Source organism: Carcharhinus amblyrhynchos, chromosome 11 (assembly GCF_965287045.1).
Source record: "Carcharhinus amblyrhynchos chromosome 11, sCarAmb.v2.hapA, whole genome shotgun sequence".
NCBI classification, from domain to species: Eukaryota; Metazoa; Chordata; class Chondrichthyes; order Carcharhiniformes; family Carcharhinidae; genus Carcharhinus; species Carcharhinus amblyrhynchos.
In genome coordinates, this window is record NC_137334.1 from 18,661,399 (window position 1) to 18,805,577 (window position 144,179).

General features: G+C 48.2%; 3 protein-coding genes across 5 annotated transcripts in view; 1 reads left to right on the plus strand and 2 right to left on the minus strand.

Annotated features, from left to right (window-relative positions):
- Window positions 1–6,247: 6,247 nt before the first annotated feature.
- Window positions 6,248–20,112, minus strand: LOC145349948 (UDP-glucuronosyltransferase 1A1-like). The gene is made up of 5 exons (XM_080198652.1): window positions 19,143–20,112; window positions 18,860–18,991; window positions 11,599–11,686; window positions 8,283–8,502; window positions 6,248–6,656 (listed from the first exon to the last, which is right to left on the minus strand). The coding sequence occupies exons 1-5, from the start codon at window positions 19,977–19,979 to the stop codon at window positions 6,368–6,370; spliced, it is 1,566 nt and encodes a 521-aa protein (XP_080054778.1). The 5' UTR covers window positions 19,980–20,112; the 3' UTR covers window positions 6,248–6,367.
- A 27,930-nt stretch (window positions 20,113–48,042) lies between these two features.
- Window positions 48,043–119,051, plus strand: slc19a1 (solute carrier family 19 member 1). 2 transcript variants are annotated; one of them, XM_080198195.1, is made up of 6 exons: window positions 48,043–48,582; window positions 94,800–95,400; window positions 98,531–98,701; window positions 105,673–105,865; window positions 109,602–109,743; window positions 118,842–119,051. In XM_080198195.1, the coding sequence occupies exons 1-6, from the start codon at window positions 48,355–48,357 to the stop codon at window positions 119,034–119,036; spliced, it is 1,530 nt and encodes a 509-aa protein (XP_080054321.1). In that variant the 5' UTR covers window positions 48,043–48,354; the 3' UTR covers window positions 119,037–119,051. The 2 variants fall into 2 exon arrangements, with proteins under 2 accessions (XP_080054321.1, XP_080054320.1); XM_080198194.1 differs by lacking the exon at window positions 48,043–48,582 and adding an exon at window positions 81,983–82,490.
- A 22,834-nt stretch (window positions 119,052–141,885) lies between these two features.
- Window positions 141,886–144,179, minus strand: part of LOC145349949 (uncharacterized) — a 225,861-nt gene continuing 223,567 nt past the window's right edge. For both annotated transcript variants that reach the window (XM_080198654.1, XM_080198653.1), the window contains one exon: window positions 141,886–143,858. In XM_080198654.1, the coding sequence (XP_080054780.1) occupies window positions 143,645–143,858 (214 nt within the window). In that variant the 3' untranslated portion in view covers window positions 141,886–143,644. The remainder of the gene's footprint in view (window positions 143,859–144,179) is intronic.

Genomic DNA, 144,179 nt, shown 5'->3' on the forward strand with positions numbered 1-144,179 from the left:
GAGTCAGTTGGTACATAAACTCAGATTTTTTCCCGACAGAAGAAGGTGGAAGAGAGAATGTCCGGAGTGCGTGGGGTCCTTAATTATGCTGGCTGCTTTTCCGAGACAGCAGGAAGTGTAGACAGAGTCAATGGATGGGAGGCTGGTTTGAGTGACGGATTGGGCTACATTCACAACCTTTTGTAGTTCCTTGCGGTCTTGGACAGAGCAGGAGCCATACCGAGCTGTGATACAACCAGAAAGGATGCTTTCTATGGTGCATCTGTAGGAGCTGGTGAGAGTTGTAGCTGACATGAAGGCTGAGCTGTAGTCAATAATTACGAGTCTGACATAAGTGTCCTTGTTATCTAGGTGTTCCAGGGTGGAGTGCAGGGAAATGGCATTTGCTGTGGACCTGTTGTGGCGGTAGAGAACTGTAATGGATCCAGGTAGTCTGCGAGGCTGGAATTGATTTCAGGATACCACACCCGTCAGAAAATCCAGCCATGCACAACACCAAATAAATCAACTCGCTGGCAGGGACAGCGATCCCTCTCTGCTGGCTCCCATCCAACTCTCAACCAGCTCAAACCACCTGCTTGACAACCCAGCTACACTGCACTGCAGGGACCATCCTCAGCTTCCATCTGTACAACTCCACCACCAGCTTTTAACCCCTTGCCCTGCCCAGTTCCAGGCAAAGAAACTCCTGTAAGCCTGTGCCAAGTGGCATGGTGGCACAGTGGTTAGCACTGCTGCCTCACAGCACCAGGGATGCGGGTTCGATTCCTGGTTTCAACTGCTGTCTATGTAGACTTTGCACATTCTCCCCGTGTCTATGTGGGTTTCCTCCGGTTTTCTCCCAAAGAAGTGCGGGTTAGGTGGATTGGCCATGCTAAATTGCCCCTTAGTGTCAAGGAGACTAGCTAAGGTAAATGCATGGGGTTATGGGAATAGGGGCTGTGTGGGATTGTTGTCAGTACACACGCGATGGGCCAAATGTACTGTAGGGATTCTGTGAGACAACATCACGCATCTCACACTAACAATGACCTGCATTTACATATCGCTGTTCATGCATTGAATCATCCCTGGAGATGGTTTGTCACTGAACTGGATTGGGGAATATCTTCGTCAGAGCTTTGCAGGAGTGCCTTAAAGTAGATTTGCATTCCAATAGTGGCACAGTAGTTATCTCTGCTGCCTCACAGTGCCTGGGACCCAGATTTGATTCCCAGCTTGGGTCACTGTCTGTGCGGAGTTTGCACATTCTCCCTGCGTCAGCATGGGTTTTCTCCGGGTGCTCCAGTTTCCTCCCACACTCCAAAGGTGTGCATGGTAGGTGGATTTGGTTGGCCATGCTAAATTGCCCCTTAGTGTCCCATGACGTCAGAGGGATCAGTGGAATAAATGTGTGGTGTTAGGGCATGTCTGTCGGTGCAGACCTGATGGGCCGAATGGCCTCCTTCTGCACTGTAGGGATTCTATGATTTTCTATGACCTCATGGATCCTGAATGCTGATTGGAAAATGCCAGGCAGTCTCCTTCAAAGGGCCATAAGTGACCATTTAACTGTCTCGCTGCCCCTTGCGAGCGGGCAGCCCTGCTAGACAGCCCCTCCCCCCCATATCCCATCTCTGGGAAAATAGCCCCAGACTGGGATGGACATGAGGAACAAGCCAGTGCGCTGCCCACAATATATTTAAGCCCCGCCTCTGTTCTTGGCCCCCTCCCCCACAAGCCCTTAAAATCTGGCTCTCTATTTTTGAGCATTGCCAACAAAAAAGAGACATGCTGTCAAAGCTTTTCATCTTGCACCCATCAGGACAAAAAAAACACCAGAGTATCAAATCTCAAATGGAACAATTTATACTGCATGAGAATAGATTGGTTGGTGAGTAGACTCTGATTGGTGGAGACATGGCAATGGGGAGTAGACAAGGGAGCAGTTAGCCGCCAAACCTACTCTTGTGAACCTATCCTGATGAGTACAAGATGAAAAACTTCGACAGCGTGTTGTTTTTTGAAAATAATATTTGAGTTCTGGAGCACCAAGCAAATAGGGCGGCACGATGACAGAATGATTAGCATTGTTGCCTCACAGTGCCAGGAACCCAGATTCGATTCCCATCTTGGGTCACTGTCTGTGTGGAATCTGCACATTCTCCCTGTGTCGGTGTGGGTTTCTTCTAGGTGCTCCTATTTCCTCCCACAGTCCAAAGATGTGCTGGTTAGGTGGATTGGCCATACTAAATTCTCCCTCAGTGTACCCGAACAGGCGCCAGACTATGGCGACTGGGGGATTTTCACAGTAACTTCATTGCAGTGTTAATGTAAGCCTACTTGTTGCTAATGAATAAAAATCAGTCATGGTCTTTTTAATTTGCCTCTTTGGCTGGGAGTTCAAAATTCAACCTCAGGTCTGTTCATCTTTAACCTGGGTTCATTCACCCAGTTCTGTTCAAACATTGACCAATGCACGCGTTAGACCAGTAAATTGAGATATTGTTATCTCTCGCCTGGGCTGCATTGACAAAAGATATCCATCCTGAAACAGTCCTCATGAAAGCGAAACTTTTCCAGAATTTGAGAATGGGAATGTGCTGAACCGACTAGATTCTTGAAGATTGGTTAAACAGGGACGAGCATGGTGGCACAGTGGTTAGCACAGCTGCCTCACAGCGCCAGGAAACCGGGTTCAATTCCGATCTTGGGTTACTCACTGTCTGTGTGGAGTTTGCACATTCTCCTCGTGTCTGTGTGGGTTTCCTCCAGGTACTCCAGTTTCCTCCTACACTCCAAAGATGTGCGGGCTAGCCGGAGTGGCCATGCAAATTGCCTCTTAGTGTCAGGGGGATTAGCAGGGTGAATGGGTGGGATTGTGGTTGGTATGAACGTGATGGGCCAAATGGCCTCCTTCAGTACTGTAGTGATTCTATGAATTCTATTCTGTAAATAAGTTGCCCCTTAATGTCCCAAGATGTGTAGGTTAGGGAGAATTAGTCGGGTAAATATGTGGGGTTACAGTGATAGGGCGTGGGTGGGTTTGTTATTGGTACAGGCTCAATGGGCTGAATGGTCTCCTTCTATGATTCTAACAAACCATAAATGGGAGAAAAATGGCCAGCACATTGGGGATGATTCTCCTGGCCCCCTACACTGATTGAGTACTAAAATTTGAGGCCAAAAGCAGGAATATTCCCAGGCCATTGTTTCTGACATAATCAGCCTGGCTACAGGGAAGGGGAGAGAGGGGGAGGTGGTGGGGGGGTAGGCGCCAATGATCAGGAGGCCGGTGATCGAGGAGGAGGCATGTCAGCCGATCTCCGAGTACATTGGCAGATCGACGCATGCGCAATGGCGCCCTGAGCACTCCACTGCTGGCTTCTCCAGCGGGATTAGGTTCCCCCACTATCAGCGTGAATCACCCGATGACCTGTGTTGCACCTCCTGTTTGCCCACTGGTTGGGCGCCCACGATGATTCAATTAGGCACTTTTAATCCCTTCCACACTCCAAAGCGAGTTCAACCAATCCAGGCGGTGATCTCTGCCCTGTTTCTGGTTCTTGGCAGGATACAGTTTCTGCATTTGGGTGGCTGTTTATTGTTCTGCCATTCACACCTCTTCGAGGCTTACCTTCTTGCTCCATTCAACATTAGATAAAAGCAAATTACTGGAACCAGAATGCAATAGACCAAACTGAGCCACATTCGCTGCTCCCGATGTTGTCTCCTCTATATTGGAGAGGGAAACTGTAGACTGGGTGATCGCTTTGCTGAGCACCTTAGGTCTGTACGCAATCAGGACCCTGATCTTCCCGTTGTTGCCATTTTATCGCATGATCCCATGCCCACATGCCTGTCCTTGGCTTGCTGCAATGTTCCAGTGAAGCCCAACGCAAACTGGAGGAACAGCATCTCATCTTCCGGCTAGGCACTTTACAGCCTTTCAGTCTCAACATCGAATTCAACAACTTCAACCCCTTTGGTTTCATTTCATTTCATTTTTAACTGTTTTCCACCTTTGATTTCTTTATTGTCTTTCTTCATTTCTCCCTTTCATTCTTTCTCCCTACTTCATCCTCCTTCCCTTACCTTTTTTACTCCCCCCACTTCCCCTTTTCTACATTCTAACTCTATCCCCTTTCATCCGCCTCCCCCCGCATCTCCATCTGTAACAGTTTACCCTCTGATTTCAGCTTCTCTGCCGTTTGGCCATTCACACCTTCTATTCTCTCTGTGGGCTGCCATTAGCAGCCTCTCTCCTTGTTTTTGTGGCTACAGCTTCTCTTTCATTCCCTCACCAATTTCTCCCACTTTCTCTGCTTTTTAGCTTTAACAAAGGGTGATCTGGACTTGAAATGTCAGCTCTTTTCTCTCCTTACAGATGCTGCCAGACCTGCTGAGATTTTCCAGCATTTTCTCTTCTGGCTCCATTCAACGTTACCCTGCAGCAGCAACTCTTTGGCCGTTTGTTCTTCCCTGCCCTCCAGACCTTTTTCCATTTCTGTACGTTTTCCAGTCTTCTGTCTCCCCGGAACCTGCGGCGTCTCGAACTTTGCCCCCCTCCTTTTGCCAGAGAGGCCAGAGGAGGATCAAACATTTCAACTCCTGTTTTTCTCTCTCTCCATCAGATGTCTCCACAACCTGCTGAACATTTCCAGAATTTCCCTTTGAAAATTCTAGAATCGGGGGCATAGACTCAGGATAAGAGGGGACAAGAGGAAGAACTTTTTTTTAATGCAGCGGGGGTCTGGAATTCGCTGCCCAATTTGGTGGTGGAGACAGAGATCCTAAACTCTTTTTAAAAAGTACCTTAATTGTTTTCTACCTCTTGTCTCTTTATTGTTTTTCTTTATTTTCCTTCCCCCCCCCACCCCCGGCACTCTTCCCCCGATTTGATCCCCTCTTCCTTTCCAACTTTTCTCTCTAAGTGCTGTAAGTGGGTGGCACAGTGGCACACTGGTTAACGCTGCTCTCTCTCAGTACCAGGGACAATTCCCAGCTTCATAGAATCACATAATCCCTACAACGCAGAAGGGAGCCATTGGGCCCATCGAGTCTGCACTGACCACAATCCCACCCGGCCCTATTCTCACGACCCCATGCATTAACCCTAGTCAATCCCCCTGAAACTAAGGGGCAATTTAGCGTGGCCAATCCACTAATCAGCATGCCTTTCAGACAGTGGGAGGAGACTGGAGCACCCGGAGGAAACCCACGCAGACATGGGGAGAATGTGCAAACTCCACACAGTGACCCAAGCCGGGAATCGAACCCAGGTCCCTCACATTGTGAGGCAGCAATGCTAATCACTGTGCCACCGTGCCGCCTTTAGATCACTGTCTGTGCGGAGTCTGCACATTCTCCCTGTCTCCGCGTGGGTGCCCCGGTTTCCCCCCACAGTCTGAAAGACGTGCTGGTTAGGATGCATTGGTTGTGCTAAATTCTCCCTCAGTGCACCCGAACAGGTGCCCGAGTGTGGCAACTAGGGGATTTTCACAGTAACTTCATTGGGGTCTTAATGTAAGCCAACTTGTGACACTAATAAATAAACTTAAACTTAAAAATGTAAACCTACAGAGCTATCGGTTGGGAGAGGGAAGAATTTTCTTTTAAAGTTTATTAATCACGAGTAAGGCTTACATTAACACTGCAATGAAGTTGCTGTGAAAGTCCCCTAGTCGCCACAGTCTGGCACCTGTTTGGGTCAATGCACCCTAATCAGTACGTCTTTCAGACTGTGGGAGGGAACCGGAGCACTGACAACAATCCCACCCAAGCCCTATCCCCATAACCCCATGCATTAACCCTAGCCAGTCCCCCTGACAACAAGGGGCAATTTCGCATGGCCAATCCACCTAACCTGTGTATCTTTGGATTGGAGGAGGAAACTGGATCACCCGAAGGAAACTCAGGCAGACATGGGGAGACTGTGCAAACTCCATGGTGGGATTAGAAGGGACATTGTGGGGGGAAGGGGGGTTTCCTAAGGCTGGCATGGACAAGATGGGCTAAATGGCCTCCTTCTGTGCTGTAACCTTTCTGTGGGTGAAAATTTAACTCCATAGTGTTTGAAACTGCAGTGTTTTCCCACGTCATGGTTAGCACTTGCGCAACTGAACAAAATTGACGGAGTCAATTATTAGCAAACATAAAAATGGTTTAATCTGTCACCCATTCCTTTCACACCATTTAGGTTGAAATCTGAATTCAGAAGCTGGTTTGCAGACGCCAACTTGCTGGCCTGACGCTGAAAGCCGGGCGAATTAAAGTGTACAGACTCGTGCTATTAATTATCCTCACACCTCCCCCCCAGTAAATAGGAGAGGAGCAGGCAGTCTGTGTTTGCGCTGGAGTATTTACGGGTGTCATTTTCCTCCGCGGTTTACTCTGGCTTTCTCTTGATCCAGCTCCTCTCTCTGCGCACGCAGCACTTGCAGCAAAAGCAGCAGCACTTAACCATTAACCACAGGGTGGCCAGCACGCACACCAGAAGTGTGCCGGCCACGTCCAGGCAGTGGTACTGGAACCAGTTAAGGTCGTGAGCGGCAGTGCGTAAGTGCTCGGCCCCCCCGTGTCTCATCACAAATTCCACCCAATGGACAGCCAGTTCCAGCGGGCCGACAGCGCGGTCCCTGTGTAGTGCGGACAGCTTCATCATGTTCTCTTTGTATCTGAGGCAGGGAAAGAAAGTCAAAAATTCATTTCCACGCAGGAGCAGAATTAGGCCACTCGGCCCATCGAGTCCGCTCCGCCATTCAATCACGGCTGATATTTTCCTCATCCCCCTTCTCCTGCCCTCTCCCCATAACCCCTGATCCCCTTTATTAATCAAGAATAAAACAGTCAAGACAGGAGGTCATCTGGACTCAAAATGTCAGCTCAGATCTAGAGGGCACAACATCAAAATAAGTGGGGGGGGGGGTGAGCAGTTTAGATCAGAGTTGAGGAGGACCTTCTTCACTCAAAGGGTGGTGGATCTCTGGAATTCTCTGCCAGTTGAAGTGGTGGAGGCTACCTCGCTAAATACATTTAAGTCATGGGCAGATAGGTTTCTGACAGACAAGGGAATTAAGGGTTATGGGGAGAAAGCAGGAAAGTGGAACTGATCCACTTCAGATCAGCCAAGGTCTTATTGAATGGCGGGGCAGGCTCGAAGGGCTAGTTGGCCTACTCCTGCTCCTATTTCTTATGTTCTTTTCCCTCCTTACAGGTGCTGCCAGACCTGCTGAAATTTTCCAGCATTTTCTCTTTTGGTTTCGGATTCCAGCATCCGCAATGATTTGCTTCTATCAAGAACCTATCTATCTCTGTCTTAAAGACACTCAATGACCTGTCCTCCACAGCCTTTTGTGGCATAGAGTTCCACAGATTCACCACACTCTGGCTGAAGAAATTCCTCCTCTTCTCCGTTTTAAAGGATTGTCCCTTTAGCCTGAGATTGTTGCCCTCTGGCTCCAGCCCTTCCCACTAGTGAAACATCTCAGGAGCGTGGTGAGGCACTGATTTTAAACGCTTCACCCTTGCTGCCTGTGCCCCAGGCTCTGGAATTCCTCCCCCGCCCCCCCCGAAACCCTCTCCGCCCCCTCTACCTCACTTTCCTCCTATAAGGCACCCCTCAATACTCTACCCCTACTGTGGTCCTCATACCAAAACTTTCCTGAGTGCCTGGAACTCGTTGCTGGGGGAGGTAGTGGAAGCGGATACGGAAGTGACTTTTAAGGGGCATCCGGAGAAATACATGAATAGGATGGGAATAGAGGGATATGGTCCCCGGAAGGGTAGGGGGTTTTAGTTCAGTCAGACAGCATGGGCGGTGCAGGCTTGGAGGGCTGAAGGGCCTGTTCCTGTGCTGAAATTTGCTTTGTTCTTTGTTCTTATGTATCTGGGGGCCAAATTGATCCCTGTCAAACACCTTAAAGGAGCCTCACACCATCCTGATTTGGAAATATAGAACCCCTAGAGTGCAGAAGGAGGCCATTCTGCCCATCAAGTCTGCACCTAGCACAATCCCACCCAGGCCCTATTCCCATAACCCCACATATTTACCCTGTTATTTCCCCCTAACACTGGGAGGCCAATTTGTCAAGGCCAATGCACCCTAACCGCACATCTTTGGACTGTGGGAGGAAACCAGAGCACCCGGAGGAAACCCATGCAGACACGGGGAGAATGTACAGACTCCACACAGACAGTGACCCGAGGCTGGAATTGAACCCAGATCCCTGGCGCTGTGAGGCAGCAGCGCTAACCACTGTGCTAATTGAATGAAGAAACCTGGAATTATTAATCTTACTGACCTGGTGTCATTGATAACTGTGTTCAGTGCATTAATCAGGTCTTGGGCACTCATGTGTTCTATCGCCAGCTTGATACCAGCACCACGAACCAGCATCTGTTCGACATTATAATATTGATCACCAAACAGCGGCAACATGACAGACGGTACACCGCTGCAAACGGCCTCATAGATTCCATTGGTCCCTCCATGGGTGATGAAGGCTCGAGTTTTGGGATGTCCTGGTTCACAGGAAAGTGGGACAAAAATGACCGAGATTGGTTGAGAGCTTGACTATATATTTATTTCCAGTAACTCATAAAACCTCTCTGCAGGAACTGAGGGAGATGGTGGCGTGGATTTGATTTGATTTCATGGAATCCATACAAGCCTTACAATGCAGAAAGAGGCCATTCGGCCCATCAAGTCTATACTGACTCTCTGACAGAGTTACAGCTTGACAACCTGTAAATGACCCATTTATCCCTCCTCTCTACTTCCTGCTAACTAAGCAATCCTTTGTCCGTGCTAATAAATTGCCCCCTATACCTATGTATACTGATGGAAGAATCATAGAATCCCTACAGTGCAGGATGCCAATCGGCCCATTGAGTCTGCACCAACAACAATCCCACCCCAGGCCCTATCCCCGTAACCCCACATATTTGCCCCACTCATCCCTCTAACCTAAGCATCCAGGGACATCAAGGAGCTATTTAGCATGGCCAATTCTCTTAACCTGTACATCTTTGGACTGTGGGAGGAAACCGAAGCACCCGGAGGAAACCCACGCAGACACGGGGAGAACGTACAGAATCCACACAGACAGTGACCCATGCCGGGAATTGAACCCTGGTCTCTGGAGCTGTGAGGTGGCAGTGCTAATCACTGTGCCACCGTGCCACCGAGTGATAGAAGAAGGTGGAAGAGAGTATGTCCACAGTGCGTGAGGCCTCGATTATGTCGGCTGCTTTTCTGAGGCAGTGGGAAGTGTAGAAAGAGTCAATGGATGGGAGGCTGGTTTGAGTGATGGACTGGGCTTCGTTTACAACTCTAAGAGGTAATGTCACTGGGCTAGTAATCCAGAGAATTAGGCTAATGTTCTGGGGACAGAGATTCCAATCATTGATTGTTGTAAAAGCCCATCTGGTTCACCAATGTCCCCTTTAGGGAAGGAAATCTGCTGTCCTTACTCAGTCTGGTCTACATGTGACTCCAGAACCACAGCAATATGGTTGACTCTCAACTGCCCTTTGAAGGGTCCCAGTGAGACACTCAGTTCAAGGGGCAATTAATAGGAGGTAATAAATGTTGGCCCAGCCAGCAATGCCTACATATTATGAAAAAAAACTATAAAAGAAAGGAACTGAGCAGGGCAAAATATTGTTTCTTGTTCTATTATAAAAGGGATATTATTAAACTAGAAAGAGTGCAGAGAAGATTTACTAGATGCTACTGGGGCTCGATGGTTTGAGTTATAAGGAGAGGCTGGATAGAAAAGATACAAAAGTCTGAGGTCATGTACCTACCGACTCAAGAACAGCTTCTTCCCTGCTGCCATCAGACTTTGGAATGGACCTACCTTGGATTAAGTTGATCTTTCTCTACACCCTAGCCATGACTGTAACACTACATTCTGCACTCTCTCTTTTCCTTCTCTATAAATGGCATGCTTTGTCTATATAGCATGCAAGAAACAATACTTTTCACTGTATGCTAATACATGTGACAATAATAAATCAGGTCAAAATCAAAGATTTTTAATATGTATTTTTGAAAGAATTCTGTACACCTTGGCCAAATGCAGAATGCTGCAAGGCAATAACGGGACGGAAGCTAAAGTGAGGTGAACCACATTCTTTTAGAACAATATGGCCACAGAGCATAATTTTGATCAGTATAGTTCCCAGATACTAAATGAATGGAACAGTTTATTTACTACTGATAAGGGATGCTTAGCAGACAGTGAGAAAAGCAACTCTTGAATTCTATGGTGAGACAGTGAGAAAGTTACCTTTGAGCTCATGGCAAGACATGTTACAGCTTTATAGAATGTTAATTAGGCCCCACTTGCAATATAGTGTTTAATTCTGGTTGTCATACGACCAGAAGGAAGTGGAAGTGGAGGCTTTGGAGACGGTACTGAAAAGATTTATCAGGATGTTGACTGGCAAATGGAGGGCATTAGCTATGAGGAGAGGTTGGAGAAACTTGGTTTGTTCTCACTGGAATAACGGAGGTTGAGGGGTGACCTGATAGAAGTCTACAAGATTATGAGGGGCATGGACAGAGTAGATAGTCAGAAGCTTTCTCCTAGGGTGGAAGATTCAATTGTTAGGGGGCACAGGTTTAAGTTGTGAGGGGCAAGGTTTAAAGGAGATGTACGAGGCAAGTTTTTGTACATAGAAGGTGGTGGGTGCCAGGAACTCAATGCTGGGGGAGACAGTGGAAGCGGATACGATAGTGAATAGGATATATGAATAGGGTGGGAATAGAGGGATGTGATCCCTGGAAGGGTGGGATGTAATTGGCCAAGTTATATGGCCCATACTAACATTATAGGTCCATCCTATTGAGATAGACAGAGTAGGTGAGTTTCTGAACAAGTATAATTACAGGATGTCTTGATAATTTAATTAGAGTAATTTGAACTCTCTTAAATTACATTCCCTTCATAACCAGGCATAGGTCAATAAAATACATCTTCAACCAGAAGCTACTGTCTCCCTGAGTTCTTTGTATTTGCTGAGCTATATTAATAAGAAGAAATCTGTCACTAACTCTATGGGTCAGTTCTTCCTGCAAAATAAGACCAATTTCTTCTTGTTGACCAAGTTAAACTTTTAGCTCTCTGAAATAATCCTACAATGTACGGCACAGTGGCACAGTGGTTAGCACTGCTGCCTCTCAGTGCCAGGGATCTGGGTTTGATTCCTGGCTCGGGTCACTGTCTATGTCGTTTTCTCCCCGTGACTGCATGGGTTTCCTCAGGGCGCTCCAGTTTCTTCCCACAGTCCGAAAGACATGCTGGTTAGGTGCTAAATTCTCCCTCAGCGTACCCAAACAGGCACTGGAATGTGGCGAACGGGGGATTCTCACAGCAACTTCATTGCAGTGTCAATGTCAGCCTACTTGTGGCACTAATAAATAAACTTAAGCTGCAACAAGCGAGCTCCAACATCGGCTCAATGTGTCAATGCCCCAATCAATGGGTGAGGAGGAAGATCCCAGTCCCAATTCCTGAGGGAGGCCAAGCCTCCCATTCACCGGTGGGGAAAATGGGCAATTGAACCAAGCTTACTTTGCTAAACCCATATAATGATAGATTGGCACCTTACCCAGTAGATCGTTCTGTGGCAGCCACTTGAGTAGCTTTGTGTTTGGCGCCAGTGTTGTTGGTGGTGTTCCAGTGTATCTCCACAAGACCTTTCAGAAGTGAGGACAACAACATTGATTTACCAGTCAGGGACAGGAAATGGAGAGGCGGCGAGGGGGGAAACAGCCAATTGGGAAAAGGAACATAACAGAGTCATTGTGGCAGAGAAAGGGGCCATTTAGCCCAGTGAGTTTGTGCTAGCCCCTCCTGTCAAGCAATCCAGTCAATTCTTTGCCCCAGTCCTCACAGCGTTGTAAATTTATTACCCGTTTTGGAGAACATTCATCATCTCTGCTTCCACCACCCTCATGGGCAGTGGGTTCAAAGTCATAAGGGGAGGCGATGGTATTATCGCTGGACTATTCATCCAGAAACTCAGCTGATGCTCTGGGGACCCGGGTTTGAATCCCGCCACGGCAGCTGGTGGAATTTGAATTCAATAAAAAATATCTGGGATTAAGAATCTACTGATGACCATGAAACCATTGTTGGAAAAATTCATCTGGTTCACTAACGTCCTTTAGGGAAGGAAATCTGCCTTCCTTGCCTGATCTGGCCTACATGTGACTCCAGAGCCACAGCAATGTGGTTGACTCTCAACTGCCCTCCGAGGGCAACTAGGGAGGGGCAATAAATTCTGGCCAGCTAGCGATGCCCATGTCCCACGAATGAATAATAAAAAAAAACAACTATAGAATCACTACAGTGCAGAAGATGGCCATTTGGCCCATCGAGTCTGCACCAACCACAATCCCACCCAGGCCCTATACCCATAACCCCACATATTTACCCTGCTAATCCCCCTGACACTAGGGTCATTTTAGCATGGCCAGTCAACCTAACCCGCACACCTTTGGAGGAAACCCACGCAGACACATGGAGAATGTGCAGACTCCACACAGATAGTGACCCCAGGCCAGAGCTGAAGCCGGGTCCTTGGTGCTGTGAGGCAACAGTGCGAACCACTGTGTCACCATGCCTCTCTGAACGTGCTATCCATGGAGAGCTTGGCCTTTGAGCAATGAGGAGAGGCTGAATAAACTAGGCTTGTACTCGTTAGAGTTTAGAAGAATGAGGGGAGATCTCATTGAGACGTATAAGATGATGAATGGGATGGATAGGATAGAGGTGGAGAGGCTCTTCCCGCTCAAAAAAGACAGTAGGACTAGGGGGCACAGCCTCAAGATAAAGGGGGGGCGGTTTAGAACGGAGTTGAGGAGGAACTTTTTCACTCAAAGGGTGGTGAATCTCTGGAATTCTCTGCCCGTTGAGGTGGTGGAGGCTGCCTCGCTAAATATTTTTAAGACGCGGGTTGATGGGTTTTTGATAAGTGAGAGGATTAAGGGTTATGGGGAGAGGGCGGGAATGTGGAACTGAGACAGGACAGATCAGCCATGATCTTATTGAATGGCGGGGCAGGCTCGAAGGGCTGGATGGCCTACTCCTGCTCCTATTTCTTATGTTCTTATGTTCTTGTGGATGCGTCAGTGACTCCAGTTGCCATTCCAGCTCTGAAGCCCAGATCTTAGCATCCTGCAGCCAGTGACCCTGTCCTACTCTTGCGCCTGTCTAGGCCAGTTGAATGTCCAGGACTTCCCACGTGCCACAGAATGAGCATTCCATGCAGCCAGGCTGCTCTGTCACAGCTACAATTTACTGTAAACTGGAGCCTGGAAAGTAGAGCAGGCTTATCACTAATCAACTCCTTCCCCTGTGTCGAAAAGTTAATGACTTACAGATTATGTAGAAAGTTTTTCAGTAATCCAGCTAGTTATGCAAGTATGTGTCAACTAACTAGCTGTTCAACTCGTTAATTTTAATGGATAAACTCTATTCCCAATGAGCTTCGCTGTTGCCATGACAAAGATCTTATTACTCATACCTTCCAGTTACCAATAATCTAAAGGTAAATACACAAAATACTCACCAACCAATCACTGATCTGGTTCCATGCAACATCATGATTGGTTTGTTCTGAATCTGATTGGTCCGCAAGAGGCACAGGAGCAGAATTAGGCCACTCGGCCCATTGAGTCTACTCTGCCACTCAATCATGGCTGATACGTTTCTCAACCCCATTCTGCCTCCTTTTCCCTGTAACCTTTGACCCCATTACCAATCAAGATCCTATCTATCTCTGTCTTAAAGGCAGTCATTGACCTTGCCTCCTCTGTGGTAATGAATTCCACAGGTTCGCCACTCTCTGGGTGAAGAAATTCCTCCTTACCTTGGTTCTAAAGGGTCGTTCCTTTACTCTGAGGCTGTGCCCTCGGATCTGAGTCTCTCCCACTAATGGAAACATTGACCCCATGTCCACTCTATCCAGGCCTTTCAGTAATCTGTAAGTTTCAATGAGATCCCCCTGCCTCATCCTTCTAAACTCCATCGAGTACAGACCCAGAGTCCTCAGACACTCCTCACGCGTCCGCAGACTGAGGCCCAGCGTCCAAAGATGCGTGGGTTAGATGAATTGGCCATGCTAAATTACACTTCAGTGTCCAAAGGTGTGCAGGTTACGTGGATTGGCCATGATGAATTGTCCCTTAGTGTCCAAAGATGTGCAGGTTAGGGGGATTAGCCATGCTAAATTGTCGCTTAGTGTCCAAGAATGTGCAGGTTAGATGGAGTGGCCATGCTAAATTGCCCCTTAATGTTCAACGATGTGTGGATTATGTGGATTGGCCATACTGTATTGTCCCTTCGTGACATACGAAGTGTAGGTTAGGTGGATTACCCATGCTATACTTGCATGGTGTCCAAAGACTTGCAGGTTAGGTGGATTTGCCCATCTAAACTTCCCCTAGTGTCCAAAGATGTGTAGGTTAAGTGGATTGACCATGCTAAATTGTCCCTTAGTATCCAATGACGTGTAGGTTAGGCGGATTGGCCATGCTAAATTGCCCCTTAGTGTAAAATTGTGCAGGTTAGGTGGATTTGCCATGCAAAATTGTTCCTTGGTGTGCAAAGAAGTGCACATTGGGTGGATTGGCCATGCTAAATTGACCTTTAGTGTCCAAAGATGTGCAGGTTAGGTGGATTGGTGATACTAAATTGCCACTTAGTATCCAAAAATGAGCAGGTTATGGGGATTGGCCATGCTAAATTGCCCCTAGTGCCCAATGATGTGTAGGTTCAGTGGATTGGCCATGCTAAATTGCCCATTGATGTCTAAAGTTGTGAAGATTAGAACATAAGAACATAAGAAATAGGAGCAGGAGTAGGCCATCTAGCCCTTTGAGCCTGCCCCGCCATTCAATAAGATCATGGCTGATCTGTCGTGGCTCAGTTCCACATTCCCGCCCTCTCCCCATAACCCTTAATCCCCTCGCTTATCAAAAACCCATCAACCCGCGTCTTAAAAATATTTAGCGAGGCAGCCTCCACCACCTCAACGGGCAGAGAATTCCAGAGATTCACCACCCTTTGAGTGAAGAAGTTCCTCCTCAACTCCATTCTAAACCGCCCCCCCTTTATCTTGAGGCTGTGCCCCCTAGTCCTACTGTCCTTTCTGAGCGGGAAGAGTCTCTCCACCTCTATCCTACCCATCCATCATCTTATACGTCTCAATGAGATCTCCCCTCATTCTTCTAAACTCTAACGAGTACAAGCCTAGTTTATTCAGCCTCTCCTCATAGCTCAACCCCCTCAACTCCGGTATCAGCCTAGTAAACCTCCTCTGCACTCCCTCCAAGGCCAAAATATCCTTGCGTAAGTACGGCGACCAAAACTGCACACAGTATTCCAGCTGCAGCCTCACCAATGCCCTATACAGCCGCAGCAAGACCTCCCTACTTTTATATTCAATCTCCCTCGCTATGAAGGCCAGCATCCCATTCGCCTTCCTGACCACCTGCTGCACCTGCAAGCTGGGTTTTTGCGACTCATGCACAAGGACCCCGAGGTCCGTCTGCACCGTCGCCTGCTGCAGTTTTTCGCCACATAAGTAATAGTCCTTCCTACCATTATTCCTACCAAAGTGGACCACCTCGCACTTGCCAACATTAAATTCCATTTGCCATTTCCTGGCCCATTCGCCCAGCCTATCTAGACCCTTCTGCAGACTCTCCACACCCTCCGCGCAATTTGCTGTTCCACCAATCTTGGTGTCATCAGCAAATTTCGACACCATACATTCGGTTCCCTCCTCCAGATCATCTATATAAATGGTAAATAGCTGAGGCCCCAGCACCGACCCCTGGGGCACTCCACTAGTCACCAACCGCCAATCCAAATAGCACCCATTAACCCCCACTCTCTGCCTCCTATTTGACAACCAATCCTCTATCCACGCTAACACCCTACCCCCAACTCCATGTCCCCTGACCTTCTGCAATAACCTCTTGTGAGGTACCTTGTCAAACGCCTTCTGAAAATCCAGAAAGACCACATCCACCGGCTCTCCTCTATCCACCGCCCTAGACACATCCTCATAGAACTCTAATAAATTTGTCAGACACGACTTCCCCTTAACGAAACCATGCTGCGTCTACTCTATCAAGCAATTCCCCTCAAGATGCCTCACTATTTCCTCCTTGATGACGGATTCTAACATTTTACCTACAACAGACGTTAAACTAACCGGCCTATAATTCCCTGCCTTTTGCCTGGCACCCTTCTTAAACAACGGCGTAACATTAGCCGCTTTCCAATCTTCCGGCACTTCCCCGGAATCCAGCGACGTTTGGAAAATAACCACCAAGGCATCCACTATCACCTCTGCCATTTCTTTCAGAACCCTCGGATGCATTCCATCCAGTCCTGGGGACTTGTCCACAATCAGTCCCTCCAGTCTGTCGAGCACCGCCTCTCTAGTAACAATAATGTCATTGAGACCCTCCAGTCCTACCACCTCTCCATTGCCAACACCCGGCAAATTATTCACGTCTTCCTCCGTGAAGACCGAAACAAAAAAGTTATTCAAGACCTCAGCTATTTCCCCATCCCCTACCACTAAGTCCCCCCTCTCATCCTCTAAGGGTCCAACGTTCACCCTAGCCAGCCTCTTCCTTTTCATATATTTATAAAAACTCTTGCTATCCTTTTTTATATTAAGCGCTAGCCCAGCTTCATAGTTTCTCCTACCCTTCTTTATCAACTTCTTTGTCAATCTTTGTTGACATTTAAACCTCTCCCAATCCTCTTCTCGCCCAGTACTCTTAGCTACTCTAAACGCCTCCACTTTCAATTTAACACTTCCCTTCACCTCCTTCGTTAGGGGGATTGGCCATGCTAAATTGCCCCTTAGTGACCAAAGATGTGCAGGTTAGGGTGGATTGGCCATGCTAAATTGCCCCTTAATGTCCAAAGATGTGCCGGTTAGGTGGATTGGCCATGCTAAATTGCCCCTTAATGTCCAAAGATGTGCAGGTTAGGTGGATTGGCCATGATAAATTGCCCCTTAATGTCCAAAGATGTGCAGGTTAGGTGGATTGGCCATGATAAATTGCCCCTTAATGTCCAAAGGCGTATAGGTTAGGTGGATTGGCCATGCTAATTTGCCCCTTAATGTCCAAAGATGTGTAGGTTAGGTGGATTGGCCATGCTAAATTGCCCCTTAATGTCCAAAGATGTGCCAGTTAAGTGGATTGGCCATGCTAAATTGCCCCTTAATGTCCAAAGATGTGTAGGTTAGGTGGATTGGCCATGCTAAATTGTCCCTTAGTATCAAAGATGTGCAGATTCGTTTGTATACTACTTGACATTATTCTGGGGAACTGGGTTTAGAATGAATGCTGATGAGGTGCAAAGGGGGCAAATATGATTCCCCACATGGAGCACTGGGAAATATGACTCACGATGAATCTCGGGGGGAGAGGAGGGTTGGTGAGGATGGTGCCGGCGGTGGGGTTTTACCATGTGGGATATTGTGTGGGATTTTCCAGCCCCTCCTGCAGCCAGGATCTTTCAGTCATACTGTTGATAGCAGAACGTGCGAATAACGGGAAGTCCCATTGACATGCGGTGGGACTGGAAAATTCCTTCAGGAGCCAATGGCAGGCTGCCTTCACACGAGGGGTGAAAGGGGAGAGGGAGAGGTGGAAATTCCACCTTATTAACCTTATTAACACCTTATCTAACTTATTATCCTTTCAGCGGAAAACAGACTCTTCCTGACATGAGGCAGACCACTGGCGGGAATGAAAATTCCCAAATGTCAGGGAGAAATTTCCCAAAATCCTGTTTCCCCTGAACTGGCCAAGAATTGGTTCATTAGATGTGAGCATTGCTGGCTGGGCGTAGCATTTATTGCCCATCCCTAATTGACCCTTGAGAAGGTGGTGGTGAGCCGCCATCTCGAACTGCTGCAGGCCACCATGTGGTGTAGGTACACCCATAGTGCTGTTACGGTAGGGAGTTCCAGGACCCAGTGACAGTGAAGGAACGGCCGATATACTTCCAAATCAGGATGTTGAGTGATTTGGAGGGAATCTTGCAGATGGCAGTGTCTCTGCTGCCCTTGTCCTTCTAGATGACAGAGGTTATGGGTTTGGAAGGTGCTGTGTAAGGAACCTTGGCGCGTCGCAGTACATCCTCCAGATGGTACACACTGCTGCTACTGTGCATCAGTGTTGGAAGGAATGGATGCTTAAGGTGGGGATTGGAGTGCCAAGATGTTGGGGAGGACTTCCTGGATCTTCAATGTAACATAGGATCCCTGCAGTGCTGAAGGAGACCATTTGGCCCATCGAGTCTACACTGATCATAATCCCACCCAGGCCCTATTCCTGTAACCCCCACATATTTACCCTACTAATCCCCTGTCACTGGAGTCAATTTAGCATGGCCAATCCACCTAACCTGCACATCTTTGGAGCGTGGAAGGAAACCGGAGCACCCGGAGGAAACCCACGCAGACATGGGGAGAACGTGCAGATTCCACACAGACGGTGGGCCAAGGCTGGAATCGAACCCAGTGCCAACCACTGTGCCACCACACACTCGGCTTTCCCACATCCAATGGTGTTTTCTTTCTGCCCTTTAAAGGTTTATAAAATTTGTCCTGAAAATATGTTCCTTAATTTCCCTTCCCTCCACCTCTTGTGATGGTGGAGGTTGCCCACTATTGGTTAGCGGTGAGATTTTCCATTCCCACTGCTGCCAATGGGCGTTTTCATTGTCCGCTGGGAGTAACTGGGAGGAGGGGGGGGTTGGAAATGGGCGGAAAATGTCACATTGAAATCGTTCTTAATCTGCGCACCGTTTGGTGGTGGCCGCTTACTGACCTTCTGGGGAATCTGTGCCAACGCATCCGCGATGCGGTTCGATATCTCAAGCGGCATTTCCGAAACCATTGAGCCAAGCGAGAGGATCACCGTGCCGTGCTCGCCGGAGCTGCTCACAAAATCTTCCAGGTCCTGAGGGGAAGCAAAGAGAGAGAGAGAGAATTATTGAGAGGTCACAAACAAGCCAAAAGCTTTCTTTAACGACCATTCCCACGATTGATCCAAACGCGGTTACGAAACCGGTAAACATCGGGTGGTACATTCGCCCGGTGCTGTCGCTTACCTGCGGCAATGGTTTGCTTTCTTGGCAGTTGATGCCACCAACCAGCACCATGTTTGGCATCAGTGGTCTTGGGTGCTCGAATACAAAGTCGTACCGGAATAACCAGATGTTGGTGCGGCTCAGTAACTCGGCCAACGTCACTTCCCTCTGGAGGTACTTGCTGGCCAATTTCTCGAAGGGAGAGTATACGAACCAGCACATCAACGGTTCCAATAAATCGACCAACACGTTCTTAAGCCTTTGCGGAAAGGTCATCCGGTCGGTGTTCCCCGAGAAAAACCTGGGCACAAAGGAGGGCGGCCGGGGGCACTGGGCGGCCGAATAGTCCAGGCTGCAAGGAATCCCCCTCAGCAAGTTGACCGTGGGCAGCGAGAGGTAGGCCCCAACAATCGCGCCGCATGGGACAAAGGGGTCGGTCAACAGAGCGTCAAACTTTCTTCTGGCCAGCTCCCGCATCAGCTCCGTGTTGTACAGGAGGCTCTCGCAGGTGGTCACGTAGAACTGCTGCAGGTGCCTGACCTTCTGGAAAGTGGTGCTCACTCTCTCCAGCAGCGACACGTTGCTGAAGACAATGGGCTTGGCGTCGTCCACTTCCTTCTGGCCGTACGGCACCGGGAAGACCTTGGTGGTGTAGTGGGGGGACGGCCCCATTTTCATGCTCACCTCCGGCACGACCACCACCACCCGGTGCCCGCGCCTGCCCAGCTCCTCCATCACCACCTTCAGGTTCAGCCAGTGGCTCCCGTCCACGGGCACCACCAACAGGTCGCCGCTTTGGCCACCCCCCCACAGGGAGATAAAGAGGAGCGGCAGCAGGTTGCCAGGGGCCAGAACCATTTTAACAAACAGGGAGGAACAAAAACTCCTCAAAGCAAGCTTGGGAACTGCAGGGAGCTGACTGGCCAGCTTCCAGCTCAGACTGACTGGATCCAAGAGCTGCTTGCTGATTGTTGCTGAGGTCAGGTTTCGACAAGCCTGTGATTTTAATCGTTTGCACACGGTTCAGTGTACCTCACAGAGCTGCCAGGCAAAAAAAAATTACAAGCCGGTTTGTAGGATTTATGGAGGCTTTTTTTTCACAACTTCGATTACACATTTGTAAACAATTGGCAAGACTGAAAGTGACCTTGCCACCAGCGCTGGGTTTGAAGAGTTAATGATTAACACACTTCTGAAACACACACGCTACAAGCGTCACCAGAGTAACTTCAGACGCCCTTATCTAAGTCACTATTTTTCAGCAGGGATTCAATAGTTTATTTTGCAAGGATATACTTCATTCATATTACATCCAACTCAAGAACAGCTTCTTCCCTCGCTTCTCTACACCCTAGCTGTGACTGTAACACTACGTTCTGCGCTCTCTCCTTTTCTTCTCACTGAACGATATGCAGTGTCTGTATAGCGTGCAAGAAACTATACGTTTTACTGCATGCTAATACATGTGACAATAATAAATCAAAATCAGATCTGATAAGCGCACTGCTAAGAACATTTGTACGATAAAGTGCAATGAAAAATGTTTATTTATTAGTGTCATAAGTAGTCCATGGAATTCCTACAGTACAGAAGGAGGCCATTTGGCCCGTCGAGTCTGTACCGACCACAATCCCAGATCGGTTCTTATTGAATTCAAATTTTATCATCAGCCATGCTGGGATTCGAACCTGGGTCCCCCGAGCATTACCCTGGGTCTTTTGATTACTTATAGAGTCATACAGTCCCTACAGTGCAGAAAGAGGCCATTCAGCCCATCGAGTCTGTTTCGACAACAATCCCACCCAGGCCCTATCTGCATAACCCGCATATTTACCCTCCTAATCCTCCTGACACTATAATTTAGCATGGCCAATCCACCTAACCCACACAACTTTCGCACTGTGGGAGGAAACCGGAGCGCCCAGAGGAAACCCACGCAGACACGGGGAGAATGTGCAAACTCCACACAGACAGTGACCCAAGCCAGGAATCGAATCTGGGTCCCTGGCGCTGTGAAGCAGCAGAGCTAACCACTGTGCCACTGCACCGTCCTATATTTTTCTCATAGTTTACTTTTTCTCCTGAGTTTAAGGGGCAGAATTTTTCCATCCTGCCTGCCACAGGAATCATAGGGGTGGCAGGCAGGATGGTTAACGTCTTTGTCAGACTGAGTAGACTGGGACTATACTCGTTGGAACTCAGAAGAATGACGTAAGATCTTATAGAAACATATAAGATTATGAAGGGAATAGATAAGATAGAAGCAGGGAAGTTGTTTCCACTGGTGGGTGAAACTAGAACTAGGGGTCATGGCCTCAGAGTAAGGGGAAGCTGATTTAGGACTGAGTTGAGGAGGAACTTCTTCACCCAGTTCTTCTACTCGCGCTCAGTCCGCACCATCTCCAGGGCCTGTGGAATTCCCTGCCCAGTGAAGCAGTTGAGGCTACCTCATTGCATGTTTGTAAGATGTGGAGATGCCGGTGTAACTCACCTGATGAAGGAGCAGCACTCCGAAAGCTCGTGATCCCAACTAAACCTGTTGGACATTAATCTGGTGTTGTGGGATGTTTTTAACGCAAGGGTAGATAAATTTTTGAACAGGAGGGGAATTAAGGGTGATGGTGAGCGGGCGGGTAAGTGGAGCTGAGTCCACGAAAAGATCAGCCATGATCTTATTGAATGGCGGAGCAGGCTCGAGAGGCCAGGTGGCCTACTCCTGCTCCTAGTTCTTATGTTCTTATTAGGTTAGGTACCTAACACAGTCAAACTGCTTGGAGCATTCCATGGCAGACTCAGCCTATGCAACACTGGGGAGAGGTACAACACTTGCTGTTTGTGTATTGAGTATCTATGAACACACAAGGGTGGACATCAGGTTGATGCCAATGGACATGTCTCCACTCACCCTTTATAGAACCCAGAACAAGAGCAGGCCCTTCGGCCCACAATGTTGTGCCGAACATGACATCAAATTAAACTCATCCCTTCTGCCTGCCCCTGATCTATATCCCTCTACTCCTTGTGTTGTCTAAAAGCCCCTATAGTATCTGTCTGCACCCCTGGCTGCACGTTCCAGACAACTGTGTAAAAACACTTGCCCTTCATATCTCCTTTGAACTTTCCCCCTCTCACCTTAAGAGCACTTAGTATTTGACATTTCAACTCTGGGAGAAAGATTCTGACTGTCAACCCTATCTGTGCCTCTCATAATTTTATAAACTTCTATCAGGTCTCGTCTCAGTCTCCGCTGCTCCAGAGAAAACAATGCCAGTTTATCCAGCCTCTCCTCATAGCTGGATAGAGGATTGGTTGTCTAACAAGAAGCAGAGAGTTGGAATCAATGGGTGCTATTCTGTTGGCAGTTGGTGACTAGTGGACTGCCGCAGGGATCGGTGCTGGGGCCTCAACTGTTTACCATTTATATAGATGATCTGGAGGAGGGGGCTGGGTGTAGGGTGTCAAAATTTGCTGATGACACAAAGATGAGTGGAAAAGCGAATTGCGTGGAAGGCACGGAAAGTCTGCAGAGGGATCTAGATAGGCTGAGCGAGTGGGTGAGGACCTGGCAGATGGAGCATAATGCTAGCAAGTGTGAGGTTATCCACTTTGGTAGAAATAATAGTAGGAGGGATTATTGTTTAAAGGGTGAAAAGCTGCAGCATGCTACTGTGCAGAGGGACCTGGGGGTCCGTGAGCACGAATTGCAAAAACCCAGTCTGCAGGTGCAGCAGGTGATCAAAAAGGCGAATGGGATGTTGGCCTTTATAGCGAGGGGGATAGAATATAAAAGCAGGGAGGTCTTGCTGCAACTGTACAGGGTACTGGTGAGTCCGCAACTGCAGTACTGTGTGCAGTTTTGGTCGCCGCATTTGCGAAAGGATATATTGGCCTTGGAGGGAGTGCAGAGAAGGTTCACCAGGCTGATACCGGAGATGAGGGGGTTAGCTTATGAAGAGAGATTGAATAGACTGGGCCTGTACTCATTAGAGTTTAGAAGGATGAGGGGGGATCTTATGGAGACATATAAGATAATGAAGGGGCTGGATAGGGTAGAGGTAGAGAGATTCTTCCTGCTTAGAAAGGATAGCAGAACTAGAGGGCACAGCCTCAAAATAAGAAGGGGGGGCAGTTTAGAATGGCATTGAGGAGGAATTTCTTCACTCAAAGGGTGGTGAATCTCTGGAATTCTCTGCCCTTTGAAGTGGTGCAGGCTACCTCGCTGAATATATCTGAGTCATGGATAGATAGATTTCTGATAGACAGGGGAATTAAGAGTTATGGGGAGAAAGCGGGAAAGTGGAACTTATTCACTTCAGATCAGCCATGATCTTATTGAATGGCAGGTTAGATGGCCTACTCCTGCTCCTAGTTCTTATGTTCTTATCTGGACATGTGTACATGGTGACCCTCCAGACATGATCTATCTTAGATCTCCAGATGAATTTGTAGATGGCCCAGGTGACTGCAGAGGCACAGGATGGTGGTATAGGCTAGCCCTGAGCGGCCTACACCAACCCCAAGAATACCTCACACTCAATAAGCCTGCAATAGCGAGGGAGCATTGCTCCCACATGCCTAGTTCTTTTCTTATTCAAATCATGTATAACCCATCCCTAGTTGCTTTTGGAGGGCAGTTGAGAGTCAACCACATTGCTGCGCTTCTGGAGTCATATGTAGGCCAGACTGAGTAAGGATGGCAGATTTCCTTCCCTAAAGGACATTAGTGAACCAGATGGGTTTTTCTGACAATGGTTTCATGGTCATCTGTAGATTCTTAATTCCAGATTTGTTTTTATTGAATTCGAATTTCAATATTAATCCTGGATTAATCGTAGAATCATAGAATCCCTGCTGTGCAGAAGAAGGCTATTTGACCCATCAAGCCTGTACTGACCACAATCCCACTCAGGCCTTATCCCCGTAACCCCACATATTTACCCTCCTAATCTTCTTGGCACTAAGGGGCAATTTACCATGGCCAATCAAGCTAACCTGCACATCTTTGGAGTGTGGGAGGAAACCAGAGCACCCAGAGGAAACCCACGCAGACATGGGGAGAACATGCAGACTCTGCATAGACAGTGACCCACGCCTGGAATTGAACCTGAGTCCCTGGCACTGAGAGGCAGCAATGCTAACTACTGTGTCACTGTGCTGCCTCTTGCTAAGCTGCAGATCCCGTGATTCAGAAGCCAGCCCAGTGGTGATACCATTATGCCACCACCTCTCCTCGATTTCTGCTTCACTTTGGCATCACGCACCTCCCAGTTTTTGGCACACCCCCCTGTTCCGAGCCTTATCCCCAGCACCTTTTGGTGATCTGACCAGATGGTAAACAGCACAGAGGATCATTCAGCCCTGTTGCCAAACAAAATCCAATCACTGACTGATAACCATTGCGTAACTTCTTTACAGCTTTCAGGTATCATATTACAACCCTCATTAATCGCTCCTTTCACTCAATCTTATTGTCTCTATTCAACATCAATCAACCATGAGAGAGTGCGCAAACAAACATCAGAGAATATTTATTTAGTCCAAATATGTGCAGGTTAGGTGGATTGGCCATGCTAAATTTCCTCTTAGTGTCCAAAGATGTGCAGGTTAGGTGGATTGGCCATGCTAAATTGTCCCTTAGTGTCCAAAGGTGTGCAGGTTAGGTGGATTGACCATGCTAAATTGCCCCTTAGTGTCCAAAGATGTATAAGTTATGTGGGTTGGTCATGCTAAATTGCCCCTTAGTGTCCAAAGATGTACAGGTTATGTGGATTGGCCATGCTAAATTGCCCCTTAGTGTCCAAAGATGTACAGATTATGTGGATTGGCCATGCTAAATTGCCCCTTAGTGTCCAAAGATGTACAGGTTAGGTGGACTGGCCATGCTGAATTGTCCTTTAGTGTTCAAAGATGTGAAGGTTAGATGGATTGAGTGTACTAAATTACCCCTTAGTGTTGAACATGTGCAGGTTAGGTGGATTGGCCATGCTAAATTGTCCCTTAGTGTCCAAAGATGTGCAGGTTAGGTGGATTGACCATGCTAAATTGCCCCTTAGTGTCCAAAGATGTATAAGTTATGTGGGTTGGCCATGCTAAATTGCCCCTTAGTGTCCAAAGATGTACAGATTATGTGGATTGGCCATGCTAAATTGCCCCTTAGTGTCCAAAGATGTACAGATTACGTGGATTGGCCATGCTAAATTGCCCCTTAGTGTCCAAAGATGTACAGGTTAGGTGGACTGGCCATGCTGAATTGTCCTTTAGTGTTCAAAGATGTGAAGGTTAGATGGATTGAGTGTACTAAATTACCCCTGTGTTGAACATGTGCTGGTTAGATGGATTGGCCATGCTAGATTGCCCCTTAGTGTCCAAAGATGTGCAAGTTTGGATTGGCTATGCTAAATTGCACCTTAGTTCCAAAGATGTGTAGGTTAGATGAGATTGGCCATGCTAAATTGCTGCTGAGTGTCAGGGGGACTAGCTAGGGTAAATGTATTAGGTTATGGCAATAGGGGCTGTTTGGGATTGTATTCAGTGCAGACGCGATGGGCCGAATGGCCTCCTTCTGCACTGTAGGACTCTATGATTCGATGACCTGCAGACTAGCAACTGATGAAAGAGGCACATAACCCGCGCCATGTCAATTTTTTAATTCATTCGTGGGACATGGGCGTCGCTGGCTGGCCAGCATTTATTGCCCATCCCTACTTGCCCTTGAGAAGGTGGTGGTGAGCTTCTTGAGTCTATGTGTTGTGGGTTGACCCCACAGGAGGGAATCCCAGGATTTTGACCCAACGACAGTGAAGGAACAGCCAATATATTTCCATGTCAGATAGTGAGTGGCTTGGAGGGGAACTTGCAGGTGGGGGTGTTCCCAGGTATCTGCTGCCCTTGTCCTTCTAGATGGAAGTGGTCATGGGATTGGAAGATGAGACTTGGTTAAGAAGGAGTTATATTTTTCCTGCTTCAATCTGCAGCTTGAGCATTGAGAAAGAATTTCCCATGGGATGAATTGCTACCGATTGCCGATTGTGATCTATGTCAAAATCTGGAACTGGCTTAGTTCCCATGTTCCCCAGGAAACAGAGAACCAGAGATTAGATTGTTGCTTTAGTTCAGAATTCTCTGTTGTGTTGGGAACAGTCAATACAGGGCCTAAGAAAACAAGCAATCCCAAGATTGGAATGCCATTTTTCATAGAATACCTACAGCGCGGAATGAGGCCATTTGACCCATCAAACCTCCCCGAAAGAACATCTTACGCTTCCATCCCCTCCCCTATTCCTGAAAACCCACAGGACAATCCACCTAACCTGCGCATTCTTGGACACCAAAGTGAAATTTAGCATGGCCTTAACCCTAACCTGCACACCTTTGGACACTAAGGGGCAATTTAGCATGGCCAATCCTCCTAACCTGCATGTCCTTGGATATTAAGGGACAATTTAGCATGGCTAATCCCCTAACCTGCATATCTTTGGATATTAAGAGGCAATTTAGGATGGCCAATCCACCTAACCTACACATCTTTGAACGCTAAGGGGCAATTTAGCATGGCCAATCCACCCAATCTGCACATATTTGGACACCAGGGGGCAATTTAGCATGGCCAATCCCCCTAACCGACACATCTTTGGACTGTGGGAGGAAACTGGAGCACCTGGAGGAAACCCAAGCAGACATGGGGAGAACATGCAGACTCCACATGGACAGGGATCTGTGGCTGGAATTGAACCTGGGACCCTGGCACTCCCTCAGTGAGGCAGGAGTGCTAATCACTGTGCTACCCTCAAAGGGGGAGAGTGGTTTATGGGTTTGTGGCGACAGTAATTCCACAGTAAACGAACTGTCCGACTGAACGTATTCTCATTCGGAAAGGCACCATTAACACCTGGGTTCAAAATATCATCAAATATATCCAAAAATAATTGCCAAACATGCTGTCTCTAATTCTACAATTAAATCCATTCAATGCTCAACTTTTCCCTTAGAATCATCAATCTATCTGAAAGTTACACTTGGAAGCAGATATTCTGGTGCAGATGGAGGAGGAGAAAGTGGGTTCCCGGACACGCGTCCTTTGTTTGAACAGAGGGGAGTACGGTAGGATGAGAGAAGAATTGGCGAATGTGGACTGGGGGAGCGCGTGGGAAGGCAGGTCTGCTGAGGAGCAGTGGAGGATCTTTAAGGAGATCTTTCTTGGTGCTCAGCAGAAATTTATTCCGATGGTCAAAAAGGACTGTAGGAGGAGAGGTAATAAGCCGTGGATAACGAAGGAGGTGAAGGAAAGTGTTAAATTAAAAGCGGAGGCGTTTAGAGTAGCTAAGAGTAGTGGGCGAGAAGAGGATTGGGAGAGATTTAAATGTCAACAAAGATTGACAAAGAAGTTGATAAAGAAGGGTAGGAGAAACTATGAAGCTGGGCTAGCGCTTAATATAAAAAAGGATAGCAAGAGTTTTTATAAATATATAAAAAGGAAGAGGCTGGCTGGGGTGAACATTGGTCCCTTAGAGGATGAGAAGGGGGACTTAGTGGTAGGGGATGGGGATATGGCGGAGGTCTTGAATAACTTTTTTGTTTCGGTCTTCACGGAGGAGGACGTGAATAATTTGCCGGATGTTAGAGATGGAACGGTGGTAGGACTGGAGGGTCTCGATGACATTACTGTTACTAGAGAGGTGGTGCTCGACAGACTGGAGGGGCTGATTGTGGACAAGTCCCCAGGACCGGATGGAATGCATCCGAGGGTCCTGAAAGAAATGGCGGAGGTGATAGTGGATGCCTTGGGGGTTATTTTCCAGACGTCACTGGATTCCGGGGAAGTGCCGGAAGATTGGAAAACGGCTAATGTTACGCCGTTGTTTAAGAAGGGTGCCAGGCAAAAGGCGGGGAATTATAGGCCTGTTAGATTAACATCTGTTGTAGGTAAAATGTTAGAATCCGTCATCAAGGAGGAAATAGCGAGGCATCTTGAGGGGAACTGCTTGATAGAGCAGACGCAGCACGGTTTCCTGAAAGGGAAGTCGTGACTGACAAATTTGCTGGAGTTCTATGAGGATGTGTCTAGGGCGGTGGATAGAGGAGAGCCGGTGGATGTGGTCTTTCTGGATTTTCAGAAGGCGTTTTACAAGGTACCTCACAAGAGGTTATTGCAGAAGGTCAGGGGGCATGGAGTTGGGGGTAGGGTGTTAGCATGGATAGAGGACTGGTTGTCAAATAGGAGGCAGAGAGTGGGGATCAATGGGTGCTATTCGGATTGGCGGATGGTGACTAGTGGAGTGCCCCAGGGGTCGGTGCTGGGGCCTCAGCTATTTACCATTTATATAGATGATCTGGAGGAGGGAACAGAGTGTAGGGTGTCGAAATTTGCTGATGACACCAAAATTGGTGGAAAGGCAAATTGTGTGGAGGGTGGGGAGAGTCTACAGAAGGATCTAGATAGGCTGGGCGAATGGGCCAGGAAATGGCAAAAGGAATTTAATGTTGGCAAGTGCGAGGTGGTCCACTTTGGTAGGAATAATGGTAGGAAGGATTATTACTTACGTGGAGAAAAACTGCAGCAGGCGACGGTGCAGAGGGACCTCGGGGTCCTTGTGCATGAGTCGCAAAAACCCAGCTTGCAGGTGCAGCAGGTGGTCAGGAAGGCGACTGGGATGCTGGCCTTCATAGCGAGGGGGATTGAATATTAAAGTAGGGAGGTCTTGCTGCGGCTGTATAGGGCATTGGTGAGGCCGCAGCTGGAGTACTGTGTGCAGTTTTGGGCACCGTACTGACGCAAGGATATTTCAGCCTTGGAGGGAGTGCAGAGGAGGTTTACTAGGCTGATGCCGGAGTTGAGGGGGTTGAGCTATGAGGAGAGGCTGAATAGATTAGGCTTGTACTCATTAGAGTTTAGAAGAATGAGGGGAGATCTCATTGAGACGTATAAGATGATGAATGGGATGGATAGGATAGAGGTGGAGAGACTCTTCCCGCTCAGAAAGGACAGTAGGACTAGGGGGCATAGCCTCAAGATAAAGGGGGGGGCGGTTTAGAACAGAGTTGAGGAGGAACTTCTTCACTCAAAGGGTGGTTAATCTCTGGAATTCTCTGCCCGTTGAAGTGGTGGAGGCTGCCTTGCTAAATATTTTTAAGACGCGGGTTGATGGGTTTTTGATGAGAGAGGGGATTAAGGGTTATGGGGAGAGGGCGGGAATGTGGAACTGAGCCACGACAGATCAGCCATGATCTTATTGAATGGCGGGGCAGGCTCGAAGGGCTAGTTGGCCAACTCCTGCTCCTATTTCTTATGTTCTAAGCAGGAACATAAATTATTTTGATGTTTTTCTAGTTTGGTCAGACTGCAGTATCAGCACAGTACACCAGAGGGCGCAAACACCCACAAATCCAACATTTACTGTCTCTACTAAACAGAAAATAATTTTTAATCAGGAAAGACACCGTGTCGAGAAAGTAAACAGTTTGAAAGGTGAATGAGATGTGCTCAGTACTGAGGGAGTGCCACACTGTCAGAGGGTCAGTACTGAGGGAGTGCCGCACTGTCAGAGGGTCAGTGCTGAGGGAGTGCCGCACTGTCAGAGGGTCAGTACTGAGGGAGTGCCACACTGTCAGAGGGTCAGTACTGAGGGAGTGCCGCACTGTCAGAGGGTCAGTGCTGAGGAAGCGCCACACTGTCAGAGGGACAGTACTGAGGGAGTGCTTCACTGTCAGAGGGTTAGTACTGAGGGAGTGCCACACTGTCAGATGGTCAGAACTGAGGGAGTGCTGCACTGTCAGAGGGTCAGTGCTGAGGGTGTGCCGCACTTTCAGAGGGTCAGTGCTGAGGGAGTGCTACACTGTCAGAGGGTCAGTGCTGAGGGAGTGCTGCACTGTCAGAGGGTCAGTACTGAGGGTGTGCTGCACTGTCAGAGGGTCAGTACTGAGGGAGTGCCGCACTGTCAGAGGGTCAGTGTTGAGGGAGTGCCGCACTGTCAGAGGGTCAGTGCTGAGGGAGTGCTGCACTGTCAGAGGGTCAGTACTGAGGGAGTGCCGCACTGTCAGAGGGTCAGTACTGAGGGAGTGCCACACTGAACCAGGACTCTAGCGGGAATGGGCTTTAAAATGCTGTTGACGATGAAATCAGACCAACCCAAATCTTACCATAAGAGGGTACAGCAGGATATAGATCAGCTGGAGACATGGGCGGAGAGATGGCAGATGGAGTTTAATCTAGACGGTAATACATTTTGGAAGGTCTAATACAGATGGGAAATATACAATAAATGGCAGAACCCTTCAAAGTATTGATAGGCAAAGAGATCTGGGTGTACAGGTACCCAGGTCACTGAAAGTGGCAATGCAGGTGGAGAAGGTAGACAAGAAGGCATATGGCATGCTTGCCTTCATCAGCCGGGGTATTGAGTTTAAAAATTGGCAAGTCATGTTGCAGCTTTATAGAACCTTAGTGAGGCTGCACTTGGAATATAGTGTTCAATTCTGGTCGTCACACTACCAGACGGATGTGGAGGCTTTGGAGAGGGTACAGAAAAGATTTACCAGGATGTTGTCTGGTATGGAGGACATTAGCAATCAGGAGAGGTTGGAGAAACTTGGTTTGTTCTCACTGGAGTGACGGAGGTTGTGGGATGACCCGATAGAAGTCTACAAGATTGAGAGGCATGGACAGAGTGGATAATCAGAAGCTTTTCCCAGGGTGGAAGAGTCAATTTTTAGGGGGCACAGGTTTAAGGTGCGAGGGGCAAGTGTGAAAGGAGATTTACGTGGCAGATTTTTAACACAGAGAGTGGTGGAACTCACTGCTGGGGGAAGTAGTGGAAGCAGATACGATAGTGACTTTTAAGGGGCGTTTTGACAAATACATGAATAGGATGGGAATAGAGGGATATGGTCCATGGAAAGGTAGGAGGTTTTAGTTCACTTTGACAGCATGGCTGGTGCAGGCTTGGAGGTCCGAAGAGACCATTCCTGCGCTATAATTCTCTTTGTTACTGAATGGCAGAGCAGCCCCAATGGGCCAAATGGCCTCCTCCTGCTCCGAATCCTTATGTTTCCTTTCATTGAGGGATCTTTAAAATTGTGAGGAATTCCAGAGTCAATATTGGGAATTTCGTCCATGCAGAAAGCTTCGTAACAAATGGACAGAGAGTTCAGAGAATTGACAACCCGATGAATCTGAACCACAATAAACACTCCCGTGACCACTCTCTGCACCCTCTCTCTCTCTCCACCTCCACCCCATCTCTGTCGCTTTCTCCCTCCACTCTCTATCTGTCTCCACTCTTTGTCTCTCTCCAATCTCTCTGTGTCTTCATCCATCTTTCTCTGTCTCTCTCTCTCTCTTTCCTTCAGCCCCTCTCTCGCTCTCTCCACTCTCTCTTTGGACATTAAGGGAGAATTACCATGGCCAATGCACCCTACCCTGCACATCTTTCGGAGTGTGGAAAAAAAACAGAGTACCCAGAGGAAACCCATGCAGACACAGGGAGAACGTGCAGACCCCACACACACACAGTGATCTGTGGCTGGAATTGAACCTGGAACCCTGGCAATGTGAGGCAGGAGTGCTAACCACTATGCTACCCTCAAAGGGGGAGAGTGGTTTATGGGTTTGTGGCGACAGTAATTCCACAGTAAACAAACTGTCCGACTGAACGTAATCTCATTCGGAAAGGCACCATGAACACCTGGGTTCAAAATATCATCAAATATATCCAAAAATAATTGCCAAACATGCTGTCTCTAATTCTACAATTAAATCCATTCAATGCTCAACTTTTCCCTTAGAATCGTCAATCTATCTGAAAGTTATACTTGGAAGCAGGAAGATAAATTATTTTGCTTTCCTAGTTTGGACAGACTGCAGTATCAGCACAGTGCACCAGAGGGCGCAAACACCCACAAATCCAACACTTACTGTCTCTACTAAACAGAAAATAATTTTTAATCAGAAAAGACATCGCGTCGAGAAAATAAACAGTTTGAAAGGTGAATGAGATGTGCTCAGTACTGAGGGAGTGCCACACTGTCAGAGGGTCAGTACTGAGGGAGTGTCACACTGTCAGAGGGTCAGTACTGAGGGAGTGCTGCACTGTCAGAGGGTCAGTACTGAGGGAGTGCCACACTGTCAGAGGGTCAGTACTGAGGGAGTGCCACACTCTCAGCGGGTCAGTACTGAGGGTGTGCCGCACTGTCAGAGGGTCAGTGCTGAGGGAGTGCCGCACTGTCAGAGGGTCAGTGCTGAGGGAGTGCCGCACTGTCAGAGGGTCAGTACTGAGGGTGTGCCGCACTGTCAGAGGGTCAGTACTGAGGGAGTGCCGCACTGTCAGAGGGTCAGTGCTGAGGGTGTGCCACACTGTCAGAGGGTCAGTGCTGAGGGAGTGCCGCACTGTCAGAGGGTCAGTGCTGAGGGAGTGCCACAGTGTCAGAGGGTCAGTGCTGAGGGAGTGCCGCACTGTCAGAGGGTCAGTGCTGAGGGAGTGCCGCACTGTCAGAGGGTCAGTGCTGAGGGAGTGCCGCACTGTCAGGGGGTCAGTACTGAGGGAGTGCTGCACTGTCAGAGGGTCAGTACTGAGGGAGTGCCGCACTGTCAGAGGGTCAGTACTGAGGGAGTGCCGCACTGTCAGACTAACGCTGGATGTCAGAGGGAATAGTTGGTAAAATGCTGTTGGCAATGAGATTTGATGAACCATAATCTTACTGAAAGGCAGGGCAACCGCGAGGGGCCGAATGGCTTCCTCCTGCTCTGAATTCTTATCTTTCATTTCACTGAGGGGTTTTTAAAATTGTGAGGAATTCCCGAGTTAACATTGGGAATTTCGTCCACACAGAAAGCTTCAGATCAAATGGACAGAGAGAATTGACAACCCGAGGAAACTCCCGTGCACACTCCCTGTACTCTCTCTCTCCATTCCCACTCTGTACACACTCTCTCCAGTCCCTCTCTCTCTCTGTCTCTCCCTCCATTCCTGCCCTATCTCTGTCTCTATCTCTCTCCACTCCCTCTCTGTTTCTCTCTCTCTGTCTTTCCATTCTCTCTCTCCACCCTTGTGGTCTCTCCTTCCTACCCTTCCCGATATTCCGTCTCTCTCTCTCTCCCTCCACTTCACACTCTCTCCGTTCTCTCTCTTTCCACTCTCATCGTCTATCTCTTTACACTCTCTCTCTCTCTCCCTTTCTCTCCACTCTCTCAGTTTCTCCTCCACCCATATTGTCTCTCCATCCTCACCCTCCTTGATACTCCCTCTCTGTCTGTCTCTCTTTCTGTTCTCTCTGTCTGTCCCTTTCTCTCCACTCTCTAAGTCTGTCTCTCCACCCTTGTTGCCTCTCTCCGTCCTTACCTTCCACGATACTCCCTCCCTCTTTCTGTCACTCTCCTCTCTCTCTCTCCTTCTCTCTCTCTCCCTCTCTCTCCACTCTCTCAGTCTCTCTCCACCTTTGTTGCCTCTTTCTATCCTCACCCTCCCTGATGCTCTCTCTCTCTGTCTCTCTGTCTCTCTCTCTCCACTCTCTCAGTCTCTCTCCACCCTTCCCTGTCCTTCCAAAAAGAACCTCTTTCTCAATTTATAGAACCACTACAGTGCAGAAGGAGGCCATTCGGTCCATTCAGTCTGCACTGACCACAATCCCAGCCAGGCCCTATCCCCGTAACCTCATGCATTTACCCAAGCTAATCGCCCCTGACACTAAGGGGCAATTTAGCATGGCCAAATCACCTAACCTGCACATCTTTGGACTGTGGGAGGAAACCGGAGCACCCGGAAGAAACCCACGCAGACACGGGGAGAACGTGCAGACTCCACATAGGCAGTGACCCGAGGCTGGAATTGAACCCAGGCCCCTGACACTGTGAGGCAGCAGTGCCAACCACTGTGTCACTGTACCACCCCAATTTCCAATTCTTCCCATCTCCGGCATTCTCCCCTTCACCCTCCACCTGCCCGCTATTCTCCTTATGGCAAACCCGCTTTCCTTTGACCGTTCTTTCACTCCCTCCCACATTCTCCCCGCTGACGTGCCCGATGCCCATCCCTCGGCAATGTGGCTCTCTCCTTGACGGGAGGGTGCCACGCAGTCACAATCTGTCCACCTCCCGACTAGCCAGTGGACCCAGCCTGGCCTCCGAAGGCTCCATCGGTGACAAAGAGGGCAGCCATTTTCCCAATCCTTCCAAATGCTGATCCAATGTATTCATTAACCAATTGGTGGGCAGAGTCCTCGTGCCACTAAACCCCCAGATCCTCAGGATCTGAGTGTTTAATGGATCAAAGCTTACGCTGCAGTTATAACAAGGTTCAAACAGCATCCACACTGTGATCGTGCCCATTGCTCCAGCCTGGCCCTTCCCCCCCCATTCCACAGGCTTCAATAACCGCCCCTATTGGTAGGGATTCTCAAAATTGAGATTTCTCGATGAGGAGGGAATTGTCCAAGGGGCCGTGCCAGGCGTGTTAAAGCGTCCCATTAATATTTAAAGCCTCGAGCACTATCTTCCCGGCTCGCTGTCCCAGTTGATCGGCACGGTGGGCTGGAAAGATCACGTCCAAAGTTTATCTGTGCTTACTGCCTCGTGTCTTCTACAGTCATTCTGCTTTGTTAGAAACAGGCGGGAAATGAAACAGAGATTAAGGAGCCCTCAACTCTTGGGCCTATTGATCTTGAGCTTATCGCTCTCGGGCCTATTGCCTTCAGACCTATTGCTTTCAGGCCTATCCTATCAGGCTTATTGTTCTCAGGCCTATTGCTCTCTGGCGTATTGCTCTTGGGCCTATCGCTGTGGGCCAATCACTTTCGGACTTCTCACTCGCAGGCCTCTCGCTATGGGGCCAATCACGCTCGGACGTATCACTATCAGGCCTATCGCTTTGGGGCCAATTGCTCTCGGACCTATCACTGTCAGGCCTATCGCTATTGTGCCCATTGCTCTTGGGCCTATTGCTATCAGGAATATCGCTCTCAGGCCTATCGCTCTTAGGCCTATTGCTATCAGGCCTATTGCTCTTGGGCCCAATGCTATTGGGCCTATTGCTCCTGGGCCTATTGCTATTGGGCTTATTGCTCTCAGGCCTATCCCTCTCAGGCCTATCGCTATGGGGCCTATTGCCCTCGGGCCTATCGCTATGTGACCTATAGTTCTCTGGCCCTCTTTGGCCTATCGCTTTCGGTACCTGAGATACGCTGACCAATTTGCCCCATTGTGCTGGACAACCTTGGATGATCTAAAAATGTTATGACACGCAAACACCCAGGGCACCTCGCTTGGAAATCGTTTACTATCGGTTAATAAATGACTGGATCTGTAACATTGATTAAAAAAAACTAATCAACCAGAACCCAGAGATTAACTGTGGCAGACCAGCCCAGTTCAAACTCACTCATTCAATAAGTGTTGCAAGGTTCAAACTCACACATTCAATAAGTGTTGCTTCATATTCTAGGTTTATTCGCTTGGGCGTGGTTTTCAGTTAATATTCTTTAACTGGAGCCGTACAAATTAGCTCTGATTAACTCCCGCTGAGGTGTAACGTGTTGAGAGGCATTTTAAGCCCACCCCTGCCATTCTCCAAGCCCAGCTCACCAGAGGCCAGGCAGGAGTGGGATGTGCCTCAAGTATGTCTCAAATGCTGTGGCCGGAATCTTACTCCCTTTCATGCTGGTGGGGTTTTCCCATCGCGTCGTAGTGAACGGAGATTTGGCTGAGTGTCAAATTCTCCAACCTCGCCACAGCGGGAGCGTGGCGTGAACGATCTGCAAGGATGCATCCAACAGGATAACCTCACAGCCGAATGCTTGACACCACTGGCCTCCCCAGCCCATGGCCCCCACCTGTGAAAGCTACCCCCCCCCATACCCCCCAAAATCACTTATCTGTGGCCTGGCTCGCTCCGTGATCCTGGGATTCTTGTGCTCAAACTTCCAGCAACAACCTCACGCCTCCTCAGATTCTCAAGCTGTTTATGTCTAAATGCAGCAAGATCTGGACAATATTCAGGCTTGGGCTGACAAGTGGCAAATACCATTAGCCACACATTGCCAGACAATGACCATCTCCAAAAAAAGAGAGAATCTAATCATTGCCCCTTAATATTCAATGGTATTACCATTTCTGAATCCTCCCCACTATCAACATCCTGGGGGTTACCATTGACCAGAAACTGAATCCCCCCCCCACTATCAACATCCTGGGAGTTACCATTGACCATCACTGAATCCCTCCCCCGCTATCAACATCCTGGGGGTTACCATTGACCATCGCTGAATCCCCCCCCCACTATCAACATCCTGGGGGTTACCATTGACCATCGCTGAATCCCCACACTATCAACATCCTGGGGGTTACCATTGACCATCGCTGAATCCCCCCCCCACTATCAACATCCTGGGGGTTACCATTGACCAGAAACTGAATCCCCCCCCCCACTATCAACATCCTGAGGGTTACCATTGGCCAGAAACTGAATTCCCCCCCCACTATCAACATCCTGGGGGTTACCATTGACCATCGCTGAATCCCCCCCCCACTATCAACATCCTGGGGGTTACCATTGACCATCGCTGAATCCCCACACTATCAACATCCTGGGGGTTACCATTGACCATCGCTGAATCCCCCCCCCACTATCAACATCCTGGGGGTTACCATTGACCATCACTGAATCCCCCCCCCACTATCAACATCCTGGGGGTTACCATTGACCATCACTGAATCCCACACTATCAACATCCTGGGGGTTACCATTGACCATCACTGAATCCCACACTATCAACATCCTGGGAGTTACCATTGACCAGAAACTGAACTGGACGCGCCATATAAACACAATGATTACAAGAGCAGATCAGAGGCTATGAATACTGCAGCGAGTAACTCACCTCCTGACTCCCCAAAGTCTGTCTTCAAGACACAAGTCAGGGGTGTGATCGAATACTCCCCACTTGCCTGGATGGGGGCAGCTCCAACAACACTCAAGAAGCTCAACACCAACCAGGGCAAAGCAGCCCCGCTTGACTGGTACCCCATCCACAAACATCCACTCCCTCCACCACCGACGCTCAGTAGCAGCCGGGTGTATTGCCTCCAAGATGCACTGCAGCAATTCACCAAAGATCCTTAGGTAGCTTATTCCAACCTACGATCTCTACCATCTAGAAGGACAAAGGCACGGTGGCACAGTGGTTAGCAGCACTGCCTCAGAGCATTCAGGACTTGAGTTCGATTCCAGCCTTGGGTCACTGTGGGGAGTTTGCATGATCTCCCTGTGTCTGCATGGGTTTCCTCGGGAACCCCGGTTTCCTGCCACACTCCAAAGATGTGTAGATTAGGGGGATTGGCCACGCTAAATTGCCCCTTAGTGTCCAAAGATATGTAGGTTAAGGAGATTGGCCATGCTAAATTGTCCCTTAGTGCCCAAAGATGTGCAGGTTAGGGGGATTGGCCATGGTAAATTGTCCCTTGGTGCTCAAAGATGTGCAGGTTAGGGGGGTTGGTCATACTAAATTGCCCCTTAGTGTCCAAAGGTGTGCAGGTTATAGAACATAGAACACTACAGCACAACAGGCCCTTCAGCCCACGAGTTGCGCCGATCACATCAACTCCTATCTATAACCCCCAATCCCATAAAACCCCATATACTCATCCAGAAGTCTTTTAAAAGACCCCAGCGAGTTCGCCTCCACCACCACTGACGGCAGCCGATTCCATTCACTCACCACCCTCTGAGTGAAAAACTTACCCCTAACATCACTTCTGTACTTTCCTCCCCGCACTTTAAACCTGTGTCCTCTCGTAGCGACCATTTCAACCCGGGGAAATAGCCTCTGAGAATCCACCCTATCTATTCCTCTCAACATTTTATAAACCTCTATCAGGTCGCCTCTCAACCTACGTCTCTCCAGGGAAAAGAGACCCAGTTCCCTCAACCTAACTTCATAAGGCATGCCTCCCAGTCCAGGCAACATCCTTGTAAATCTCCTCTGTACCCTTTCAATAGCTTCTACGTCTTTCCTATAGTGAGGCGACCAGAACTGCGCACAGTACTCCAAATGAGGCCTGACAAGGGTCTTATAAAGTTGCAGCATTACCTCCCAACTCCTAAACTCAATCCCTCGATTTATGAAGGCCAGTACACCATACGCCTTCTTGACCACATCTTCCACCTGCGAGGCCGATTTAAGAGTCCTGTGGACCCGGACCCCAAGATCCTTCTGCTCCTCAACACTACCAAGACTCCTGCCCTTGATAGTGTACTCATTCATCCCGTTGGTTCTGCCAAAATGGACGACTACGCATTTATCCGCGTTGAAGTCCATCTGCCACTTCTCCGCCCAGTCCTGCATCCTATTTATGTCCTGCTGCAACTTTTGCCATCCTTCCAGACCATCCACAACACCACCGACCTTCGTGTCATCAGCGAACTTACTTACCCATCCTTCCACTTCCTCATCCAGGTCATTTATGAAAATGACAAACAGCAAGGGTCCTAGAACAGATCCCTGGGGCACTCCACTGGTGACTGACCTCCATTCAGAAAAAGACCCATCCACAACCACTCTCTGCCTTCTGCAGGCAAGCCAGTTCTTGATCCACAAGGCCAAAGGCCCTCGGATCCCATGCCCTCTCACCTTCTCAAGAAGTCTTGCATGGGGGACCTTATCAAACGCCTTGCTGAAGTCCATGTACACCATGTATGGTGGATTGGCCATGCTAAATTGCCCTTAGTGTCCAAAGTTGTGTAGCTTAGGTGGATTGGCCATGCTAAATTGCCCCTTAGTGTCCAAAGATGTGCAGATTATGGTGGATTGGCCATGCTAAATTGCGCCTTAGTGTCCAAAGTTGTGTAGCTTAGGTGGATTGGCCATGCTAAATTGCCCCTTAGTGTCCAAAGATGTGCAAGTTAAATAGATTGGCCATGCTAAATTGCTCCTTAGTGTCCAGGAGGACTAACTGGGGTAAACACATGGGGTTATGGGGATAGTTCCTGTTTGGGATTATTGTCGGTGCAGACTTGATGGGCCGAATGGCCTCCTTCTCCCCTGTAGGAATTCTATGAATGAATGAGTGCAGCTAAGAAGTTGAGATTGTGGGCAGAGTTCTCCTATTCTGAGACTAAGTATTGCGGTGGTGACGGGAATGCGGAGTTTCCCGTTGCCAAGGAAGACATGCCAAACCACCCAGCCCCCACCTCAATAATGTGGCATCCAGGCGTTTCACATTGTATTCAGTGGTGGGGAGACCTGGATGGCACACAGTCCAACACCATGTCTGTTCACCATGAAACACGCAAACTAGAAGCAGGAGTAGGCCACTCAGCCCTTCGAACCTACTCTGCCATTCATTATGATCATGACTGATCATTGAATTCAATATCCTGATCTTCTCCCTTCTCCCCCATATTGAAGAAGGCTGCTCGGATGCGGCAAGGTGGCACAGCGGTTAGCACTGCTGCCTCACAGCTCCAGGGACCCAGGTTCAATTCCCAGCTTAGGTCACAGTCTATCTGGACATGTTCTCCCAGTGTCTGCGTGGGTTTCCTCCGGGTGCTCCGGTTTCCTCCCACAGTCCGAAAGACGTGCTGGTTAGATGCATTGGCCATGCTAAATTCTCAATGTACCTGAACAGGCGCTGGAGTGTGGCACCTAGAGGATTTTCACAGTAACATCACTGCAGTGTTAATGTAATCTTACTTGTGACACTAATAAATAAATAATAGAATATAATGTATTGTTGAAATGAAATAGTAATACATTATATATTAAGGGTGATTAAATAATTCAATGTATTACATCGAATGTATTAGATTTTGTTGACACTAATTAATAATTAAATGTATCGATGTGTAATGTACTGAACTTAATTAAGTAATTAGATATATTAATGCATTGTTGAAGTTAATTAAATAATTAGATTTCCCAAGTGGAAGAGTTGGGCTGATGGATCTTGCGGCTTAGGGTTAGGCTTTAGCACACTTGCCACATTTCATTGCACTGTTAATGTAAGCCGACTTGTGATGCTAAAAAATAAGCAACATCACTGAACCACTGTTACAGGAAGAATATGGAGCTCTGTGAAAGGTGAGGGATTCCCAGAACATTCTGAAGCAGGAAGATGGACTCCTTCTAGGACACTGAATCTGGATCTCCTGAGAACAATGATGGATCTCAGGAATATTCTGAAGATGGGCCTCTCTGCAGATGGCGCCCCCACCCACTGCTGTGGTGTTTTGGGGTCCAATATCGCAGGCAGTCTCCATCCTAAACTCCAGGGGCAGCCCCAGGCATTGTTCAGGCGATTCCCAAAATCCATAAGAACTAGGAGCAGGAGTAGGCCATCTGGCCCCTCGAGCCGAGTCCAATAAAATCATGGCTGATCTTTTTGTGGAGTTAGTTCCACTTACCCGCCCGCTCACTGTAACCCTTAATTCCTTTACTGTTCTAAAATCTATCTATCCTTGCATTAAAAACGTTCAATGAGGTAGCCTCAACTGTTTCACTGGGCAGGGAGTTCCACAGATTCACAATCCTTTGGGTGAAGAAGTTCCTCCTCAACTCAGTCCTAAATCCCCCTTGTTCTGGTTTCACCTGACACACACCACATTGTTCCAAATGCATTCCATGTCAGCACTGTGGAGACTCTGGCATTGCTAGGGGATGGGGTTTGGTGGGCGGGTTGTCACTCGCATCCCATTAACGGTTGACGTTGGTCTCCAGCGGATTTTCCAACTCCAACATGGCAGCCACAAGTGGAGGATTCTGCCAGTTTCTGGCCCACTGCCATGATCCTCCTGCCATCGTGCCTGCCTTTGGACATGCCAGCAGGGGCTTGGGAGAATTCTGACCCCTTCCTTCGAGTGAAGGTAACACCTCAGAGCTGAGGTTACCTCTGACCTGAGTCAGAACCTGAGTGTTATCTCTGACCACACTGAAACCTTGCAACATTAATATACCAGATCTGGACACTCTAGCACAGTTGGGTATGTTTTGCTCTCAGGTGAGAGGCAGGATGTAGAGCCCTGGCCTATCTGTTATTGCTAAAACAGCATCATGAGGACAGATTATCAGCTGGGCTTTTATGGTGTTGCTTTTAGTGGGATCTTCCTGTGCGCACAGTGGCTGCTGTGCTGCCTATATTACAACAATGACTACAGTTCAAAACGAATTCATCAAAATGTGCTTTGAGACAACTGAGGGTCAAGAGAAGCACAGAAGGAATTTAGTGTTTTCCCTTAAATCTAGACTGTTTTGTACAGTGTTTCACTGTAATACACTGGGGAGTGTTTTGCACAGTGTTTCCCTGTAATACAGTGGAGGGTGTTTTGTACAATGTTTCATGGTGATACACTGGGGAGTGTTTTGTACAGTGTTTCACTGTAAAACAATGCGGGGTGTTTTATACAGTGTTCCCTTGTAATACACTGGGGGTGTTTCATATACTGTTTCAATGTAATATGCTGGAGTGTGTTTTATACAGTGTTTCACTGTAATACACTGGGGAGTGTTTTATACAGTGTTTCACTGTAATACATTGGGGAGTGTTTTATACAATGTTCACTGTAATACACTGGGACTGTTTTGTACAGTGTTTCACTGTAATACACTGAGGAGTGTTTTATACAGTGTTTCACTGTAATACAATGTGGGGTGTTTTGTATAGTATTTCATTATAATGCACTGGGGAGTGTTTTATACAGTGTTTCACTGTAATACACTGGAGTGTTTTATATAGTGTTTCACTGCAATACACTGGGGGTGTTTTATGTACTGTTTCATTGTAATACACTGTGGAGTGTTTTATTCAGTGTTTCACTGTAATACACTGGAACGTATTTTAAACAGTGCTTCACTGTAATACACTGGGGGTGCTTTATACAGTATTTCACTGTAATACACTGGGGAGTCTTTTATACAGTGTTTCACTATAATACACTGGGGACGGCAGTGTTTAATGCAATGTTTCACTGTAAGACACTGGGGGGTATTTTAAACTGTGTTTCACTGTAATACGCTGGGGATGTTTTAGAACCATAGAAAATTATAGCTCAGAAACAGGCCTTTTGGCCCTTCTTGTCTGTGCCAAACCATTTTTTGCCAAGTCCCACTGACCTGCACCTGGACCATATCCCTCCACACCCCTCTCATCCATGAACCTGTCCAAGCTTTTCTTAAATGTTAAAAGTGACCCCGCATTTACCACTTTATCTGGCAGCTCATTCCACACTCCCACAGCTCTCTGCCTGAAGAAGCACCGCTCCCCCCACCAACAATATTCCCCTTAAACTTTTCTCCTTTAACCCTAAACCCATGCCCTCTGGTTTTTCTCTCCTCTAGCCTCAGTGGAAAAAGCCTGCCTGCATTCACTCTATCTATACCCATCAAAAATCTTACACACTTCTGTCAAATCTCCCCTCATTCTTCTACGCTCCAGGGAATAAAGTCCTAACCTATTCAATCTCTCTCTGTAACTCAGCTTCTTAAGTTCCGGCAACATCCTCGTGAACCTTCTCTGCACTCTTTCAACCTTATTTATATTCTTCCTGTAACTAGGTGACAAAAACTGTATACAATACTGTAAATTCAGCCTCACCAATGCCTTATACAACCTTACTATAACACTCCAACCTTTATACTTGATACTCCGATTTATAAAGACCAATGTACCAAAAGTACTCTTTACGACCCTATCCACCTGTGACGCCACTTTTAGGGAATTCTATACCTGTATCCCCAGATCCCTCTGTTCAATTGCACTCTTCAGAGTCCTACCATTTACCCTGTACTTTCTACTTTGGTTTGTCCTTCCAAAGTGCAATACCTCACACTTGTCTGCGTTAAATTCCATTTACCATTTTTCAGCCCATTTTTCTAGTTGGTCCAAATCCCTCTGCAAGCTTTGAAAACCTTCCTCACTGTCCATTACACCTCCAATCTTTGTATCTTCAGCAAATTTGCTGATACAATTTACCACATTATCATCCAGGTCATTGATTAGATGACAAACAACTATGGACCCAACACTGATCCCTCCAGCATACCACTAGTCACAGGCCTCCACTCAGAGAAGCAATCCTCCACAACCACTCTCTGGCTTCTTCCATTGAGCCAGTGTCTAATCCAATTTACTACCTCTGCATGTATACCTAGCGATTGAACCTTCCTAACTAACCTCCCATGAGGGACCTTATCAAAGGCCTTGCTGAAATCCAGGTAGACAACATCCACCGCCTTCCCTTCATCCACTTTCCTGGTAACCTCCTCGAAGAATTCTGATAGATTAGTCAAACATGACCCACCACGCACAAAGCCATATTGACTCTCCCTAATAAGTCCCTGTCTATCCAAATATTTGTAGATCCTATCCCTTATCACACCTTCCAATAACTTGCCCACCACCAACATCAAACTTACTGGCCTATAATTTCCCAGATTTCTTTTGGAACCTTTCTTAAACAACATGAGCCACCCTCCAATCATCTGGCACCTCCCCCATGAATACTGATATTTTAAATATGTCTGCCAGGGCCCCTGCAAGTTCAACACTAGTCTCCCTCAAGATCCGTGGGAATACCATGTCCGGTCCTGGGGAGTTATCCACTCTGATTTGCCTCAACTCAGCCAGCACCTCCTCCCCTGTGATCTGTAAATGTTCCATGACCTCCCGACCTGTTTGCCCTATTTCCGTAGACTCCACATCAGTTTCCTCAGTAAATATGGATGCAAAAAACCCACTTAGTATCTCCTCCATCTCTTTTGGTTCCATACATAGTCTACCACTCTGGTCTTCAAGAGGACCAATTTTATCCCTCACTATCCTTTTGCTCCTTACATACCTATAGAAACTCTTTGGATTTTCCTTCACTTTGTCTGCCAAAGCAACCTCATGTCTTCTTTTAGCCCTCCTGATTTCCCTCTTAAGTAGCTTCTTGCTCTTTTTATGCTCCTCGAGTATCTGATCTGTTCCTTGCTGCCTGTACATTACACACAACTCTCTCTTCCTCTTAATCAGCGTTACAATCTCCCTCCAGAACCAAGGTTCCTTATTCCTATTTACTTTATGTTTAATTCTGACAGGAACATACAAACTCTGCACTCTCAAAATTTCTCCTTTGAAGGCCTCCCATTTACATCCTTACCAGAGAAGAGCCTGTGCCAAACCACACTTCCCAGATCCCTTCTCATTTCATCAAATTTGGCCTTTCTCCAGTTCAGAACTTCAACCTGAGGACCAGATCTATCCTTATCCATGATCAGATTGAAACTAATGGCATTATGATCACTGGATCCAAAGTGTTCCCTCACACTCACATCCATCACCTGCCCTAACTCATTTCCCAATAGGAGATCCAATATCACATCCTCTCTACTTGGCACCTCTATATACTGATGTAGAAAATTCTCCTGAACACATTTTACAAACTCTACCCCGTCTAAACCTTTAACAGTATGCAAGTCCCAATCTATATGTGGAAAATTAAAATCCCCTACAATCACAAGTTTGTGTTTCTTGCAGTTGTCAGCTATCTCTCCGCTGATTTGCTTCTCCAATTCTCGCTGACTATTGGGTGGTCTACAATACAACCCCATTAATGTGGTCATACCTTTCCTGTTTTATACAGTGTTTCACTATAATACACTGGGGAGGGGGTGTTTAATACAGTGTTTCACTGTAAGACACTGGGGGGTGTTTTATAGTGTTACACTGTAATACACTGGGGGGTGTTTAGTACAATGTTTCACTATAATACACTGGGACTGTTTAATACAGTGTTTCACTATACTACACTCGAGGGGTGTTTAATACAGTGTTTCACTATAATACACTGGGGGGGTATTTAATACAATGTTTTACTATAATACACTGGAACTGTTTAATACAGTGTTTCACTATAATACACTGGGGGGGGGTGTTTAATACAGTGTTTCACTATAACACACTGGGACTGATTAATACAGTGTTTCACTATAATACACTGAGGGGTTGTTTAATACAATGTTTCACTATAATACGCTGGGACCGATTAATACTGTGTTTCACTATAATACACTGGGGGGTGTTTATTACAATGTTTCACTATAATACACTGGGGGTGTTTAATACAGTGTTTCACTATAATACACTGGGGGGGTGTTTAATACAATGTTTCACTATAATACACTGGGACCGATTAATACTGTGTTTCACTATAATACACTGGGGGGTGTTTATTACAGTGTTTCACTATAATACACTGGGGGGGGGTGTTTAATACAATGTTTCACTATAATACACTGGGACCGATTAATACTGTGTTTCACTATAATACACTGGGGGGTGTTTATTACAGTGTTTCACTATAATACACTGTGGGTGTTTAATACAGTGTTTCACTATAATACACTGGGGGGTGTTTAATATAGTGTTTCACTATAATACACTGGGACTGATTAATATTGTGTTTCACTATAATACACTGGGGGTGTTTAATACAGTGTTTCACTATAATACACTGGGGGTGTTTAATACAGTGTTTCACTATAATACACTGGGGGTGTTTAATACAGTGTTTCACTATAATACACTGGGGGTGTTTAATACAGTGTTTCACTATAATACACTGGGGGTGTTTAATACAGTGTTTCACTATAATACACTGGGGGGGTGTTTAATTCAGTGTTTCACTATAATCCACTGGGGGGGGGGGGGGTGTTTAATATAGTGTTTCACTATAATACACTGGGACTGATTAATACTGTGTTTCACTATAATACACTGGGGGTGTTTAATACAGTGTTTCACTATAATACACTGGGGGTGTTTAATACAGTGTTTCACTATAATACACTGGGGGTGTTTAATACAGTGTTTCACTATAATACACTGGGGGTGTTTAATACAGTGTTTCACTATAATACACTGGGGGGGTGTTTAATTCAGTGTTTCACTATAATCCACTGGGGGGGGGGGTGTTTAATATAGTGTTTCACTATAATACACTGGGACTGATTAATACTGTGTTTCACTATAATACACTGGGGGTGTTTAATACAGTGTTTCACTATAATACACTGGGACTGATTAATACAGTGTTTCACTATAATACACTGGGACTGTTTAATACAATGTTTCACTATATTGCACTGGGGCTGTTTAATACAGTGTTTCACTATAATACACTGGGGGGTGTTTAATACAATGTTTCACTATAATACACTGGGACTGATTAATACAGTGTTTCACTATAATACACTGGGACTGTTTAATACAACGTTTCACTATATTACACTGGGACTGATTAATACTGTCTTTCACTATAATACACTGGGGGGTGTTTAATACAATGTTTCACTATAATACACTGGGACTGATTAATACAGTGTTTCACTATAATATACCAGGACTGTTTAATACAATGTTTCACTATATTACACTGGGATGTTTAATACAGTGTTTCACTATAATACACTGGGGGGTGTTTAATACAATGTTTCACTATAATACACTGGGATTGTTTAATACAATGTTTCACTATAATACACTGGGATTGTTTAATACAATGTTTCACTATAATACACGGGGGGGGTGTCTAATAAAATGTTTCACTATAATACGCTGGGATTGTTTAATACAGTGTTTCACTATAATATACTGGGGGGTGTTTAATACAATGTTTCACTATAATACACTGGGAGTGTTTAATACAGTGTTTCACTATAATACACTGGGATTGTTTAATACAATGTTTCACTATAATACACTGGGATTGTTTCATAGAATGTTTCACTATAATACACTGGGATTGTTTAATACAATGTTTCACTAGAATACACTGGGGGGTGTTTAATACAATGTTTCACTATAATACACTGGGGACTGTTTAATACAATGTTTCACTATAATACACTGGGGGTGTTTAATACAGTGTTTCACTATAATCTACGGGGGGGGGGGGGTGTTTTAATACAGTGTTTCACTATAATACACTGGGACTGATTAATACAATATTTCACTATAAGACACTGGGACTGATTAATACGGTGTTTCACTATAATCCACTGGGGGTTGTTTAATACAGCTTCACTATAATACACTGGCACTGATTAATACAATATTTCACTATAAGACACTGGGACTGATTAATACAATGTTTCACTATAATACTCTGGGACTGTTTAATACAATCTTTCACTAGAATACACCGGGGAGTGTTTAATACAGTGTTTCGCTATAATACACTGGGGGGTGTTTAATTCACTGTTTCACTATAATCCATTGGGTATTGTTTAATACAGTGTTTTACTATAATACACTGGGACTGATTAATACTGTTTCACTATAATACACTGGGGGGGTGTTTAATTCAGTGTTTCACTATAATCCACTGGGGGGGGGGTGTTTAATATAGTGTTTCACTATAATACACTGGGGGACTGTTTAATTCAGTGTTTCACTCTAATACACTTAGATCATTCTCTGTCTCCTTGCTTGCCTATGGCAGGAATTGAATTAGTTGGTATCAGGCATGTGTGTGTCCTTTTCCACTTCTGATTGTGAATGTATTTGTGCTGTGGAGTCACTGCCTTCATTCTGCAGGCTTACCGCTAAAGTGTGAAGACAAAAAAGCTCAAAGGAAGCTCACATCCCCCCACCCCCCACCCCCACACAACTCAGGCGTGTTCAAGTTAAATTCCCAATGTTGAATTACTCTCAAGTCCCAGACGATGGCAACCTCATGGGTGTGGGAGAGTTAACAAACTGGTTGTCTGTCATTTGAATAACCGCCTTGTTTGAAGCGCTGCTCGCTGGTACATGTAGTACAATTCAGAGCTGTTCCAGCTCTGCGGGAGTGTCTGAGCGACTCCAAATCCCAGCTTGCACTGGGCGGAGGAAAGGTTGTGGGTAAGGACTATAAAAAGTTGATCTGAAGGGAAGCCAGTGTTTTTCCGCTGCGTCCCACAGTTGGAGGCGTCTCAGCTTATAATCACCGGACAGTCCCTGGGAGCTCTGCAGATGCCTGAAACTTGTAGAGGAGCTATCGGTATCCTGTTGATGGCTCTTGTGCTCTATCAGAGTTCCCAACGGCAGCAAGGAGTTCCAAGAGCTGCACAGGCTCTTCAACACAGGGGACATTGGGCTTATTGAGTGTGAACACTGTCTCCCACCCCCACCACCAACCCCTACAGGGTCCAGGAGTGGTGGAACTTGTGCACCTTTGGTCTGGGGGACTGCCGCACAGGCGGCGAGGCTTGGTCGGGTGCTCGCTGTTGACCTATGAGGAGAGAGAGAGAAGCGACAGAACAACGGGCAGCCAGCGAGAGCGAGAGCTGGACGGCGATGGACCCCGAGGTCTTGGAGAAGCCCCACCAGCAACCTGGAGACTGCTGGAGGTTCTCTGTCTTGTACCTGTGTTTTTACGGGTTCATGGTGCAGATTAAGCCCGCGGAAAGCTTCATCACCCCGTACCTGCTGGGGCCGGACAAGAACTTCACCAGGGAGCAAGTGAGTAGAGATGGGGAGAGGTTAACTGCGGAAGGAAAGAGAAAATGAATGTGTGCCTGTCTGTCGCTCCTAGTACGCGCTGTGAAGAAATTTCACTTTCATAGAATCCCTACAATGCAGGAGGTCATTTGGCCCATGGGGTTTGTACTGCTCACAATCCCACCCAGGCCCTATCCCCATAACCCCGTGTATTTACCCTATTGGTCCCCCTGACACCTAGGGGCAATTTAGCATGGCCAATCCAACTAACCCACACACCTTTGGGCTGTGGGAGGAAACGCACGCAGGCACGGGGAGAACGTGCAAACTCCACACAGACAGTAACGCAAGCCGCAAATCGATCCTAGGTCCCTGGCGCTGTGAGGCAGCAGTGCTAACCCACTGTACCATCATGCCTTTTAGTGGCTTGTCCGAGCACCTTGTGTCTCTCAGTGAGGACTGCTAATAGCCCTGTGAATCATAGAATCTGTGCAGTGCAGAAGGAGGCCATTCAGCCCATCAAGTCTGCACCAGACACAGGCCTACCCAGGCCCTATCTCCATAACTCCGCTCATTTACCCTGCTAATCCCCCTGACACTAAGGGGCAGATTTACCACGGCTGTTCCACGTCTTTTGGAAAGAAAGAACCCAGGACTACCGTGTCCACATGGATGCAAGAGTTTGTTGTCAAATGACGTTGGTTTCTGTTGCTACTTCAGCTCAGGCTGAGGATTCGGAGGCAGAGAGCGCGAGGTTAAAATCAATCAACTAGAGAGAAGGGACTCTTCCTCTCTGATTAGTTGGTTGTCCACCAATCCCAGAGAGCAATGGGATCCGAGTGATCCTGCCCAACGGCAGAGCTTGCCCGGGAGTGGGTTTGAAATGACAGGAGGACTTGCATTTAGGTAGCGCCTGTCCCAACCTTGGGACATCCCAAAATACTCTTTCCACAGATCCCGACAGTGGACCATGTGCAGGAAGATAGGATCAGAAAGGGCACCTGAGTGTTTTTGGGATCAGCAAGATGGGCAGAATGACCCCACTTTTGCACTGCATTATTTCTGTGGTCCCACAGTGCAGGAGGAAACTATTCGGCTCATTGAGGCTGCACCGACGGGCGGCACGGTAGCACAGTGATCAGCACTGCTGCTTCACAGCTCCAGGGACCTGGGTTCGATTCCCGGCTCGGGTCACTGTCTATGTGGAGTTTGCACATTCTCCCCACGTCTGCTTGGGTTTCCTCCGGGTGCTCCAGTTTCCTCTCACAGCCTGAAAGTCGTGCTGGTTAGAGTGCACTGGCCGTGCTAAATTCTCCCTCAGTGTACCCGAACAAGTGCCGGACTGTGGCAACTCGGGGATTTTCAAAGTAACTTCAATGCAGTGTTAATGTAAGCCTGCTTGTGACACTAATAAATAAATTCATCAAAGTGTCAGGGGATTAACAGGGTAAATACAGGGGGTTACAGGAATAGGGCTTGGGTGGGATTCCTGTCGGTGCAGGCTCACTGGGCTGAATGGCCTCCCTTTGCACTGTGGGGATTCTATGATTCCATAATTTGGTATGGGATTTCATATAACTGCCCAATGCACTGGAGCACTCTGTGCAGATCTGGATGGGAGATTATGTTGCAGCTGTATAAGATACCCATTAAGCCACAGCTGGAGCACTGTGTGCAGATCTGGATGAGTCCTGAATGGGAGGTTGTGTTGCAGCTGTATAAAACACCCATTAGGCCACAGTTGGAGTATTGTGTGCAGATCTGGATGAGTTCTGGATGGGAGGTTGTTTTGCAGCTGTATAAAACACCCATTAGGCCACAGTTGGAGTACTGTGTGCAGTGCTGGTCGCCACCCTATAGGAAGGAGGCGATTGCACCAGAGAGAGTGCAGAGGAGATTCACCAGGACCTTACCTGGGTTGGAACATTTGATCTATGAAGAGAGGCTGATTAGACTGGGGTGGTTTTCCTTAGAGCAGAGGAGGCTGAGGGGGGACGTGATTGAGGTGTATAAAGTTACAGGGGACATAGATAAAGTAGATAGGAAGGAACTTTGCCCCCCTTAGTAGACAGGTCAATAACCAGAGGCATAGATTTAAGGTCAGGTGCTGGAGATTTAGAGGAGATTTAAGAAGACTTTTTGATTTGATTTATTATTGTCACATGTATTAGTATATGGTGAAAAGTACTGTTTCTTGCACGCTGTACAGAAGAAAGCATAATGTTCATTGAGGAGGAAAGGAGAGAATCATAGCTCGGGTGTAAAGAAAGATCAATTTAGTGCAAGGTAGGTCCATTCAAAAGTCTGGCAGCAGCAGGGAAGAAGCTGGTCTTGAGCTGGTGACCTCAGACTTTTGTACCCTTTTCCCGATGGAAGAACGTGGAAGAGAGAATGTCCGGGGTGCGTGGGGTCCTTAATTAAGCTGGCTGCTTTTCCGAGGCAGTGGCAAGTGTAGACAGAGTCAATGGATGGGAGGCTGGATTGCATGATGGACTGGGCTACATTCATGACCTTTTGTAGTTTCTTGTGGTCTTGGACAGAGCAGGAGCCGTACCAAGCTGTGATACAACCAGAAAGAATGCTTCTTAAATTGGTGAGAATCATCACCCAGAGGGTGATGGGAATCTGGAACTCGTTGCTCGGGAGGGTGGTGGAGGCGAGAAATCTCACAACATTTAAGAAGCATTTAGATGACAACTTGAAATGCCATCGCGTCCATGTACCAAGTGCTGGATAATGGGATTAGAATAGATAGGTGCTTGATATCTGACATAGATATGTTGGGCCGAAGGGCCTCCTTCTGTGCTGTAAGAGCTCTATGACTTGATCAGCATGGAAGCCTCTCTAGGAGTGGGACTTGAACCCATGAACTTTCTGAATCTTGAGGCCGCACGGTGGCACAGCGGTTAGCACTGCTGCCTCACAGTGCCAGGGATCCGGGTTCAATTCCCAGCTTGGGTCACTGTCTGTGCAGAGTCTCTCCGTGTTCTCTCTCCGGGAGACACATTCTCCCCATGTCTGTGTGCGTTTCCTCTGGATGCTCCGGTTTCCTCCCGCAGTCCAAAGATGTATGGGTTAAATGGATTGGCCATGGTAAAGCGCTCCTTAGTGTCAGGGGGCTGGCAGAGTAAATAAGTGGCATTATGGGGATAGACCTGGATGGGATTGCAGACTTGATGGACTGAATGGCCTCCTTCTGCACTGTCGGAATTCTGTGATTGAGGTGAGAGTTCTCCTCCGTATCGTTATCACTGCTTTGAGCTGACAATCCTAGCTGACGTGCTAAATTGCCCCTCACTGTCCAAAGATGCGGAGGTTAGGTGGGTTGGCCAAAGATGTGCAGGTTAGGTAGACTGGCCATGCTAAATTAGCGTCAAGGGATAAGCAGGGTAAATACGTGGGGCTTTGGGTCTTGAGCTTGTGTGGGATTGTGGTCAGTGCAGCCTCAGAATCCCACATTGCAGAAGAGGCCCTTCTGCCCATCGAGTCTGTGGCGATGCATGGAAAGGCCCTGACCTGCCCACCTAACTCCACTTGCCAGCACTTGGGTCATAGCCTTGAATGGGCCTTGACTGGATGGGCCAAATGGCCTCCTTCTACACTGTCGGGATTCTATGATAAGGGAGACTGAGGCTGTGCACTGCCAGCCAGTGTTTGACCTGAAGTGCCTTGGGAGGTTGTGTGTTTTTAAAGAGTGCAATGTAAATATAAGTTGATGTTGCTGGAGACATACCCGCCCAACGAGACCACATGGCCCTGTAATGAAAGTTACAGCGTAAGCAGCCTGGGGGAGAAAGTGTAAACAAGAACCCACCATCACTTCCCAGCTTTTGATCGCTTTAAGCCTCAGTGGATAGATGCCTCCATTGATGTGCTGTGCATAGTAAAGGCGTTAGATCCCTTGTTTGTACAAGATGATGAGGCCATTTGGCCCATTCGGTTCATTCTTTCCCTAAAGTGGCAACCAGTGGTGGTCAAGAAAGTGCGTGGCTTTGATTTGATTTATTATTGTCACATGTTAAAAATATTTTCTCACACGCTATACAGACAAAGCATACCGTTTGTAGAGAAGGAAAGGAGAGAGTGCAGAATGTAGTGTTACAGTCATAGCTAGGGTGGAGAGAAAGATCAACTTAACTGAGGTAGGTCCATTCAAAAGTCTGACAGCAGCAGGGAAGAAGCTTTGCTTGGTATGTGACCTCAGACTTTTGTATCTTTTTCCTGGTGGAAGAAGGTGGAAAAGAGAATGTCCGGGATGTGTGGGGTCCTTAATTGTGCTGGCTGCTTTTCTGAGGCAGCAGGAAGTGTAGACAGAATTAATGGATAGGAGGCTGGTTTGCTTGATGGATTGGGCTACATTCACAAGAGAATGCTTGCTGTCATTGCTCGGGGCATAGAGTATAAAAATTGTCAAGTCATGTTGCAGCTGTAGAGAACTTTAGTTGGGTCACAATTGGAATAGAGTGCTCAATTCTGGTCGCCACACTACCCGAAGGATGTGGAGGCTTTGAAGAGGGTACAGAAAAGGTTTACCAGGATGATGCCTGGCTTGGAGGGCATCAGCTACGAGGAGTGATTGGAAGAACTTTGTTTGGTCTCACTGGAATGTCGAGGTTGAGGGGGTTACCTGATAGAGATCTACAAAATGGTGAGGGGCACGGATAGAATGGATAGTCGGAGTTTTGTTCCCAGGGGAGAAATGTCAATGACTAAGGGACATGGGCCTAATGTAAAAAGGGGGAAAGTTTAAAGGAGATGTGAGAGGCAAGTTTTTTAACACAAAGAGTGGTAAGTGCCTGGAGTGCGCTGCCAGAGGAGGTGATAGAAGCAAATATGATAATAACATTTAAAAGGCTATCATAGAATCCTACAGTGCAGAAGGAGGCCATTCGGCCCATCTGAACTGCCAACAATCCCACCCAAGCCCTATCCTTATAACCCTGTGCATTTAACCTTGCAAGTCCCTCTGACACTCAGGGGAAATTTAACATGGCCAATCCACCTAACCCACACATCTTTTGGACTGTGGGAGGAAACCCACACAGAGACGGGGAGAATGTGCAGACTCCGCAGAGACAGTGACCCAAGCCGGGAATCGAACCCAGGTCCCTGTCGCTGTGAGGCAGTAGTGCTAACCACTGTGCCCACCGCACTGCCCATATACAAGAAGAGACAGTGAATAGAGGGATATAGACCGTGAAGAGGCAAGAAGTTTTTAGTTTAGAAAGGTGTCACGTGTCTGCGCAGGCTTGATGGGCCGAAGGGCCTGTTCCTGTGCCATACTGTATTTTGTTTGTTCTCTCAACCCCTGTCCATGAGAGATTGCTCTGTGTGTTAGGGGGTATTCCTTCTGCTTAGTTCCAATGTTGCGATCTCTGGGGAGGTGGTGAGTGGTGGGTGGAGGGGGATAAAGAATTGGCACTGTTTGGCACAGGGAGGGCAGTCCGTAATCCAGAGGTAGTGCCCTCCCCTCTGAGTCTGAGGGTTGTGGGTTCAGTGCCAGCTCCAGCGACCTCAATGCCATGTCCAGGTGGATCTCCCCATGAGGGAGAGCTGAACTGTCAGAGGAGCTGTCTCTCAGATCAGCTGCTTATACATCCCAGGGATGTAAAAGATCCCCTGGGGGCTGGGGGGGGGGAAAGGCTTGTGCCCCTTTCACCCAACGTTTGCTCAAATCCACTCTCCTTGCTGCCACCACCCACCTGCTCTGTCTATGGGATCTTCCTGTGCATGTACAACATGTCTCCCATAGCACTTGAGTGGCAAGAAAGTGCTTTGAGAGGCGGGAGGGATGCGCGGTGGCACAGTGGGTTAGCACTGCTGCCTCAGAGCACCAGGGACCCGGGTTCAGTTCCCGGCTTGGGTCACTGTTTGTGCGGAGTCTGCACATTCTTCCCCGTGTCTGTCCTCTGGGTGCTCTGGTTTCTTCCCACAGTCCAAAGATATGCAGGTTAGGTGGATTGGCCGTGCTAAATTGCCCCTCAGTGTCCAAAGATGTGTGGGTCAGCGGGATTGGCCATGCTAAATTGCCCCATGTAAATTGCCCCATAGTATGTAGATAGGCCGACTAGAGGTGAGGCTATATTGGATTTGGTGCTGGGTAATGAGCCAGACCAGGTGCTAGACTTGGAAGTTGGTGTGCATTTTGGGGATAGTGACCACAATTCGATTACGTTCACCTTAGTGATGGAAAGGGATAGGCATGAACCTCGGGTCAGTAGTTTCAGCTGGGGGAAGGGTAATTATGAGGCTATTAGGAGAGAATTAGGAAGCATTGGTTGGACTAGGAGATTACAGGGACTGGGAACGTCCGAGATGTGGAGATTTTTCAAGGAGCAGCTACTGCGGGTCTGTGATAGGTATATCCCTGTCAGGCAAGGAGGATTTGGTAGGCCCAGGGAACCGTGGTGCACTAAAAAAGTTGATTCGTTGGTTAGGAAGAAAAAGGAGGCTTATGTCCAGATGAGGCTTGAGGGCTCAGGTAGTGCATTAGAAAGTTTTAGATTGGCTAGGAGGGAGTTGAAGAGGGAGTTAAGAAGGGCTAAAAGAGGACATGAGATGACTTTGGCTGATAGGATTAAGGTGAACCCTAAGGCATTTTACAGGTATGTCAAGAACAGAAGGTTGGTTAGGGCAAGATTAGGGCCAGTTACAGACAGTAGAGGGAAGTTGTGTGTGGAACCGGAGGAGATTGGAGAGGCGTTGAACCAATATTTCTCTTCGGTGTTCACGCAAGGGGACATGAATGTAGCTGAGGAGGACACTGGGGTGCAGGGGTGTAAAATAGATAGTATTGCAGTTGATACGGGGGATGTGCTGGATATTTTAGAGGGTTTGAAAATAGATAAGTCCCCTGGTCCGGATGGGATTTACCCTAGGATTCTCTGGGAGGCAAGAGAGGTGATTGCGGAGCCTCTGGCTCTGATCTTCAGGTCGTCGTTGGTCTCTGGTATAGTACCGGAAGATTGGAGGACAGCAAATGTTGTCCCATTGTTTAAGAAGGGGAGCAGAGACTTCCCTGGGAATTATAGACCGGTGAGTCTTACTTCTGTGGTGGGTAAGGTTTTGGAAAGGATTATTAGAGACAGGATTTATAGTTATTTGGAGAGTAATGAATTGATTAGAGACAGTCAGCATGGTTTTGTAGCGGGTAGGTCATGCCTTACTAACCTTATCGAGTTCTTTGAGAAAGTGACCAAAGAGGTGGATAGGGGTAAGGCAGTTGACGTGGTGTATATGGATTTTAGTAAGGCGTTTGATAAGGTTCACCATGGTAGGCTTCTGCAGAAAATGCAGATGTATGGGATTGGGGGTGATCTAGGTAATTGGATCAGGAATTGGCTAGCAGATAGGAGACAGAGGGTGGTGGTTGATGGTAAATATTCGTCATGGAGTTCGGTTACGAGTGGTGTGCCTCAGGGATCTGTTTTGGGGCCACTGCTGTTTGTAATTTTTATTAATGATCTGGATGAGGGTATAGTTGGGTGGATTAGTAAGTTTGCTGATGACACCAAAGTCGGAGGTGTGGTAGATTGTGAGGAAGGGTGTCATAGTTTGCAGGGTGACTTAGAAAGGCTGCAGAGCTGGGCCGCGAGGTGGCGGATGGAGTTTAATGTGGAGAAGTGTGAGGTAATTCATTTCGGTAGGAATAACAAATGTGTTGAGTATAGGGCTAACGGGAGGACTTTGAATAGTGTGGAGGAGCAGAGGGATCTAGGTGTATGTGTACACAGATCCCTGAAAGTTGGGAATCAAGTAGATAAGGTTGTTAAGAAGGCATACGGTGTCTTGGCGTTTATTGGTAGGGGGATTGAATTTAGGAGTCGCAGTGTCATGATGCAACTGTACACAACTCTGGTGCGGCCGCACTTGGAGTATTGTGTGCAGTTCTGGTCCCCACATTACAGGAAGGATGTAGAGGCTTTGGAGAGGGTGCAGAGGAGGTTTACCAGGATGTTGCCTGGTATGGAGGGGAGATCCTATGAGGAGAGACTGAGAGATTTGGGGTTGTTTTCGCTGGAAAGAAGGCGGCTAAGAGGGGACCTTATTGAAACATATAAGATGATTAGAGGTTTAGACAGGGTAGATAGTGATAGCCTTTTTCCTAGGATGGAGAAAGCTAGCACGAGGGGGCACGGCTTTAAATTAAGGGGGGGTAGTTATAGGACTGATGTCAGGGGTAGGTTCTTTACCCAGAGGGTGGTGAGGGACTGGAATGCCCTGCCAGCTGCAGTTGTAAATGCGCCGAGTTTGGGGGCGTTTAAGAGATCTGTGGATAGGTTTATGGACGAAATGGGATTGGTTTAGATTAGTGGGTTAGTGTTGTTTTTTTTTGAAAAGCTGGTCGGCGCAACATCGTGGGCCGAAGGGCCTGTTCTGCGCTGTAATGTTCTATGTTCTATGGTGTCCAAAGATGTGCAGGTTGGAGGGATTGGCCATGCTAAATTGTCCCATCGTGTGCAAAGATGTGCAGGTTAGAGGGATTGGCCATGCTAAATTGTCCCATCGTGTGCAAAGATGTGCAGGTTCGAGGGATTGGCCATGCTAAATTGCCCCTTAGTGTCCAAAGATGTGCAGGTTAGGGGGATTGGCCCTGCTAAATTGTCCCTTAGTGTCCAAGGATGTGCAGGTTAGAGGGACTGGCCATGCTAAATTGCTCCATAGTGTCAGGGGAATTATCAGAGTAAATGTGTGATTACGGGAATAGGACCTGGGTGGGATTGTGGTCGGTACAGATTTGATGGGCCAAATGGCCTCATTGTGTAGGGATTCTATGAGGGGTTTTGAAAGAAGTCATGATGTGGAGATGCCAGCGTTGGACTGAGGTAAACACAGTTTACTCGCATTCTAATCAGTAATCTGTAAACAGTCTGTGCTATTATATGCTCTGCCTGAGGCCAGAACTCTCCATTCACCTGACGAAGGGGCAAACCCTGAAAGCTTGTGAGTTTACTATCAAATAAATCGGTTGGACTTAAACCTGGTGTTGCCAGACTTCTTACTGGGTTTTGAAAGACACCGCAGAATTTCTTGGACAATTAGCGCAATTCCTGATTTTTGTTTTAGCTATGTGAGTTCCAGACCAGTGCATGCCTTTGTAAGTACTTGCATACCAACTGCTAATCTCATTGGCTTGTCGAATACCATCCACCCCACCCCTGGCGCCGTTATTTTTGGTTTTAATGAGCTCTGTTCTCGGTTGTCCAGGATTAAGTTGGAACTTCATTACTGACTCCACGGGAACTTCACTGCTCTGCAATTTACAGAGAATTGTCCAGTGTGGAATGAACTACAGGCTTCATCTGTTTTACGCAGATAAGACACAGCACAGAAACACCCTCTACCTTATTATCTTCCATTGCTTACTCTCTCACATGGTTACTGGGCAGTTCCCCAAATTATATCCGGCCTATCTACGTCAGCTACGTAGAGTGAGTTCCGCGTTCTAACCACTCGTAGAGTGGATTCCTTCCCAGATTTATCATTCTTTCCTCTTCTCGCACCGAGTGGTGCCACTAAGGTTGGACTTTCACCCGTTTCCATAGCTGATAATTCCCCTGAACAGGTCGCTAGTCAGTCGTGGGGGGGGTGGGGGGGCTTGTTTGGAATGCATTTAGGTGGATTGGCCGTGCTAAATTCTCCCTCGGTGTACCCGAACAGGCGCCAGAGTGCGGCGACTAGGGGATTTTCACAGTCACTTCATTGCAGTGTTAATGTAAGCCGACTTGCGACACTAATAAATGAACTTAAGATATTCTGTAAGTTTCAATTAGACCCCCCCCCCATCGAAACTCCATCAAATGCAGTCCCAGACTCCTATTCAACTGCTCCTCATATGACAAACACTGCTGCCTCACTGCTATTCCTGCCGAGGGGCAATTTAGCATGGCCAATCAACCTAACCCACACATCCAGGGACCTGGGTTCGATTCCCGGCTCGGGTCACTGTCTGTGTGGAGTTTGTACATTCTCCTCATGTCTGCATGGGTTTCTTCCAGGTGCTCCGGTTTCCTCCCACACTCCAAAGATGTGTGAGTTAGGTTGATTGGCCATGGTAAATAGCCCCTCAGGGGGAATGGCAGGGTAAATACATGGGGCTAGGGCCTGGGTGAGATGTGATCGGTGCAGACTCGATGGGCCGAATGGCTTCTCTTTGCACTGTAGGGATTCTGACTCCATGATGGTCATGAAACCATTGTTGATTGTTGGAAAAACCCCATCTGGTTCTGCTTTAGGGAAGGAAATCTGCTATCCTTACCTGGTCTGGCCTACATATAGTCCAGAGCCATAGCAATGTGTTTGACTCTTAAATGCCTCTTCAAAGGCAACTAAGGATGAGCAATAAATGCTGGCCAGCCAGCGACGCCCATGTCCCATAAAATGAAGAGGAAAGAATAACCTTTCCGTCAAAGTCCATGTTGTTTTAACTCATCCAAGTGCGACAGTTATGCTGAACAGATGCATTCTGAGTAAGGTTATAAATTATGCCTGTTTGAAGTTGCAAGGGGCTTTGATTGAGTGTACGAGGAGAAATGTGTTTTTGGCAGAAGAAGCTGTGATCTTTGCCAAAATGAGCCAGGGGGAATGAGGTGAGAAGGGTCTTCTTTGACTCAGCGAGTTGCTCTGAGTGGGAATGCGATCCCTGAAAGGATTCTGTCGGAAACATCCTTGAGGAACTGGGTAACTACTTGAAGAGGAGGAACTGGGAGGCAAATAGGATTAAATGGGAGAGCTGGTAGGAGGCACGATGGACTGAATGGCTTCCCCTGTGCTGTGAATGAATCTAGGAAAGGCTGTCAATTGGCATTAGACAGCACAAAAACATTCCTTGGCCCTTGCCTGAGTTGGCGGATGTTTCATTGGGCCAATAAGGAAGGGTTTTACTGGGATTGGGCATGTTGTGGTAAAGAGGAGAATGATATCTGGTATTCTTTGTCTTGATCAGAGTCTCCGGGATCCCGATGGGAAGTGTGGACGTGTGGACAATGGGTGAAGATTGGCTGGGCTTGTGTGTGGTGCGCCTGACAAACACATAAGCAGGGTTTGGACGTTGATCACTGTGTGAGGAGTGGGACTGCACTGAGGCAGGGGCTAGCATTGCCGGCTGGAGACAGTTTGGAAGTGAGGCAACTGTGTGTGCGTGTGCGTGTGTATGTACATGTGTGTGGCATGCATGTGTGTAAGGACATGTGTGTGCACATGTATGTGTGTACATGCACGCACACATTTGTGTATATGTACATGTGTGCATGTCTACATGTGTGTGCATATGTATGTGTGTGCACATACATGCATATGCGCGATTGTGTGCATTTGTGTATAAGTACATGTGTGTGTCTGTGTATCTGTCTCTGGTGTGCGCATGCATGTATGTGTGCACATGTGTGTGTATGCATGCATGGCAATGAAGGATTGTGAGCCCGTGCGAGTTTGCTGGGGACACATTTCCTGTGTGATAATTGACAGGGTTGGTGTGAAGCTCATGGGGATTATTAACCAGCTGATACATTGTGAAAACCATTGGAATGAGATGCACTGAGCCTGACTCAGCTCACAGATAAGACCCATCGCAACAGGGCCGGGGTCAAAGTTCGTACTCTTGACCTGTACTCCACTTTGAATAGAATGGAACTTATTCTGCCTCGAAACAAACAGTAGCTGTTCCTATCGTTTCTGTGTAAAGTCAAACAATCACCATCCATTCTACATTCATCAGCAAACTCAGAACTCATCCAGAATGGCATCACTGAGTACTCCAGTCCTCTCTACTCTCTCTCTCTCTCGAGGCCCCCCAGCCACCAGCTCTCAATTCAGAATTCAGAGGAATTCTGTCCTCTGAATCAGCAGAAGGTAGGGTCAAAGTCCCACAGCAGAGGTTTGAACCCAGCCAGGAGGGTTACTAATACAACCGTGCACTCAAAGCCCCTCACTAAAGAGATACCCCCTGCATTACCCTTCCCCCACCTCCTAGCTGCCTTTGGCACAGTTACCCCACACTGTATCCCAGCTACATCCTCTTCTGCAGTGTCACAAGAACATAAGAAATAGGAGCAGGAGTAGGCTGTCTAGCCCTTCGAGCCTGCCCCGCCATTCAATGGCTGATCTGAAGTGGATCAGTTCCATTTTCCCACTTTCTCCCCATAACCCTTAATTCCCTTGTCTATCAGACACCTATCTACCCGTGATTTAAATATATTTAGCGAGGTAGCCTCCACCACTTCAACGGGCAGAGAATTCCAGAGATTCACCACCCTTTGAGTGAAGAAGTTCCGGAAAATTCTCTCCTGGTTCTGCTGGCTGTACGTGATGGCCTAGTGGTATTACTGCTGCACTACTAATCCAGAAACTCAGCTGATGTTCTATGGACCTGGGTTTGAATCCCGCCATGGTGGAACTTTTGAAGTTTATTTATTAGTGTCACAAGCAGGCTTACATTAACACTGCAATGAGGTTACTGTGAAAATCCCCCAGTTGCCACACTCCGGCACCTGTTTGGGGACGCTGAGGAAGAATTTAGCACGGCCAATGCACCCTAACCAGCACATCTTTTCAGACTGTGGGAGGAAATCAGAGCACACGGAAGAAACCCACACAGACATGGGGAGAACATGTGAACTCCGCACAGACAGTGACCCAAACTGGGAATCGAACACAGTTCCCTGGCGCTGTGAGGCAGCAGTGCTAACCACTGTGCCACCATTTTCCGACAATTGACAATGGTTTCATGGTCATCAGTAGATTCTTAATTCCAGATATCTTTTATTAAAAGCACAGTGGCACATTGGATTAGCACTGCGGCCTCACAGTGCCAGGGACCTGGGTTCGATTCCCGGCTTGGGTGATCGTCTGTGTGGAGTTTGCACGTTCTCCTCGTGTCTGCATGGGTTTCCTCCGGGTGCTCTGGTTTCCTCTCACAAGCCAAAGATGTGGGGGGTTGGGTGGATTGGCCATGCTAAATTGGCCCTATCGGGGGGATAGGCAGGATGGATGTGTGAGATTTCAGGGATAGGGCTTAGTGGGGGGAGGGGGGTGGTGGGAATTGTTGTTGGTGCAGGCTCAATGGGCCGAATGGTCTCCTTCTGTAGTGCAGCGATTCTATCATTCATTAATGTCCTTTAGGGAAAGAAATCTGCCGTCCTTGCCTGGTCTGGCCTACATGTGACTCCAGAGCCACAGCAATGTGGTTGACTCTCAACTGTCCTCCAAGGGCAACTAGAGATGGGTAATAAATGCTGGCCAGCCAGCAATGCCCACTTCCCATGAATGAATAAAAAAAACTCATCTCTATCCAACTGATTCCAGAAGCGGCTTCCCAAATTTTTCTTCCACCTGTACTGTAACCTCCAGAGTACCCCCTCTCCCCAGCCCTGCTGGCCCAAAGGGTCGACCTGCAGTCCACACTGACGATACCCAGTGTGACCTCTCTGACACCTTCTTTGACATTGCCAGCCTACTTCCCTGATACCCAGCTCCAGGTCTGCCTTCCTGGTGTGGGTACGTCGAGACAGGATGTGTTGGGATGAGCTGTCCCTGCCCCTCTCTCTCAGTTTTGCTCTGGAGGTGTTGGTATGGGACAGAATCAGGTGCCTCCCCAACTCCGGGATTGGGTTCTAGGGGCTGAGTGCCCCTAGAATGGTGAGTGCTGAGGCAGGATGGTTAGAAGGCCCATCTCCCTTGTCGGGGACTCTGTCCTGGCTGTGGCAAAAGTGGTTTGGCCCTCCAGGCCTCAATCTTCACTCTATCGCACCCAACCCCCACCCACTGTCCATGGCACCCCATGCCAACTCATTCTCCCTCATGCCCATTCACCCCATATAATAATAATTGTGAGTGGAAATACTGAGATCAGTAAGAACACATGCTCAGAACCTCCCTCTGAACACTAATTGCTGAACCTTCAACCCTATAAAACGAGAGTCGATCAGTATCAAAAACTGAGGCTTCAAACATTTCTTAACCTTCATTGAATCATGGAAACCCTACTGCACAGAAAGGTTTTATTAAAGTTTATTTATTAACCACAAGTAGGCATACATTAACACTGCAATGAAGCTACTGTGAAAATCCCACACTCCAGCACCTGTTTGGGTACACTGAGGGAGAATTTAGCACGGCCAATACCCCTAACCAGCATGTCTTTCTGACTATGGGAGGAAACAGGAGCACCTGGAGGAAACCCATGCAGAGGAGAATGTGCAAACTCTGCACAGATAGTGACCCGAGCTGGGAACTGAACCAGGCCCCCCGGCACTGTGAGGCAGTAGTTCCGACCTCTGTGCCACTGTTTAGCCCATAAGGAAGCCATTTGGTCCATCAAGTCTGCACTGACTCTCCAGCACAGTATCTTCCCCAGGCTCACCCTTCCCTATTCTCCAACCCCATCCTGCCAACCTACCCCTCCCCCCCACATTACTGAGGGCCAATTTAGCATGGCCAACCTAACCCGTACATCTTTGGACTATGGGAGGAAACCGGAGCACCCGGAGGAAACCCACGCTGGAACACGGAGAACATGCAAACTCCATATGGACAGAAGATGCCTATCTCCCCATGCCTGTGTGACTTTCTTTCAGGTGCTCCAGTTTCCTTCCACAGTCCAAAGATGTGTATGTTAGGTGGATTGGCCATGCTAAATTGCCCCTTAGTGTCCAAAGATGTGTAGGTTAGATGGATTGGCCATGTTAAATTGCCCCTTAGTGTCCAAAGATGTGTAGGTTGGGTGGATTGGCCATGCTAAATTGCCGCTTAGTGACCAAAGATGTGTAGGTTAGAGGGATTAGCAGGGTAAATACGTGGGGGTTATGGGAATAAGATGAGGATGAGGACTAGGTAAAATGCTTTGTTAGAGAGTCAGTGTGGACTCGATGGGCCAAATGGCCTCCTCCTGCACTGTAGGGATTCTATGACTCGCACAGACTGGTCTCTCTAAACACTGGAATGCCATCCTTAACCCCCGCTGTCACTCACTTGAACATCTGACTGAAAACCCACCTCTTTGACAAATCTTTCTGCTCATCCATCTCCTGGGGCGGCACAGTAACACACTGGTTAGCAGTGCTGCTTCACAGCTCCAGGGACCCGGGTTCGATTCCCGGCTCGTGTAGAGTTTGCACATTCTCCTCGTGTCTGCGTGGGGTTCCTCCGGGTGCTCCGGTTTCCTCCCACAGTCCTAAGATGTGCGGGTTAGGTTGATTGGCCATGCTAAGAAATTACCCCTTAGTGACCTGAGATGCGTAGATTAAAGGGATTGGTGGGTAAAATGTATAGGGATTTGGGGTAGGGCCTGGATAGGATTGTGATCAGTGCAGACTCGATGGGCCGACAGGCCTCTTTCTGTACTGTAGGGTTTCTATGATTCTGATTCATTTCAGGGCTCCACGTCCACTTTGTCCCATCTTTTGGGGCTTTGACATGCATTTTTATGCCAGTGGTTTTTTGTCAATGCACGTTTGAGCTTTTCGGGAGGCAGAGAGAGGGAGGGAGAAGCAGGAAAACTGTTTAGTCAGAGAATTCTTCAGTAATTTAGTAAAGTGTGTTCTCATATCAATGAGATACCAGGCTGGTTTAACCTTCACAGCTGCTAAAAGGCCAATTAAGAAAGTCCAAAGAGTGATACATGATTATACTCGCATAAACACATGCGGCAGTTGGTTTAAGAGCAATTCTTCAACTGTCTTAACTCGAGTCACAAAATTCTCACTCTTGTGTTTGGATCTCCCCACAGCGTTGCTTGCCCCCCTGACTTCTGTAACCATCTCTAGCCCCACAACCCAGCCAGATCTCTGCGCTCCTCCCATTCTAGCCTCCTGCACGTCTCCAGTTCCATTCCCTGTACCATGGGTAGCTTTGTTAGCTGTGGCTGAAGCTCCCTCCCTAAACTTCTCTGCTGCTCACTCCGACTTTACGATCATAAAATCACTACAGTGCAGATAGAGGCCATTCAGCCCATTAAGTCTGCACTAACTCTCCGACAGAGCATCTCATCTAGGTCCACCCCTTTCCGAACCCCATAACCCCATCTTCCACATATTTATCCCACTAACCACCTAACCTAGGTGGATTATTTGGACACTAAGGGACAATTTCCCACGGCCAATCCCCCTAACCTACACATCTTTGAACACTAAGGGGCAATTTAGCATGGCCAATCCCCCTAACATACACATCTTTGAAGACTAAGGGGCAATTTAGCATGGCCAATCCACCTAACCTACACATCTTCGGTCACTAAGGGGCAATTTAGCATGGCCAATCCCCCTAACCTGCACATCTTTGGATACTAAGGGACAATTTCCCATGGCCAATCCCTCTAACCTGCACATCTTTGAACACGAAGGGGCAATTTAGCATGGCCAATCCACCCAATCTGCACATATTTGGACACCAGGGGGCAATTTAGCATGGCCAATCCCCCTAACCTACACATCTTTGGACTGTGGGTGCAAACTGGTGCACCTGGAGGAAACCCACGCAGACATGGGGAGAACATGCAGACTCCACATGGACAGGGATCTGTGGCTGGAATTGAACCTGAGACCCTGGCACTCCCTCAGTGAGGCAGGAGTGCTAACCACTATGCTACCCTCAAAGGGGGAGAGTGGTTTATGGGTTTGTGGCGACAGTAATTCCACAGTAAACGAACTGTCCGACTGAACGTATTCTCATTCGGAAAGGCACCATGAACACCTGGGTTCAAACTATCATCAAATATATCCAAAAATAATTGCCAAACATGCTGTCTCTAATTCTACAATTAAATCCACTCAATGCTCAACTTTTCCCTTAGAATCATCAATCTATCTGAAAGTTACACTTGGAAGCAGGAAGATAAATTATTTTGATGTTTTTCTAGTTTGGACAGACTGCAGTATCAGCACAGTGCACCAGAGGGCGCAAACACCCACAAATCCAACATTAACTGTCTCGACGAAACAGAAAATAATTTTTAATCAGGAAAGACATCGCGTCAAGAAAATAAACAGTTTGAAAGGTGAATGAGATGTGCTCAGTACTGAGGGACTGCCACACTGTCAGAGGGTCAGTAGTGAGGGAGTGCTGCACTGTCAAAGGGTCAGTGCTGAGGGAGTGCCGCACTGTCAGAGGGTCAGTCCTGAGGGAGTGCCACACTGTCAGAGGGTCAGTACTGAGGGAGTGCTGCACTGTCAGAAGGTCAGTACTTGAGGGAGTGTCGCACTGTCAGAGGGTCACTGCTGAGGGACTGTTACACTGTCAGAGGGTCAGTACTGAGGGAGTGCTGCACTGTCAGAGGGTCAGTACTGAGGGAGTGCTGCACTGTCAGAGGGTCACTGCTGAGGGAGTGCTGCACTGTCAGAGGGTCACTGCTGAGGGAGTGCCGCACTGTCAGAGGGTCAGTGCTGAGGGTGTGCCACACTGAGAGAGGGTCAGTGCTGAGGGAGTGCCGCACTGTCAGAGGGTCAGTACTGAGGGAGTGCCGCACTGTCAGAGGGTCAGTAGTGAGGGAGTGTTGCACTGTCAGAGGGTCAGTACTGAGGGAGTGCTGCACTGTCAGAGGGTCAGTACTGAGGGAGTGCCACACTGTCAGAGGGTCAGTACTGAGGGTATGCCGCACTGCCAGAGGGTCAGTGCTGAGGGTGTGCTACACTGTCAGAGGGTCAGTGCTGAGGGAGTGCTGCACTGTCAGAGGGTCAGTGCTGAGGGTGTGCCGCACTGTCAGAGGGTCAGCGCTGAGGGAGTGCCGCACTGTCAGATGGTCAGCGCTGAGGGAGTGCCGCACTGTCAGAGTGTCAGTACTGAGGGAGTGCCACACTGAACCAGGACTCTAGCGGGAATGGGCTTTAAAATGCTGTTGACGATGAAATCAGATCAACCCAAATCTTACCATAAGAGGGTACAGCAGGATATAGATCAGTTGGAGACTTGGGCGGAGAGATGGCAGATGGAGTTTAATCTAGACGGTAATACATTTTGGAAGGTCTAATACAGATGGGAAATATACAATAAATGGCAGAACCCTTCAAAGTATTGATAGGCAAAGGGATCTGGGTGTACAGGTACCCAGGTCACTGAAAGTGGCAATGCAGGTGGTGAAGGTAGACAAGAAGGCATATGGCATGCTTGCCTTCATCAGCTGGGGTATTGAGTTTAAAAATTGGCAAGTCATGTTGCAGCTTCATAGAACCGTAGTGAGGCTGCACTTGGAATATAGTGTTCAATTCTAGTCGCCACATTGCCAGAAGGATGTGGAGGCTTTGGAGAAGGTACAAAAAGATTTACCAGGATGTTGTCTGGTATGGAGGACATTAGCAATGAGGAGAGGTTGGAGAAACTTGGTTTGTTCTCACTGGAGTGACGGAGGTTGTGGGATGACCGAACAGAAGTCTACAAGATTGAGAGGCATGGACAGAGTGGATGGTCAGAAGCTTTTTCCCAGGGTGGAAGAGTCAATTTTTTGGGGCACAGGTTTAAGGTGCGAGGGGCAAGTTTGAAAGGAGATTTACGTGGCAGATTTTTTACACAGAGAGTGGTGGAACTCACTGCTGGGGGAGGTCGTGGAAGCAGATACGACAGTGACTTTTAAGGGGCGTTTTGACAAATACATGAATAGGATGGGAATAGAGGGATATGGTCCATGGAAAGGTAGGAGGCTTCAGTTCACTTTGACAGCATGGCTGGTGCAGGCTTGGAGGGCCGAAGAGACCATTCCTGCGCTATAATTCTCTTTGTTACTGAATGGCAGAGCAGCCCCGATGGGCCAAATGGCCTCCTCCTGCTCCGAATCCTTATGTTTCCTTTCATTGAGCGATCTTTAAAATTGTGAGGAATTCCGGAGTCAATATTGGGGATTTCGTCCATGCAGAAAGCTTCGTAACAAATGGACAGAGAGTTCAGAGAATTGACAACCCGATGAATCTGAACCACAATAAACACTCCCGTGACCACTCTCTGCACCCTCTCTCTCTCCATCTCTACTTCTTTCTCTCTCCACTCTCTATTGTCTCCACTCTTTCTGTCTCTCTCCAATCTCTCTGTGTCTCTCCCTATCTTTCTCTGTCTCTCTATCTCTGTCTCTCTCTCTCTTTCCTTCCCCCCTTCTCTCGCTCTCTCCACTCTCTCTTTGGACATTAAGGGAGAATTACCATGGCCAATGCACCCTAACCTGCACATCTTTCAGAGTGCGGAAAAAAACCAGAGTACCCAGAGGAAACCCACGCAGACACAGGGAGAACGTACAGACCCTACACAGACAGTGATCTGTGGCTGGAATTGAACCTGGGACCCTGGTGATATGAGGCAGCAGTGCTAACCACTGTGCTACCCTCAAAGGGGGAGAGTGGTTTATGGGTTTGCGGCAACAGTAATTCCACAGTAAACAAACTGTCCGACTGAACGTAATCTCATTCGGAAAGGCACCATTAACACCTGGGTTCAAACTATCATCAAATATATCCAAAAATAATTGCCAAACATGCTGTCTCTAATTCTACAATTAAATCCATTCAATGCTTGACTTTTCCCTTAGAATCGTCAATCTATCTGAAAGTTATACTTGGAAGCAGGAAGATAAATTATTTTGTTTTCCTAGTTTGGACAGACTGCAGTATCAGCACAGTGCACCAGAGGGCGCAAACACCCACAAATCCAACACTTACTGTCTCTACTAAACAGAAAATAATTTTTAATCAGAAAAGACATCGCGTCGAGAAAATAAACACTGCACTGTCAGAGGGTCAGTGCTGAGGGAGTGCCACGCTGTCAGAGGGTTAGTACTGAGGGAGAGCCGCACTGTCAGAGGGTCAGTGCTGAGGGAGTGCTGCACTGTCAGAGGGTCAGTGCTGAGGGAGTGCTGCACTGTCAGAGGGTCAGTACTGAGGGAGTGCTGCACTGTCAGAGGGTCAGTGCTGAGGGAGTGCCACACTGTCAGAGGCTCAGTACTGAGGGAGTGCCGTACTGTCAGAGGGTCAGTGCTGAGGGAGTGCCGCACTGTCAGAGGCTCAGTACTGAGGGAGTGCCGTACTGTCAGAGGGTCAGTGCTGAGGGAGTGCCGCACTGTCAGAGGGTCAGTGCTGAGGGAGTGCCGCACTGTCAGAGGGTCAGTACTGAGGGAGTGCCGCACTGTCAGACTAACGCTGGATGTCAGAGGGAATAGTTGGTAAAATGCTGTTGGCAATGAGATTTGATGAACCATAATCTTACTGAAAGGCAGGGCAACCGCGAGGGGCCGAATGGCTTCCTCCTGCTCTGAATTCTTATCTTTCATTTCACTGAGGGGTTTTTAAAATTGTGAGGAATTCCCGAGTCAACACTGGGAATTTCGTCCACACAGAAAGCTTCATATCAAATGGACAGAGAGAATTGACAACCCGAGGAAACTCCCGTGCACGCTCCCTGTACTCTCTCTCTCCATTCCCACTCTGTACACACTCTCTCCAGTCCCTCTCTCTCTCTATCTCTCCCTCCATTCCTGCCCTATCTCTGTCTCCACTCCCTCTCTCTGTCTCTGTCTCTCTCAATCCCTCTCTCTCTGTCTCTCTCTCACTCTCTCTTCTCTCTCCACTCTCACTTTATCTATCTGTCCCTCTCCCTGTCTCTCTCTCTCTTTCCATTCTCTCCTTTCTACCTTTCCCGATACTCCGTCTCTCTCTCTCTCCCTCCACTCTCCACACTCTCTCCGTTCTCTCTCTTTCCACTCTCATAGTCGATCTCTCTATACTCTCTCTCTCTCTCTCCCTTTCTCTCCACTCTCTCAGTTTCTTCTCCACCCATGTTGTCTCTCCATCCTCACCCTCCTTGATATTCCCTGTCTGTCTGTGTGTGTCTCTCTCTCCTTTTCTCTCCACTCTCTAAGTCTCTCTCTCTGCCCTTATTGCCTCTTTCCATCCTTACCTTCCACGATACTCCCTCTCTCTGTCTCTCTCTCTCTTCTGTCTCTCTCTCCTTCTCTCTCTCCCTCTCTCTCCACTCAGTCTCTCTCCACCCTTGTTGCCTCTTTTTATCCTCACCCTCCCTGATATTCCCTCTCTCTCTCTTCTCTCTCTCTCTCCCCCTATGTCTCCAATCTCTCAGTCTCTCTCTCTCTTGTTGCCTCTCTCTATCCTTACCTTCCCTGATACTCCACTCTGAAAGGTCTCTGACCAAGGCTTTCTGTAACTCAAATGAAAATTTCCTCTGCCTTTGATCTCTGACCCCTGGGAAATGTGTACTTTTGTGAGTTGTGTGGGAGAGAAGATCTCTTTCTCATCTGAAAGACTAACTTCAAGCATTCAGTCAGCAAATGCGAGTCTGAGTGAATCATTCAGAACTCCCAGCATTGGGCCGGAGCTGGAGCCTGTCACATCTTAAACTAAATTGGAGTTATTCTCCGTCATTATTTGAACTTGGAGCCTGGAATCCTGTCTTTCCCCTGTCACTGCAAGCCTCCTCAATACCATAATGATAGATTAATGCCAAATGAGACAGAATTACTTCAAAGCATCTGATTTACGCAGGTTTAAAATCATTATTATTGGTCATTCCTCAGATGGGACTTGACGGATTGAGTTATAAGGAGAGGCTGGATGGACAGGGACTTCTTTTCTCTGGAGCGTAGGAGGCTTAGGGGTGATCTTATAGAGATCTATAAAATCATGAGGGGCATGGATCAGCTAGACAGTCACTATCTTTTCCCAAAGGCAGGGATTGTTGTTGGTGCAGAATCAATGGGCCGAATGGCCTCTTTCTGCACAGTAGGAGTTCTGTGGTTCGTTGGTTTATTAAGGATGTCTAAAACTCGAGGGCATAGGTTTAAGGTGAGATACAAAAGGGTCCAGAGGGGCAATTTTTGGTGGTGACTGTCTGGAACAAGCTGCCAGAGGTAGTAGTAGAGGTGGGTACAATTTTGTCTTTTAAAAAGCATTTAGATAGTTACATGAGTATTGAGGGATATGGGCCAAACATGGACAATTGGGACTGGCTTAGTGGTTAAAAAAGGGGCAGCAGGAACAATTTGGGCTGAAGGGCCTGTTTCCATTCTGTAATTCTCTATGACTCTGTGAACTTAACCTATTCTTGCTAACCCCTAGATGTTGATTGGATTATTTCAGGGAGTGCATGTTGGCCATCCCAGTGCTACGCTTTTATCCCAGAATCCCAGAATATCCATTACAACCTCTTCCTCTGCTTTAACTCAACCCAGAAGCAGAAGGCGGCCATTCAGCCCACCAAGTCTGCCCCACCATTCAATGAGATCATGGCTGATAATCCTCAACTCCACTTCCCCGCCTTATCCCCTCGCTTCCCTGACTAATTAAAAATCTGCCTACCTCAGCCTCAAACATACGTAGCCTCTAGAACCTTCTGAAGTAAAGAATTTCTCAGATTCGCACCCTCCCACCCCCCCAAGAAAAGAAATTCCTCCTCATCTCTGTCTTCAATGGGTGACCCCCCCCTTACTCTGAGATGACTCTCTCTGGTCCTAGATTCTCCCTTTAATCTTCCTCACCTGGTAAGCCAGCAAATGTTTACCAAGCCACTCAATTTATTGGGTGGCACAGTGGTTAGCGCTGCTACCTCACAGCGCCAGGGACCCGGGTTCGATTCCCAGCTCGGGTCACCGTCTGTGCAGAGTCTGCACGTTCTCCCAGTGTCTGCGTGGGTTTCCACCGGGTGCTCCGGTTTCCTCCCACAGTCCAAAGGTGAGCAGTTTAGGGAGATTGGCCATGCTAAATTGCCCCTTAGTACCAGGAGGACTAGCTAGGGTAAATATATGGGGTTATGGGGATAGGACCTGGGTGGGGTTGTTGTCAGATTTGATGGGCCGTATGGCCTCCTTCTGTACTGTAGAGATTCTATGATCTATTCTATGAAGGGGAGATAACCCTCCCTATCTGAGAGATCTCCAATTTGACGTTCTTGCTGGCCTTCCCTGTCCCTCCAAAAAGAACCCCTTTCTCAATTTATAGAACCACTACAGTGCAGAAGGAGGCCATTCGGCCCATTCAGTCTGCACCAACCACAATCCCAACCAGGCCCTATCCCCGTAACCTCATGCATTTACCCAAGCTAATCGCCCCTGACACTAAGGGGCAATTTAGCATGGCCAAATCACCTAACCTGCACATCTTTGGACTGTGGGAGGAAACCGGAGCACCCAGAGGAAACCCACGCAGACACAGGGAGAACGTGCAGACTCCACATAGGCAGTGACCCGAGGCTGGAATTGAACCCAGGCCCCTGACACTGTGAGGCAGCAGTGCCAACCACTGTGTCACCGTACCACCCCAATTTCCAATTCTTCCCATCTCCGGCATTCTCCCCTTCACCCTCCACCTGCCCGCTATTCTCCTTATGGCAAACCCGCTTTCCTTTGACCGTTCTTTCACTCCCTCCCACATTCTCCCCGCTGACGTGCCCGATGCCCATCCCTTGGCAATGTGGCTCTCTCCTTGACGGGAGGGTGCCACGCAGTCACAATCTGTCCACCTCCCGACTAGCCAGTGGACCCAGCCTGGCCTCCAAAGGCTCCATCGGTGACAAAGAGGGCGGCCATTTTCCCAATCCTTCCAAATGCTGATCCAATGTATTCATTAACCAATTGGTGGGCAGAGTCCTCGTGCCACTAAACCCCCAGATCCTCAGGATCTGAGTGTTTAATGGATCAAAGCTTACGCTGCAGTTATAACAAGGTTCAAACAGCATCCACACTGTGATCGTGCCCATTGCTCCAGCCTGGCCCTTCCCCCCCCATTCCACAGGCTTCAATAACCGCCCCTATTGGTAGGGATTCTCAAAATTGAGATTTCTCGATGAGGAGGGAATTGTCCAAGGGGCCGTGCCAGGCGTGTTAAAGCGTCCCATTAATATTTAAAGCCTCGAGCACTATCTTCCCGGCTCGCTGTCCCAGTTGATTGGCACGGTGGGCTGGAAAGATCACGTCCAAAGTTTATCTGTGCTTACTGCCTCGTGTCTTCTACAGTCATTCTGCTTTGTTAGAAACAGGCGGGAAATGAAACAGAGATTAAGGAGCCCTCAACTCTTGGGCCTATTGATCTTGAGCTTATCGCTCTCAGGCCTATTGCCTTCAGGCCTATCCTATCAGGCTTATTGTTCTCAGGCCTATTGCTCTTGGGCCTATCGCTCACAGGCCTATTACTCTCGGGCCTATTGCTAATGGCCTATTGCTCTTGGGTCTATCACTCTCAAGTCTATCACTATCAGGTCTATTGCTATGGGGCCAATCGCTCTTGGACCTATCACTCTTGGGCCTATCGCTATTGTGCCTATCGTTCTTAGGTCTATTGCTCTTGGGCCTATCGCTCTCAGGCCTATTGCCCTCAGGCCCAATGCTATCAGGCCTATCGCTCTTGGGCCTATTGCTATTGGGCTTATTGCTCTCAGGTCTATCCCTCTCAGGCCTATCGCTATGGGGCCTATTGCCCTCGGGCCTATCGCTATGTGACCTATAGTTCTCTGGCCCTCTTTGGCCTATCGCTTTTGGTACCTGAGATACGCTGACCAATTTGCCCCATTGTGCTGGACAACCTTGGATGATCTAAAAATGTTATGACACGCAAACACCCAGGGCACCTCGCTTGGAAATCGTTTACTATCGGTTAATAAATGACTGGATCTGTAACATTGATTAAAAAAAACTAATCAACCAGAACCCAGAGATTAACTGTGGCAGACCAGCCCAGTTCAAACTCACACATACAATAAGTGTTGCTTCATATTCTAGGTTTATTCGCTTGGGCATGGTTTTCAGTTCATATTCTTTAACTGGAGCCGTACAAATTAGCTCTGATTAACTCCCGCTGAGTGTAACGTGTTGAGAGGCATTTTAAGCCCACCCCTGCCATTCTCCAAGCCCAGCTCACCAGAGGCCAGGCAGGAGTGGGATGTGCCTCAAATATGTCTCAAATGCTGTGGCCGGAATCTTACTCCCTTTCACACTGGTGGGATTTTCCCATCGCGTCGCAGTGAACGGAGATTTGGCTGAGTGTCAAATTCTCCAACCTCGCCACAGCGGGAGCGTGGCGTGAACGATCTGCAAGGGTGCATCCAACAGGATAACCTCACAGCCGAATGCTTGACACCACTGGCCTCCCCAGCCCATGACCCCCACCTGTGAAAGCTACCCCACCCCCCCACCCCATACCCCCCAAAATCACTTATCTGCGGCCTGGCTCGCTCCGTGATCCTGGGATTCTTGTGCTCAAACTTCCAGCAACAACCTCACGCCTCCTCAGATTCTCAAGCTGTTTACGTCTAAATGCAGCAAGATCTGGACAATATTCAGGCTTGGGCTGACAAGTGGCAAATACCATTAGCCACACATTGCCAGACAATGACCATCTCCAAAAAAAGAGAGAATCTAATCATTGCCCCTTAATATTCAATGGTATTACCATTTCTGAATCCTCCCCACTATCAACATCCTGGGGGTTACCATTGACCAGAAACTGAATCCCCCCCCCACTATCAACATCCTGGGGGTTACCATTGACCATCACTGAATTCCCCCCCCCCACTATCAACATCCTGGAGGTTACCATTGACCATCACTGAATCCCCCCCCCACTATCAACATCCTGGGGGTTACCATTGACCATCACTGAATCCCCCCCCCACTATCAACATCCTGGGAGTTACCATTGACCATCACTGAATCCCACACTATCAACATCCTGGGAGTTACCATTGACCAGAAACTGAACTGGACGCGCCATATAAACACAATGATTACAAGAGCAGATCAGAGGCTATGATTACTGCAGCGAGTAACTCACCTCCTGACTCCCCAAAGTCTGTCTTCAAGACACAAGTCAGGAGTGTGCTGGAATACTCCCCACTTGCCTGGATGGGGGCAGCTCCAACAACACTCAAGAAGCTCAACACCAACCAGGGCAAAGCAGCCCCGCTTGACTGGTACCCCATCCACAAACATCCACTCCCTCCACCACCGACGCTCAGTAGCAGCCGGGTGTATTGCCTCCAAGATGCACTGCAGCAATTCACCAAAGATCCTTAGGTAGCTTATTCCAACCTACGATCTCTACCATCTAGAAGGACAAAGGCACGGTGGCACAGTGGTTAGCAGCACTGCCTCAGAGCATTCAGGACTTGAGTTCGATTCCAGCCTTGGGTCACTGTGGGGAGTTTGCATGATCTCCCTGTGTCTGCATGGGTTTCCTCGGGAACCCCGGTTTCCTGCCACACTCCAAAGATGTGTAGATTAGGGGGATTGGCCACGCTAAATTGTCCCTTAGTATCCAAAGATATGTAGGTTAAGGAGATTGGCCATGCTAAATTGTCCCTTAGTGTCCAAAGATGTACAGATTAGGGGGACTAAATTGTCCCTTAGTGTCCAAAGATGTGCAGGTTAGGGGGATTGGCCATGTTAAATTGCCTCTTACTGTCCAAAGATGTGGTTAGGTGGATTGGCTACGCTAAATTGCCCCTTAGTGTCCAAAGATGTATCGATTAGGCAGATTGGTCACACTAAAATGTCCCTTAGTGTCAGGGGTTACAGCAATAGGGCCTGGTTGGGATTGTTGTTGGTGCAGACTCGATGGACTTAAAGGGTTCCTTCTGCACTTTTGGGATTTAGGAAATTGAAGCTTCCCTGGACTGAGTAAGAGTTTGTTGTCTCGCTGTGATCCGCCGGAGGTGAGGAACAGGTCGGGTCGTGTGATGTGGGGAATTTGGTTGAACCCAGAGAGAGAGAGAGGGGGAGGAAAACAGGAAGGCTATTCTCTGCTTCTGTCTCTCTCCCTCTCTCTCTCTGACATCTACAGCTGTCAGTGAGAAAAAAAACACAAGGAAGAGGGACTCTAAATGGGCCACCACCTCCTGCCGGAGCCCAGGGTTGCCTCCTGTCTGGTTTGGAGTTTGACAGAGGTTGTGGTTACTTCTGTCTGGTAATTATAACCTCCTCCCCCCCACCCCCCCCACCCCTCCCCACACCCACAACAACACAACACAGACTCCACTTCCTTTCCTGTGGCCTGGCTTCTCCTCCACTCTCGATGTTTCTGGCTCACGACACACACACCCCCCTTCGTCTTCGCAAGCCAGTGTTATTTAAAAACCGGAGAAAAATTAAGATAACTGACCTCACCTTGGGAGTGGGTGGCTGGGATCCGTACTACTGGCAGCCGGGCCTAGCACGGTTGTCACGGGCAACCAGGATGTACTGGAACCACACAGAAACAAGGATGAGGCCAACTCTAACATTCAGACCCGTAGAAACAGACACACGCATTAGGAGCAGGAGTCGGCCATTCGGTCCCTCAGTCTTGTCCTCTCATTCAATAACGGCTGACCTGATTGAAGCCTCACCTCCACATTTTCTTAGTCAAGAATCTACGTACCTCGATCTTCCAAATATTCCTTCAGCCTGCCTTCCCTGCTCTCTGGGGAAGAGAATTCCACACACTCGCGACTGTCTGAAAGAGAAAAACATTCTTCTCATCTCTGCGATCAGTGGGCGATACAAAACTGAGTCCCCTGGTTTTCCTCTCCCCCACGAGGGGAAACATCCTTTCGGTGTCCACCCTGTTAAGCCCCCTCAGATACTTTGTCCACTGCCTTGGTTCCGAATCCATTAATATCCCTGTCTCACAACAATCTATGAGATATTTCAAATTAAAATTCATGTAAGATTGTGCAGGTTTAAAATAGTACAGACTTAAAAATTGTACAAATTTAAAAATTGGACAGGTTTAAAATTAGTGGGTTTAAAATTGCCTGGGTATAAAATTGTGCAGGGGTTAAATTTGGACGGGTTTATAATTGGGTTTGATTTAAGTTGGGTGAGTGTAAAGTCCTCTCCCCCTCGCAAACTCTGCTTGAACTATTTTGAATCTTTGTTACGCCTCCTGCGATCCCCATTCCCAGAATTTCTGATGATGGACCAGTGATTTTCTGAAAAGTCCGTATAATGAGTCTCGGTTGGTGCTGTACCCTGGGGAAGCAATGAGAACCAGGTACGCGCTCCTCACTCGCTGTCTGTGAATGTGACCAAGTCACCAGTGGGGGAGAGTGGGGAACATTTCAAACCGACACCTCACCGGCACAAATCCTGCTTTCCATCGGTCGTGACATCTAGTGGCCATTATGGGAATTGCGCCCGTGGCGAATGGAGCCGTTAGATTGCGCACATGAATTTAAATCAATTTTAATTTAATGAGAGGGCTTGACACTGTCATGTCCGCCTGTGATGTATCCTCCCCTCCCCCCCGCCCCGACTTGACATTGGCCGTGAATCACAACTGCTTTTCTAAAATGAAAAGCAGCCGCAATGACCCATGCCAGGGGGTGCAGAAGTACCTGGGGGTTGAAAGATAAGGCTGGGCATTGTCCCTGGCAGTACCAAGGTAGGCACATGAAGGATGTTGGGTCTGTCTACGGTTTGCTTCCTTTAGGCAAAGACTTCATTTTAAGATATTTCTGTCGATGCGATTACATTGAAATACTAAGCTTGAAAAAAACTTAACTTGACCACATTTTAAGGCTCGGAAGGCATGCTGGGATTAGCTAAAAAAATTTCCGAAAGTCCAATGCCAGCAAAAACAGGCTTTCTTATAAGGCAAGCAAGTTTCTGATAACAACTGTCGCTGCAAGATCTCATAACAAACTGCAAAACCTGCTTCTGCACGCAGAGACAGCCTGTGAAGGGCACTCCCAGTAGTGAGATAAGAGTAATTGGTCTGTTTTGAGTACTGCTCCAGTCTCTCTCTCTCTCTCCAGTTTTTCTCCTTCCGTTCGCTTTCTTCAATGATTTAACTTTTAAGTTTCGTTCAATGAAAGAAATCCATCGTATCAGTGCCATCTCCATCTATTCAAAGGAATGAACAGACCCTAGAAAGGGGGAAAGTACCATGGAGACTCTAGTAGGAGATTAATCATCCTCCGCTGAGGGGGTGGTATTGGGGGGGAGGGGCAGGAGGGTTCTCCTTACGTGTGTTGGAGGGAGAGGAGAGAGCCCCGATCTCTGAAACAAAGCGAGGGGAGGTGTACCCTGATATTGGTGTGGTGGGATGGCAGAGGTGCCCTGATCTCTGTGGGGGTCCCAATCTGCATGGGATGTAGCGAGAGAGGGGGAGGGGTTTAAATGTAACTTTTTGATCTCAGAAGCCTGGCTTGCTGGCATGTTTAGATCCTACCCCCCCCAGCTGGCTGTGTGATGCTTTGCAACACTCTGAAATTACCCAAGCACCGGTAAGTTAGCTGAGAAACTGCGGTTGTGAAGCTGGCAAAATTCACACGGCTTTTCCCATCCTGATCCAGGCTCTGTGCCATTGTGTTTGATTAGCAATGATCTGCACTGACACTCCCTCAGAGCTGATGTTAGTGTCCAGGCTGACTTTGAATGGTTGAGATTCCAACTGTCAAGATACAGTTGCATTGGGAAATGTGGTTGGTAAATGCAAATAAAATATGAACTGAGATACTGAAGTTAGACAATAGGCGTTTTCAACCTCTGACTTCAATTAAATTTGATTTGATTGGTGTTGGTACAATGGTTAGCACTGCTGCCTCACAGTGCCAGGGACCAGGGTTTGATTCCCAGCTTGGGGTCGCTGTCTGTGTGGAGTCTGCATGTTCTCCCTGTGTCTGTGTGGGTTTCCTCCATATGCTCCGGTTTCCTCCTACAAAGATGTGCGGGTTAGGGGGATTAGCCATGCTAAATTACCCTTAGTGTCCAAAGATGTGCAGGTAAGGTGGATTGACCATGCTAAACTGTCCCTTGGTGTTCAAAGATGTGCAGGTTAGTGGGGTTGGTCATACTAAATTGCCCCTTAGTGTTCAAAGGTGTGCAGATTATGGTGGATTGGCTATGCTAAATTGCCCCTTAGTGTCCGAAGTTGTGTATCTTAGGTGGATTGGCCATGCTATATTGCCCCTTAGTGTCCAAAGATGTGTAGCTTAGGTGGATTGGCCATGCTAAATTGCCCCTTAGTGTCCAAAGATGTGCAGGTTAAATAGATTGGCCATGCTAAATTGCTCCTTAATGTCCAGGAGGACTAACTGGGGTAAACACATGGGGTTATGGGGATAGTTCCTGTTTGGGATTGTTGTTGGTGCAGATTTGATGGGCTGAATGGCCTCCTTCTCCCCTGTAGGAATTCTATGAATGAATGAGTGCAGCTAAGAAGTTGAGATTGTGGGCAGAGTTCTCCTATTCTGAGACTAAGTATTGCGGTGGTGACGGGAATGCGGAGTTTCCCGTTGCCAAGGAAGACATGCCAAACCGCCCAGCCCCCACCTCAATAATGTGGCATCCAGGCGTTTCACATTGTATTCAGTGGTGGGGAGACCTGGATGACACACAGTCCAACACCATGTCTGTTCACCATGAAACACGCAAACTAGAAGCAGGAGTAGGCCACTCGGCCCTTCGAACCTACTCTGCCATTCATTATGATCATGACTGATCATTGAATTCAATATCCTGATCTTCTCCCTTCTCCCCCATATTGAAGAAGGCTGCTCGGATGCGGCAAGGTGGCACAGCGGTTAGCACTGCTGCCTCACAGCTCCAGGGACCCAGGTTCAATTCCCAGCTTAGGTCACAGTCTATCTGGACATGTTCTCCCAGTGTCTGCGTGGGTTTCCTCTGGGTGCTCCGGTTTCCTCCCACAGTCCGAAAGACGTGCTGGTTAGATGCATTGGCCATGCTAAATTCTCAATGTACCTGAACAGGCGCTGGAGTGTGGCACCTAGAGGATTTTCACAGTAACATCACTGCAGTGTTAATGTAATCTTACTTGTGACACTAATAAATAAATAATAGAATATAATGTATTGTTGAAATGAAATAATAATACATTATATATTAAGGGTGATTAAATAATTCGATGTATTACATCGAATGTATTAGATTTTGTTGACATTAATTAACAATTAAATGTATCGATGCATAACGTACTGAACTTAATTAAGTAATTAGATGTATTGATGCATTGTTGAAGTTAATTAAATAATTAGATTTCCCAAGTGGAAGAGTTGGGCCGATGGATCTTGCTGCTTAGGGTTAGGCTTTAGCACACTTGCCACACTTCATTGCAGTGTTAATGTAAGCTGACTTGTGACACTAAAAAATAAGCAACATCACTGAACCACTGTTACAGGAAGAATATGGAGCTCTGTGAAAGGTGAGGGATTCCCAGAACATTCTGAAGCAGGAAGATGGACTCCCTCTAGGACACTGAATCTGGATCTCCTGAGAACAATGATGGATCTCAGGAATATTCTGAAGATGGGCCTCTCTGCAGATGGCACCCCCACCCACTGCTGTGGTGTTTTGGGGTCCAATATCACAGGCAGTCTCCAACCTAAACTCCAGGGGCAGCCCCAGGCATTGTTCAGGCGATTCCCAAAATCCATAAGAACTAGGAGCAGGAGTAGGCCATCTGGCCCCTCGAGCCGAGTCCAATAAAATCATGGCTGATCTTTTTGTGGAGTTAGCTCCACTTACCTGCCTGCTCACTGTAACCCTTAATTCCTTCACTGTTCCAAAATCTATCTATCCTTGCATTAAAAACGTTCAATGAGGTAGCCTCAACTGCTTCACTGGGCAGGGAATTCCACAGATTCACGACCCTTTGGGTGAAGAAGCTCCTCCTCAACTCAGTCCTAAATCCCCCTTGTTCTGGTTTCACCTGACACACACCACATTGTTCCGAATGAATTCCATGTCAGCACTGTGGAGACTCTGGCATTGCTAGGGGATGGGGTTTGGTGGGCGGGCTGTCACTCGCATCCCATTAACGGTTGACGTTGGTCTCCAGCGGATTTTCCAACTCCAACATGGCAGCCACAAGTGGAGGATTCTGCCAGTTTCTGGCCCACTGCCATGATCCTCCTGCCATCGTGCCTGCCTTTGGACATGCCAGCAGGGGCTTGGGAGAATTCTGACCCCTTCCTTCGAGTGAAGGTAACACCTCAGAGCTGAGGTTATCTCTGACCTGAGTCAGAACCTGAGTGTTATCTCTGACCACACTGAAACCCTGCAACATTAATATACCAGATCTGGACACTCTAGCACAGTTGGATATGTTTTGCTCTCAGGTGAGAGGCAGGATGTAGAGCCCTGGCCTATCTGTTATTGCTAAAACAGCATCATGAGGACAGATTATCAGCTGGGCTTTTATGATGTTGCTTTTAGTGGGATCTTCCTGTGTGCACAGTGGCTGCTGTGCTGCCTATATTACAACAATGACTACAGTTCAAAACTAATTCATCAAAATGTGCTTTGAGACAACTGAGGGTCAAGAGAAGCACAGAAGGAATTTAGTGTTTTCCCTTAAATCTAGACTGTTTTGTACAGTGTTTCACTGTAATACACTGGGGAGTGTTTTGCACAGTGTTTCACTGTAATATGCTGGAGTGTGTTTTGTACAGTGTTTCACTGTAATACACTGGGACTGTTTTATACAGTGTTTCACTGTAATACACTGAGGAGTGTTTTGTACAGTGTTTCCCTGTAATACACTGGAGCATGTTTTATATAGTGTTTCACTGTAATACAATGTGGGGTGTTTTATCTAGTATTTCATTGTAATGCACTGAGGAGTGTTTTATATAGTGTTTCACTGTAATACACTGGAGCGTGTTTTAAACAGTGCTTCACTGTAATACACTGGAGGTGTTTTATACAGTATTTCACTGTAATACACTGGGGAGTCTTTTATACAGTGTTTCACTATAATACACTGGGGAGGGCAGTGTTTAATACAATGTTTCACTGTAAGACACTGGGGGGTGTTTAATACAATGTTTCACTATAATACACTGGGCGGGGGGGTGCTTTAATACACTGGGACTGTTTAATACAGTGTTTCACTATAATACACTGGGACTGTTTAATACAGTGTTTCACTATAATACACTGGGACTGTTTAATTCAGTGTTTCACTCTAATACACTTAGATCATTCTCTGTCTCCTTGCTTGCCTATGGCAGGAATTGAATTAGTTGGTATCAGGCATGTGTGTGTCCTTTTCCACTTCTGATTGTGAATGTATTTGTGCTGTGGAGTCACTGCCTTCATTCTGCAGGCTTACCGCTGAAGTGTGAAGCCAAAAAAGCTCAAAGGAAGCTCACATCCCCCCACCCCCCACCCCCACACAACTCAGGCGTGTTCAAGTTAAATTCCCAATGTTGAATTACTCTCAAATCCCAGGCGATGGCAACCTCATGGGTATGGGGGAGCTGACAAACTGGTTGTCTGTCATTTGAATAACCGCCTTGTTCGAAGCGCTGCTCGCTGGTACATGTAGTACAATTCAGAGCTGTTCCAGCTCAGCGGGAGTGTCTGAGGGACTCCAAATCCCAGCTTGCACTGGGCGGAGGAAAGTTTGTGGGTAAGGACTATAAAAAGTTGATCTGAAGGGAAGCCAATGTTTCCCGCTGTCCCAGAGTTGGAGGCGTGGTTATCGTCAGTTTATAATCACGGACAGTCTCTGGGAGCTCTGCAGACGCCTGCAACTTGTAGAGGAGCTATCGGTATCCTGTTGATGGCTCTTGTGCTCTATCAGAGTTCCCAACGGCAGCAAGGAGACCCAAGCGCTGCACAGGCTCTTCAACACAGGGGACATTGGGCTCATTGAGTGTGAACACTGTCTCCCATCCCCACTGCCAACCCCTACAGGGTCCAGGAGTGGTGGAACTTGTGCACCTTTGGTCTGGGGGACTGCCGCACAGGCGGCGAGGCTTGGTCGGGTGCTCGCTGTTGACCTATGAGGAGAGAGAGAGAAGCGACAGAACAGCGGGGAGCCAGCGAGAGCAGGAGCCAGACGGTGATGGACCCCGAGGTCTCGGAGAAGCCCCACCAGCAACCTGAAGACTGCTGGAGGTTCTCCGTCTTGTACCTGTGTTTTTACGGGTTCATGGTGCAGATTAAGCCCGCGGGAAGCTTCATCACCCCGTACCTGCTGGGGCCGGACAAAAACTTCACCAGGGAGCAAGTGAGTAGAGATGGGGAGAGGTTAACTGCAGAAGGAAAGAGAAAATGAATGTGTGCCTGTCTGTCGCTCCTAGTACGCGCTGTGAAGAAATTTCACTTTCATAGAATCCCTACAATGCAGGAGGCCATTTGGCCCATGGGGTTTGTACTGCCCACAATCCCACCCAGGCCCTATCCCCATAACCCCGTGTATTTACCCTATTGGTTCCCCCTGACACCTAGGGGCAATTTAGCATGGCCAATCCAACTAACCCACACACCTTTGGGCTGTGGGAGGAAACCCACGCAGGCACGGGGAGAACGTGCAAACTCCACACAGACAGTAACGCAAGCCGCAAATCGATCCTAGGTCCCTGGCGCTGTGAGGCAGCAGTGCTAACCCACTGTACCACCATGCCTTTTAGTGACTTGTCCGAGCACCTTGTGTCTCTCAGTGAGGACTGCTAATAGCCCTGTGAATCATAGAATCTGTGCAGTGCAGAAGGAGGCCATTCAGCCCATCAAGTCTGCACCTAACACAAGCCTACCCAGGCCCTATCTCCATAACTCCGCTCATTTACCCTGCTAATCCCCCTGACACTAAGGGGCAGATTTACCACGGCTGTTCCACGTCTTTTGGAATGAAAGAACCCAGGACTACCGTGTCCACATGGATGCAAGAGTTTGTTGTCAAATGATGTTGGTTTCTGTTGCTACTTCAGCTCAGGCTGAGGATTCGGAGACAGAGAGCGCGAGGTTAAAATCAATCAACTAGAGAGAAGGGACTCTTCCTCTCTGATTAGTTGGTTGTCCACCAATCCCAGAGAGTGACGGGATCCGAGTGATCCTCCCCAACGGCACAGCTTGGCCGGGAGTGGGTTTGAAATGACAGGAGGACTTGCATTTAGGTAGCGCCTGTCCCGATCTTGGGACATCCCAAAATACTTTTTCCACAGATCCCGACAGTGGACCATGTGCAGGAAGATGGGATCAGAAAGGGCACCTGGGTGTTTCTGGGATCAGCAAGATGGGCAGAATGACCCCACTTTTGCACTGCATTATTTCTGTGGTCCCACAGTGCAGGAGGAAGCTATTCTGCTCATCGAGGCTGCACCGATGGGCAGCACAGTGGCACAGTGGTCAGCACTGCTGCTTCACAGCTCCAGGGACCTGGGTTCGATTCCCGGCTTGGATCACTGGCTATGTGGAGTTTGCACATTCTCCCCGTGTCTGCTTGGGTTTCCTCCGGGTGCTCCAGTTTCCTCCCACTGTCCAAAAATGTGCAGGTTAGGTTGATTGGCCGTGCTTAGTGGCCTGACAAATGTAGGTTAGAGGGAATAGTAGGTAAAATATATAGGGATATGGGGGTTGGGCCTGGGTGGGATTGTGTTCGGTGCAGACTCGATGGGCCAAATGGCCTCCTTCTGTACTGTAGGGATTCTATGATCTGTGATCAGACCGACTCTCTGAAAGAGCATCTTACTCAGACCAATCCCCCTAACCTGCACATCTTTGGACACCAAGGGGCATTTATTGGTACGATTATTGGTCCTATTGTATAATGCAAGGAGGATCTATTGCCTCTCTGGAATCATTATGGAAAGTCTTCTGGTAAAATTGTCTATTTTCTCTTTTGTTCCGCTACCTCTTTTCTCCCTGAAGACCTACCCCTATTCTGTAATCTCTTGCTCATCTGTCCCAGTATCTACCCGCGTGTCTTAGTATTGTGGTCTGTCCAGCAATACGCCTGTGAGGAACCTTGGGGTGATTTGCTTTCGGAAAGCACCATATAAATGCAGATTGTTGTTGCTAGTTACAGCCGGCCTAAGTCCACGGCGAGTCAGCAACCATCAGTTGACACCTCGATTCTCCACCCCGCTATCCCTGACCTCCACTTTGGAAATGTCCCAAAGTTCCTCCTGGCCAAGAAAGTGTTTTGGAAGTGCAGGCAACCAATTTGTGCACAGCAAGATCCCACAGACAGCAAGGCAATAGAGGGCCCATAAGACATAGGAGCAGAATTAGGCCACTCGGCCCATCGAGTCTGTTCCGCCATTCAATCATGGCTGATTTTTTCCTCCTCCCCATTCTCCTGCCTTTTTCCCATAACCCTTGATCCCCTTATTAATCAAGAGTCTATCTATGGCTGTCTTAAAGACACTCAATGACCTGCCCTCCACAGCCCTCTGCGGCAAAGACTTCCATAGATTCACCACTCTCTGGCTGAAGAAATTCCTCCTCATCTCTGTTTCAAAGGATCATCCCTTTAGCCTGAGGTTGTGCCCTCTGGTTCTAGTTTCTCCTACTAGTGGAAACATCCTCTCCACACCCATTCTATCCAGGTCTCTCAGTATCCTGTAAGTTTCAATGAGATCCCACCCCCCCCATCCTTCTAAACTCCAATGAATGCAGACCCAGAATCCTCAACCATTCCTCACGGGGCAAGCTCTTCATTCCAGGGATCATTCTTGTGAACCTCCTCTGGAAACTTTCCAAGGCCAGCACACCCTTTCTTAGATATGGGGATCAAAACTGCACACAATACTCCAAACAGGGTCTGACCAGAGCCTTATTCAGCCTCAGAAGTACATCCTGCTCTTGTATTCTAGCCTTCTCAACATGAGTGCTAACATTGCATTTGCCTTCCTAACTACCGACTGAACCTACACGTTAACTTTAAGCCTGTTCCAGTGATGTTGAATCAAAGATACATATTGGATGGGATACCGGGCAGAAACATCCCCGGCTCCTCTTCAATGTAGTGGGAATGGTGTGGGCTAGGGATTCTCCTAATGGTATGGCACAGTGGCACAGTAGTTAGACTACTGCCACACATCGCCAGGGACCCGGGTTCGATTCCCAGCCTCGGGTCAGTCTCTGTGTGGAGTCTGTATGATTCCACCCCCCCCGTGTCTGCGTGGGTTTCATCTGGGTGCTCCGGTTTCCTCCCACAGTCTGAAAGACGTGCTGGTTAGGGTGCATTGGCCGTGCTAAATTCTGTCTCATTGACCCGAACAGGCACCGGACTGTGGCGACTCGGGGATTTTCACAGTAATTTCAATGCAGTGTTAATGTAAGCCCACTTGTAACACTAATAAATAAATTCATCAAAGTGTCAGGGGATTAACAGGGTAAATACAGAGGGTTACAGGAATAGGGCTTGGGTGGGATTGTTGTCAGTGCAGGCTCGATGGGCTGAATGGCCTCCCTTTGCACTGTGGGGATTCTATGATTCTATAATTTGGTATGGGATTTCATATAACTGCCCAATGCACTGGAGCACTCTGTGCAGATCTGGATGGGAGATTATGTTGCAGCTGTATAAAACACCCATTAGGCCACAGTTGGAGTACTGTGTGCAGATCTGGATGAGTTCTGGGTGGGAGGTTGTTTTGCAGCTGTATAAAACACCCATTAGGCCACAGTTGGAGTATTGTGTGCAGTGCTGGTCGCCACCCTATAGGAAGGAGGCGATTGCACCAGAGAGAGTGCAGAGGAGATTCACCAGGATCTTACCTGGGTTGGAACATTTGATCTATGAAGAGAGGCTGATTAGACTGGGGTGGTTTTCCTTAGAGCAGAGGAGGCTGAGGGGGGACGTGATTGAGGCGTATAAAGTTACAGGGGACATAGATAAAGTAGATAGGAAGGAACTTTGCCCCCCTTAGTAGACAGGTCAATAACCAGAGGCATAGATTTAAGGTCAGGTGCTGGAGATTTAGAGGAGATTTAAGAAGACTTTTTGATTTGATTTATTATTGTCACATGTATTAGTATACGGTGAAAAGTACTGTTTCTTGCACGCTGTACAGAAGAAAGCATAATGTTCATTGAGGAGGAAAGGAGGGAATCATAGCTCGGGTGTAAAGAAAGATCAATTTAGTGCAAGGTAGGTCCATTCAAAAGTCTGGCAGCAGCAGGGAAGAAGCTGTTATTGAGCTGGTGACCTCAGACTTTTGTACCCTTTTCCCGATGGAAGAAGGTGGAAGAGAGAATGTCCGGGGTGCGTGGGGTCCTTAATTAAGCTGGCTGCTTTTCCGAGGCAGTGGCAAGTGTAGACAGAGTCAATGGATGGGAGGCTGGATTGCATGATGGACTGGGCTACATTCATGACCTTTTGTAGTTTCTTGTGGTCTTGGACAGAGCAGGAGCCGTACCAAGCTGTGATACAACCAGAAAGAATGCTTCTTAAATTGGTGAGAATCATCACCCAGAGGGTGATGGGAATCTGGAACTCGTTGCTCGGGAGGGTGGTGGAGGCGAGAAATCTCACAACATTTAAGAAGCATTTAGATGACAAGTTGTAACGCCACCGCGTCCATGTACCAAGTGCTGGATAATGGGATTAGAATAGATAGGTGCTTGATATCTGACACAGATATGATGGGCCGAAGGGCCTCCTTCTGTGCTGTAAGAGCTCTATGACTTGATCAGCATGGAAGCCTCTCTAGGAGTGGGACTTGAACCCATGAACTTTCTGAATCTTGAGGCCGCACGGTGGCACAGTGGTTAGCACTGCTGCCTCACAGTGCCAGGGATCCGGGTTCAATTCCCAGCTTGGGTCACTGTCTGTGCGGAGTCTCTCCGTGTTCTCTCTCCGGGAAACACATTCTCCCCATGTCTGTGTGCGTTTCCTCTGGATGCTCTGGTTTCCTCCCGCAGTCCAAAGATGTATGGGTTAAATGGATTGGCCATGGTAAAGCGCTCCTTAGTGTCAGGGGGCTGGCAGGATAAATAAGTGGCGTCATGGGGATAGGACCTGGATGGGATTGCAGACTTGATGGACCGAATGGCCTCCTTCTGCACTGTCGGAATTCTGTGATTGAGGTGAGAGTTCTCCTCCGTATCGTTATCACTGCTTTGAGCTGACAATCCTAGCTGATGTGCTAAATTGCCCCTCACTGTCCAAAGATGTGGAGGTTAGGTGGATCGGCCAAAGATGTGCAGGTTAGGTAGACTGGCCATGCTAAATTAGCGTCAAGGGATAAGCAGGGTAAATACGTGGGGCTTTGGGTCTTGAGCTTGTGTGGGATTGTGGTCAGTGCAGCCTCAGAATCCCACATTGCAGAAGAGGCCCTTCTGCCCATCGAGTCTGTGGCGATGCATGGAAAGGCCCTGACCTGCCCACCTAACTCCACTTGCCAGCACTTGGGTCATAGCCTTGAATGGGTCTTGACTGGATGGGCCAAATGGCCTCCTTCTACACTGTCGGGATTCTATGATAAGGGAGACTGAGGCTGTGCACTGCCAGCCAGTGTTTGACCTGAAGTGCCTTGGGAGGTTGTGTGTTTTTAAAGAGTGCAATGTAAATATAAATTGATGTTGCTGGAGACATACCCGCCCAACGAGACCACACGGCCCTGTAATGAAAGTTACAGCGTAAGCAGCCTGGGGGAGAAAGTGTAAACAAGAACCCACCATCACTTCCCAGCTTTTGATCGCTTTAAGCCTCAGTGGATAGATGCCTCCATTGATGTGCTGTGCATAGTAAAGGCGTTAGATCCCTTGTTTGTACAAGATGGGAAGGTCATTTGGCCCATTCGATTCATTCTTTCCCTAAAGTGGCAACCAGTGGTGGTCAAGAAAGTGCGTGGCTTTGATTTGATTTATTATTGTCACATGTAAAAAGTATTTTCTCACACGCTATACAGACAAAGCATACCGTTTGTAGAGAAGGAAAGGAGAGAGTGCAGAATGTAGTGTTACAGTCATAGCTAGGGTGTAGAGAAAGATCAACTTAACATGAGGTAGGTCCATTCAAAAGTCTGACAGCAGCAGGGAAGAAACTGTTCTTGGTACGTGACCTCAGACTTTTGTATCTTCTTCCCGATGGAAAAAGGTGAAAAGAGAATGTCCCGGATGCATGGGGTCCTTAATTATGCTGGCTGCTTTGCCGAGGCAGCGGGAAGTATAGGCAGAGTCAATGGATGGGAGGCTGGTTTGCGTGATGGACTGGGCTACATTCTCAATGAGAATGCTTGCTGTCATTGCTCAGGGCATACAGTATAAAAATTGTCAAGTCATGTTGCAGCTTTAGTTGGGTCACATTTGGAATAGTGTTCAATTCTGGTCGCCACACTACCCGAAGGGTGTGGAGGGTTTGGAGAGGGTACAGAAAAGGTTTACCAGGATGTTGCCTGGTATGGAGGACATTAGCTACGAGGAGTGATTGGAAGAACTTTGTTTGGTCTCACTGGAATGTTGAGGTTGAGGGGGTTACCTGATAGAGATCTACAAAATGGTGAGGGGCACGGATAGAATGGATAGTCGGAGTTTTGTTCCCAGGGGAGAAATGTCAATGACTAAGGGACATGGGCCTAAGGTAAAAAGGGGGAAAGTTTAAAGGAGATGTGAGAGGCAAGTTTTTTAACACTAAGAGTGGTAAGTGCCTGGAATGCGCTGCCAGAGGAGGTGAAAGAAGCAAATATGATAATAACATTTAAAAGGCTATCATAGAATCCTACAGTGCAGAAGGAGGCCATTCGGCCCATCTGAACTGCCAACAATCCCACCCAGGCCCTATCCTTATAACCCTGTGCATTTAACCTTGTGCGTCCCTCTGACACTCAGGGGCAATTTAACATGGCCAATCCACCTAACCCACACATCTTTTGGACTGTGGGAGGAAACCCACACAGAGACGGGGAGAATGTGCAGACTCCGCAGAGACAGTGACCCAAGCCGGGAATCGAACCCAGGTCCCTGTCGCTGTGAGGCAGTAGTGCTAACCACTGTGCCACCACACTGCCCATATACAAGAAGAGACAGTGAATAGAGGGATATAGACCGTGAAGAGGCAAGAAGTTTTTAGTTTAGAAAGGTGTCACGTGTCTGCGCAGGCTTGATGGGCCGAAGGGCCTGTTCCTGTGCCATACTGTATTTTGTTTGTTCTCTCACCCCCTGTCCATGAGAGATTGCTCTGTGTGTTAGGGGGTATTCCTTCTGCTTAGTTCCAATGTTGCGATCTCTGGGGAGGTGGTGAGTGGTGGGTGGAGGGGGATAAAGAATTGGCACTGTTTGGCACGGGGAGGGCAGTCCGTAATCCAGAGGTAGTGCCCTCCCCTCTGAGTCTGAGGGTTGTGGGTTCAATGCCAGCTCCAGCGACCTCAATGCCATGTCCAGGTGGATCTCCCCATGAGGGAGAGCTGAACTGTCAGAGGAGCTGTTTCTCGGATCAGCTGCTTATACGTCCCGGGGATTAAAAGATCCCCTGGGGGTGAGGTGGGGTGGGGTGGGGGAGGGCGGGGAGCTTGTGTCCTTTTGACCCAATGTTGCTCAAACCCACTCTCCTTGCTGCCGCCACCCACCTGCTCTGTCTGTGGGATCTTGCTGTGCATGTACAACACGCCTCCCAAAGCACTTCAGTGGTGAGAAAGTGGTTTCAGAGGCAGGAAGGATGCGCAGTGGCACAGTGGGTTAGCACTGCTGCCTCAGAGCACTAGGGACCCGGTTTCAATTCCCAGCTTGGGTCACTGTCTGTGTGGAGTCTACACATTCTTCCCCATGTCTGTCCTCCGGATGCTCTGGTTTCCTCCCACAGTAAAAAGTCTGACAACACCAGGTTTTAGTCCAACCTATTTATTTGATAATATACTCGCAAGCTTTCGGGTTAGCCCCTTCGTCAGGTGAATGGAGAGTTCTGGCCTCAGACAGAGCATATAAAGCACAGACAGTTTAGAGATTGCTTTATATGCTCTGTCTGAGGCCAGAACTCTCCATTCACCTGACGAAGGGGCTAACCCGAAAGCTTGCGAGTATATTATCAAATAAATAGGTTGGACTAAAACCTGGTGCTGTCAGACTTTTTACTGTGTTTACGCCAGTCCAACGCCGGCATACCCACATCATTCCTCCCACAGTCCAAAGATGTGCAGGTTAGGTGGATTGGCCATGCTAAATTGCCCCTCAGTGTCCTAACATGTGCGGGTTAGGTTGATTGGCCATGCTAAGAAATTGCCCCTTAGTGTCCTGAGATGTGTAGATTAAAGGGATTGGTGGGTAAAATGTATAGGGATTTGGGGTAGGGCCTGGATGGGATTGTGGTCAGTGCAGATTTGATGGGCTGAAGGGCCTCTTTCTGTACTGTAGGGTTTCTATGATTCTGATTCATTTCAGGGCTCTACGTCCACTTTGTCCCATCTTTCGGGGCTTTGACATGCATTTTTATGCCAGTGGTCCTATGAGGAGAGACTGAGGGATCTAGGGTTGTTTTCGTTGGGAAGAAGGCGGCTAAGAGGGGATCTTATTGAAACATATAAGATGATTAGAGGTTTAGATAGGGTGGATAGTGATAGCCTTTTTCCTCGGATGGAGAAAGCTAGCACGAGGGGGCATGACTTTAAATTAAGGGGGGGTAGCTACAGGACGGATGTCAGGGGTAGGTTCTTTACCCAGCGGGTGGTGAGGGATTGGAATGCCCTGCCTGCTGCAGTTGTAGATGCGTCTAGTTTGGGGGCGTTTAAGAGATCTCTGGATAGGTTTATGGACGAAAAGGGATTGGTATAGGCTAGTGGGTCATTGTTTTTGTAACTGGTCGGCGCAACATCGTGGGCCGAAGGGCCTGTTCTGCGCTGTAATGTTCTATGTTCTATGTTCTATGTTTTTTGTCAATGCGCGTTTGAGCTTTTCGGGAGGCAGAGAGAGGGAGGGAGAAGCAGGAAAACTGTTTAGTCAGAGAATTCTTCAGTAATTTAGTAAAGTGTGTTCTCATATCAATGAGATACCAGGCTGGTTTAACCTTCACAGCTGCTAAAAGGCCAATTAAGAAAGTCCAAAGAGTGATACATGATTATAGTCGCATAAACACATGCGGCATTTCATTTAAGAGCAATTCTTCAACTGTCTTAACTCGAGTCACAAAATTCTCACTCTTGAGTTTGGATCTCCCCACAGCCTTGCTTGCCCCCCTGACTTCTGTAACCATCTCTAGCCCCACAACCCAGCCAGATCTCTGCGCTCCTCCCATTCTAGCCTCCTGCACGTCTCCAGTTCCATTCCCTGTACCATGGGTAGCTTTGTTAGCTGTGGTTGAAGCTCCCTCCCTAAACTTCTCTGCTGCTCACTCCGACTTTACGATCATAAAATCACTACAGTGCAGATAGAGGCCATTCAGCCCATTAAGTCTGCACCAACTCTCCGACAGAGCATCTCACTCAGGTCCACCCCTTTCCGAACCCCATAATCCCATCTTCCACATATTTATCCCACTAACCACCTAACCTAGGTGGATTATTTGGACACTAAGGAACAATTTCCCATGGCCAATCCCCCTAACCTGTGCATCTTTGAATACTAAGGGGCAATTTAGCATGGCCAATCCCCCTAACATACACATCTTTGGACACTAAGGGACAATTTCCCATGGCCAATCCCCCTAACCTACACATCGTTGAATACTAAGGGGCAATTTCCCATGGCCAATCCCCGTAACCTGTGCATCTTTGGACACTAAGGGGCAATTTAGCATGGCCAATCCCCCTAACATACACATCTTTGAATACTAAGAGGCAGTTTAGCATGGCCAATCCCCGTAACCTGTGCATCTTTGGACACTAAGGGGCAATTTAGCATGGCCAATCCACCTAACCTGCACATCTTTGAACATTAAAGGGCAATTTATCATGGCTAAACTACCTAATCTGCATCACTTTGGCGTGTGAGAAGAAACTGGAGCACCCAGAGGAAACCCACGCAGGCACGGGGAGAAAGTGTAGACTCCACACAGTGACCCAGGCTGGGAATTGAACCCGGGTCCCTGGCATTGTGAGGCAGCAGTGCTAACCACTGTGCCACCGTGCCGCCCATTGTTCCTTAGAACCTACTTGTAAATATACAGATGTACGAAATAGGGGCAGGAGTAGGCCATTCGGCCCCTCAAGCTTTCCCTGCTATTCAATAAGATCATGGCTGGTCTGTTTGTGTTTCTAATTCCACATTCCCATTAAACTCTAACATTTGATTCCCTTGTCTAAAAAGAATCTATCTTCCTCTGCCTTAAAATAATATTCAGTGACCCCTGCCCACCCCCACCCACCGGCCTCCTCCACCTTCTGAGGCAGAGAGTTCCAAAGTTACACAACCCTCTTGAGAGAATGTATAAGTAGAGATTGACGAGGTTAGGATTGTTTTCGCTGGAGTTCAGATGAATGAGGCAGGGGAATCTCATAGAGGTTTATAAAATTCTAACAGGACTAGACAGGGTAGATGCAGAGAGGAAGTTCCCGATGGTGGGGGAGTCCAGAACCAGGGATCACAGATTGAGGATTCAGGGTAGACCATTTAGGACAGAGGTGAGGAGGCATTTCTTCACCCAGAGAGTGGTGAGCCTGTGGAATTAATTACCACAGGAAGTAGTTGATGCCAAAACATTGAATGTATTCAAGAGGCAGCTGGATATAGCACTTGGGGTGAATGGGATCAAAGGTTATGGGGAGAAAGCAGGATTAGGCTATTGAGTTGGATGATAAGCCATAATCATGATGAATGGTGGAGCAGGCTCGAAGGGCCAAATGGCCTCCTATCTTCTTTGAAAAAAAATTCTCCTCATTTTGGTCCTAAAAGGGCGAACCCTAATTTTAAAACAGCAACCTTTGGTGAGATTTTTTGGACAGTTGATGATGTCTCTGGGTGGGATTTTCCAACTGCACTCACCCCAAAGCAGGAAAACCCCACTCGAGGTTAACTGACCTTTGCATGGTCCATGTCCCGCTCACTATGGTGGGAGGGATGAATAAATTTCACCCTCTTGTGTGTACCTTGGTGTTTGAGTTTGCTACATAATGCACCTATGCAAAGTCTTGGGAGATTGTTATTGGGTTCAAGGTTTTGAATTGATTTGATTTATTATCATCACATGTATTAGTACACAGTGAAAAGTATTGTTTCTTGCGCACTATGCAGACAAAGGACACCATTCATAGAGAAGGAAAGGACAGAGTGCAGAATGTAGTGTTACAGTCATAGCTAGGGCGTAGAGAAAGAGCAACTTAATATGAGGTAGGTCCATTCAAAAGTCTGACAGCAGCAGGGAAGAAACTGTTCTAGAGTTGGTTGGTATGTGAGCTCAGAATTTTGTACCTTTTTCCCAACAGAAGAAGGTGGAAGAGAGAATGTCTGGGGTGCGTGGGGTCCTTAATTATGCTGGCTGCTTTAAGAACATAAGAACATAAGAAATAGGAGCAGGAGTAGGCCATCTAGCTCTTCGAGCCTGCCCCGCCATTCAATAAGATCATGGCTGATCTGTCTTGGCTCAGTTCCACATTCCCGCCCTCTCCCCATAACCCTTAATCCCCTCTCTTGTCAAAAACCCATCAACCCGCGTCTTAAGTATATTTAGCAAGGTAGCCTCCATCACTTCAACGGGCAGAGAATTCCAGAGATTCACCACCCTTTGAGTGAAGAAGTTCCTCCTCAACTCCGTTCTAAACCGCCCCCCCCTTTATCTTGAGGCTGTGCCCCCTAGTCCTACTATCCTTTCTGAGCGGGAAGAGCCTCTCCACCTCTATCCTATCCATCCCATTCATCATCTTATACGTCTCAATGAGATCTCCCCTCATTCTTCTAAACTCTAACGAGTACAAGCCTAATTTATTCAGCCTCTCCTCATAGCTCACTGAGGCAGCGGGAAGTGTAGACAGAGTCAGTGGATGGGAGGCTGGTTTGACTGATGGGCTGGGCTTCATTCATGACCCTTTGTAGTTTCTTGTGGTCTTGGGCAGAGCAGGAGCCATACCGACGTGTGATGCAACCAGAAAGAATGTTTTCTATGGTGCATCTACAAAGTTGTTGAGAGCTGTAGCTGACATGCCAAATTTCCTTAATCTACTGAGAAAGCAGAGGCATTGGTGGGCTTTCTTAACGATAGTGTCAGCATGAGGGGACCAGGACAGTTTCTGGATTGCCCCCACTCGGCCCGCGCCATAACCCTTCATTCTTTTGTCAATGAAAAATCTGTCTAAACTCAGCCTTGGATAGTTTCAAAGACCCAACACCCTCCCCCCTCATCCCACAACTACCCACCCCCTGCCGCTGCCACCTGGGGGAGAGAATTCCAAATATTCATGACCCTCTGAGAGAAGAAACTCTTCCTTGTCTCTGATGGAAGCCTGGTTTGTCTGATGGTCTGGGCTTCATTCACAACCTTTTGTAGTTCCTTGCGGTCTTGGGCAGAGCAGGAGCCCACACCAAGTTGTGATAGGATGCTTCCTATGGTGCAGCTGTAAAAGTTGGTGAGAGTCGTAGCCAAATGTCAATATAAAGGGCTATATAAATGCAAGTTGTTGTTGAGACCCGCTCTAACCTGTCTTCTTTATCCTGGCATTCCTTCCCGCAGGTCACCAATGAGATCACACCAGTCCTGTCCTATTCCTACATGTCGGTGCTGGTTCCGGTGTTCCTACTGACGGATTATCTGCGCTACAAGCCCGTCCTCATCCTCCAGAGTCTCAGTCACGTGGCTATCTGGCTACTGCTGCTGTTCGGAACCACCGTGCTTCAGATGCAGTTCATGGAGTTCTTCTACGGGATCACCATGGCGGCGCGGGTGGCCTACTCCTCCTACATCTTCACCCTGGTCAGCCTTCAGTCTTACCAGAAGGTGGCGAGTTACTCCCGCTCCTCGGTGCTCATGGGGGTCTTTGTCAGCTCGGTGCTGGGGCAGCTCTTTGTCACCCTGGGCGATGTGTCATTTTTCACCCTGAACTACATCTCCCTTGGCTTTGTGGCCTTTGCCTTCATCCTGACCCTCTTCCTCAAGCGGCCCAAGCGGACCATGTTCTTCAACAGGAACGCCCCGGCCGCCAACGGGTCCATTCAGTCCGAGGCTGACCCCCCGCACATCACCTCAGTCACGCTGGTCAGCGAGAAGCAGAAGGCACCTCGCGGTTGGCACTGGAGGGACACCGCGCTGGTGAAGATGATCCTGGAGCTCAAAAGTTAGTGGGCGCCCCTTTTGCTTCTTACGGCTTGTCCACACTCGCTCTGAAGGTGACGGGTTCGAGTCCCGCTCCTGACTGAAGCACCTATTGGTATCAGAGCAGCGCTGAGGGAGTGTCTTGAACTGTAAATCGAAACTCTGCTGTCCTGCTCTCTCCAGTGGCTTTGATAAAGAGACTCCCCCAGAGTCCTTGGCCAACATTTGTCCCTCAATCCACATCGCACAAAACAAAAAAAAAAGCAGATGATCTGGTTGTTCACTCTTTCTGGGATCTTGCTGTGCATCAATCGGCTGCCATGTTCCCTCCCCAGTGACTCACATTTCAAGAGTGCCGCAAAATGCTTTGGGACGTCCTGGCAGGTTGGGAAAGATGCTATATAAGCGAGCTGGCTCTGTTTTTTTTTGTGTACACATCCCAGACCGAGTTACAAGTCGGGAAATTCTCCTCTCGGAGCCAGTATTGAAGCTGAGAGTTTCTGGGCTAGCCCACAGTCCAGGGAGGAGGCTTTGACTCTTCCTGAAGTGGTGCTAGTGCGAGGAAAAGTTTAACGCATTTCCCTCGTGTTTCCCCCCCCACCCCCATCTCGAATCAAATTGAGTCTCCATCAACTTCTTACACTGGGTTCTTGCTTTGTGACCCTCTCTAGAATCATAAAATCCCAACAGTGCAGATAAGGCCATTCGTCCCACTGACAACAATCCCACCCAGATCTCCATAACCTGTTGTATTTACTCTGCTAATCCCCCTGACACTAAGGGGCAATTTAGCATGGCCAATCCACCTAACCTACACATCTTTGAACACTAAGGAACAATTTAGCATGGCCAATCCACCTAACCTACACATCTTTGGACACTAAGGAACAATTTAGCATGGCCAATCCACCTAATCTGCACATCTTTGGACACTAAGGGGCAATTTAGCATGGCCAATCCCCCTAACCTACACATCTTTGGACTGTGGGAGAAAACTGGAGCACCTGGAGGAAACCCACGCAGACACGGGGAGAACATGCAAACTCCACGCAGACAGTGACCCAAGCCAGGAATTGAACCCGGGTCCCTGGTGCTGTGAGGCAGCAGTGCTAACCCACTGTGCCACCCTCCAGCTCTACGAAGGTTGGCATTCCATTGCTCTTCTTGGCTACTTTCTGTACCTGTTCGTGGCATTTTAAGGAGCAAAGCACCTGAACCCCCAAATCCAGTCGGACATCCACTGAATTTAGCTTCGGGCCTTCTAAAACAAATCCTCCCACCCCACCTCCAATAACAAATAGCACTCAAAGCAAACGTGGGAGAGAGTTTGAGAATTCAATTTGATGTTACTCCAGGATTTGCTCAAAGCAGTGCCCTGAGAGGGTTGGCAATCCTAATGTTCCCTCCCACGCCCCATGTGGATTTTCTTGTCTCCAAGTCCTTTCCGACCCCCCGCCCCCCACTCCCAGCCCAGCTCCCTGGTTTACCATCTCCCAACAGCCAATTGGTTGGCCCTGTCCTCTCTCCTTCTCTTTGCAAGTTGACAGTGCCCTTCATGATGAACTTTGGCCTTTCACCCCCTGTGTCCAGGTCAGGGAGAGGGAGTTGCCGGTCAGGGAATCCCACTGCAGGTGACACCCCCAACTGCCTGGGATTCCTTCAGGGTTCAGCGGAGTTGGAGCCTTTGGCCACAGCCTCTGGGACCTAGAGCCACTTTTAGCCTGTGTGGGGGTGGGGAGGGTGGTGAGTGGGGGACAGGTGCTACTCCTCTGGGCCCCCTCCACCCTCCAAAAGAACCTGTCCAGAATTGGAGAAAATCTGAGGCGTTGTCATTCCTGTCACCTCGGGAGCCCTCAATCAATGGCAAGCCCTTCCGGAATGTGGTCACCATTGTAACGTGGGTGCCAAAATTGGTGCACAGCAAGATCCCACCGATGGCGGTATGATAAATGGCTGGATTAAGGTGAATCTCTGTGGGGAAACAGGGTTGGGGAGTGGGTTGCTGGGGGTTGTGTTGGAAATTCTCGGCCCACCTGGCAGCACCTATGGAGAAGGAAACTAGAGTTTGGGACGCTGGGTGGGTTTCTCTGGTCACCCTCTGTGCCAGGACCCATAGCGAGTGAGAACAGATAATTTGACACTCCAGCCAAAACTCCAGTGACTGAAGAATCTCAGCCGCAAATAAGGATGGAAGATTTTGGCTTGTTATCTCGCTGTCTCTCTCTCTCTGCCTGTCTCTCTCTCTCTGTCTTTCTCTCTCCCTGCCTGCCTGTCTCTCTCTCTCTCTGCCTGTGTTTCTCTCTCTTGCTTTCCCTGCCTGTCTCTCTCTCTCTGCCTGTCTGTCTCTCTCTCTCTGCCTGTCTCTCTCTCTTCCTGCCTGTCCGTGTATGTCTCTCTCTCTCCCTGCCTGTCTCTCTCTCTCTTCCTGCCTGTCTCTCTCTTTCCTGCCTGTCTCTCTCTCTCTCTTCCTGTCTCTCTCTCTCTCTTGCTCCCTGTGTCTCTCCCTGTCTCTCTCTCGCTCCCTGTCTCTCTCTCGCTGCCTCTCTCCAGAGACCATTTCCAGTGTTTGCTCGTATTTTAATTTCAAATTTCCCCTCGCTGTATTTTGCTTATAAATCCGTCCTCAGTGGCATTGGCCGAGGGGTGATTCATGACTCTGAGGCTCGTTGTATTAGTCCCTCAGAGGCAGAAGCCCCCTCACCCAAATCCCTCTATATGCCAGTCAGAGAGCCCCATACAGAGCGCTTTCAGTGAGTCTACACTAGGAGTGCCAGAGGAACTGACACGCCTGGTTAAATACAAAGCAAGAGGCTTCCTGATTGGTCCTTAATCAGGGAGTTTCGGGCAGCAAGGCTTGGAGGGCCGAAGGGCCTGTTCCTGGGTTGTAATTGTCTTTGTTCTTTATACTCTAACAGACCCACCTCAATTTCCTGATTAAAGTCATTACACTCTTCTTCCAAGGCCTCTCTCCAATAGCGCTGCCCACCCTTTGGGTAATGCCAGCTGGGCTTAGGGGCTCGAGTTCCCTGGAACGGGATTTGGACCAGCTGGAACGTCACAACTGATCGAGCAACTGGCCCTCGGGAAATGTAGCTCTCGTCCAGGGTTACTAACCTGTCTCTTGTCTTCTCCCTCTCCCTCTCTCTCTCCAGATACCGTCCGCTCACCCCAGCTGAAGCTATGGTCGCTGTGGTGGATTTTTAACTCCACCGGTTACTACCTGGTGGTCTACTACGTACAGATCCTGTGGGACAACATCCATCCATCCAGGGAAAACAGGGGCGTTTACAATGGAGGTGTAGATGCAGCCGCAACACTCCTGGGTATGGAAAAGAAAACGCTCCTCTCGGTCCTGGGGGGTGAGGTGTGAGACGGGAGGGTCGTGGAAACATTAAAACTAGAAGCAGGAGGAGGCTATTTGGCCCTTTGAGCCTGTCCCACCATTCATTTTGATCATAGCTGATCATCAAATTCAATATCCTGATCCCCCTCCCCCCTCCCCCCATATCCCTTGAATTCTTCGGCCCCAAGAGCTATATCTAATTTCTTCTTGAAATCACACAATGTTCTGGCCTCAGTTATTTTCTGTGGGAGCGAATTACCCCTTAATGTCCAAAGATGTGCAGGTTAGTTGGATTGGCCATGCTAAATTGCCCCTTAGTGTCCAAAGATGTGTAGGTTAGGTGGATTGGCCATCTAAATTGCTCCTTGGTGTCCAAAGATGTGCAGGTTTGGTGGATTCGCCATGCTGGATACACGGGTTTATGGGGATAGGGCCTGGGTGAGGTGCTTTGTTTTGGAGGATTGGTGCAGACTTGATGGGCTGAATGGCCTCCTTTCATGCTGTAGGGATTCTATGATTCATTCTCTGCTTCCATCAGTGCACTACAATATTTTAAAAAAATGTCTCTTCATCCCCTGGTTCCTTTGCCAATCCTCTCGGTTAAATCTCCATTCATTTCTGCTCCAAATCCCTGGGGACTGTGATGAATTGTCTGAACAATAAAACAGAGCAATTCTGGTTGAATCTCAATTAGTTTGTGGTTGCAGTTAGGTAGTAGCTCACTCATGGTAGAAATGAGTCTCTTTTGGTGTAGACCATAGAAGTTCACAGCATGGAAACAGGCCATTCAGTCCAACTTGTCCATGCTGCCCAGTTTTTACCACTGAGCTAGTCCCAATTGCCCGCGTTTGGTCCATATCCCTCTATACCCATTTCACTGTATAAACACTTTCTAAAAGACAAAATTGCACCTGCCTCTACTACTGCCTCTAGCAGCTCATTTCAGACACTCATCACCCTCTGTGTGAAAAAAATTGCCCTTCTGGACCCTTTTGTATCTCTCCCCTCTCACCTTAAACCTATGCCCGCTAGTTTAGACTCCCCTACCTTTGGGAAAAGATGTTGATTATCTGGCTGATCTGCGTCCCTCATTATTTTATAGACCTCTGTAAGATCACCCCTAAGCTGCCTATGCTCCAGGGGAAAAAGTCCCAGTCTATCCAGCCTCTCATAGATAGATAGAAACCCTACAGTGCAGAAAGACACCATTTGGCCCATCGAGTCTGCACCGACCACAATCCCACCCAGGCCTTACTCCCATATCCCTACACTAATCCCTCTGACCTACACATCTCAGGACACTAAGTACAATTTTAGCATGGCCAATCAACCTAACCCGCACATCTTTCGGACTGTGGGAGGAAACTGGAGCACCCGGAGGAAACCCATGCAGACACGAGGAGAATGTGCAAACTCCACACAGACAGTCACCCGAGCCGGGAATCGAACCTGGGTCCCTGGAGCTGTGCCACCATACTGTCCTTATAACTTCAGTTATTCCTAGTAAATCTTTTCCACACTCTTTCCAGTTGAATAATATCCTTTCTATAATAGGATGTCCAGAACTGTACACAGTGTTCCAAGTGTGGCCTTACCAATGTCTTCTACAACTTTAACAAGACGTCCCAACTCCTGTATTCAGTGTTCTGACCGATGAAACCAAGCATGCCAAATGCCTTCTTCACCACTCTGTCCATCTGTGACTCCACTTTCAAGGAGCTATGAACATGCACCCCTAGATCTCTTTGTTCTATAACTCGCCCCACCGTCCTACTATTAACTGAGTCAGTCCTGCCCAGTTTGATCTATCAAAATGTATCACCAGCACATGAATTGGTTAGGAAATCTTGATCAAGAGATTAATTTTAAGTCAAGGTTGATTTGGTTATGGAGTATTCATGTCCTGGCATCACCCCAAATGTAGAAAATAAAACCTCACCATATTGATCCATTCAGGCTAAGCCAGTCAAGTCAGATTTATTTACAGATAAAATAAAATGGAAGAGAAAGCTCCCATAGCATCATTTCAAGGGAGAACACAGTGGTGGGGTGGAATGGTGGAGGTTAAGGGGTGGGGGTGCGTAGGTGTTGATTCCTATCCCTTATGGCTATATCATGGGAGTTTGCTGTTGGTAAATTGGTTGTCATATTTCCTATATAACAACAGTGACCGCACTCATAAAATATTTCATTGGCTGTAAAATTCTTTGAACGTCTAGAAGCTGTGAAAGGTGCTATAGAAATGCAAAACTAGCCAACTTGCGGGTGGCACAGTGGTTAGCACTGCTGCCTCACAGCGCCAGGGACCCGGGTTTGATTCCGGCCTCTGTCTGCACGGAGTCTGCACGTTCTCCCCGTGTCTGTGTGGGTTTCCTCTGGGTGCTCCAGTTTCTTCCCTTTGTGAAAGACGTGCTGGTTAGGGTGCATTGGCTGTGCTAAATTCTCCCTCAGTGTCCCCGAACAGGCACTGGAATCTTGTGACAAAGGGATTTTCACAGTAACTTCATTGCAGTGTTAATGTAAACCTATTTGTGGCAATAATAAATACACTTCACACTTTAACTTTACGTCAATACTGCTTGTGGGAGCTTGCTGTTGGTGAACTGGTTGCCATATTCCCTATATTACAACAGCGGCTGCGCCTTATAAAACATTTCACGCAGTGCTTTGGGGTGTCTAGAAGTTGTGAAAGGTGCTATAGAAATGCAAACCTTGCCACCTCTCTCTCATCCTTCTGCCAATCTATCGAATGTCCTGGGTATGCAAGCTTGACAACACCAGGTTTTAGTCCAACCTATTTATTTGATAATATACTCACAAGCTTTCGAGGGGACTGCCTCTCTCCATTCACCTGACGAAGAGGCAGTCCCCTCGAAAGCTTGTGAGTATATTATCAAATAAATAGGTTGGACTAAAACCTGGTGTTGTCAGACTTTTTACTGTGTTTACGCCAGTCCAACACCGGCATAGCCACATTATGCAAGCTTGCACAGCCTTGCCATCGAAAATTGCTTGTGTCGACGAGTAAGGCAGGCAAAAACCTCTCGACCTTTTGTGCTTGGGAGATGTTTTTTCCAGCGTTTTACCTCGGGAGCGAGGGGAGGGAGGTTATTTACCCACAAGGTTTGAAATCCGGCATGAGCCACAACTCTGTGACTGACACCCATCCAGATGAACCATACTTTTTTGCCAACGCTAGTTGTTTACCTCGCTGACTCTGCCAACTCAAACACCATGTTTAAGGCCAAGAAACCCAAGACAAGGCCAAGAAACCCGACAAACAAGACCAAACCATCAATTGAGTCAGAACAACACCCTCATTACCGGCTAGGAGAGACAGTTCGCTTACTCTCAGGTAACGGGAAACACGTGAAGTGTTGACACTTGTTAATCTTGGCCGCTCTGCTTTTGAGAACAGGAGCTGTAAACAGATACCTCCACACCCCGAAAGCAAATTCAACAACCCGCACTTGGCACTGTGCTGCTGGCTTTTTAGGATCCAAAACGGTAAAGATTGTCCAAGACCTAAATCATCCAATTTGACCTCATTCCATCCACAAGCCTGAATTGAAAGAGCTTTATTTATATAGCACCTTTCACAACCCAACTTTCAGTCAATGAAGTACTCTAGCAGCGTAGTAATCCTGGCAGTCCATTCCTACAAAGCAAGCCCCCACGGACAGTAGTAAATGGCTAGATCGTCTGTTTCTCCTGAAACTGTCTGGAGGAATCTTTCGCATCCACTTTATTGCAGTTAGCACTGTTGCCTCACAGCGCCGGGGACCTGGGCTCAATTCCTGGCTTGGGTGACTGTGCGGAGCCTGCATGTACTCTCCACGTGGGTTTCCTCCGGGTGCTCTGGTTTCCTCCCATGGTCCAAAGACGTGCTAGTTAGGTGCACTGGCTGTGTTAAATTCTCCCTCCATGTACCCAAACAGGTGTGTGGCAACTCGGAGATTTTCACAGTAACTTCACTGCAGGCTAAGCCAGTCAAGTCAGATTTATTTACAGATAAAATAAAATGAAAAGTTTAAAGTTTATTTTATTAGCGTCACAAGTAGGTTAATGTAAGCCTACTAGGGACACTAATAAAATAAACTTTAAACTTTTCATTTTATTTTATCTGTAAATAACTCTGACTTGACTGGCTTAGCTTGAATGGTTCAGTACGGTGAGGTTTTATTTTCTATCTTTGAGGTGATGACAAGACATGTATTCTCCAAACAACAATCAACCTTGACTGAAAATGAATCTCTTGAGCAGATTAAGGATCTATGCTCTGGTTTTCAAATAATGTAGCGGAAATCCATTCCCCTTGGAAAGGCAAAACCAGGGCCTGATGGTACTGTCAACAGTTCAGCACGCCCTCCCTGGTTCTACCATGGGTGTGTCGGTCTCTGGGGTGTGATTCAAACCTGCCACCTCCTGACTGAGTTGGGAGCTGAAACTCAGCCAAGCATTCAGGCAAAAAAAATGACATTGACTAACGACTCTCTAGATTTTCACGATTTTTAAAATATATTTCTCTCGAGGAATTAACAGGAGTAAGTAGGCATTCAGCCCAACTGGCACTATTCCTTGTGACTTACTCCCATTGCTCCTGGACTAACCCCATCAGCACCTCCTTCTCTAACCAGTGTGGATCCTGTCACCTGGTTTACAATATCCTCAACTTATTATCCAAGGCCTCAATAACTTTAATCAGACAACAAAATAAACACTTATCACAAGTGTTTCCCTTCCCTGTGTTGAGCCAGTTGATCTTCTTAACATGTTAGTCAAGAAAAAGTTCAGATCACCGCAACGGCTCAGTGGTTAGCACTGCTGCCCCCACAGTGCCAGGGACCCGGGTTCAATTCCCGGCTTGGGTCACTGTCTGTGCGGAGTCTGCACGTTCTCCCCGTGTCTGTGTGGGATTCCTCCGGGTGCTCCAGTTTCCTCCCACAGTCCAAAGATGTGCAAGTCAGGTGGATTGGCCATGCTAAGTTACCCCTTAGTATCCAAAGATATGCAGATTAGGTGGATTGGCCATACTAAATTGCCCCTTAGTTGTCCAAAGGTGTGCAGGTTAAGTGCATTGGCTAAATTTCCTCACATTTTGTGGGTGTGTGTGTGTGTGCACACACATCCTGTGATGGAATAGTGTCCAGTTCTGAGTGTACCCTGCCTAGCGCCCAGTGTGTTTCGGGGTAGGCTCCTACTCCCTGCAACTCTGAATTGGAGCAAGCTGTGAAGTAAAAGTGAAGTGTTAGTTTTGTTTTTGTTCCTTTGCACAGTGGCAACCTGCTCTCGGAAAATCTTTCCATTCCTTTTCTTGCTCCATCGTCATTCCCTTCTACCCTGTCATTCAATCTCTCTAACCCATTCCCCTATCGCAGGCCTTCCTATGTCCTTGTCCCCCCATCCCCCTGTCTCATCTCTAACTTTCCCAATTCTGATCAAACGCCACACCTGATTGCATACGGTGACACAATGGTTAGCACTGCTGCCTCACACTGCCAGGAACCCGAGTTCGATTCCCGGCTTGGGACACTGTCCGTGTGGAGCCTGCACGTTCTCCCTGTATCTGTGTGGGTTTCCTCCGGGTGCTCCAGTTTCATTCCACAGTCCAAAGATGTGCGGGTTAGATGGATTGGCCATGCTAAATTGCCCCTTAGCATCAGGGGGACTAACTAGGGTAAATGCATGGGGTTATGGGGATACGGCCTGGGTGAGATTGTTGTCAATGCAGACTTGATGGGCCGAATGGCTTCCTTCTGCACTGTAGAGATTCTATAATTCAATTAACTCTGCGTCTTTACACATAGATGCTGTCAAAACCTGCACTGTCTGTTCTTAAACCAAAATCTTTAATCACTGGAGATTAAACCTAATCCCATTTATTTTCCAGAGCTGTCGCTTTCTCTCTCCCTCATTATCTCACTCTCCCTTAAGTACGTGTTACCATGTTAGCTGGGGCTCAGGAAAGAGCACACTTCCCTCTGTATCATGAGATTTAGAGGTTCCAATCCCACTCATAGACTTGAGCTGAGTACCAAGGGAGTGCTGCACTGTTGGGGAAGGTGATAATGCTGTGCCAGTCACACAGTGTGTTTTAACACTTGGACAGTGGACGGTGAACTGTGAGCTGACTTCTTGTTAATGCAGTAATATTTATTGATACCCACAATAAATGTTTACCACCCTCACAATCAATATCAGTTATTTGTAGAATACTGAGGTTGACGTCAGGATTAGACCTTGACTTAACTTTGCGTGACTGTTAAGTAGAGTCCATTGAATTCTGTTCTCCCCGTGTCTGCGTGGGTTCCTTCTGGCTGCTCTGTTTTCCTCCCACACACACACAGGTTGGATGGATTGGCCATGCTAAATTGGCCCTCAGTGTTAGGGGGACTAGCTAGGGGGTAAATGCATGGGGTTGTGGGGATAGGGCCTGGGTGGGGTTGTGGTCAATGCTGACTCGATGGGCCGAATGGCCTCCTTCTGCACTCTAGGATTCTAAAATTAGAGAATAAAAGCCAATTCTTGTCCTGTTAGTGTGCCTGAGGGTGGGGGTGCTCCCACAGTCTGGAAGATGTGCTGGTTAGGTGCATTGGCCTGAACAGGCACCAATGCAAACCTAACTAATTTACGGGTGACAGTGTTTAGCACTGCTGCCTCATAGCGCCAGGGACCCGGGTTCAATTCCCAGCTTGGGTCACTGTGCAGAGTCTGCACATTCTCCCTGTGTCTGCGTGGGTTTCCTCCCACAGTCTGAAAGACGTGCTGGTTAGGGTGCATTGGCCATGCTAAATTCTCCCTCAGTGAACCCGTACAGGCGCCGGAGTGTGACAGCTAAAGGATTTTCACAATAACTTCATTGCAGTGTTAATATGACCAATAAATGAGCTTTAAACTGCTGTCTGGCCCTGAGACTCCTCGAGTTGACATTAGTCTTTGTCTGGTTGGCAGGTGCCATTGCCTCTTTCTCCGCAGGCCATGTCAAATTGCAGTGGTCGCTGTGGGCGGAGCTGGTGATTTTCGTCATCACAGCGCTACAGGCCGGACTCCTCTTCCTCATGAACACCACCAATAACATCTGGGTCTGCTACGTGGGCTTTGTCCTGTTCCGGAGCAGCCACCAGCTCCTGGTCCCCATCGCAATGTGAGTATTACTCGGGACTCCCCTCCCTAGGGTTATATTCATTGGAGTTTCAAAGAGTGAGAGGGGATCTCAATGAAACTTATAAAATTTCAACAGAATTAGAATTCCAAGACCACAAGGAATTACAAAGGGTTGTGAACGAAGCCCAATCCATCACGCAAACCAGCCTCCATCCATTGACTCTGTCTACACTTCCCGCTGCCTCGGAAAAGCATCCATCATAATCAAGGACCCCACGCACCCTGGACATTCTCTCTTCCACCTTCTTCCTTTGGGAACAAGATACAAAAGTCTGAGGTCACGCACCAACTGACTCAAGAACAGCTTCTTCCCTGCTGTGATCAGACTTTTGAATGGACTTGCCTCACATTAAGTTGATCTTTCTCTATACCCCAGCTATGACTGTAACACTACATTCTGCACCTTCTCCTTTCCTTCTCTATGAGCGGTATGCTTTCTCTGTATAGCGCATGAGAAACAATACTATTCATCGTATGTGAATATATGTGACAATACTAAATCAAATCAAAAAAAAAAATTCATAGACTCCTCCAGTGCAGGAGGTCATTCGGCCCATCAAGTCAGCACTGGCCACAATCCCATAACCACATGTACTTACCCTAGCTAGTCCCCCTGACACTAAGTGGAAATTTAGCATGGCCAATCCACCCGATCCCCACATCTTTCGAACTGTGGGAGAAAACCGGAGCACCTGGAGGAAACCCATGCAGACATGGGGAGAACATGCAAACTTCACACAAACAATAACCCAAGCTGGCAATTGAACCCAGGTCTCTGGCTCTGTGAAGCAGCAGTGCTAACCACTGTGCTGTCATGCCACGAGTATTAGCATACAGTAAAAAATATTGTTTCTTGCACGCTACACAAAGCATACCGTTCATAGAGAAGGAAACGAGACAGTGCAGAATGTAGTGTTGCAGTCATAGCTAGGGTGTAGAGAAAGATCAACTTAGAGCGAGGTAGGTCCATTCAAAAGTCTGATGGCAGCAGGGAAGGAGCTGTTCTTGAGTCAGCCTATATCTAACCTTGCTCTTGAGGGAGTATGGCGAAGATTTACCAGGCTGATTCCTGGGATGGCAGGTCTGTCATATGAGGAGAGACTAAGTCAGTTAAGATTATATTCACTGGAATTTAGAAGAGTGAAAGGGGATCTCATAAAAACGTATAAAATTCTAACAGGGTTAGAATTTTACAGTGCAGAAGGAGGCCATTCAGCCCATCAAGTCTGCACCGACCACAATCCCACCCAGGCCTTATCCCATGCATTTAGCCTAGCTAGTTCCCCTGACACTAAGAGGAATTTAGCATGGCCAATCCACCTAACCCGCACATCTTTGGACTGGATAGATTCAGAAAAAATGTTCCCGACGGTGGGGGAGTCCAGTACGAGGGGTCATAGTTTGAGGATAAGGGGTAAACCTTTTAGAACTGAGGTGAGTATGGTGAATGTGTGGAATTCACTCCCACAGAATGTAGTTGAGGCCAATATAAAGTAAAAGTTGATTCGTTAGTCACAAATAGGCTTACATTAACACTGCAATGAAGCTACTGTGAAAATTCTCTTGCGGCCACACTCCGGTGCCTGATCGGGGACACTGAGGGAGAATTTAGCATGGCCAGTGCTCCTAACCAGCATGTCTTTCAGACTGGGAGGAAACTGGAGCACCCAAAGGAAACCCACGCAGACACAGGGAGAATGTGCACAGACAGTGACCCAACCTGGGAATTGAACCTTGGTCTCTGGGGCTGTGAGGCAGCAGCACTAACCACAGTGCTGCCTGACATGTTGTGTGATTTCAAGAAGAAATTAGATATAGCTCCTGGGGCTAAAGGGATCAAGAGACATGGGAGGGAAGGAAGGAAATCAGGATATTGAATTTAATGATCAGCCATGATCATAATGAATGATGGGGCAGGCTCGAAGGGCCGAATGGCCTCCTCCTGCTTCTATTTCTACTTTTCTATGGGCCACTGCTGGTGAATGGATGCTAATTAGATGTGTGGGTTAGGTTGACTGGTCATGCTAAATTGAACCTAGTGTTAGATGACAAAATGGGTAATGGTGTAAGACTAAAGAAGATGGCAAAGGGTCAAGAAAGAAAATGACTCTAATTTATTCATGGGTGTCGCTGGCTGGCCAGCATTTATTGCCCATCCCATCTTTACCAGGATGTTGCCTGGTATGGTGGGAAGGTCTTATGAGGAAAGGCTGAGGGACTTGAGGTTGTTTTTGTTTGAGAGAAGAAGGTTAAGAGGTGACTTAATTGAGGCAGACAAGATGATCACAGGATTAGATAGGGTGGACAGTGAGAGCCATTTTCCTCAGATGGTGATGGCTAACACAAGGGGACATAGCTTTAAATTGAGGGGTGATAATTATAGGATGGATGTCAGAGGTAGGTTCTTAAGGGTGTGGAATGCCCTGCCTGCAGCAGTTGTGGACTTGCCAACATTAAGGGCATTCAAATGGTCTTCAGATAAACATATGGATAACATTGGAATAGTTTAAGTTAGAGGGTCATTAGATTCGTTCCACTGGTCGGCGCAACATTGAGGGCCAAAGGGCCTATACTGTGCTGTAATGTTCTATGTTCTTAGTTGCCCTTGAAGGGCAGTTGAGAGTCAACCACATTGCTGTGGCTCTGGAGTCACATGTAGGCCAGACTGCACAAGGACAGCAGATTTCCTTCCTTAAAGGATATTAGTGAACCGGATGGGTTTTTCTGACAATGGTTTCATGGTCATCAGTAATTCTTAATTCCAGATTTTTTTTTAACTGAATTCAAATTCCACCGTCTGCCGTGGTGGGATTCAAATCTGGGTCCCCAGAACGTTGGCTGAGTTACTGGATTAATATTCTAGCAAAATTACCACCAGGCCATCACCTCCCGTGACTTGGAGTGTGCAGGGAGAATTAAAGTGATTGGTGATGGAAGCAGGGATGTGTTGTTGCAATTATACAGGGCCTTGGTGAGGCCACACCTAGAGTATTGTGTGCAGTTTTGGTCTCCTTTTCTGAGGAAGGATGTTCTTGCTCTCGAGGGAGTGTAGTGAAGGTTTACCAGGCTGACTCTGGGGATGGTGGGACTGATGTATGAGGACAGATTGACGAGATTAGGATTGTTTTTGCTGGAGTTCAGACAAATGAGGGGGGAATCTCATAGAGACTTATAAAATGCTAACAGGACTAGACGGAATAGATGCAGGGAGGATGTTCCCGATGGTGGGGGAGTCCAGAACCAGGGCTCACAGTCTGAGGATTCAGGGTAGACCATTTAGGACGGAGATGAGGAGACATTTCTTCATCCAGAGAGTGGTGAGCCTGTGGAATTCATTACCACAGGAAATAGTCGATGCCAAAACATTGAACATATTCAAGTGGCGGCTGGATATAGCACTTGGGGCGAATGGGATCAAAGGTTATGGGGTGAAAGCAGGATTAGGCTGTTGAACGATCAGCCATGATCGTGATGAGTGGTGGAGCAGGCTGAAAGGGCCGAATGGCCTCCTCCGGCTCCTATCTTCTATGTTTCCATGGAAACTTGGGGTCACGCTTGCAAACTGAGCAGCGATGTTAGGCGAAGTGATCTCTCTCCCACCAGTCTGTGCCGGGTCTCCCCAAACTGTTGATGGTTGTGGAGAATGATTGTCCCGTGCGAGGGGATATCGTTGCTGCGAGTTCGTTTACCCTGACCTTGTGTCTGCTGTCGTTTAGCTTTCAGATCGCCACATCTCTGTCCAAGGAGCTCTGCGCTCTGGTGTTTGGTATCAACACCTTCCTGGCCACCATCTTGAAAACCATCATCACGCTGCTTATCGCGGACAAACGGGGCCTGGGACTACACGTGAATAAGCAGGTAGGTGGAAGATTGAGCTCCCCCCCTCCCCCGCCCCCACTCTCTGGCCCCCACTGGGCTGTGAGGACATTGATTCTGGGGGAAGTGGGCCTTGGTCAGCCCCGAGCTTAGGCCTAGGCTGGAGCATCAAGCGCAGCTTTGGGCATCGCACATTCGGTCAAGGATATCGAGGCCTCGAAGAGGTTGCAGAGGAGATTTATTTGAACTGGTTGAGGGTTTCCAGTCACCGTGGAGAGACTGGAGAAAATGAGAAATGATTACATAGGGAAAAAAAGATGAGGAGAATATTTTTCTCGGAGGGTCGTTAGTCGGGGGAGTTTTCTTCCCCAGAAAGCGACAGAGGTCGTTGGGTCATTGAATTTACTGAAGGCCACTTTGGATTCTTTTTTGATTAACTAGGGGGTGGGGAGGGAGACAGGGGAGTGGAGTTCAGGCCATAAGCAGGTCGGATCCTATCTTCATAGACTCATAGAATCCCTACAGTACAAAAGGAGGCCGTTTGGCCCATCAAGTCTGCACTGACCACAATCCCACCCAGGCCCTAACGCCATGCATTTACCCTAGCTAGATCCCCTAACACAGAGATAATTTAGCACGGCCAATCCACCTAACCTGCACATCTTTGGACACTAAAGGGCAATTTAACATGGCCAATCCACCTAACCTGCACATCTTTGGACACTAAAGGGCAATTTAACATGGTCAATCGACCTAACCTGCACATCTTTGGAAATGAAGGGGCAATTTAGCATGGCCAAACCATCTAACTTACACATTTTTGGAGAGTGGGAGGAAACTGGAGCACCCGGAGGAAACCCAAGCAGACACGGGGAGAATGTGACCCGAGGCTGGAATTGAACCTGGGTCCCTGGCGCTTTGAGGCAGCAGTGCTAACCCACTGTGCTGCCCATTGTTGCTACCTTATTGAATGGCAGAGCAGGCTCCAATAAACTAGGATTCTTCTCCGAGGGGCAGAGAAGGTTAAGGGAAGGGTTAACTGAGGCATTGGATATCCCTAGGGGGCTTTGACAAGATAAGCGAGGGGGTATTTGTGCAGCAGCAGGGGGACACATATTTGAGATCGCTGGGCGAAAGTAGCCAAAGAGAAATGAAGATTTTTTTTATTAATGCAGTGAGTGGTTCTGCTCTGGAACGGACAAACTGAAAAAACTGGTAGCAACAGATTCAAGAATTAACACTCCAAAGGGTAAATACTGGAAGGGGACAAAGATCACAGGGTGGTGAGGAAAGAGGAGGCGAATGGGACTAATTGACTCTCTCAAAGTGCTGGCAGAGACCCTGTGGGCTGAATGGCCTTATTACGCACTGTGGGATTCTACCAAGCTCCCCTCTGCAATGCACTGGGATTCTGAATAATCTCGTATCCCCACGGCCCTGTCCATACTGAACTCTGCACACCTCTTTCGGATGAGCTTTTAGGCCCAGGCCCTTCTGCCACAGATCCCCACACTGCAGAAGGAGGCCATTCACCCACTGGGGCTGCTTCGACTCTCCAAAAGAGCATCTTGCCCAACACCTGCCTATTCTGTAACCCCGGCACATTTATCATGACCAATCCATCTAACCTGTACAACTTTGGACACTAAGGGGCAATTTAGCATGGCCAATCCATCTTACAGTGCAGAAGGGGCCATTCAGCCATCGAGTCTGCACCAACTCCCTGACAAAAGCATCTTATCCAGGCCCTCTTCCTTATTCCTGGAACACCACACATGTACCATCTAACCTACATATCTTTGGACACTAAGGGGCAATTTAGCACGGCCAATCCACCTAACCTGTGTGTCTTTCGGACTGTGGGAGGAAACTGGGGCACCTGGAGGAAATCCACGCCGACATGGGGAGAATGTGAGACTCCACACAGTGACCCAAGGCGGGAATCGAACCCGGGTCCCTGGCGCTGTGAGGCAGTAATGCTAACCACTGAGCCACGTGAGAGTCTGGGGGAGGATGGGGGTGGGATTCTCTCCCAGGTCCTGGGACCAATAATTACTCCTCAGTCAACCTTAGGAGAAACAGTGTTCTTGACCTCTGACATGGTGTTGTTTGTGGGATCCTCCTGTGCATTTACTGAGCTGCACTCGGAGAGCGAGAGGACCTAAGGAGGCTCCTCATTGGCTGCCAGGAGGTCACTGAGTGCATTCTATATTGATATTTATAAGTGTGTGTGTGTTTGAGAAGTCTTTTTATCCCTGGGTTTTGCTCTTGAGGTTTTGGCAGTGACTCAAGAGGAGGAGAAAGCTTTGAGTCCATTATAAATAAACATTTCTACTGCCCTGTTCCATGGGAGGTAGGCAGAGGCAGGCCAAGGCACAAAGTTCATTTGGTCATGTGCCATAGTGAGTGGTGGGTGCCAATTCTTCAATTCCTGTGAGTGACAGAGAGAGGGAGAGGCCCCAAGCTATCAGGGTCTGGGATGGTTACTGAGGTGGTACCTTGGATGACCTGGTGGGGTGATAGGACGAGAGTTGGGCCAGGGCGATTGTTGAGGTGGGCATTAGAAGAGTCATAGAACTATAGAAAATTATAGCTCAGGAACAGGCCTTTTGGCCCTTCTTGTCTGTGCCGAACAATTTTTTGGCCAGTCCCAATGACCTGCACTTGGACCATATCCCTCCATACCCCTCTCATCCATGAACCTGTTCAAGTTTTTCTTGAATGTTAAAAGTGACCCAGCATTTACCACTTTATCCAGCAACTCATTCCACACTCCCACCACTCTCTGTGTGAAGAATCCACCACCACCACCACCCCCACTCCCAATATTCCCTTTAAACTTTTCTCCTTTCACCCTTAACCCATGCCCTCTGGTTTTTTTCTCCTCTAGTCTCAGTGGAAAAAGCCTGCTTGCATTCACTCTATCTATACCATCAAAATCTTATACATCTCTATCAAATCTCCCCTCATTCTTCTACGCTCCAGGGAATAAAGTCCTAACCTATTCAATCTCTCTCTGTAACTCAGCTTCTCAAGTCCCGGCAACATCCTCGTGAACCTTCTCTGCACTCTTTCAACCTTACTTACATCCTTCCTGTAACTAGGTGACCAAAACTGTATACAATACTCTAAATTCGGCCTCATCAATGCCTTATATAACCTTACCATAACACTCCAACTTTTATACTCGATACTCCGATTTATAAAGGCCAATGTACCAAAAGCACTCTTTATGACCCTATCCACCTGTGATAGAGGTTTACAGCATGGAAGCAGGCCCTTCAGCCCAACTTGTCCATGCCGCCTCTTTTTAACCCCTAAGCTAGTCCCAATTGCCCATGTTTGGCCCATATCCCTCTACACCCATCCTACCCATGTCACTGTCTAAACACTTTTTAAAAGACAAAATTGTACCCGCCTCTACTACTACCTCTGGCAGTTTGTTCCAAACACTCACCATCCTCTGTGTGAAAGAATTGCCCCTCTGGACCCATTCGTAAGTCTTCCCTCTCACCTTAAACCTATGCCCTCTAGTTTTAGACTCCCCGACCTTTGGGAAAAGATATTGACTATCTAGCTGAAGTATGCCCCTCATTATTTTATAGACCTCTATAAGATCACCCCCGAATCTCCTATGCTCTGAGAAAAAAGTTCCAGTCTATTCAGTCTCTCTTTATAACTCAAACCATCAAGTCCCAGTAGAATCATAGTAATTCTTTTCTGCACTCTTTCTAGTCTTAGAATCATAGAATCCCTTCAGTGCAGAATGAGGCCATTCGGCCCATCGTGTCTGCACCGACCACAATCCAACCCAGACCCTATCCCCTTAACCTCATGTATTTACACCAGCTAGATTCCCAAACACTAGGGGAAAGTTTAGCATGGCCAATCCACCTAACCTGCGCGTCTTTCGGATTGTGGGATGAAACCGGAACATCCGGAGGAAACCCATGCAGACACAGGGAGAACGTGCAGTCTCCATAGAGGCAACGACCCAAGCCGGGAATCGAACCCACGGCATCATGGTAGCACAGTGATTAGCCTCACTGTACCAGGGACCTGGGTTCAATTCCGGCCTCTCTTGACTGCCTGTGTGGAGTTTGCATGTTCTCCCCGTGTCTGCGTGGGTTTCCTCCGGGTGCTCTGGTTTCCTCCCACAGTCCAAAAGATGTGCAGGTTAGGTGGATTGGCCACGCTAAATTGCCCCTAGTGTCAGGGGGATTAGCAGAGTAAATATGAGGGGTTATGAGAATGGGACTGGGGTGGGATTGTGGTCGGTACAGACTCGACAGGCCGAATGGACTGCTTCTGTACTGTTCTCTGAACCCGAGTCCCTGGCTCTGAAAGGCAGCAGTGCTAACCACTGTGTCAGCATGCCGCCCCCTGGGGGAGGGGTAGGCCTGCAAGTGTTGTCCCTGAGGGCAGGCAAGTTCGGTTCTTGTCCCACACCTGACCTGTCCATTGAATAGCGTTAAAAGGTCAAAGGGTGGGAAAATGGACCCCGGTCAATGATAGCTCCTCCCACCAACCACCACCCTAGCCAATCTTCCCATCAATGGATGTGGCCTGAAGAGTGTCCATTTGCTTCTGTTAGTACAACATCAACAATGCTAGGCTTGATCAAGCTTGGCTTTGGTTCTTGTCAAAGTTAATCACGTGGGTAAACACACTGAATGCTAATGCGGGTAGCTGTCCCGATGAGGAATAATCAAACAAACAAATGCTTAATGTGTTTGCCTGTTCCAAAATCCTGCAGCTGAGGTCTTGTCACATAGTTTGACAGAATGGCCCTTTCACGGTGCTGTGTGACTGCCTCCCTTGAGTCTAGGCATAGCTGTTGTTCATCCTATTCTTGGCCCTAAATATCGAATCATTGAGTGCAAAAACAGAGTGGTTATTTCTGTATATCTTTTGCCAATTATCATCAGCCTGCATTGCTGGCCGTCCCCCCACCCCACCAGAGCAAACCTCTCCTCTTTATTTGACACTGTCAAGAGCCTTCTTGTATGCCTCTCTGTTCAGAGAAGAATGACATAACTCTGGGCGGCACAGTGGTTGGCACTGCTGCCTCACAGTGCCGGGAACCTGGATTCGATTTCCGACTTGGGTCACTGTCTGTGAGGAGTTTGCACGTCCTCCCCGTGTCTGCGTGGGCTTTCTCCAGGTGTCCTGGTTTCCTACCACTCGAAAGATGTGCCAATCAGGTTGATTGCCCATGATAAATTGCCCCTTCGTTTCAGAGGATTAGCAGGGGTAAATATGTGAGGTTACGGGATTGAGACCTGGGTGGGATTGTGGTCGGTGCAGACTCGATGAGCGGAATAGCCTCCTTCCTCACTGTAGGGATTCGATGTCCTTACCTGGTCTGGCCTACATGCCTTGGCAAGTACAATATATATAAAAACACAATAATCACACCCAGCGCTTCTGGATTCATTAACACAGGCAGCACGGTGGCACAGTGGTTAGCACCATTGCCTCACAACAGCAGGGACCCGGTTCGATTCCCGTCTCGGGTTACTGTCTGCGCGGGGTTTGCACATTCTTCCCGTGTCTGCGTGGGTTTCCTCCGGATGCTCCGGTTTCCTCCCACAGTCCAAAAGACGCGCTGGTTAGGGTGCACTGGCCTTACTAAATTTTCCCTCAGTGTACCCGAACAGGCGCCGGATTGTGGCGACTGAGGGGCCAGGAATCGAACCCAGGACCCTGGCGTTGTGAGGCAGCAGTGCCAACCACTGTGCTACCCACAGTGGAGGCGCGGGTGGGGGCGGGGGGGGGTGGTGGTGGTGAATGAAAGGGAGACAAATACAGAGACAGACTTGTCGGGAATCATTTGCAGCATTGAAACATATTCAGAGCCACGGGTGGAGTCTTTACCCGCCCCACTCCCCTCCCCGTTAGTTAAGAGCATTGTGCAGGTTGAGATGGACGGGAAGGGCTGTATGGTGTTGTTATTTTGAAACATTATTTTCTCCACAACACGGGGGTGGGGGTGGGGGGAGGGGGGAGAACGGGAGAACAACTCCACTGCCCCCTCCCCCCCACTCCCACCTCACTGTCAATATATCAGCCGGCCTCTCCCTCGCACGTCTGCTCGACGCCGACGGGAAGCTGAGTTGGTCGCGGTGGTCTAGGGCACACACAGGACGTGACATGACCCTGACAGTCACTGCGGCGACCACACTGCAACCTCTTCATGGGGCGGGAATGGAGCTGCGGGATGTGCCAAAGCCACAGGGCAGGAACGGGCTGCCAGAAGGCAAATTCCTGAGCATTACATTATCCCAGCAGGGATCGGCCAGGGAGCTAATTGAATTGATAAACAGCGGATAAATGACAGCTGTAAAAACCAGTCTGGCTTTTGCGGATTTTGATTTTGCAACCAGCCACAGAATGCAAAAACAACTTTTTCATTTCTTTAAAAAGAAATATATATACATGTATGTGTAATTTTAATTAATTACTGTTCAGTTTGCAAGCACAACTTTCTAGAACGTGCGACAGTGCAGGAGTGAGTGTTTTATTATTTACTCATGCGTCGCTGGCTGGGCCAGCATTTATTGCCTATCCCTAGTTGCCCTTGGAGGGGCAATTCAGAGTCAACCACATTGCTCGGGAGTTACATGTAGGCCAGACCGGGTAAGCACGGCAGATTTCCTTCCCTAAAGAACATTAGTGAGCCAGATGGGTTTTTCTGGCAATGGTTTCATGGTCATCCGTAGATTCTTAATCCTAGATATTTTTTATAGAATACAAATTCCACCATCTGCCGTGGTGGGATTCGAACCTGGGTCCCCAGAACGTTAGCTGAGTTTCTGGGTTAATAGTACCACTGGGCCACTTCCTGCCCCAGTGCACCTGACATGGGTATGCCGGCGTTGGACTGGCGTAAACACAGTAAAAAGTCTGACAACACCAAGTTTTAGTCCAACCTATTTATTTGATAATATACTCACAAGCTTTCGAGGGGACTGCCTCTTCATCAGGTGCTGACGAAGAGGCAGTCCCCTCGAAAGCTTGTGAGTATATTATCAAATAAATAGGTTGGACTAAAACCTGGTGTTGTCAGACTTTTTCCAGTGCACCTGAACAGCACATCTTTCAGAATGTGACAGACAGATCTTTCCAGTGTTGCCATCTCCCTCGTTCATTCCCAGTTGGACGGTCCACGTAACCTGAGGCAGCGATTTAATAGAATGGAATCAAAAATTCCCTTAGTGAAGGAGGCCATTCAACCCATTGAGTCTGTACTGACCACAATCCCACCCAGGCCCTATCCCCATAACCCCATATATTAACCCTAGCCAGTCTCCCTGACGTTAAGGGGCAATTTAGCCAATCCACCTAACCCGCACGTCTTTGGACTGTGGGAGGAAGCCGGAGCATCCGGAGGAAACCCACGTAAACATGGGGAGAACGTGTAAACTCCACACAGACAGTGACCCAAGGCTGGGAATTGAGCCTGGGTCCCTGGCATTGTGAGGCAGCAGAGCTAACCACTGCACCACTGTGCATGCTTAATAAGGTCTTAATATTTCTATAGCACCCTGGGAATTCCGAAAAGCCTTTCCCACCAATGGCACAGAGGTAAAGAGCCGTAGGAAGGGGCATCCCAGAGTTTAGAGGCAAGGCAGGGTCGACAAAGGGTGGAGGGATCCTAATCAGGGATGGGGAGTGGCATAGTGGTTAGCACTGCTGCCTCACAGCGCCAGGGACCCGGGTTCGATTCCTGGCTTGGGTCACTGTGTGTGCGTAGTCTGCATGTTCTCCCCGTGTCTGCGTGGGTTTCCTCCAAGTGTTCCAGTTTCCTCCCACAGTCCGAAAGACATGCTGGTTAAATGTATTGGCCGTGCTGAATTCTACCTCCAGAACGGAGTGTGGCGATTAGGGGATTTTCACAGTGACTTCATTGCAGTGTTAATGTATGCCAACTTGTGGCAGTAATTAATAAACTAAATTTTAAACCTTTTCACAATTCGTTGCCCTGGGTGTAATGTCGGTTAGCGCACAGCAAGCTCCCGAGGTGATAATTACCAGATGTGGCACAGTGATTAGCACTGCAGGTTGGTGACTGCTTAACCACTACCCCCACCACCCCTGAACTCAAGGCTTGGTACTCCAGGTTTAATGGAAGTTGAGGTGGGTGGTGGAATGAGCAAATCTCCCTGGCGAATGGACTCTGGGGATTTTATAGAATAGAATCATGGAATTATACAGTGCAGGAGAGGCCCTTTGGCCCATCAAGTCTGCACAGACACGCCAGAAACACCTGAACTCCCATCTAACCCCACTTACCAGCACTTGGCCCATAGCCCTGATGTGCCAAGTACTCATCCAGGTATTTTTTAAAGGATGTGAGGCATCCCACCTCCACCACCCTCTCAGGCAGCACATTCCAGACCCTCAACACTCTCTAGGTAAAAAGCTTTCTCCTCCCATCCCCCCCAAACCTCATACCCCTCACCTGCGTCCCCTCGTAACTGACCCTTCAACTAAGGGGAACAGCTAGTGCTTTTCACTTGGCCAGCAACATTGGCACAGCGGTTAGCACTGCTGCCTCACAGCGCCAGGGACCCTGGGTTCGATTCCCGGCTTGGGTCACTGTGTGCGGAGTCTGCACGTTCTCCCAGTGTCTGTGTGGGTTTCCTCCCACACTCCAAAGATATGCAGGTTAGGTGGATTGGCCATGCTAAATTGACCCTTAGAGTTCAAAGATGTGTGGGTAAGGTTGATGGCCATGCTAAATTGCCCCTTAGTGTCAGGGGGATTAGCAGGTTAAATGTCTGGGGGTTATGGGGATGGGTAGGATTGTGGTCAGTGCAGACTCGATGGGCCAAATGGTCTCTTTCTGTCCTGTCGGGATTCTTTGGAGTAGGACAAGAGGGAAATGATTATGGCTGACTGTTATCAATTAGGTGATGTTCTGGAAATTTTTCTTGTGGTTTTGGAAGTAAATCTGCTGAATTTTCCACACGCCCTGTTTGTAGTCTAGCGTGGGATTTTTAGTTCCTACCAGCCAGGCTGTTTGTTGCTGTTTGACTTGCTGTAGTCGTTTGTAGCTAACCCTTTGCGCTCTCTCTCTCTTTCACTCTCTTTCCCTCCCCCTTTCCCCCTCACCCCTGCTCTCCTGGCCTTTGCAGTTCAATTTTTACATCGGCTACTTCACTCTGCTGGCCGCCATCTACCTGGGCCGAGGATTATGCATCTTCATCAGGCATCGGCAGGCACAGAAGGCCCAAGGGACACCGAAACAACAGGAGGAGGCGGTAACCTCCTTGGCAGCGGAGGTGGACAGGACTGACAGCCACGGGCACACGGACTGTTCAAAGGCGTGAGGCGGAGACGGACAAGGGTGGGGGATTGGGTGGGGGTAGGTGGGGAAGGCCAGGGTGGTGGTGGGGGAGGGGGAGAGGGAGGGGTTCGGGGGAAAATGGGGAGGTCTCTCTCTCTCGTGCCTGAAGGCGAGATTGAGAACGTTACGGGCGTTTTGCTTGAACAGAGAACGCGTACGCCACGGTTTACGATTGGGGCGACCGATGGGCCGCGTTTTCGGCACCACCGGACCTTCTCGTCCAGCGCCGGTGGGTGCCGATCCTTTTTGAAGTGCACAGAATGATCCCAAGGCCAGCGTGAGACGGCCTTGTTTCTGCAGCCCACCGCCACGGTGGATTACACAGTGCGGCTGGTCGGCACTCCTTTGGCAGCGACTCCCTTGGCAAGGGCTGGGCCCAGGAGGTAAGCCAATCCGGCGAGCTTGCCCCACCCACAGGGGAGTCAGTCGCTCGCCAACCTTTGAACTCGGAGAACATCTGGCTTGCCGGCGACCAGTGGCAATGTCACGGGGGCTATTCTGATATCTACCCTTGCCTCCACCTCTGGGTTGGCCAAGTCTTACTTCCTGGCAAGAGCCCCTTTGCACTCTGACCTGATCCTAGCAGCAAGCGAGCCAGTCAGATCCAAGCTGGTCGCTAACGCAATGTTTCAGTGCCTTACAACAGAAATTGAGGTAGGGAAATATTCAAGTGTTGGATCTCAGTTAGCCCGAACATAATTACACTGCCAACTCTTAAGGAACTGAGGCGGGGACAGGGGGTGGGATGTAGGGTCTACACTTGACAATAGAGTAATAAGCCAATCATCTCAAAATTTATGCACTTTAACTTGGAGAAATGGATGGTCCATCCTCGCATTGAACTCACCGCATCCCCAGCACACCACCTCTGTGCCAGCTCTTCTCGATTGCCGTGACAGGTGCATCTTGGGAGGCAGACAACGTTGCTCCCGGCACAATGGTACTGCCCAGCAGGCACTCATAAAGGATGCCAAATATGCCTTATCCATGACGCACTGCACTGCGGTGCGTAGAAGCTGTCTCTCAGGGCTTCACCAGTCTGGTAATGACAGCAACGGGTCAATTTTCCAAACTTGTATTCCTCTCGCAATCCTCGTGGGAGCAGGGAACAGGTGGAAAAAAGAATCTTCTCTAAAATAGAAGAACGTCATTAATGAAAAGAGAGACAGGTGCAGTTGAAGCTTCTTGCCTTGTACTCAACAGGAATTTCAAAGGGAGCAACAATTCACACTGCATGAGTAAAGGGTTCTGATTGGTTAGCAAGTTGACTCTGGTCAAGGCACTGCACCAGGGGAAGATAGCCCCCCCTCAAATACTTTTGTTTAATTCATGTAAGGCGCAATTCCCGGGCATGTTCCTTCTGGTGTACATCACTCCTACATTGTGTGGCTTCCAGCAGATATAAGTGAGTCCGACTTGTAATCTGAAGTGGGTTGTCAGGGTAATTCTCAGCGCAGTTGGCATTGATCAGCAAGTGCTGCCCAATGGCAGAAACGCATCTCATATTTGATGTCACGTTCAATCACGGGAGGGTTGAGTACCTTCAGTTCTCTCTCTGCCTCTTGCCAACAGCTGGAGGGACACGCTGTCGGATATCACCCACCCATCATTGGGCCGACTGGCCTCTGCAACTGGCATTGCACCAGAGTTGATTTGCCAACTAACTGGCACCCTTCAGGCAGCAAGAATTGCTGCTCCCTTTGAAATTTGGTATTCTTGCATCTGTCCTGATGAGTCCAAGACGAAAAGTTTCGACAGAATGTCTCTTTTAGTTTGAGCAATATTCAAGTTCTGTGCTACCAAGTGCCTATCGTTATTTAACACGTACCTATTAACTAGCTCAATTTGTATGACTGATATCAGTGATCTAACTGTTTGAGTGTAACTTTATACTTAGCGACTAACAACAATAGTGTTAAAAGAGATTTTTTCAATGTATTTTTAACTGACAGTATTGGAGTTTGATGCAGTGTTGGCTGGGTGGGGGGATTACGCTTAGAGTTGTACTTTTGGTATGAAGACTGGTTACGAATACCTCACGATCATGTCTCCATGTATTTTTTCCATGCTGGGGCCCCTTCAGCAGTTTGGATTATTGACACACCTCTCTCTCCTCCCCTCCCTCCTGAGGGAGGAGCCATTATTGCAAATTAGGAATTAGACGCAGGGCTGCCAGGTTTGAGGGAATGGCGGAGGATTGCGCTGGGCGGGTATGGGGGATTATTTTGTCGACCGAATAACTTCCAGATACATTCAGGCTTTTTTGCCAGCTGAAATCATATTTGCGTTACCTGGCGCCAGAACATCTGTCTTACGGTTCCGAGGTCGCGTTGCTGACTTTTGCAGTCCACCGTTCCACCATACAAGCCTTCTCCTGCTGAAATATGGCTGAGTCTTTGGATGTGGGTATGCCGGTGTTGGACTGGCGTAAACACAGTAAAAAGTCTGACAACACCAGGTTTTAGTCCAACCTATTTATTTGATAATATACTCGCAAGCTTTCGTACTCACCTGACGAAGAGGGTAACCCCTCGAAAGCTTGCGAGTATATTATCAAATAAATAGGTTGGACTAAAACCTGGTGTTGTCAGACTTTTTACTGAGTCTTTGGACCCAGTTGGCGATATCTTAAAAATTAAAAGCTCCTCACTATGCCATCCTAGTACATGGCTGCCAATGCCCCTTGGGCATATTCTGGGAGGTCTTATCACCGGACCTCCCACCGTCCTAACCGTTTGAGTTACTATTTCGTCCCCTCCCCTACGCCTCCAATATTTCGACAACTGTTGAACATGAACAGGTAATTCTGTTCCTGTCTTTTTTTCCCTCCCCGATCATTTGCGGCAGTGTCGAAACAAATGACCATCGATACCTGGCAGGCTCGGGGCAACACTGAAGGATTATTAGCAACCCCCCTACAGTTGCTAGTTAAAACCTAGACAATCTCGTGAACACCAACGCGTCACCAGCTACTGATCCCACACCGTACCCCCCGAGAGCTGATTTGGAAGGAACGAGGCCCCATTTTTCATGTGCACATTACCCAAGAGAGGACTGAATAATATGTCAACCAAGAAGCTCCCGCTTCTCACGACCAATCCCAGAATACTTACAGTCTCTGACATTTTTTTTAAACATTTACAGTGCTTAATGTCAATTATGTCAAACATTTTTGATAAATATTGCTGCTTGATTGATTAGTCCGCATTGTACCGTGATTTATTGACTGGCCGGCCTAGGCGGTCTCTAGAAGCCTGTACAGTGCTAATCCTGGTGATTATTGGTTGCTAAGTTGCATGTTGGGCCACAGTGGTCGAGTTCTCAAGCCAGGCCACACAGGGGCAGCTCTTTAATCTAGTGCCAGGCTTTACTGAGGCCTCACAGGATTATCAACTCCGGGCCATCCCTAGAGGCGCAATCACTTCATGGAGGGATGAGGTGATTGAGTCGTGATATTATACTTGGATTCTAATCCAGGCCTCAGGACCCCCTGTTTGAATCCCATGGGTAAATTTGAGTTCAATTAATTAAAAAAAATTCTAGCTGGTAACCGTGGAGCTATCATTTATTTTAAAACCTCATTTGGTTCACTGATGTCCCCTTTAGGGAAGGAAATCTGCCGTCCTTACCTGGTCTGGCCTACTTGTGACTCCAGAGCCACAGCGATGTGGTTGACTCTTAACTCCCCCTCTGAAATAGCTGAGTGAGGCACGCAGTTCAAGGTGACAAATGCTGGCCCAGCCCACAACACCCACAAAAGAATAAATTTAAATAAACTCCCAACTGGATTAGGCTATTGAGTTGGACGATCAGCCATGATGGTGATGAATATCGGAGCAGGCTCGAAGGGCCGAATGGCCTCCTCTTGGTCCTAACTTCTAAGTTTCCAGAACCATCTCCAACTCTACAACCAAAACATTAAAAACCACCGAAGGAATGTCGCTATTATTTTTCTTCGCCTAAGTTTACTCATGGTGATTAATGCTTAATTACAGGAGACCCCAGGACAGATCCCCAGAGATCACTCCCCCCCTCCCACCCCCAAATCTCTCAGTGCAAAGACTCAGCCCTTTTAAGTAGCCTTTCTTTGTGCAATCTGCCAGTGAACCGTTGAAATGATTCCCTCTTCAATTTAATTTTCGGTCGTGCTTTGCCTCCTGCATGCAAAAAGCCAATATGGTCTTACCCTAGTGATTCTTATGGAATGGTTACAGGACTGAGAGATTATTTTCAGTGCTTATTTAGATTATATACTTTGAAGCATAATATATATATAGATAGATAGATATTTGAATGAAATATGTGTACAGTTTTTAGGTATTTTAGTATTAAGGTTTCATCTCACAGAAACTTATAAATTCTAGTTCTAATTTTTAAAATATTTCTGGTATGGCTGGCACAGTGGTTAGCGCTGCTGCCTCACAGCACCAGGGACCTGGGTTTAATTCCTGGCTTGGGTCATTGTCTGTGTGGAGTCTGCACGTTCTCTCCGTGGGTTTCCTCCGGATGCTCCTGTTTCCTCCCACAGTCCGAAAGACATGCTGGTTAGGGTGCATTGACCAGAACAGGTGCCAGAGTGTGGCAACTAGGGGAAATTTCACAGTAACTTCATTGCAGTGTTAATGTAAGTCTTACTTGTGACTAATAAATAAACTTTAAACGTATTGGGGAGGGGAGGGGGTGGGGGCTGGAGGGGTCGGGGGGTGGGGAAGGCATCCGGAAAAGGGGCTAAATTTTAGAACTAAATTTAGGGCATTCGGGAGTAATGTCAGGAGTGATGTGGGGCGGCACAGCGGTACAGTGGGTTAGCGCTGCTGCCTCACGGCACCAGGGATCAGGGTTCAATTCCCGGCTTGGGTCACTGTCTGTGTGGAGTCTGCACATTCTCCCCGTGTCTACATGGGTTTCCTCCAAGTGCCCCGGTTTCCTCCCACAGTCCAAAAGACGTGCTGGTTTAGGGTGCATTGGCCACGGTTGGTGAACCCAACTCTCCGCTCACCCGATGAAGGAGCAGCGCTCCGAAAGCTCGTGATCCCAAATAAACCTGTTGGACTTTAACCTGGCGTTGTGAGACTCCTTACTGTGCCCACCCCAGTCCAATGCCGTCATCTCCAAACTATAGCCGGGGATTTACTGCCTCAGCACCCCCACCCTGAAATCAGGGTGGTTGAGGCTGCGGAACGGCATTCTCTGTTGTCCTCGCACGAGGTGGTAAAATTCCAGCAAATTGACACCCCCCACCCCAATCCCCGCCGACTGTGACATTTATTCCGAGAGGGATTGGTGATTTTTCTTTTAGAGAGACAGAATACAATGTCATAAACTGATGCTTTATTTAAAGTTGAGGTTTCGAGGTGGAGAGCTGGGTTCTGTTTTCGCAGATGGTTACACAGAATGGAGCAGTTGTTGGGGTTGTTTTATTTTGGATTGAGGTTAACGTGTGGGAGTTGGGGAATTATTGAGCTGTATCCTGCTGAGGTTTGAAGTTCCTCCGTGGGCGTTTGAGGTCGATGGCATCGCTGCTCAGGATGTGCGTCACTCTCCAAACCCTCGCTTTTGAACATGTGTTCTATTTATGCCACAGTGCACGTGTGATAAACAGGGCGCCTCAGTGCCAAGAGGGTGGGACCAGCCACCATCTGGCTTTCGGCCCAAGATGACGTGCCTTGAAAACTCTCCCACTTTTCCACATGTGGCGCCGGGTCCCACCACGCAATACCTTGGGCAGCCAGAACCAGAGCAGCCCCATAGCTCTTGAGGTCAGCCTCAGCCCTGCCTCAGGGGGGCGCACTCCAACCTGCTTGGGTACGAGGGTTGTCGGTTCAAGTCCCACTTCGGCACACAAACCTACGGAGGGCCACACCCAGTGCCGAGCCGAGAGGCTGCCGCACCATTGATAACCCTAACCCCTGATGGGAGGCCAAAGAGTGAATTGCATTTCTATGGCGCCTTTTGTGACCTCAGAGTGCCCCAGGGTGCTTAGCACCCAAAGAGGTACTTTCCGAGGTGTAGTCACTGCTGTAACACAAAATGCAGCAATCATTAGAATCCCTACTGTGCAGAAGGACACCATTTGGCCCATCAAATCTGCACAATCTCAACCAACCCCAATCCCCATAACCCTATTTACCCTGCAAACTCCCCTGACACCAAGGGGCAATTTAGCATGGCTGATCCACCTAACCTGCAGATCTTTGGACACTAAGGGGCAATTTAGCATGGCCAATCCACCTAACCTGCACATCTTTGGACAATAAGGGGCAATTTAGCATGGCCAATCCACATAACCAGCATGTTGTTTGGAGGAAACTGGAGCATCTGGAGGAAATCCATGCAGACACGGGGAGAACATGCAGACTCTGCACAGACAGTGAACCCGAGTCCCTGGTACTGTCAGACAGCAGTGCTAACCACTGTGTCAATGAACCCGGAGACATAAAGAGTGTTGACACAGTCGACATCTACACATTTAGGGCTCCCAGCAGCCAGTTTGATATTATGACCGCACTGAAGCATTGACCATTTTTGGGCATCACAAAATATAAGCTGACATTGTACGTCTTGCTAAATTATTGGAGTCTGCTGTTACATGCAGTGATGAATGATTTATATTACTGTTTATACTAACTAGCTGATCTGGACTATACTGGAATCGGTAGAAAAAGTGAGCATTCTCTTTTAAGCCAGTGTTTTGGGGTCTGATTTACAATAAATGTGCCACTAGCATACAGCTAACCATGAGGACTGGCCCCCCACAAACATACACAGGAGTAGGCCATTGGGCCCCTCAAGCCTGCTCCCCCATTTAATAAGAGCATAGCTGATATGACTGTAACCTCATCCCCAGGTTCCCGCTGACCCCCCTCCGATAACCTTTCACCCCCTCCATGTTAACCCAGAATCTATCCAGCTCTGCCTTAAAAACATTCAAAATCTCTGCTCCCACTGCCTTTACGGGAAGAGAGTTCCAGAGAGTCCCCACCCTCTGAGAGAAACACTCTCCTCGCTTCCGTCTTAAATGAGAGACCCCTTAGTTAGCACGAAGTGGTTGGCACTGCTGCCTCAAAGTACCAGGGACCCAGGTTCTATTCCCGGCTTGGGTCACTGTCTGTGCGGAGTCTGCATGTTCTCCCCTTGTCTGCGTGGGTCTCCTCCAGGTGCTCCGGTTTCCTCCCACAGTCTGAAAGACGTGCTGGCTAGGTGCTAAATTCTCCCTCAGTGTACCCGAACAAGCGCTGGAGTGTGGCGACTGGGGGATTTTCACAGTAACTTCATTGCAGTGTTAACGTCAGCCTACTTGTAACACTAATAAATGAACTTTATTTTTAAACCGTGACTACAAGGCATAGTTGAGATGAATAATCATTGAATCCCTATAGCACGAAAGGAGGCCACTGGGTTCATCGATTCTGCATCAACTTATCTTACAGACTAGAGCCAGAGGGCACAACCTCAGGCTAAAGGGACGATCCTTTAAAACAGAGATAAGGAGGAATTTCTTCAGCCAGAGGGTGGTGAATCTGTGGAACTCTTTGCCACAGGCTGTGGAGGCCAGGTCATTGAGTGTCTTTAAGACAGAGAAAGATAGGTTCTTGATTAATAAGGGGATCAGGGATTATGGGGAAAAGGCAGGAGAATGGGGATGAGAAAAATACCAGCCATGATTGAATGGTGGAGCAGACTCGATGGGCTGAGTGGCCTAATTCTGCCCCTATATCTTATGGTCTTATCTCCCTAACCCCACAAATTTACCCTGCTAATCTCCTCCATGTCTTGGGCCACTAAGGGGCAATTCAGCCTGGCCAATCCACCTAACCAGCACATCTTTTGGACTGTGGGAGGGAACCAGAGGAAGCCCACACAGACACGGGGAGAAAGTGCAGACTCCACACAGATGGTGATCCAAGCCGAGAATCAAACCCGGGTTCCTGGCGCTGTGAGGCAGCAGCGCTAACCACTGTGCCACCGTGCCGCAGATGCATTCAAGGGGAAGCCAGGCAGATGAGGATAAGAGGAACAGGAGGAAGAGAAGAGATGGAATTATGCAGGAAGAGGTTCGTATGGAACACAGAACAAGTACCGACCTGTGGGCTGAATGGCCTGCTTCTGCACAGTAAACTCTATGAGATAGATTTAACTCTTCCAGACCCAGGAACTGTTCAGCTGTGCATCTTCAAGTCACCCTGTGTCTCTGAGTTTACAGATCCATTTTCAGGTTTAGTGAATAATGTATTGAATTGAACACTATGGTGAAACTGGTTTCTAAGACCCCCCTGTACAGGTTCCCCAGCTGTAATCTCTGCTGTGAAATTGTTACAAACATGCCAAAGAATAGCCTGCAGTTAGTGGACCGGGCTCCAGCGCGGCGGGCGGACCGGGCTCCAGCGCGGCGGGCGGACCGGGTTCCAGCGCGGCGGGCGGACCGGGCTCCAGCGCGGCGGGCGGACCGGGCTCCAGCGCGGCGGGCGGACCGGGCTCCAGCGCGGCGGGCGGACCGGGCTCCAGCGCGGCGGGCGGACCGGGCTCCAGTGCATTCTGTTGCCTGCTTGGTCTTGAAGAAATCATTCTTTCACTTCCAACAGTCATTGACACAGTGTCCGTTCTATATCGGTCAGTTGGGCAGTGCCATCCTATTGGATGGTCATTGGGGTGGTGCCATTCTATTGGATGGTCATTGGGGCGGTGCCATTCTATTGGATGGTCATTGGGGCGATGCCATTCTATTGGATGGTCATTGGGGCGATGCCATTCTATTGGATGGTCATTGGGGCGGTGCCATTCTATTGGATGGTCATTGGGGCGGTGCCATTCTATTGGATGGTCATTGGGGCGATGCCATTCTATTGGATGGTCATTGGGGCGATGCCATTCTATTGGATGGTCATTGGGGCGGTGCCATTCTATTGGATGGTCATTGGGGCGATGCCATTCTATTGGATGGTCATTGGGGCGATGCCATTCTATTGGATGGTCATTGGGGCAGTGCCATTCTATTGGATGGTCATTGGGGCAGTGCCATTCTATTGGATGGTCAGTGGGGCAGTGCCATTCTATTGGATGGTCAGTGGGGCAGTGCCATTCTATTGGATGGTCATTGGGGCAGTGCCTTTCTATTGGATGTTTAATCCTCCCTTTCTAGATATCCAGGTACTGTAGCTGTACAGATAAACTTGTGTCCAGCAGCTTGGTTTTATAACTTAGATTATAAAATAAGATTATAGATGGTCAGTGGGGCAGTGCCATTCTATTGGATGGTCAGTGGGGCAGTGCCTTTCTATTGGACGTTTAATCCTCCCTTTCTAGATATCCAGGTACTGTAGCTGTACAGATAAACTTGTGTCCAGCAGCTTGGTTTTATAACTTAGATTATAAAAAGAGTACATCACAAAAGTGCAATTACTTTATATAGTATTGTGTAAATAAATCCTTTTTGCTTTGTATCATAATAAATTTGTAATCTTTGAAGTGAAGTGTATGGTTCTGGGATTTACTGGAATTTTGGAGATGATTTTTTGGATCAGATTGCCAGTGTTGATATGGGTGAACCAATCCTCCTCGTATCCCTATGGAACAATGTTGTGTCCATAATCTAACAAAGGCTCATTTGTCAGTAATGGCCTGAAATTCTATTTGCCCATGTTCCCTCACACATTCTCCCCCCTCACTCCCCGCGCCCCCAGACTTCCTGCTAATCACTCACATTCATGGGTAGAAAGAGTTGCATTCATGTAGCAACTTTCCCAATCTCCGGATGTCCCCACCCCCCCTCAACTTGCTGCCACCGCTGAAGTGCCTTTTGATGTGCAAAATTTGTACCCAGCAAGCTCCCACAAACAACGGCCACCAGATAAGCTGTTCTGTTGGTAGGAGAAGGTAGGGGTGGGGTGGGGGATTGTTGGTACCAGGGCATCTCCTCCTCCTCCCCCACCCCCACCATTCTTCCACATTCTATCAGGGAGAGGCCAGGGCCTTGGCTTGACTTCCTGAGTAATTCCTGCCATTACTGCATTGGAGTGTCCACCTCAGTCAAGTCCCCATTGCCATCCAACCCAAAATGAGAAGGATAGCCACTGACCTACCTCAGTAAGCTCCAAGCTGGGCAGCATGGTGGCACACTGGTTAGTGGTTAGCACTGCTGCCTCACAGCACCAGGGACCCGGATTCGATTCCAGCCTTGGGTCACTGTCTGTGTGGAGTTTGCACGTTCTCCCTGTGTCTGCGTGGCTTTCCTCTGGTGCTCTGGTTTCCGCCCACACTCCAAAGGTGTGTAGCTTATGTGGATTGGCCATGCTAAATTGCCCCTTAGTGTCCAAAGATGTGCAGGTTAGGTGGATTGGCCATGCTAAATTGTCCATTAGTGTCCAAAGATGTGTAGCTTAGGTAAATTGGCCATGCTAAATTGCCCCTTAGTGTCCAAAGATGTGTAGCTTAGGTAAATTGGCCATGCTAAATTGCCCCTTAGTGTCCAAAGATGTGTGGGTTAGGTGGATTGGCCATGCTAAATTGTCCCTTAGTGTCCAAAGACATGCGGATTAGGTGGATTGGCCACGCTAAATTGTCCTTTAGTGTCAGCGGGCATTAGCAGGGTAAATACATAGGGTTACAGGGATAAGACCTGGATGGGATTGCGGGCCCGATGGGCTGAAAGGCCTCCTTCTACACTGTAGGGAGTTTATGATGCACCAATGCAGCACGAGAGGGGCATACATTCAAATTCCCACCCTCAGCGCGCTTTCAACAGAAAAAGTTTGGGAAAGGTGGGCAAACCCCAGATGGATTTGCTTGTTCCTTTTTCACACATGGAGTGGAAGTTACCCCCTCAGATGGTCTGGACAGCGAGTGTTGCCTTTCTGCTTGGCACACAGCTGTAATAAAGTCCCTTACAGCTGAAAGGGTTCATGAGACCAATGCAGAAATTGAGCTGGCCAAGGGGTCTCCAGCAAAGCATTGCCTCAGGAAACATATTCTCTCTCTCTACACCCATGACAGTGTTAAAGACACCCAATCTTGCCTATTCACAATGCAGTATTATTTCTAAAGCATCACTTTTTAAAAAAACAAATAAAACTGGAATCAATCCACAATTCCATAAAGGGCTTAGCGATTTTAAAAACTTTCACTCTGCACAATGGTACATTTTGCTTTGTAATGAATGATTTACTATTCAAATAAAGTACAGAAGATTTTAACCTCGGCAAGTTTGGCGGGTTAATCTTTTTTTCCTTGTTCTGAAGAGGCCCTCGGGACTGTGGCGGATCTTGACCCCTGTCGCCGGTCTCTCCACTGACCCCGAATGATCCTACACACACGCATGGTACAAATCACGGTTTAATGTGCACCCAATTCCGGCAACATGTCAAAATCTTGGAGAGGGCCCAGGAAGGATTTACTGGATGTCAATCAACAATGAGGAGGAGGATGGGGAGAGGACAGAGAATAGAATAGAATCCCTGCAGTGCAGAAGGAGGCCATTTGGTTCATCAAGTCTGCACTGACAACAATCCTACGCAGGCCCTATCCCCTTAACCCCACATATTTTACCCCACTAATCCCTTTAACCTATGCATCCCGGGACACTAAGGGGCAATTTAGCATGGCCAATCCATCTAACCTGCACATCTTTGAACACTAAGGGGCAATTTAGCATGGCCAATCCATCTAACCTGCACATCTTTGGACACTAAGGGGCAATTTAGCATGGCCAATCCATCTAACCCGCATATCTTTGAACACTAAGGGGCAATTTAGCATGGCCAATCCACCTAACCTGCACATCTTTGGACATTAAAGGGCAATTTACCGTTTCTGTGAAAATCCCCCAGTCACCACACTCTGGCGCCTGTTCGGGTACACTGAGGGAGAATTTAGCACGGCCAATGCACCCTAAGCAGCATGTCTTTCGGATTGTGGGAGGAAACCACAGCACCTGAAGGAAACTCACACAGACATGGGGAGAATGTGCAGTCTTCACACAGGCAGTGACCCAAGCCGGGAATCAGACCCAGGTCCTTGGCACTGTGAGGTAGCAGTGCTAACCACTGTGCCACCTTGCTGCCCAGGGAGTCTGTAGTCATCCTCCTTAGAGCAGAGAATGTTAAGAGGAGGTTCAGTGGGTTTAAAATGGGGTGGCGTAATGTCACTGGACTAGTAATCCAGTAGACTCAGTTTCGAATCCCACTACGGGGGCTGGCGGAATTTAAATTCAATTAACAACACGCAGAATTGAAAGCTGGACTCAGTAACAGTGACTGTGAAACCATCATCGAAAAGCCAATAGAATCCAGACAGTGCAGAAGGAGGCCATTCAGCCCATTGAGCTTACACCGATAACAATCCCACACAGGCCCTATTCCCATAACCCCATGCATTTACCCTGGCTAATCCTCCTGACAATAAGGAGCACTTCAGCACAGCCAAACCACCTAACCCGCATGTCTTTCAGGCTGTGGGAGAAAACCAGAACACCCGGAGGAAACCCACATAGATACGGGGAAAATATGCAGGCTCCGCACAGACAGTGACCCAAGTTGGGAATCAAAGTTTGGGCAAAACGACAGCTCAGTGACTATCACTGTTTGCTGTGCAGACACATGGATTTGGGCCAGCGTCTGTGGGAGTTTGCGCATTCTCCCCGTGCTTGTGTGGGTTTTCTCCAGGTGCTCCAGTTTCCTCCCACACCCCAAAGATGTGCTATTAGGCTGATTGGCAGTAATAAATTGTCCCTAAATTAGTTTCCCTCAATGTGGATGGCCATAAAACAATAGATAAGGGTCATGGGCGGAGGCGGGGACTGGCAGTGCTAAAATGGTGGCGCGGGCTCGTTGGGCCTGTTTCCCGGGCTGTTTTTGTTCTTTTCTGAACCCTAGTCTTAACAAAGGGTGAAACACCAGCAACAACGTGGCTATGATTATCAGTGTGAATCCTCTAGGCCTCTAGAAAAATATATATTTGAACTGTGCTGAAATGTGGAAAAGGTTTTTGATAAGTTAGGCACAATGGATTGTGATTGCGATATGCTATTTACCATGTGACAATTTTGTAGAATATGCACAACAATTTCCACCAAGTTTTGCACAATGGAAGGAGCTCCCTATTCAACATTTGTGTCAATGACATTACAATTATTGAGCAAAGCACTGGAACTTGCTGATAATCTTTGTTCTTTGAACCTGGGTCCCTGGCGCGGTGAGGCAGCAGTGCTAACCGCTGAGTCATTGCATCTGGTTCAGTAATGTCCCCTATAGGGGTAGAAAAGAGACTGACTATCTAGCTGATCTGTGCCCCTCATTATTTTATAGACCTCATAAATCACCCCTCAGACTCCTACATTCTAGAGAAAAGGTCCCAGTCTATCCAGCCTCAAACCATGACGCCCCAGTAGCATCCCAGTAAATCTTTTCTGCACTCTTTTTAGTTTAGTAATATCCTTTCCATAATAGGGTGTTGATAATGGTACACAAGTCTTATTTATTTATTAATTGTTAATGGGTGTGATCTGTGATTTTCGCTGTAGAACTGTCCTGTTGGTGTTCCAGAAATCAGGAATTACCGAATAATTCTCAAGATTGTGAGGCTGGGGCAGAATCCTGCAACTTCTTCCCTAACAGCACTGTGGGTGTGCCTACAGCACACCAACGGAACCCTCTTCATTCTCGTCTCCCTCACAAGGGGAAACATCAGTACAGGAGAGAGAATCTGGTGAACTGGTGCTGTGATAATAATCACTCCCTCAATGTCAACAAAATGAAGGAGATAGTCATCTACTTCAGGAAGCATAGTGGAGAACATGCCCCTGTCTACATCAACAGGGGCGAAGCAGAAATGGTCAAGAGCTTCAAGTTTTTCAGGTGTCCAGATCACCAACAACCTGTCCTGGTTCTCCCATGCCGACACTATAGTTAAAAAAAAGCCCACCACCGCCTCTACTTTCTGAGGAGGCTAAGGAAATTTGGCATGTCCACTTTGGGGGTGGCATGGTGGTTAGCACTGCTGCCTCACAGCGCCAGGGATCCAGGTCCGATTCCTGGCTTGGGTCACTGTCTGTGTGGAGTTTGCATGTTCTCCCCATGTCTGGGTGGGTTTCCTCCAGGTGCTCCGGTTTCCTCCCACAGTCGAAAGATGTGCAGGTTAGGTGCATTGGCCATGCTCAACTGCCCCTTCTTGTCCTGGGATGTGTAGGTTAGAGGCATTAGCGAGGTAGATACGTGGGGTTACAGTGATAGGGCCGAGGTGGGATTGTTGTCAGTGCAGACTCAAAGGGCCGAATGGCCTTCATCTGTACTGTAGCGATTCTATGATTCTATGAACTCTCACCAACTTTTACAGATGTACCACAGAAAGTATTCTTTCTGGTTGTATCACAGTTTGGTATGGCTCCTGCTCTGCCCAAGACCGCAAGGAGCTACAAATGGTCGTGAATGAATCCCAGTCCATCACGCAAACCAGCCTCCCATCCATTGACTCTATCTACACTTCCCACTGCCTCGGAAAAACAGCCAGCATAATTAAGGACCCCAAGCATCTCGGACATTCTCTCTTCTACCTTCTTCCATTGGGAAAAAGATATAAAAGTCTGAGGTCACGTACCATCTGACTCAAGAACAGCTCTCCCCTGCTGCCATCAGACTTTTGAATGGACCTACCTCGCGCTAAGTTGATCTTTTTCTAAACCCTGGCCATGACTGTAACACTACATTCTGCACTCCTTTCCTCCCCCATGAACAGTATGTTTTGTCTGTATAGCGTGCAAAAAGCAATCTTTTTCACTGTATACTAATACATGTCACAATAATAAATCAAAACCTCTCACTATCCAGTCAAGAACTCGCACGTTTATGTATATCTCAATACAATCCCTTCTCATTCTTCTAAACTCTAACAAGTACAGACTTTCTTGCGTGTCAGTGCAGATTCGATGGGCTGAAGAGCCTCTTGATTCAATGCTTGTGTGAAATACTAATTCACGTGGCACATATTTGAGTCTTAGCCCCGAGACGTGAACGCACAATTTCAGCCGAAGCTCTAGTGCAGTACCAAGGGAGGGCTGCACTGTCAAAGGTGCTGTCTTTTAGATCAGTCAATGAGCAAAGGCATGCAGGGAAACATTAAGGGTCTGACACTATTTCGGCGATCAGCAGGAGTGTACGTGTGTGTGTGTGTTTGTGTGTGTGTGTGTGCATATGTTTGTGTGTACATGTGTGTGTATGTATGCATATGTGTGTATGTATGTGCATTGTGTGTATGTGTGTGTGTATATGTGCATGCGTATGTGTCTGAGTGCATATGTATGTGCGTGTGTGCATATGTGTGTGTGGGTGTGTGTCCACTGTGTCCTGGCCAATGCAGGTGGCTAACGACAGGCACTCTGGTCGTCATCCTGCTGCTGCTTGTGGGATCTTGCTGTGCACAGGATGACCTGCAGTATTTCCTCCACTACAACAGTGGCCACACTTCAAAAGTACTTTCTGGCATGTCATGTGGCTGAGGTTATGAAAGGCGCCATTTAAATGCAACTCTTGCTATTCCTGAGCCTGGTTGGCTGACCCATAGTGCCACCTGGAGGTGTGAGCAGGTACTGATGTCCCGCAATCACCCGTCATGGTCTGAAATGGACATATTCGCCGATTACTGCACAATGTTCAGCACTATTTAAAGTTCCTCAGATGCTGAAGCAGTCCATGTCCAAATGCAGCAAGACCTGGATAATATTCAGGCTTGTGCTGACAAGTGGCAAGTAACCTTCATGCCACAGAAATGCCAGGCAATGACCGTCACCAACAAGAGAGGATCTAACCATCACCGCTTGATATCCAATGGCATTACCATCACTGAATCCCCCACTATCAACAACGTGGGGTTACCATTGACCATCACTGAATCCCCCACTATCAACATCCTGGAGTTACCACTGACCATCACTGAATCCACTCCACTATCAACATCCTGGGGGTTACCATTGACCATCACTGAATCCTCCCCACTATCAACATCCTGGGGGTTACCATTGACCATCACTGAATCCACCCCACTATCAACATCCTGGGGGTCACCATTGACCATCACTGAATCCCCCACTATCAACATCCTGGGGGTTACCATTGACCATCGCTGAATCCCCCACTATCAACATCCTGGGGGTTACCAGTGACCATCACTGAATCCTCCCCATCAACATCTGGGGGTTACCATTGACCATCACTGAATCCTCCCCATCAACATCTGGGGGTTACCATCCTGGTAGTTACCTTAACTCTTGCCAACAATGGGAGTTGCCGTTGACCATTGCTGAATCCCCTACTATCAACATTTTGGGGGTTACCATTGACCAGAAATTGAATGGACTAGCCATATAAACGCAGCGGCTACAACAGCAGGTCAGAGGCTAGGAATACTGTGGCAAGTAACTCGCCCCTTGACTCCTCAAAGCCTGTTCACCATCTACAAGACACAAGTCAGGAGTGTGCTGGAACACTCCCCACTTGCCTGGATGGGGGCAGCTCCAACAACTCAAGAAGCTCGATACCATCCAGGACAAAGCAGCCCCGCTTGATTGGCACCACATCCACAAACATTCACTCCCTCTGCCACCGAGGGAGCAATTCACCAAGGTTCCTTAAAAAGCATCTTGTGAATCCATCTGTTTCTTTATTCATTTATGAGATTTGGGTATCACTGACTGGTTCAGCATATATTGTGCATCCCTTATTGCCCCTTCAGAAGGCGCTGATGAGTTCCTTCAATGCATCTTGTAGATGGTACACACGGCTACTACTGAGCGTCGGTGGTGGAGGGAGTGAATGTTTGTGGATCTGGTGCCAATCAAGTGGAGCTGTTTTGTCCTGGATGGTGTCGAGCTTTGTCCTGGATGGTGTCGAACTTCTTGAGTGTTGTTGGAGCTGCCCCCATCCAGGCAAGTGGGGAGTATTCCAGCACACTCCTGACTTGTGTCTTGTGGATAGGCTTTGGGGAGTCAGAAGGTGAAATACTCACCACAGGATTCCCAGTCTCTGAGCTGCTTCTGTACCCACAGTATTAATACAGCTAGAAGCACAATATCTCAAAGAACAAGGGCAGCAGATACATGGGAACTCCATCCCTTGCAAGTTTCCCTCCAAGCCATCCACCATCCTGACTTGGAAATCTATTAGCCGTTCCTTCACTATCACTGGGTCAAAATCCTGGAATTACCTCCTTAATGGCACTGTGGGTGTACCTACACCTCATGCGCAGCAACGATTCAAGAAGGCAGCTCACCACCACCTTTTCAAGGGGCAATTAGGGATGGGCAATAGATGCTGGCCTAGCCAGCGACACCCATATTGCATGTGATTGAATCAAAAAAAGTGACAAGGAATGGGATCTAACTTTAGGATACTAAGGTCAAATGTTAAATTCTGGTGCATGCTGGCACAGTAGTTAGCATTGCTACTTCACAGTGCCATGGAGTCTAATCTGGGACATGGGTTACTGTCTGTGTGAAGTCTGCACACTCTCCCCATGTCTGTGTGGGTCTCCTCCAGGTGCTCTGGTTTCCTCCCACAGTCCGAAAGACATGCTGGTTAGGTGGATTGGCCATGCTAAATTGCCCCTTGGTGTTCAAAGATGTGCAGGTTAGGTGGATTAGCCATGCTAAATTGCCCCTTAGTGTTCAAAGATGTGTGGATTAGGTGGATTGGCCATGTTAAATTGTCCCTCAGTTTACCGAACAGGCACCAGAGTGTGGCGACTCGGGGATTTTCACAGTAACTTCATTGCAATGTTAAGGTAAGCCTACTTGTGACACTAAAATAAAAATTGAAACGTTTGTGGTGATATAATGCACATAACAGCTGGTGGTGAAGGGTTCTCAGGACAGATGTTTTGAGTTGGTACGTCCTATTTGTGAAGAGATTCCAACTCTGCAACCTATAATGCTAAACCAGTTTCAGCTGTCGGACTGGATCATTCCCTTTGGAGAAGGGGGAACTGTACCCAGCGCCAGTGGCCAATGTTAATCCCTCAGGCAACGTCACTCACAACAGATTAATCTGCCCTTTATTCCACTGCAGTTTTTGGCACTTTGCCACTTGGAAACTTGTTGTCAGTACTCCCCACTGTAATGGCAATGTGAAAAACACATATTAGAGTTTTTCTGACACTAATAGAGGCCATTTGGCCTGTCAATCTACAGGCTTGGGGTCACTGCCTGTGTGGAGTCTGCGCATTCTCTCCGTGTCTGCATGAGTTTCCTGCGGGTGTTCCAGTTTCCTCCAACATGTGCTGGTTAGGTGGATTGGTTATGCTAAATTCTCCCTGTATACCCAAACAGGTACCAGAGTGTAGCAACTAGGGGATTTTCATAGTAACTTCATTGCAATGTTAATGTAAACCTACTTGTGACACTAATAAATAAACTTGAAACTTTTAAACTTTCCCTCTCTCACCTTGAACCTGTTCTCCTTTGAAATTGACACCTCCACCCTGGGAAAATGCCTCTGACTATCCAATCTGTCTGCCTCTCGTAATTTTGTGGACAGGTCTCCCCTCAGCTTCTGTCTTTCCAGTGAAAACAATTCGATTTTATTCAACCTCTCCTTGTAGCCAATGCCTTCGCGACAGGTCACATCCTGGGTGAACCTTCTTTGGACTCAGAGCGAAGCCTGCAGAGATAGGCCTGGTTTTCAGTTGCTGCCACAAATGGAGAATCAGGTTGGCCACATGGTGAGGTAGGCAGCTTGGTGGCACAGTGGTTAGCACAGCAGCCTCACAGCACCAGGGACCCGGGTTCAATTCCCGGGTCGCTGTCTGTGTGGAGTTTGCATGTTCTCCCCGTGTCTGCGTGGGTTTCCTCAGCTGCTCCAGTTTCCTCTCAGAGTCCAAAGGTGTGCGGGTTAGATGGATTGGCCATGCTAAATTGCCCCTTAGTGGCCCAGATGTGTGGGTTAGAGGGATTAGTAGGGTAAATATGTGGGATTACAAGGATAGTGCTCGGATGGGATTATTATAGGTGCAGACTCGATGGGCTGAATGGCGTCCTTTTGCACCGTAGGGATTCTACCCACCAACCCCATTGGTCTTCCTTCTTATTTGTTCAAGGGATGTGGGCATCACTGGCTAGAGTCTACACTCTTCGTGATTGGTCTAGGAAGATGGGGAGCCATGGTGATAAGGCATGCTGGATAGTCGGTGGCGGGTGTTGCGGGGGGGAGGAGGGAGAATGGTCAGGGGGAATAGGTCAGGTGGCAAAATCCCGAGGACATATGGACCCCTTAGAGTTGGCGAGTTGGCTCAACCCAGCAGACCAAGGCTGCCAGCTGGCATGGGCTTCAAGGCCGGGATTTTACCATTTCTTCTGGGCGAGGCTCGTAAAATCCTGCCCGACACCAATGGAGAATTCCGTTCTGGGATCCGAGTAAAATTATTGGGATTAGTTTAGGGGTTTCAAAAAAAAGCGACATGGACAAGTTGGGCTGAAGGGCCTGTTTCCATGCTGTAAACCTCTATGACTCTATCTCTGACCCAGTGACCACTCAGACTGTCACATCCTGGTAAAGGGACGTGGGTGACCCAGTGGAACCAGGGTTGGTGGAATGCAGCAAGGAAGGAACAAAGAAGAACAAAGAACAAAATCAGCCCGGGAAACAGGCCCTTCGGCCCAACGAGCCCGCGCCGCCATCTCAACACCACCAGTCCCCCTCCCCACCCACGACCCCTGTCTGATGTTTTATGGCCATCCAGATTGAGGGAAACTGATTTAGGGACAATTTATTCCTGCCAATCAGCCTAACAGCACATCTTTGGGGTGTGGGAGGAAACCGGAGCACCTGGAGAAAACCCACGCAAGCACGGGGAGAATGCGCAAACTCCCACAGACACTGGCCCAAATCCACGTGTCTGTACAGCAATCAGCCATAGTCGCTGAGCTGTCATCTTGCCCCATCTTTCACCCCGATTGGTCCCAATGTTTCTGGGTAAAATATTGGCCTCCTTTTCCTACTCAAAATAAAACATGGGGGAGGAGAAGGTTTAAAAGAAGACTTTTTTTAATAATCTTTATTCAGTACTTTGTAAAGAAAGTGTTTACAGAGCGTCAAGATGACAGAAAGCTATGGCAACGTGTGCGCACACTCGTTCTCAGGTTTTAATCGCGTCGCTACACCGCGGTTAGTAAACAAAAAGGTTCAGTTTTTGACACACAGTGCATAAACTCTTGCGAGATTAAATGTTATATCCAGTGCAGACAAGGAAGGTGGGCACTTTGTCAAGTCGGTCGGAACACTAACCATAGTCCTGTAACCTCAGGTGACCAGTTTGATGCGCTTACAGTTACAATCTGCGCCCGACCCCCACTCCAGCCCAGGGCTGAAGGGTCGTGCCAAGTGGTGGGAGGCACCAGGGCGCGGGGGCAACTTTGCTTCTGAAAAAAAGACGCTGAAATTGTAACGGAACGGGGCTCCAAATTTGTCCGGGATTTCCAAAGCGGTTCTGTTTTCGTTTGACTCCTGCCAATATGTAACTCACCCACCTCCAGCCCTACCCCCAACTCACACACACACACTCACACACACACACACCAACACACAAGGGAACTTTCAATGAATGAACTGTTACTGCTTTGTCCACATTGGAACAGGAACGTAATCTGACTCTCGATACACACCCACTCAAATCATCTGCTGGCTGCCTCATGCTCCTATTGGATAGGATGGTTATCGTGGCATTGCCACTAGCAATACGGAGGAGTGTGGGGGGTGGGGGGGGGGGAGGTGGAGGTGGTGGAATTATTGCTTTCTTTAAACCCCTGAACACTACTTCAAATGTCATCAGTCACATTGTGGGGGAGCCAACGATGACATATTGTCCGCTTGGGCAAGGAAGAGTCTACACTCTTTGTGATTGGTCCAGGAAGGTGGGAAGCCATGGTGACAAGGCGTGGTGAGTGGTTGGTGGCAGGTGTGCAGTGGAAGGGAGAAGGGGGGGGGCAATGCTCAGAGAGAGTACATCAGGAGGTAAAACCCCTAGGAATGGGCCCCCATTAGAGTTGGTGAGTTGACCAAGGCTACCGACTAGCATTGACTTCTCATCTTCACCACCAGCTGCCCCCCCACCTCCAACCGACTAGTCATTCAGACTTTCACATGCACCAATTCACAGAACCCCTACAGTACAAAGGAGGCCATTTGGCCCATTGAGTTAGCACTGACAACAATCCCGCCCAGGCCCTATTCTCTTGAAATCCAATACATTTATCCTGCTAACGCCCCCCGATACTAGGGTCAATTTAGCAATGGCCAGTCTACCTTAACTGCAAATCTCTGGACACTAAGGGGCAATTTAGCAATGCCAATCTTCCTAACCTGCACATCTTTGGACACTAAGGGGCAATTTACCATGGCCAATCCACCTAAGCTGCACATCTTTGGACTGTGGGGGGGAACCAGAACACCCGGAGGAAACCCACGCAGACATGGGGAGAACGTGCAAACTCTGCACAGACAGTGACCCGAGGCTGGAATTGAACCCAGGTCCCTGGCGCTGTGAGGCAGCAGTGCTAACCCACTGTGCCACCATACCAATTAGCTGGCAAAAGGGCACGCGTGACCCTGCTGAAGCCAGGATTGGGGACGCCACCTTTCACCCTGAACGGTTCCAACGTTTCTGGGGAAAATATTAAGCTCTCTTTTTTGGTTTTTAAAAAAAAAGCAAGTTGGGGAGTGGCACGTTTCCTCCTTTGAAGGATATCCTCGCCATCTTTTTAACTTCGAAAGTCCAACCATTTTTAAGTCAAAAGTTTCAAATTCTCAAACTCCCACCGTTGGATATGAACCCGTGTTCTCTGGGACACGGGGCCGGGTCTCTCTCAGGGTTGCCCGTTACAAGCCCCTCACCGTCCCCGGCCTGTTCACCGCCTTGAACAGTGGCGGCCATTTAACTAACCTGGTCGAACATAAAAACCGTTAGAGGAGCAGAATTCGGCCCATCGAGTCTGCTCCGCCATTTAATCAAAATATAACGGTTGCTTCCCCTCCCGAGGGTCAGCATTAAGAGTCCCCAGTCTTACACTCGCCGACAAGAGTCCTCAGAACCACCGGCTTCGGCAAACAAACAACAGAGGCCATTCGGCCCCTCAAGCCTGTCCTGCCATTCGACAGGGCCGACCTGTGGCGCCTTCCCTGTCCCACCCTCTCCATCTGTCCAGTATTTATCTACCCCCACACCTGGAATACTTCCGACAGCACAAACCTCCAGAAAGTTCTTGCAATTCCCGCGCAGTTCATTTGGCCGGTTGTACTTGCCTTAGCAGAACTTGACTGGGAGTTAGGACAGAGTCGGCGGTGGCGATGGCGGGGGCGGGGGGACGTGTTTTCATCTCTCCAGCCTCACTCCGTCCCTTTAGCGAAAGCCCCCAGCCAGCAGGAAAGTGGGCTGCAGGTGTTTTGAACTGATTGTGAGCTGGGGTGTTGAGGGTTAACGGAATCTGTCACCCTTTCATAAAAGGATCGTCGATTCAAATTCATCGGAAAAGCATCCAGAGGAGGGATACGGGGGTGGGGTGGAGGGGGGGAAAGCTATTGGGATTGGGGGCTAGCAGCAAAGGCGCAGTGGGCCGAAAGCCTCTCCAGCCACGCTCTGACTCTCTATGGACTGACTGCAAATCCAGCGTGGCCCCCCCCTCCGGGAATTAGGCATTCCACCGCCCCCCCCCACTCTTTCACACGCACACGTGGTCACACGCACACTCACACACACGTGCTCATCTGTACACATGTGCTCATCTGTACACATGTACTCATACACATATAGACACACATACTCACACACACGTGCTCATCCGCACACGTGCTCATCCGCACACATACTCACAGACACGTGCTCTCACACACACACGTACTCATCTACACACTTGTACTCATACAGATGCACGTGCTCACACACACTTGTACTCATATACACACATACTCACATGCACCTGTGCACACATATACACGCTCATACACATGCACGCTCACACACACATGTACTTACACACACAAACATCTGTGCTCACACACACACACAGACACCTTAACCTGGGTGCAATTCCTAGAAATCCAACTCTTAAAATCAACGAAATATGAGTCCTCATTGGTCACATTTTGTGTAGCCTGTAAGCTTTTCATTCTTAAACGACTTGATCTAGCTGTAACCTTAGCTTAAAACAAACATCTATGAATTGTAAATACATCTATGAATTATAAAATAGGTTCAAGGCTCCAGATATGGCCTCCAAGTTTTTGTTATGTGCAAGTATGCACCGTGAGGAGTGGGGCTCCATTTTCCCTGATTTGAGGCCTAATTTTCTGGCGAATGGACGCAGCTAAAGTCTCTCTGTGCCTTGTGTGAATGGACAAGGTGAACTAACCTGAGTGAACCTCTGCTCCTGTCCCTTCAGGCCTTCTGCCTTAACCCTCTCCTCTAGTTGTCCTCCATATTATCCCCTTCCCTACTGCACCCTGCCACTGATCCCATCCCCTTTCTTCCCTACAGCATCCCTAATCCCTAGCACCTACCAGTGCTCCCTCAGTGTCAGGGGTGGACAGGGGTAGGGGCTGGAAGGAGCGTGGGACAGAGGGTTGGTGGTGGGGTGGTGGGTGCAGACTAGATTGAGCTAACGCAGAATCTCCAACCTGTCCTCTGCCAAGCTCCCCCAGCTTCTCTACCTCCCCACGTCTTTCAAAATGGGATGGGGTGGGTGAAGTGGGCACTCGATGGCCAGCAGCCCGCAACCTTTCTGGTAGTCTCTGGACACAAGGAGGAGAAGGAGGGGACAAGATAACCTCCAATGAAAGGCTGCACAAGCCACGACATGTCCCTGACAACGGGGCAGCTTCAGGATAGCTGGGAACCGACCACTGGAAACTAGGCCTGGCCGGGGAAGCGAGGCCTACTCCTACATTGTCCCACTGCCCTTGCGAACACATGTGCATGTGCGTGTGTATGTGTGCGGTGTGTGTGTGTGTGTTCATTTGCTGCGTGTGTGCGCTTGCGTGTAGGCCCACCCAAAGCGGAACACGACCGTTCGTGACTGAAATTTTTACCTGATTCTCTTTTTTTAATAAAAGAGGAAGAGTATCTTTTCACAGAGCCCTGTGGAAATTTATCAGCAAACCTTTGGGAGAAACGGAATTTATAAAAAAGGTACGTTCGGTTCGATAGAAAAATACCCTACAACAAAAAAAAATGAGGAGTAAATTACACAGGTTGAAAGGAGGCTGAAGTAGCAAATAAAAAAAAATACTTTTGCGCACACAAACATTCCATATACAAATATTAATCATTACATGTACACATTGGAGATCTGAGGAGCTCCCAAGGATTCTCCCAGTGCGTGCTGGGGCATCGCCGTGAGCGACATTCTCTTGCTTCATCCGTTGAAAACCGATCTCTTTGGCCTTTTGTCTTCGCTTCCTCTCCTCTCAAATTGTTTCAAAAAATTACAACTGTACAGAAAATTTATTTTCACCGCTGGTCAGCCACTCCTCGCTGAATTGGAGGTGTTGTCGGCAGGAGTGGTGGGCGGGTGGGGTGGGGAGGAGAGAGAGGGAGAGAGAGAGAGAGAGAGATAGCGGGCGCTTATTTCTGAGCGTGAGGCACGTAGCTGTTCTCAATGCAGAGGACGATGAAGGAACTGGAACAACGGGAGGGCCTCTGCTCCAGGAGTTGGCCGTTCAGCAGCGAGGAGGCCATGCCCATCATGTCAGGCCTTGCTTCCCTCCAGGCCTCGCAGTAATTCTCCGACAGACGCCGCCCTTTGTTGTCCGACCCGTGCCAGATGATCTTCTCGGGCCTTAGGGAGATTCGGGTTAGAAGGAGAGGTTGGTGAGGGGAGAAAGCAAAAACACAAAGGTCAATGGATAAAACTGTTGTCTGAAGCTTTTTCCCCAGGGTGGAAGAGTCAATTACATTCATAAAAGCCTCAATCAGGAAAGCAGGCCAAAAGGAGGCTTTGGAAAGGATATAGAAAAGATTTACCAGAATGTTGCCTGGTATAGAGGGCATTAACTTTAAGGAGAGGTTGGAGAAACTTGGTTTGTTATCACTGGAGCGACGGAGGTTGAGGGGCGACCTGATAGAAATCTACAAGATTATGAGGGGCATGGATAGAGTG

Bases quoted from the DNA above. Each gene is read 5' to 3' on its own strand.
- LOC145349948 (XM_080198652.1), bottom strand. From the start codon at position 19,979: ATGGTTCTGGCCCCTGGCAACCTGCTGCCGCTCCTCTTTATCTCCCTG. The intron at 8,503-11,598 runs GTAAGGTGCCAA...CCTGTGAACCAG, and splicing joins GCCACAGAACGATCTACTGG to GACATCCCAAAACTCGAGCC. The intron at 6,657-8,282 runs GTCAGTAAGATT...TCCCTGCCTCAG, and splicing joins ACAGTTATCAATGACACCAG to ATACAAAGAGAACATGATGA.
- slc19a1 (XM_080198195.1), top strand. From the start codon at position 48,355: ATGAGGAGAGAGAGAGAAGCGACAGAACAACGGGCAGCCAGCGAGAGC. The intron at 48,583-94,799 runs GTGAGTAGAGAT...TCCTTCCCGCAG, and splicing joins AGAACTTCACCAGGGAGCAA to GTCACCAATGAGATCACACC. The intron at 105,866-109,601 runs GTGAGTATTACT...GCTGTCGTTTAG, and splicing joins CTCCTGGTCCCCATCGCAAT to CTTTCAGATCGCCACATCTC.